The sequence below is a fragment of the Dreissena polymorpha genome, chromosome 2 (assembly GCF_020536995.1).
Source record: "Dreissena polymorpha isolate Duluth1 chromosome 2, UMN_Dpol_1.0, whole genome shotgun sequence".
Classification (NCBI taxonomy): domain Eukaryota; kingdom Metazoa; phylum Mollusca; class Bivalvia; order Myida; family Dreissenidae; genus Dreissena; species Dreissena polymorpha.
This window is the reverse complement of record NC_068356.1, coordinates 140,346,469-140,490,647: the sequence shown is the minus strand read 5'-3', so window position 1 is coordinate 140,490,647 and position 144,179 is coordinate 140,346,469. Positions and strand designations below refer to the sequence as shown.

The 144,179-nt window shown below is 33.4% G+C and overlaps 3 protein-coding genes across 12 annotated transcripts in view; 2 read left to right on the top strand and 1 right to left on the bottom strand.

Moving 5' to 3' along the window:
• The window catches only part of LOC127869215 (uncharacterized), a 100,493-nt gene extending 86,644 nt beyond the window's left edge, over positions 1-13,849 (top strand). For 9 of the 10 annotated variants that reach the window (XM_052411587.1, XM_052411590.1, XM_052411588.1 and 6 more), the window contains 2 exons: positions 10,156-10,291; positions 10,557-13,849. In XM_052411587.1, the coding sequence (XP_052267547.1) occupies positions 10,156-10,291; positions 10,557-10,912 (492 nt within the window). In that variant the 3' untranslated portion in view covers positions 10,913-13,849. Of the gene's footprint in view, positions 1-9,031; positions 9,502-9,796; positions 10,292-10,556 lie in introns of all 10 variants that reach the window. The other variant, XM_052411584.1, reaches the window with a different exon arrangement.
• Positions 13,850-31,169: 17,320 nt separating this feature from the next.
• LOC127869216 (uncharacterized) lies at positions 31,170-95,721 on the bottom strand. Its single transcript, XM_052411592.1, has 7 exons — positions 95,649-95,721; positions 62,762-63,412; positions 57,445-57,585; positions 50,403-50,516; positions 49,995-50,034; positions 41,453-42,457; positions 31,170-41,111 (listed from the first exon to the last, which is right to left on the bottom strand). Exons 2-7 carry the CDS (start codon positions 63,263-63,265, stop codon positions 40,732-40,734), a joined length of 2,184 nt encoding a protein of 727 aa, XP_052267552.1. The 5' UTR covers positions 63,266-63,412; positions 95,649-95,721; the 3' UTR covers positions 31,170-40,731.
• A 15,454-nt stretch (positions 95,722-111,175) lies between these two features.
• On the top strand, positions 111,176-124,785 carry LOC127869217 (uncharacterized). Its single transcript, XM_052411593.1, has 3 exons — positions 111,176-111,461; positions 114,309-114,740; positions 122,473-124,785. The coding sequence occupies exons 2-3, from the start codon at positions 114,309-114,311 to the stop codon at positions 122,713-122,715; spliced, it is 675 nt and encodes a 224-aa protein (XP_052267553.1). The 5' UTR covers positions 111,176-111,461; the 3' UTR covers positions 122,716-124,785.
• The last annotated feature ends 19,394 nt before the right edge of the window (positions 124,786-144,179 follow it).

Sequence of the window (144,179 nt, the reverse complement as noted above, 5' to 3'; positions counted from 1 at the left end):
ATTATTCTTGACAGTCGCAGCGACGCACGATATCTTTAACTCGATAATTATTTTATTGTTTATTTTGAATCGTATATTGTGTTAAATCTAAATGGGTTGCGTTTGCGTCCAAAGTAATGCAATAGCGAACAACTTCAGTGCCTTCGGCGCTTTGATTATATATTGTTCTTAAATTTTATCTTAAAAACCTTGACATATTTTATGACAAAATGAGATTTTCAACTTACAGCTGTACAATGGCATTGCGGGATTGCAAAAAGAAGAATTAACACTATGTATTAAATTAATATTGTCTTGTATTTCAGTAATTCTATATTGGCCGTGAAAGGAAAACTAACGTGCACGCACAATTATAAGGACTTCAGTGTATAATAATATTATTATTTCGTGAGTTGCAATAATAAAATATTCCACGAGTGACGGTTACATGTTATAAAACACTTAAATTGTTTTGCAACTACCAGCAGAATGTGTTATTAAATTACTTGAATGAATTTTAAGTGCGTTTAAAGTATGGGATCCATAATATGTTTCGATTTCGGCTTAAGTCGATGTACATCGTAGATTGTATTCGGATGTAAACGGCTCCTAAATCGACACAGTTCGCTATTACATCATTATTCTGTAACAGAGTGTTTTAACATTGAAGTTATCATCTTTATTAAAAAGAAGATGTTTACTTAATTTCATATTTGGTTATTATATTGATCGCCGAGTGTTACTGGTGCATTATCAGAATGATTGTCATTTCCTCCATAGAAAGGATTACCACAGAAACGATAAAAATCGTTGCATCGCCTGCAAAAGATAAATACTGTGAATTAAGTCAAGCACGATTGGAACCGACCAGGAAGGCACGAGCCTTGACGTTATAAAAGGAGACAAAACGTTTTGATGCGTTTTGTACACATCATCAGCAGATGTGCTGCATTATTTGTACGGCGGAACTTTACAGGTAACTCAAAAATCAAGTATTTTCCTTATAATATGGGCTGACATATGTATTAAATGACGAGTGTTGGATAGTTTAAAATAGTGTTTGTTTCACCGTCTATCATCACCACCGGAAATAGATGACCAGCGAAGCGAAAGTAAACAACACGCAAGAGGTAATGCTCGTGAAAAGAATAAGTTGTACCATTTTTATCGCGAACGTTTTCCAAAAACTGTGTGACAAATTAATAGTGGACATATCAAACTTCTATCTAAAGTAGTAGGAGTTCTTTATCAATATATTCGAGTGTTGAAATTGATCAATCATCAGCTACCTGGTACCGAAAGTTATGTTCATTGGGACATCTTCTTTCCTTTTGTCCGAGGAAAGTATACTAATTTTGCCGAATTTTCAATGGTGTGCAAATAGAATTAAAACAAAAACTGTCAGAAGACACTCGACTTTTCGAGTGCTTGACAGTATAACGTAAGCCATCATGGGAAAATTGTTCATATTCAATAAGGACAAGATAATATAGTCATATTCTAAGTGGAAGAAGACCATAATTGAAACATATTGATCCCTTATTTTTTAAAGAAGTTGTACTTTATAGACGATTCTGAGTTCAGGTATATTTTCTACAATCTATTGAACATTTGTGAAGAAATGAAACAACCTTTTAATATTTTATTTCAAGTTCGATCGCAATAGCTTGGGTGGGATTGTTGCACGGTCCTTCAAAAATGAAATAAATAAATATTTGGGTGTGTTGTTTACCATGTTTAAAAAAAGATATTCGTTTTGTGTGTGTGGGGATGGAGAGGGGGAATAATGTGGGGGTGTGGTCATTTATTAGATGAATTTCAAAAATAAGAAAAAAGGAAAAACAAAAAAAAATTGAGGGGGGGGGGGAGGGGGATTCTGGGGTGGGGCGTGGGGGTTAGTTCGGGGAAAGTCCATTGTGGTATGTCAGATAAGTGTTGTTTTGTCAAAGTATGAATCAAATCCGATTCTTAATTATTAGACTTTATAAAAAACTTTAACCAGTTATGCACCTTGAGCTACACAATTGCCTTGTTGCCATAAAGAAGTATTGCAAGTTTGACTTAATTATCTTCGATAGTGTTAAAGTTATAAGATTGTATAACAAAACTTAAACGGGGCGATCAGTATAGATCTCATTTGTGTTTGAAAAGTCGATCTAAAAAAGGGGGAGGGTTTCTTGGGTGAGGCGTATGGGATGGTTTGGGTGGAGTCTATTGTGGTATGTCAGGTAAGTGTTGTTTTGTCAAAGTATGAATCAAATCTGATCCTAAATAAGGAAGTTATGGCAATTTGAGCAAAATTTATTTATCTGACCTAGAGCTTCAAGGTCATTCAAAGGTTAAGGTCAAATTCAACTTGCCAGGTATAGTACCCTCATCATAGTAAGAAAGTATTTGAAGTTTGAAAGCAATAGCTTTGATACTTTAGAAGTAAATTGCATCTAAACACAACATTTAACAAAATATTCAAAGTTACTAAGTCAAAAAGGGCTATAATTCCGTACAAATGCCAACCAGAGTTATGCAACTTGTCCTGTACAGTGCCTTTGCTAGTAAGCGAGAGTTCCAAGTCTAAAAGCAATAGCTATGATACTTTAGGAGTGAAATGGACCAACACACAAAACTTAACCAAATTTTCAATTTTCTTAGTTTAAAAGGGGCCATAATTCTGTGAAAATGCCAGTCAGAGTTACATAACTTTGCCTGCACAGTCTTCTTATGATAATTAGTAAGTGTTGCAAGCGAGAAAGCAATGACTTTGCTACTTTAGGAATAAAGTGGACCTAAACACAAAACTTAAACCCATTTTCAATTTTTTAAGTATAAAAAGGGGCATAACTCTAAAAACAATGCTGACAGAGTTATGCACATCGACCTACACAATTGTCTTGTTGCCTTAAAGAAGTATGACACGTTTGAGCTAATTATCTTTGACTTTATAAAAAACTTTAACCAATGCCGACGCCGACGGCGACGCCGGGGCGAGTAGTATAGCTGTCATTTGTGTCCAAAAAGTCGAGCTAAAATCAATCTGTGTTTGCAAGCTTCATTCCCAAATTCAAGTTAGTACGAAAATATTTGGCTAAAATATAAACTTCGCTGTTTACGGCGAATAGAACCTGATGGAACGGCGTATAGCAAAATAAAATTGAATAGTCTACGGCGAATAATTTTGAATTTGGTATCCCACAATGTGAAGAAGGGGACCCCCCCCCCCCCCCTGAACGGGATTATTTTTTTCGGTGACATTTCCCCTTATTTGAGATATGTTTGTATCCTAATTGAGTGCAATTCGTCTATTTAGGAACAAGTGGAAATTCAGAAACAAATGAAACGCAGTACAACGATCATTTTAACGGGGTTCCGTTTTACTGAAATATGCACATAGATGCAAGACAAATGTGTATACAAACATACTGACGTTAACAAAAAGCCTCATTAAAAAACGTTTAATTTCCACGCTTTTTTGGAGAAAAATGACGTTTCATTAATACTTAAATCATCGTTTGATAGCAGAAAGTTTGTCATATCAATTAAATTTAAGAAATACATAAATTTAACTTTAAAAAACCGTTTAATTTCATCAGTCTTGGGATTATAAGGAAATCTTTATTCATTCTTAAATCTTATTTGAGAACGGACTGCTTTGCGTTGCAATATTATCAGTGCGTTTTTGTTGCTGGCTTATGCACGTGCTCCCCCATGAATTGCACGCAAGTCGACTTTAACGTAACCACTGCGTAAAAACGAGGTTTTATTGGAGCATTTGATTTTGCACTTGATAAAAAAATGCTCAACACAAAAATGGACAGTTAACAATTTTATGTTCAAGAATAAAAAAATCGAATTTAAGAAATTCCTTCGTTCTGCCTTTAAATTCACATATTTTCCGTGATTAAGTTCAGTTTAAAGGCCTAGTGATTACTAAGTACGTACCCTGGTTTGACATTTGCTAGTACTCTAAACCTGGGGGAGGGTTGTTGTTTTCAAAATTAATGTTACGTCAGTTTGAACGTTTAAATTGCCAAACGTCAACGTTAAATAGTATACTCTTATACTCTTTATTATGCCCCCTTCGAAGAAGAGGGGGTATATTGTTTTGCTGCATGATCTGGATTGAAACATTTTATTTTAAAAAGCGAAACAAGTCTAACGTGTTCCCGCAGTGTATGTTTGAATTATAGATCAGAACGAGTTTTTGCCTGAACATGTTATTTGCAACAACTACAAAATAGAGGTTTACTGCATAGGCGTGGTTCAAGGGAATGTTTTCACCATACTATTTATTTTATTATAATATGTTATCAGACTAGTGTTAAAATGCCAATACGCTGAAACTATTCGCCGTACATGACTTTAACTGTTCACCGTACATGACTTTTGCCATAAACAACTATTCGCCGTACACTACAGTTATTTTATTTTAATAGATTTCCACAAACACGATGGATGAAAAAACATGTAATCAAAAAAATAAAGCTGTTTCTTCGAAAAGTACCAATTTCAAACCGGTACCAAGAAGTCATAAATTTGTGTAAATAACGCTTCATCAATACGAATTGCAATATAGATGCACATTTTAAAACATATTAAGCTTTCTGTAAGATGCCTAACACGCACTGGTTATCCAGGAGCGAGTAAATTAAAAAAAAAAATAAGGTAAATACTCACTTCTCTTCATGGTTGGTTTGTTTACTTTCGCTTCGCGTGTCATCTATTTCAGGTGGTGATGATAGACGATGTATTTTCTCGCGTCCGAAAATTTAGATAATCACACATATTATGGAAAGAAAATATCCAAACCTTAGAAGTCACCCTAAAAATATACGTACTTCATCTATGTTAGGATAATCCTGGGTATAATGCCACTTTCCGACAAAATAGTGTTTGTTTGTAAAAACCACTAATTTAATTGCATAAAGTTATTAAAAGATAATGAATTAAGAAATGCATGTTATATTTGTGATGTTGTTTTACAAAAAGATATTCCAACGTTGAAATTTAACTACCAAGTATGAGCATGCTATTTAATATACCGAAGCATGAACTGTTACTGATTAAAATTCACATTATATATACTGAAGGCATGTTTATTATTATTACGTTGTTTATTCGTGGATCGTATAACGTATTCGAACATACTTCAACGCATATGGATCCTTCTTGTCAAAGTTTTGATTTTTAGCACGGGCTGTTTTCCTTTAAATTAAAATTTCATATTAAACAGGCATTTTCAACAAGTCACTAATTTTCAAAAGCATTGAGAATATTAATGTCATCATATATGACACCACACAGTTGTTATCGATATAATAACAATCAAAAACAGTGATATCCACAACTTAGTGGTTTCTTGACGCTGATTATTTCAATGACTTATCTACTCAAAGCTATTGTGTTCAACCATTATCTATACCAATCATACACCCAAGTGTATGTAATAACATGTACACAGCCATTGAATATGCTCGCATAAAAATATGCGTTTAATCCAAATAATCCGTTTCAGTTTCAGTTTCCAAGTGCGGTGGGGCAAATCTGAATAAAAATGCCCAATATGCATGTTGATATTTTCAAGATAATAGAGCCTTTTAAAACGTGTTATGTTCGAGGATATACGGATTGGTGTTATACTGATAAGTGCATGTAACAGTATTGTTATTAAAAAATAGAAATTTATCATATAATTGTATGAATTTAGATAACGCATTAAAATCTCTCAAATAACAAATAATACATATTGTGAGACATTAGTTTAATTGTCAAACAAAAACATACTTGTTTCAAAAATTCAATGTGATAGAAATTTATGCCCTTTCTTATTATATTATTATATTCCTTTGTCCCATAGGTGTGTATTCAGGTAGTTATTTTTTTTAAAACTGTATTTCAGGTACAAATTGATTCATATCATAAGCAACAGGTGTTTGTTGTACCTATTTTTTATTGATATAGTTATTTTGTCAAGAGATATATAATATTTCAACAAATTCTTATTGTTTAATAAGAATAGCATGTTCTGAAATATGTAAAGTACAAAGCTTGCGAACATAATTTTAAATATATGTTGTTTGTAATATTTGCGAAAAAGGTATGTTTTTGGTTATCGATCCATTGGGCAAAACAATTTTATTGGATAAATTTGGTTTTACCCATGACAATTTAGAACATCGTCGGCATATTTGAAATAAAATAACACCTACGATTCATGCACCCTTGACATCCGTTCCTTCTAGACTACAATTGCAAAGATCGTTTTGAATCACACATTAACACCAGATCAATAAACGGCAAGAAGCTTTCAGTAGTTTATTGTTTAATGAAGCCCTGATTTATTTTCATTTTTTTTATGAAAGCAATACATTAGTGTCAATTCAAGTGAGTATTCTATTCGGCAGTTAGAGAGTTATCTTTACTGTTGAGATTCATAGTTTATTATTCTCTATTCGGATATAAAATGCATGTTGAGTATTTCAAATGTGTCATAAAGTATGTGCTCCTTCAATATTTGTTCTAAACTTGATAAATAATAAGATAACATTTCTACGACGACGTGCGCAATGAAATACGATAGGAGATTGAAGAGAGCAAATAAAAAGCATATTGTTTTTGTACAAAATTGTTGCACAAAGTGTAGTGTTTAATGTTGCTTTTTTGGACTTAAATTTCGTATACCAGAAAGGTTATGTTCCGTTAACTTTCATAGAAGCAGTCCTTTGTAAAGTAAACTACTAATTAAAGTGAACTGCATTTATGTGGATGTAAAAATTGTTTTGGGATACTATGCAAACAATTGTTTTTGTAAACTTACAGGTGTTGAGAATAATAGATCATTTTGAAGTTTTGGAGAAAAGACAATTCTGAATAAACATCAACGCTTTGATGTGATAGTTGCGACGCGGACATCGCGGCCTTTTTATGTGTTTGGTGCAACGTTTGTGAATATGTTTGAATTGTCTGCAACAAAAATTATATTGATCAATGAAATTGATTTCAGATTATGCTACGACACAAAATGTGCCTTGGTACCTTGCTGCTCAACTTATAAGTCTATAACAATCAGAAAGCTCATCACGGTTGTGTGCAGAAATTTCAAATTTCAATACTTCTTAAAACACTTCAATTTTTTTTTTTCGATCAAGCCGCCGATTTACAAACACTAGAAGTGTTTTGTCGTTCGTTTTATGACACTCGACAGCTTGATACATAACTACACCATAAAACATACATTTGGCCGAAGAACGCGTCTTTATTTTGTGTCGTATCTTTTATCGTTTTCACCCAGTTTTCATTACAGTCCCGATAAGAACATTATCATTACGACTTCTTGTTTCGAACGGACAGCTTCGTCATGGCCGCGAGTGAAATACCAAGCATTGAGAAAAGTACGGACGAGGACGATGCAAGAAACTGTTTTGCGTGTATGAAGAGCAAACTTAATGCAGAAGCAGGACACTTTTGCAAGGACTGTAAACATTTATATTGCAACAACTGCGTGAATAAACACGACGACTTTTTTCAAAGGCATAAAATATCATTGGAATTTGACAAAGACAAAATAAATGTGGTGAGTGCGCCAATAAGCGACCATAATTTAGAGATATACCAGCGTGTAACCAAGTCGATATCAGAGGTAAGCTTAGAGGCATTCAAACAGGATGGTGCTGGCGGCGCGAGTTTTGACCTTGGAAAATGTGACGTACACAAGTCACAGGATGTGATGTCTTTCTGTGAAGAAGAGGAGCTTCTTTGCTGCAACATTTGCAATTCAACAATACACAGGTAGTATTATTTGTGCACATAGGCAATGGTAGTATTTATCAAAAACATCATTGTGATAACCACTGCGAGGTTTAGGGCATTATTTACTTGGACAATGGTACACAATAGCGAACTCGTTGTTATAGCATCCATTGATAAGTATTGAATATTATGTAATTTAAATAATTTTTGTCTGAAGTAAATTAATGTAAATTGGGAACATGGTTCACAATATACATAAAGATTTCATACTAAAATATGTTCTATCTTCTACGTTATTTATTTGCGTTATCGTTTGAGTTCATGGCCGTGTTTTGGAGCAATTCCGTACTTGAATTAATGTAAACACCTGCCCGGTCGCTAAAAATATATCTTCGATGTTCAGTAAATGTTCCCAGTAATTATTACAAAACTCAACGATCGCATTTTCTAGTTATAGAAATGAATTACTTTTTTTCAGAGCGTCTGCGATCCTTATTTATGTAGCCGATCAATGATGACTCAATTTGAATTAAAAAGTAGCATTTTAATTCCCTATGAATCCATTTAAACAATAGAAATATGACCAGATACATTTCTCAAACATTTCAAGATATTATCTTAATAATTAGGCAGATAATTTGACAACTAGCATCTGATGATCAATGTAATAAAAGGGACAATATAATTATTTAACTTATAGAGTCAATTTGTAAATTAATTTGACTGAGTTAACCCGAGTTTCATTCCCGAAAAACAACAAAGACGCAAGCATGTTTTCATCATAACGGTTATCGGAGCATAATATCGACGCTAATACGGCCGTGCATTATGCACATTTCATTCCTAACAATTTCTTTTAACTAATTATTGTTCTTCACTCGCAAAAAGTGGGGCATACACATTTTTATATCGATTAAAACATTATATTTATTTTACGTTTATAAAAAGAGCCTGCTTAACAAACAACCATTCAATTTGTACTTCGAAATCATAATCGTATCAACATTGTCGATCATTTTAATCAATGCGATAAATCGTGTCGCATCGAACATATCATTCATATCCTGCCATAATGTCTCGTCCAGACTTGAATTGCTCTGAATTACATAACATTTCACTAAATTGCATTGTTTGCCTTGTATTGGATTGTTTTACATTGTAATGTCTTGTATTGCATTGTATTGCATAGTATTGAGTAATATTATATTGCATTTGATAGCATTTTATTATCTTAAATATTTTCATAATATTGTTTTGAATTGCATAATATTCTATTGTTTAGTATAAGTTTGATGTTTTATTTTGTCAGAGCTTGCAAAGACATCGAAGAACTGCCTAAAGTAGCAAAGGGAGTGCATACGACTGCAGAGTTCTCTACCCTGCCATCCAGATTGCAAGAGTCGTTGTCATTTCTTGATCGAAAAATATTTGAACTTTCTGAAGAGGAAAAACTCATAGAAGACAACGCCGACGCGGTTAAGACAAATATACAGTATTGCAGGGATGAATTTGTTGACATCGTCGACAAACTGCAGCAGCAATCATTTGAAGCTGTCGAAATATTGAAATCTTCCATCACAAACGACATTGCATCTCGTAAGACGCAATGCGCACATTATTATGACCAGTTGAAATCACTTTATAATGTCGTAGGAACTGATGCAGTCGATGAAACAACAGCGTTTATTGGACTTACGAAGGGCAGAGCTTTATTATTGCGTACACGGATGTTATTGAAAGATATTGACGGAAGATATCGATGCGGTATTGTTTTTGAGCGTGCGTAGACATTTGTATTTGATTCATGGTTTAAAAAAATAATGATATTAATTCAATGGTTTTAACATTTTGCAATTTGAATCTTATACAATATATATTAAATGCTATGGCTTTAGTTTGAACAAGCAACACATTGACAAAATTTATTACATTATGATATAAATATTTTGATGCAAATTGTGTTTAATTACAGTGTAAGCGCAAAACAATTTCATCATTATGCTTGTCGTATTTTTAAATTCCGTATATTGAATCACATTCGTAATATATGTATACATTGCTTTACATTTTACAGATGATACAAACCTCCATAAGATGTTATCGAATATGCAAAACATTGGAACAGTCAAAGGCTTTGAACATATATTCGCAGTAACGGAGAAATCAATGTTTCACATAACAATTGATATAAGTAAATGCGATATATCAGCAATTTTGGAGCTGCCATGTGGAGATATTCTTCTGGCCGATGCTGCTAATAGTAATTTAATGCTTCTCAACCAATCCTTCCATAATCTGGCTGTCTACCCGCTACCAGATATACCGTTAGATATGTGCGCGATTGGAGATACCGAGATTGCAGTGGTCACTAACGGGCAAGTCCATTTCTACTTTCTTCAAGATGGAAGCCTGAGGTCAGAAAAGTCGATCAAGGTTCGCAAACAGTCATCTGGCATATCATATTTCGCCGGTCATCTGTATGTGGCAACAATATCGACCCTTATCAAGTACTCCATTGATGGGAAACAGGCCAAGCTGCTATATAAAGACACGGAAGCGGGTGGAAAAGGTAAAACAAACTTCTTAACACTGTTATGCTCCCTGGATGATTTCAGAGGGGTGGGGGCATATAATCGCATATTTTGTTTGTATCTTCGTCCTTCATCAGTCCTGTTACATTGTTTGTACGGGATCCTTCTTAGAAACTAGTGCCTTAATTACTTTCGGACACTGTATTGTTTTCGGACACACGTGTTTTAGCCTAACTTTCTATGTTAACCAATACCATATGTACGCTAAATGATAAAGGTAAAGTTTTGACAATTTCGTTTTAGTTACAATTTCCCGATGTGCAATCAGCCGTGAAGGTCAATTCATCTACGTGACTGGACCCGACTGTGCAGGATTGCTTGTACTGGACATCGTTGGAAACAAACTCACATTCGTGAAAAACCATGACATGGTATCCCCGCGCGGATTGCACGTTGCACCAGGTGGTCAGGTGTTTTTATGCGGGACAGGTTCCAACATGGTCCTGCAACTCGACAGGGAACAGAATCGACTGGTAAAAGTGGCAGATGGAAACAATGGGCTTTGGTCGCCTCAGTGTGTAGTGCTGTTAAATGGGAAATCGCTTCTGATAATTGGACAAGAAGCAACAAATAGCATCTTAGTCTTACGTGTTTCCTGAAGTCAACATTCAGATAACTAGGTGGGTATGGAACATAACGTGACAACGATTGATGCATCATTTCGATTTAATATTAACGTTTTTAATTCTTTATTACACGATATTAGATTTAGTAAATTTCCCTTTTCATTTTAAAGTGATTGCTTGTTTCACCTGAATAGGAATGCCATTATACTTCTTGCAAACAAATCGATGGCGAGTTTTGTAATTCCTCTATTTTTAACCCAAATGACCAGCCATAATACTATTTTTTGACGCGATTCGTAGTATAGCGTGTTATGTTTTTTTCTTACAAGTTATAGCAAATTTACAGTAGACATGTAAGCGATTTGGTTTGGTCCGTTTTTGCACGAGGAAATCGTGATAAAGTTTTAGGTTGTGTTTAGTCATTCTACCAGACGCTCTCACTTCGTAATCATCGACTTTGACATTAATAATTATTTTGTATGTATGTTTTTAACAAAAGAATAAATGTATGCTATTGTTTAAACATTCACAAAATGTACGTTACGGACGAGATAAATTCTTTATTGAATGAGGCCCAACATTCAGTTTGTGATCTGATACCTTAAATTGGGCACAAGTTTATAGCCTTCGCCGTCACTGATTTTTCTTGGTCGGTCAATTCACATTAAGAATTGTGTATCCACGTTTTCAATTATGTATTTTGCCTACGATTGCCACATTTTTGTTTTCTCGCATTTTGGTCGTGGCTGCAATATGCAAATATAAAGCAATTGTATGGCATTGTAAAGGCATGACTGTTGATTTGTATTTTATAGGTATTTCGCACAGACAATTTGAGAACAAGCTCGAACATGCATTATTTTGACACATATCTGATTGCCTCTATGTCTTATTCACTTCAGGTTTATTCAAATGCCACTTTTTGTTAGTGTGTGTATGTTGTATGAGGTTTGTGAAATATGTTTTATGCCCCCGGTAGGGTGGCATATACCAGTTGAACTGTCCGTCCGTCAGTCAGTCAGTCAGTCAGTCAGTCAGTCAGTCAGTCAGTCAGTCAGTCTTTCCGTCCGTCCGAAAACTTTAACATTGGCCATAACGTTTGCAATATTGAAGATAGCAACTTGATATTTGGCACACATGTGAATCTCATGAAGCTGCACATTTTGAGTGGTTAAAGGTCAAGGTCATACTTCAAGTTCAAAAGTTAAAAAAATACAATCCAAGGGAAGTAATAAGCTTTAAAAGGGAGATAATGTCTAAACCTGGCAAATGATTTATTGAAAATTTATTTAAACATCGCAATAGGTGACATTGTGTTTCTGACGAACACATCTCTTGTTAATAATATTTTTATCTCTATTTGGTAAAAATGTAGAATTAATATACAGTATTTAATTAGATGGTATATATCGTACATACACGGCTTCTGTTGCGTTTTTGTGTGTGTTGCGTTCATTGTGAATATTAAACGATGTGATGCTTTGTCTAATTAGCATGTTTGGTATATATATCAAAATGGAGATTTGAATATACCTTATTTCTCGTTTCTTTTATCTTTCAAGTTACAGGTTTGGTGTTGTGGTTTGTATGCAACCATTGAATAGTTAAATTATTAAAAAAATAACTGTATTCTTTGTTATGCCCCCGGTAGGGTTGCAAATAGCAGTTGAACTGTCCGTCAGTCCGTCCGTCCGTTAGTCAGTCCGTCCGTCCGTCCGAAAACTTTAACATTGCCCATAACATTTGCAATATTGAATATAGCAACTTGATATATTGCATGCATGTGTTTCTCATGGAGCTTCACATTTTGAGTGGTGAAAGGTCAAGGTAAATGTCATCCTTCAAGGCCAAAGGTCAAATATATTGCTTCAAAGCGGCGCAGTAGGGGGTATTGCGTTTATGACAAACAAATCTATTGTTTCTATTCATTTGAAATCATTCGATTCACTGACATGTTTGTATAATAATTCTAGGCCAAGTGTGAGGTTTTGAGATTGTTAAAACCGCTCTAACCCACCGAACTTTGAAAAGAGCGTTCAAAGGCAATAACTCAATTTATCTTCGTTGTTTTGTTATGTTGCGTACTTTAGTGTCTCATCTAGTTCGCCTGGTTAATGTCTCACATTTTCACAACTTCTTTTGTCACACAAAAACCCATATAATAATAAGGTTCCTCTCTTGTTTGTGTAGATAAAGGTTCACTGTGTGTTTATTTAGGAAATTTATCACTTTAATTTTTTGAAGAACATCATACTTCAAATATGTCCATATATATATTGCAACAATACATATTTTACCATTTTATTACCCGCCGGATATTGACATAACATCAGCTGTACAAACATTACACTGACATCTATAAAATGATCGTTACTGTTATTTGTGTTGTTTATGCAATATTCAATGGTTTACATATTAACATAATTGTCAAAGATAATACATATTATATCCTCTGTATTAAGTACATTTCTATTTTACAGTCAAATGCATGAAAAAGTGGTGGTCAGTTATTACTTCATGTATTGTTTGTACTTAACTTTTGTGCTTTGTGTTGGTTGTTTCTACTGAAACATTGTTCTTGGTATGTATGATTTTAAGAGAAATATTGTGTTTGGCAATCAACATTAGTACTGGAAAAGTTTGCTTGTTAATACTTATTTGAATTAAAATAATGTGTCCGGTATTTAGTATAAGTACCGAAAGACCTTTTTGGTAATCAATATTTGTACTGAATTTTTTTTATATTTCTATTTTGGTTTAAAATCTTATTTGTGATTGTATGCCTTGTATTGTTATTAACATAACATAACATAACCTACGGTGTAGTGTAATGCAATACAATTGTTCAATAATCATCCAATGGTTGTAACAAAGATATGTTAATTAACATATAAAGTATAAACGAGCAGAACATGTAACAGAAAGATAAAAATACAATTTATATAATATATCATAACTTTGAAAAGTATGTCATGCAGATTAAAAATGTTTCATAATAAAAGTACTTATAACGTAATGAAACACTTTTATATTGAATTAAGTATCAAGTAAAGTATCGAGTAGTAAACGCTTCGAGCAAATGTTTTGTCGTAGCAATAAAACTCTTTCCGACATCATTGTATAAAACAGATTTAAAGTTATTTAATGGTTTCCTAAAATGTACATTAAATATTTAAGTCTTATCTCATCATATTCGTGCGCGGTGTTACAATCTGATGAAACCAGTGTTGGGTGCGCATAAGGCTATATTGTCCTTATCAGGGTCCCTGGGTTATAAATTCAAGGTGAATGCACGTGTGCACTTGAACGCAAATAGAAACCGGTAATAAAATCTAGGTTGCCATCATAAACAGCGATGTTCATAATACGGATCTTACAGGAAATCTTCATCATATGTACCAACTCAGTGCAGGCTCAAATGTCACAGTGTTTATGTGTATCTTGTTGTGAGAAAATCGGGTTTAATACATGTGCGCTAAGTGTCGTCCCAGATTAGCCTGCACAGTCCACACAGGCTAATCAGGGACCACAGTTTCCGTTTTTTATGGTATTTTTCGTTTAAAGGAAGTCCCTTCTTACCGAAAATCTTGTTTAGGCGGAAAGTGTCGTCCCTGATTAGCCTTTGCGGACCCCATAAAATCGGCACACCCCTATATACCCGTATATAGGAAGTTACCCCCCCCCCCCCGGCTACGCGCCCTCTTATACATATTCTGTAAGCTCAAAATGAATAACAATTTCTCTTTTTGTAAACGTTGCTTGATTAAATAAACATTTGAAACAGTTATTTCGTGGCTTTTGCGTATCCTGATGAATTGATCAATTCTTGGAAGCAATTTAAAAATAGATCAACGTGAGAGGCGGTTTAATCTAGCCTTAATCCGGAGGATCCAACTTTACATCAGGTATTGAAAAAGCGCGATTTGCTATATGGAGTTCATAGGAATTGTTGAAAGACACGACTATTGCGAGAATGTAAGTGTTTTAGTTTTAAATAAAAATTGTATAAGTATTATATTTACGTTATTTGAACGTTATTCATATTTATTGAGATAGATGCGAATATTTCATTGATTTTCATTATATGTTATTTTCAGAAATCTAGTTAAAGCCGGCCGAGTTAATATTTCTCACAACAATTTGGTTTTCTCAACTGACCAGAATTGATCAGTATTCGTTCTAAAGCTTAACTCTTCCATACTGATTTTCGCAAAAATTGTGCCAAAAAATGCCAAAAGCATCAACAATACAAAACCTTATCATGTACAATAACGGAATCCTCAAGACTATTATTAACTTGTGACGTATACACTCTTTGGATCACGTGAGCGCCAATTTTGCGTGATTTCCACTTCCGCGCTATTCCAAACAAAGAAAAACTACTAAATCACAGGTGTCTGGCGCGTGACCAAGTCATTTTAACACTAGCAATATGTCATAAAACAACACTTTTCATCATTTTGACAAAATAGTTCTAATATATATATAATATATATATATATACAAGGTAGGTATCTCTTGACACAGGAAAATCACCTACATCAACATATAAACTCGTATTTGTTTATTATGCGGATAATGTTCGGCAGCTGGGGTATTTCGATACTTTTACTTTTGTACAAATCGGCACTGAACGTTCGGTCAGACGAGAGCCGACCTATCATTTCTACGAGTTTGAGAAGTGTCGTCTTGTAGTTTATCTTGGCAAGTAGCCGTTCGTGGTCATTTTTAGTCACGAGGCAACCTTTCCCAACAAATAATATTATATCGGAATTTGTTTGATCAAAATGATGAAAAATGCTGTTTTATGACATATTGATAGTGTTTACGTGACTTGGCCACGCGCCCAACACCTGTGCTCCGAGTATGTGCATTTATTTTCATTATTCAGGCGAGTCCATGCCTCGAGCGAATCACGTGGTTTTACATGTGACCCGCGCGTGTTTAAATTTAGATCATTTCTGTCCATGGACAGAAATTGAAAAGCCCTATCTTTGTACTGATTTTGGGCATTTCGTGACCGATTTTGACCAAAATTTTGCACATCTGACATAAATACCATCATATTTTGACTCATAATCACTTTTTTTGCGACACATATCAAAAAGGGAAAATATACCAACATCAACTCGGCCGGCTTTTACTTCCATACGATTCGTATTGCCAATGGATTAAATATATTTTCATTTTACATTATACCACAGAGCGAAATACAAAATTGACCATGTTTTGTCTAAGATAAGGATGACACAAATGCCGATTTCTCCTTTTACATCAATTATTTAAAAATGCAATTTTTACAGTGAGCCAAAGTGATTATGGATGCGGATGCTGTTTGTTGCGACAATGCTTTTGTGCCTGTTTAAACATGGTTAGTGTTATCTTATGAGAATATTAACGTGCGTTATATTAGGTCGTGTTTCGTTTTGAAACAAGCCCAAGATTGTCCAATATCTTGGAAAACATAAAATTAAAATTATAATAAAAATGTTATATTTAATGTGCAGCTACCGTTATGGGCATGGAATCATCGTAGAATAGTCTCTACATCGCTGAATACTTAAGTGTTTGTGCAGCTATCTTTTCCTGACCTAGAACTGTAAACATCTTATACATAGACAACATAATAAGCTAATGGTTTCCTTTTGATGTTTTTACATGAAAGTACACTCACCAGCGTGATTACAAAATATGTATTCCTATATTAATGCGTTTTTTGTAAAATGTTGTCAGCTGTATTTATCCCAACGCTTTTTGAAAAGCGTGGGGATATTGTGGTTATCTCCGCCGTCTGTCCGTCCGTCTGTCCGTCCTGGCCACTATCTCCTCCTACACTATAGCACTAGAACCTGGAAACTTACACACATGGTAGCTATAAGCATATGTGCGACCCTGCACTATTTGGAATTTTGATTTTACCTCTGGGTCAAAAGTTATGGGGGTTGGGGTGTGGCCGGGTCAGAGATTTCCCTCATTGTTAATTTTATGTCCTGTAACATTGGCCATAACTTTTGCAATATTGAAGATAGCAACTTGACATTTGGCATGCATATGTATCTCATAGAGCTGCACATTTTGAGTGGTGAAAAGTCAAAGTCATCATTCAAGGTCAAAGGTCAAATGCAAGGAAAGTAATAAGCTTTAAAGGGAGGTAATTAATGAACCTGCACAATGATTTTTTACCTCCCGCCATAGGCTGAGGGATATTGTTTTGGCGTTGTCCGTCTCTCCGTCCGTCTTTCCTTCCGTCCTTCCGTTCGTCCGTCCGTCCGGCACTTTTGTATCCGGAGCCATTTCTTGGAAGTGGTTTGGCGGATTTCAATGAAACTTGGTATGAGTATATATATGGATAAGAGGATGATGCACGCCTAATGGCATTGTACACCGTCTGTTAATTACAGAGTTATGGCTCTTTGTATCTTGGAAAAATGCTTTTTTGTGTCCGGAGCCATATCTTGGAAGTGGTTTGGCGGATTTCATTGAAACTTGGTATGAGTATATATATAGATAAGAGGATGATGCACGCCAAATGGCATTGTACACCATTGGATAATAAAGGAGTTATGGCCCTATGTATCTTGAAACAAATGCTTTTTTGAGTGTCAAATATAACACTTTTGTTTCTAGAAGCATATTGGCGGGGGATATCAATGCAACGAATTTTCTTGTTTTAAATAAATCAAAGCGGCGCAGTAGGGGGCATTGTGTTTCTGATAAACACATCTTTTGTTTTATGTTATTTTACATTAACTTCTTTCTTTCTACACCGATTTACTCCAACTTGATAATGAACTTCTCTTTTGACAATACGGTCAATCTCAAATATTCATGTCCCCCTAACCAACCCTGGGTCAAACATGCGGCGTGAGGATACGCTTCGGCCAATGCAGCGCGATTTCTAGTTTCATTTGTATTGTCAACATTGTATTTTATATATTGTCTGACTTTGTATAGTCAAATGAGCTCTTTCCTTAAATATGGTAAAGAGTGTGTAACCTTAAATGTCTTCCCTTATTTTGTATATATCCATTTTTCTATGTGAGCTACGTTCTGAGAAAATTGGGCTTAATGCATGGGCGTAAAGTGGTGTCCCAGATAAGCCTTTGCAGTCCGCACAGGCTCATCAGGGACGATACTTTACACGTTCATGGTAGTTTTAGTTTAGAGGAAGACTCTCCGTAGTAAAAATCAAGTTTATGTGGATATTGTCGTCTCTGATTAGCCTGTGGTGAATGCGCAGGCGTATATGAGACTACATTTTACGCACATGAATTAACCACTGTTTTCCCAGAACGAGTCTTATTTTTATTCAGGTGTTTTCGGTGCTCCAGGCTGCCTTTGTACGATGGAGTATGACCCGATGTGTGGACGGAATGGCAAAACGAACCCGTGCATTCTCAGCTGCCCGTGAGTTTTAAATAATTCATAATTACAGCGTACACAGCACACAGCTGACAGAATGGGACACGTTATATAAATAATATAAACATGTGTAAGAGGTCACATAATATAATATTATGAAAAGTGTTTCGTTAATTTGCATTTAAGTTTATTATCAATGATATTAGTTTGATAACAGATTTATATATTTTGTAAACAAATTTCATCCTCTACGTATCGACTGCTGGTTAGCATATAAACATCAATAAACTCTTTTACTTCTTAAAAGTTAAGCCCATTCTTCGATTTCCGCCGTGCATCTTTTTACCAGCCTTAAAGTTGTTAAGATCCATTTAGCTTTTCATCACAATTAACTGATTTATCTCCTAGCTTAACGAATTGACCATATAGAACGTTTTACTGTATCGATCGATTTTCAAAAAATAATTAGTTTACCTAAATTTCACGATATACCCACTAAAGCCCCTTTACCATATTGTCACATTAACCAATTTACCTCAATTAGCAAATCAACTGGATGTACCGATTAACAAACACAATCGCTTTACCCCAAAACATAATTGCTTAGTTGATTTTCGTAACCTTTGTGTGTACATGTGTGTATATTATTGTTGCTTTTGCAATTCTTTGTTTGTTATGGTCTTTTGTCGCTAAGAAAGGTGAGTTATTATTAAGTAAACAATATTTTCTTTTGCCACAACTGTAGATATCTTAACTGTCTATTTGTAGATGTGTAAGGCTGCGTTACAAAGGTTGGTGTAGGAATTGAAGAAGGAGAGAAGTCAACACGTTATGCGTTTACTGTGAATACAATAGGATACGAATACATCTTTTGTGTTCGAATTACTTTTACTTTTCAATAAATTATCTTAATAAAAAATCGCAATTTAACATTTAAGCCTTGGCGTTTACTCACTACTGTATATTAAATATAACATGTCTTTTTATAATGGATAACTTATATAGAGATCATGCTGATTCCAATTAGTTTTGTTATATATTTTGCTTAAAATTTTGTTATATATGAGCATAAAATAACGGTCCGTCAAGACGAGCCCGTTATTATTCCTGCCTACGTTTATTTATTACTAAATATTTAACCAGTAATGTGTTTTTTTCCGTTCACTTAACCTATTTGCATTTCCTGTGAAATAAATAATGTAATATAATCGCCGTGACTGTTTATGTTGCGTGGCAATCATTATAATATGAATGACGTTTGACGAATTTGAAATGACACATCGAGCACTTTTTGTTCTATATTTGCAAATGCGTTATTTTGCGTTTTTGTTACAATTGGTGTATTAAATATTGAAATCAAATTGATAGTTTTGTTAAAATCGATTTATTACTACTGAATATGATGACTTTCTAGATGATTCGAAAATAAAAATAAACATACCTCCAAACCCACCGCATACCAAGCATCTTTTAATCAGGTCGGTATCAGTGTAAGGGATCGATAAACTGATATGAGCCTTAAAAGAGTGTTTTTTTTTCGTAGTGACCATGATGTATATTCATTTTTATCTGCAACCGACATAGTGTTATTCTTTTGCAAAAGGGGAAACGAATTCCGCATCAGCATTACACTTATTTAATATTTGACAGATTGTAAAGCTCGAGAATAATCGTTTAACGTCCTATCGGAATTTCTGGCAGCTCAAAATATATTGTGTGTATGATGATGGTCTATTTTTACAAATTTAATGAAATATTTTAAAACAAGTATTAACAAAATCGACGACGCTACAATCGGCATTGAAAGGAAACTAATCACTTCGGCATTTTTATTTTTTTCTGCATTGCTTATCTGCTAGCCTCATTGGCGTGTCAGGAGATATTCATTTCATCAAACTGGTTGAACCAACTTACAGAATCTCAAACCTAGCCAAATATATCACTCGTGATATGTCAGCAACTATATAGATACCTCAGCTGTGATAAAGTTGTTAAAATAAATTGATGATCATTGAATGATTTCAAGATAACATCAGCTATTAACCATTATGGACATTGCATGCTTTTGAAATTATTAACTATTGATAATCCAACTTTAACGAATCATTAGATCTTTTCATCGACATTACGCGGAATTGATATGTTTGAAGCATAAAATGATTTTTTTTTCGGTGACTAGCTATCAAAACTTAAATTGCTTTTTTTATCCAGTGAAAATGATACCTGTTTCTTTGATGCAAATTGTTTTAGCCTAAGACATAAGTCGGTAAATTCGCACACGGCTCTAATGTACCATTCTTTCCTAATTATCTTAACACATATAATAATAAGAAAACAAACACTAAAAACTCACCAAGTAGGAGTAGTATTCGACATATATGATTCATTGATAGAAATAGGACAGACCACCTTATTAAGTGCTTTTAAAATTAAAGTCGGATATTAATAATAGATCGCAATAGTTCGTGATTATTTGTCAGTTAACCAAATACATATATGCTTTTACTTTCAATAATTCATGTTAATTTACATTTATGCCTGGATTATTCGCTGAAACGTACACTTCCTTTATGTAATTGCGATCAGATAACATAGACAATTAGTTTTTGACCAACTATAAACGATGCAGTAATTAGTATGCCAGTAACGTACAGGACGATGCGACTGACTACCTATCATTTTTAACTTGTTTATCCTCTACGAGTTATAAAGACCGTGATCGCCAACTGTGACAAAGTCTTTTCTTGGTGCAACACAATATGTGTCCTGTGTGAATCCCACTTACCATTTTCGTGTATCTTGGTCAAGGCAAATGCGTTCGCGGTCTCGACAAAGTATGTATCCTCTACGAGTAACACTGACAATGGACGAGAACCCGGGCATACAAAATGTTTACCTGGTCGCTACAAACTATGTCTCGTGTAAGCGCCGTTTATGCTTAAGTTATTTAATAGACTACTCGACAATGGGGAATACCCGGAGTCATGGGGAGAGGGCATTATTGTACCTATCTTCAAAGGCGGAAACATAGAAAATGAAGCGAATTACAGAGGAATCACTTTAATTAATATCCTGCCAAAAATATATTCAACTGTACTTTTAAATCGTTTGACGAAATGGTCCGAAAAACATGAAACTATCATAAAAAACCAATTTGGTTTCCAAAAGGGTAAATCAACAATAGATTGCATCTTCGTTCTGCATTCTATAATTACAAAAACACTTAGTCAAAAAATGAAATTATATTGCGCCTTTGTGGATTTTGAGAAATGTTTTGATAAATTGGAGAGAACATTTATTTTCCAGAAACTTATTAATGAAAATGTTAGCTCCAAATTCGTTAACGCGGTCAGAAGTATGTACAGTACCGTTAAAGCATGCGTGCGATATAATTCTACGTACTCGCCGTTTTTCGAGTCAAACATCGGGGCAAAACAAGGTGATCAAAGCTCAACGTTACTCTTTCTCTTCTTCGTAAACGATATTCTCACTAACATTAATGAAAACATAGACGGACTATTCACGTTAGAAAACCAAAAACTATTCCTGTTACTTTTTGCCGACGATGCCGTTTTGTTCGCACATACTCCGCAAGCGCTCTCGTCCATGCTTAAAGACCTCGAAAATTACTGCCAAAAATGGCGCCTATCTGTCAATACGTAAAAGACTAAGATCATGATTTTCGAAAATGGAAGGCATACGAATTATGATTTTGTATTTAACAACGTTACACTAGAAACTGTCACTTCATTTAAATATCTCGGTGTGCATCTCTTTAAAAACGGCCATTGGAATAGAACACAGAAACATATTGCAAAACACTCACAGTCAGCGCTCCATAACCTATTTATCGTTTTCAATCAGTTAGGACTAAGCACTAAAGAAAAATGCAACTTATTTGATAGTCTTGTAGGTACAAAATTAACATATTCAGCGGAAATATGGGGTTTGAAAGAAAGTAACGATATAGAACTAGTACACCGAAAATTTCTCAGGAAAATCCTTACGGTTAGAAAATCAACAAATTCAGATGGTCTATATGGAGAATTAGGAAGGTACCCAATTATTATAAAACAAAAACTAAAAGTACTTAAATACTGGATAAAAACAATAAACCCAAATAACAAATTACTAACAAGAAATATTTATCATATGTTAAAAGAGGATGCTGATGAAAATATCACATACGGAAATAAAAACTGGGCCTTTGAAATAAAATCTCTACTAGAAAATATTGGACTAGCACATATCTGGTGGAATCAAAACGAAGTTTTACCAAATGATAATGACCTAAAAATTATATCAGATCGAATATATGATATCTTTAAACAGTCGTGGTACTCAAACATTAATAATTCGAATCGACTAGCCTCCTATAGCACCTATAAGGAAGATTTTGAATTCGAGACATATCTTAATAGCATAAACGTAACAAGATTTAGAATTGCCCTAACTCATTTTAGAATATCCGCGCACAATCTTGCGATTGAGAAAGGACGACATGAAAATATCGCAAAAGAAAATAGATTGTGCAAATATTGTAATATGAAGGTAATCGAAAGTGAATACCACTTCTTACTTGTATGTCCAGCTTATACCACAATCAGAAAACAATATTTGAAACCATATTACTGTCACTGGCCATCAATAAACAAGTTCCGGTCTCTTATGTCGTCAAAATCCACTAAAGTAATAAACAATTTATCGAAGTACATATATTATGCAACAAGATCACGAACTCTTATTACTCCGAATGTACCCTAATTAAAAGGCACACTAATGTCTCTTGCATCATGTATAAGAAGATAGTTTAAAGTACGCTAAATCATAAAGTTATTATTTATAATAAAGCCGTCATTGATATGTGCAACTAACTTATATAATTTTCTTAAGATCATATTGCGTTTAACGCAAACATAGCTCTTATCGATATGTGTAATGAACTTTTTGTAACTCATTTTATATTTATACAGCAACATTTTGTCGCAATAGATATTGTCTATTTTGTTTGAAATTCTAAGTCACCTTCATGGAAATACATGTTTGTTGTTATTGTACTATGTTCTATGTACTATGCAAATTTTGCTTGCACAGCACTTACATCTATGTTAAACCTTTTCAGATTGATGTTTGTAATATTTCATGTTCCTCTCACTTTTCACGCTATAATTCTATTGTTGGCTATAAGTATGCATTGTGCTATTTTATGCCAGAATAAATATATGTTATGTTATGTTATGTTATGTAAGAGTCGAAGTGACCATGGTCGCTAATCCGGGAACAGACACGTGTTAATCTAGAAGCTACACAATGTTTCCTATAGGTGTCGCATGCGCCATCGTTATGACGTGATATTTTTAGATATAACAACGCCATTCCTAGACATGCTTTTGTTAAAAAATTATATAACCAATGCGTATAACATTGTGGTAAAGCGTATTGGAACTGAGGAATAAATACGTATTTGCAATTGTGAAAGCAATAAATCACAATTAGCTACGTACTGACCGGTTTAATTTTCACTGACAGTTGAAATTCTAATCTGTTGATAAACTTCTTCAAGGACGATTTATAAATAACATCTGTAAGATATGCACATTTGTGCTAATGCACATGCACCTGTAATAATACAATAATGAAAGTATCAAAAGCATGACAAAAGATAATCAGTTAGTAAACACTTAATGTATCGATTGCAAACATTATTGAACCAACAATAATTTCCCTTTAATCGCGTAATCGTTTTTTTCAATGCATGTTGGGCTTGTCGCACTCAGTCATGTGAAGTTGTTGATAACAGAAAACATGTATTGAAGAATGTTTACAATTTAAAATGCACTCTTAAATCAGTCGAGTAGACTTGATATTTCCATGCAATCTGCATAACACAAGTTGAACTAAATAAACTATATTTGCTCATTTCGTTGTTACATCTTTTTTTAGCAAGACGGCATGCATAAATGAACACAATGAAAAGTCTGCTGCAAAATATAATTTTAAAAACCGGTGGAGAGTATTCGAAAATAAACTTTATGGGGCAATACAAAATGCGTTTCATACAGTTCACACACATAAATGTTAATTAGGTATGTTATTTTCGCCGATGTGTCACTTGCATTAATTATTTAAATGCCGCTAACTTTGCAGCTTTATCAAAAAGAGATTAGCGTTTATTTCGTATTAATATTCGCTCTTTATAACGGCTTTACTCGCTACGAATTAAGTGAACGGGAACTGTACTTGTGTGAACTACGGTGACACTAAGGTGACATCACCGCTCTAATAAACAGTCGGGAAAGCACAAGTGTTGTTTTCCAGTCTCCAAAAAGAAAATTAACTCGGGGAAACACAAAATAAGTCTGTTTTCACGAGTTATTTTTGTTAACTCGGTAAAACAGAACTTGTGTTTTCCCGACTATTTTTGGGAGTCGAAAACACGAGTTATGTTTTCCCGTCGCCAAAAAAAAAGACGGGAAATCCGAACTTGTGTTTCCCGCTCAAAAAAAGTCCAAACAAAAAATTGACACGTGAAAACAGACTTATTGTATGTTTCCATGAGTATTTTTTAAGCGAAAAACACAAGTTCTGTTTTCCCGTCTTTTTTTGGGGAGCGGGAGACACAAGTTTTTTTAAGTTGGTCGCACGCGACCAACTAAATTTACAGAGCATGTTTTGCAAATCAGTATGTGCTTAGCTACGCTAAGGACGGTAACTCACTAGGCTAGGAACGATCACCGCTGCCTGTTTATACATCACTGGTAGCAGACAGCCTATAATTATGTAAACAATAGGTGTAAGAGCTTGTGGGTCATATTGGCCAGGCTAGTGTTTTATAACAGCTTGTGCGACGACATTGGCAAGTTTATCGTTGAAATCTGTACATATTGGCTGCTTTCAGGGAAAACAGGGCTTAACGCTGCATTAAAAGTCTGTTATGTGGGCATAATTGTTTCTCAATAATTTTAAGAAAATAGATAAAGTGATCGATAAACATGATTATACGTGAACATGATTATAGGCTTGTTTTTCTTTAGCAAGGCAACCAAAATTCTAAAGATGGTTGCTAGTGCAGCAACATATTGTGAAAAAAATGACATATTGTTGTTATTTTGTCTGAGTTATCTCTATAACATAAATATGAGGATAAACAGTCACACACATCTCGACCTGTGCTTTAAGACACACTCTTTAAAATGTGAATGGGTTGTGTTCATTTCAAACTTGCGATATAAAAAGCTTTAACAGAAGTTTGAAAACTGAGTTGTTTCTAAGATTATTCAATCGCGAACAACTTCAGTGCCTTCAGCGCTTTGATTTGTTGGAGCGGTTTATGTCACCGTAGTGAACCGCTAAGGAATTTCGCAGCTAGTAAAATTGTGAATAAAGGTTACGATTTTAGACTCTATGAACGACGTACAGTTATAATTGAAAGTGTATTAATTTTTTTATTGGCTAACATATAAACTTTATTTTAATGAGTACACGTGTACTGGTGCGGTATGCCAAAGTCATCAATCCTTCTTCCTTCACACTGTGCGTGTCTTTTACATAAGCGTTTAAGATATATTTTTCCAATCCGTCCGATATGAAATGCGAGGTAAATGTCAGCAGTAAATGTCAACCATTCGTTTTTAACACAGAAATCGATATATGTGATAAATAAATGTCAAGTGCATAAGAGCGAAATAATTTTTCAATAAACACACAATTTATCGGATCGGACGCTGATAATATAACTTGTTTAATTTCCGTTTACAAACTTCATTAGTAATATTCCCTCAAAAAAATTGTAGTTGAACAATGCTTCCTGCTGATCCTACTCTGTCACGCGATGCATTCATTCGCGACTTGTAAATCAGTATGAGGAAATAATAACAATTAAAAATAAAATAACATGCAAACTAGTTATACACGGAACATGTTTATTTCTGTGTTCCGTCGTTATTTTTAAGAGTTGCATTGAAGCATTCGTGTTAATGTTAATCAGAAAGCATTCGTTTACAACATAACATGTTCTTCAAAAATAAAGATAACATATAAGATATATCTAAGATATATCCGAAGAAACAAATAACCTCTAGTTTTTAAGACGACAGGGAGCATTAATTTCAAGCGATACATTATCGTGAAATACCTATTTCATTAAATTGAAAGAAGTTAAATGGACCTTACGTGGCTATCCGACGATGGTAATTTATCACTGTACTGAAAGCTCAGGCTATACAACAGTAATTTGTTCCGGTCTGTTCTACGCCATCGTTGTCAAGAAAACAAATCAACAGCGAACTTCGCAGTTCGTTTTATGAATGTGAAACGAAATGCGTGTTAGTAATGCTCATATCGTGGGAGTCAATTAGAGTCGATCAGACAACTAAATATTATCGAGGCCAAATGTTTTGTTTTACGCATTTTAACTGTCAGATACACTCGTCTGTAAATGTCGTAGTTTATCCCACAAAACATTGGTATTTAAAGTTGAGGGGGGAGGAAAATCTTATAATTGTACCTTTTATATATGTAAGAGTTATTTGTTAGATCTAAAACACAACTTTAAGCACGATTTTAAGAATGACATGTTGTTATAAAATACATTAATTTAAATATAACCAATTAATTTAGGCTGTGTATGTATTATTGTACATTTATTTAATTTACAAAGAAAATAAAACAACATAATCATAACAAACGAAACATACATTTTCGTAATGCCCTTGAAAGGGATGATGGTATAACATAACTCATACTTCAATTTAAATTATATGTGTTTACATAACTGCTCTTTAGGACATATTCGTAGGGTCAAAACATATAACGCAATACACAATTAGAATTTTAACAGAACATTTGAAACAAAATCCAGGTTAGACCAATTGCGACACCAAGCATGACAAATAAACCTTTACAGCAAATGGTTTATTCATAAATTTTATAAATTATACTTAATGAATAATATAGAATTATTACAATAAGGACGAACAAATGTATAAATATAAAGGACAAAACGAACAGGTCTCATCCTATTAAACCACCTCAGTTTGCATTTTCTTATATAAGCCCGAACACACTGATCTTCTTGTATTTCTTATATATTTGAATATCGAGGTGTATAATTTGTCATATTGGTATTTTTGTCAAAGTCATATTTTTAAAAGACGATGCCCCTCTGGGACACTGAAGAATCACATAACCCTTGTGTTTGCTTTCAGTATAATACAGCGACACAATATCTTTGCATTTTATGGCCCATTGCTTACTAGTTCATCGCGTGTTGTATTTTCAAATGCTTAATAAACGTTTCCACGGATATGAAATGACGGGATATATTAAAAAACAATTTATATCCGGCAAGCAATTTTAATTCGATAATGAAAATAGTTTAGCTAAGCGAAGCTCTTTATTTGGCAGCATTCCGTACATAAGTTACCAACACATTTCTTAAAGTACTTCCATTCACTAAGTTTGTACAATTCTGGTTTACCTGCGCATAATGATGCATACATGTTCCGCAGTTCGCGTTAATTCCTACCATTATACTTCAGATACGGACGTTCAAACACGATGTTGTGCGCTTCAGCGTAGAAACACGGTGTCGTATGATTTAAGTACTCATAACTTTATTTATAACCAAACATTGGCATTTTCCGGTACTGTACTTTTCAATATCAATGTGTTTTAATGATGTTGTTCTGTTAGTTGTTTGAAATTGAACAACGCGCAGAACATAATCATCTATCAGCTGTTTAAAAGAGGCTTACTGTGAGCAAACTTGTATTAAAAACAAAATCAGTAAATCCTCCGCCACATGTGTTTACATTTGAAATGATATGTAAATGCGTAATGGTTTTTGGACATTCATGTTAATTGCAATATATGTGGGCATTTTACCTTTTATTTTATTGTTATAAGTATTTTTACTGTTTGCACCAACCTATTATTTCAACACGTAAAACTATGTGGGATGAATAATAATTAATGTTGAACTGGTCTACTTAGCATAATTGAACGATATATTAAATTTAATTTATAATTTATTTTGAGCCAAACACCAACGTATCATAAGTTTTCATCTGGCTATGTTATACCTGTTATTTTCTTGTAAACAATATTTTTACTTGTAAATACTTTGAGCCAGCAAAATATTATAGAGAAAAAAACTGCGGTAAAACAACACAATGGTTTACAAAACATCTCAATTGGCGCGAATTGCGAATATCGCGTTTTATAGATTCAACACTTATTTTATTTCTGAACAGAATTCTACTTCTTTTTTTTCAGAATTCACCAATTCACTGATAATGCATCCTCTTTTCTTTATTATGGAACTTCCATTTATTGTGACTGCTAGTTTTATGGTGATGTCATCCGCTAAGCCCGAATTTTTGACACCATCAGGTACAATAGCGATATCGATGTAAAAGAAGTGTATCCGTTTTGTTCTTATCACTTCTACAGAAACTTTAAATAGCTTGTCCCTGTACTATGATTCATCAGTATTATTATTAACATGACATTCAATAAAACTATTTACCATGAGTATGATAACCAATTTACCATTCATTGAAAGTGTATTAGAGAGCATAAGATACTTTAGTTAATACAATTAAGTTAAAAATAACATATGTACGACCTGCGTGTAACACACTTTTCTGATTATCAATTTCGGTTTATGAAATGCCGCGTGTATATGCCAAACGATCGTTGCATAATTAATAACAAACGCACCAGAGAAGCCTTTTGTGAATTTGTACGAGATAAACTTTAGTGAAATGTAATTATGGCGTTAAATGCCAAATAGAAACCACGTATAAAACAGTGCGTCTATGACTACAAATGTCATTATATGGCTCAATTAAATAATGTTTTTTCGTAATCAAACAGTATCCGACTAATTTTCAGTGAAACAGAGATTTTTATGACTAAACAAGTTGAGTTGTTCTCTTATTAAATTGAGCGTATTTTGGGAATACACGTGAGGGCGGTCCAGTCGAACGACGTCGACTCAATAATGAGAAGCGTTTAATACGGATCGTCATTTAACTTGGAAGTAATCTTTATGGGCATAATATTTTGGCCAAGTTTGATAACCAGCCAGGTCGAATTAAGCATTATAATAAAATGAAATGCATAATTAACATGTCTGTTTTTTTACTCGTCACTTAAAACCGGATCGTCATGAAACTTGGTGGTACTGTTTGTAGGCAGATAATCTCCACCAATTTGCAAAAAAAGCACAAAAACAATTAAATTGCATGACGCACGTCTAAATTAAAGCCAGTTAATTATTATCATTTTGCAAAATTAATGATTTCTGCTCTCTTATAGGCGTTTTACAGTAAATAACACAATAAAAAAAATACAGCTAACTATAATACAATTCCCAGCGAGTAAGGTCAAGATGATTAGCGAATATTGGAACGATATACAATTGATCAATTTCTTGCTGATATGGCTGGATATTGATATAAATTTAAACAATTAATATAAGTAATAAAGGGTACAATCGGCAAAATATACCGGTCACGCGCAATGTGCACTAATAGTTTCATTTTCAAATGACTGGCATTTGTTTAATGAAACTTCATGAAAGTGCGTGTATATTCATTTCAGAAGACGACCACGTTGATACAACTTTAGTACGATGTTCTAGCTCGTTATACGACCTAACAGTGTGCATGGCGGAAGAAAAGTCCATATTGTTTGAAATTAAAAAATGTGACGGGCTATTTGCGCAAACGTTGTTGTGTCTGTACACAGGAGAGGAAGTGTCTTATGCGCATGACCAGGATGAAGCGGAAGAAAATGGCGATCAATTCGTTGTGAAACGAGGCCTGGGACGATGTATTAATCAGTGATTGAATGGGCAGGGTCGATTGAACTTCATTCAGGGTAAATCTATGTGCCATTAGTAACAAAAACGTACAATTTTAGAAGACTTAATGCTGCTACATATAAGTGGTTATGTTCGCTCTCATATTGTTTTCGCAATAGTTGTGAATGATACCATTGTCTTACTTTGAAGCTATGTTGTGTTACTATACTATTACAAATGGTTCTTACAATGCCTTGTTCGTGACAGATATTCATATTCAAACATCATATGAGTATTTAGCTTTGCAGACTTTGCTATCGCTGATGGTGAAGGAAAGAACAATGTACACATTAAGTTGTTTTTCCCAATATAACGGCGACCATACCGCTTATGTACTTCCAAAAATAGTGACATTTGAATATTTCGCTTAAATCAGTGAATAAACAATTAATACGAATATAATATATATTGTTATTTAATATCAAAATTAAGGGTGTACACAATGCGAGAATATTCACAATATGACACAACGAGACAGGAAAATTCATTTGTAACAGCTTTACTTTTATTACTGAAAGCATTATCCGTAAAGAAATATCATATACAATTGTATATATCATTACGTTGCGCTTGGTGATTCGACAGCACTCGCCACGTATGCATTTCTTTCATCACTTAAGGGGTAAGAATAAAAGCCGTATATCGTCCTACCGAGTAACAAACTGAACGACCATAATCAAACATGCATGAACGACATACATTGGTACGTTGTAGTATAATAGCATAATGTGTTTTAAAAATGTATCTTTGGTACCATAATTTTGCTAACTACGCTATTGCAGATTTGTTTTAAGGTCTGAACCAAATATTAAGAAGTTTCTCCGTTAACTTTTAAGCATACGATTATTTGGGCCACTAAAGGATATTCGTTATATCTTGTTGAGATGAAGTTAATTATGCTAATGAAAGCCCAGAAATAGATGGCTTTTTGGTGCAAGGCTTTCTTAGCGCTCGAATGTTTACAGCCTAACATGACAAGTTCCGTGAAACGTACGCCCCTTATATTAAATGTTTCGTAATATGTTATCGATGTGAACAATGCAAATAAATAAACACATGAAACTATGCAAACTTTTATTCACAAAACATACATTCCAAGAACAGCAGTGGCATTTATGTTTGCTACATTATGAATGTCGTCGAATTACTTACTTATCGATTTGTTAAGCGATAATTTTTTTTCTTTAATTAAGTACTTGATAATTAAACAAAACACACTTCAACAAATAACAAAGACAAATCTTGAAAAGAAAACGAAAAATTATATCAAATTTTACTTATTATGACGTTAGATATACGTGTATATAGCCCCTACTTAAAAAAATAACAAGAGTTCCGCAATCGGGACATATGCCCCCAAAACAGGGCTTTGAACAAGGGACCCGAATTTCAATAGGGGACACCTACTGCCCAAGGCCAAAGCACATCTGAAATATCAAGCAAATCTTTCAATATGTTGACAAGTTATCGATCGGATATGATTTTCACACTAATTGTAACAGTGACCTTGACATTTGACATAGTGACCCTAATTTCAAGAGGATTTATGTACTGTCCAAGTCCAATGCGCATGGTCAGTATCAAGCCAATCGGTCGATTCGTTTACGAGTTATTATACGGAAACGATTTCCCACTTAGTGTGACAGCGACCATGACCTTTAACCTGGTGACCCTAATTATAATAGGTCATCTGTTGTTATCTAATGAAGTACCAAGCCGATAGGTCACTTCGTTGACGAGTTATTGATTGGACACAATTTTGACACCTATTGTGACTGTGACCTTGACATTCGGTTTAGTGACCCCAATTTTATTAGGGGTCATATTATGTCCAAGGGAAATGAACTTGTTAAGTATCAAACCAAGTGGCCAATTTGTTGACGAGTTATTGATCAGAAACGAACTGGTCCATCGACAGACAGACCGACCAACAGACAGACCGACCGACCGACATCCAGCAAAACAGTTTAAGCCTTCTTCTTCGAAGGATGGCATAACAATCGATTAAAATAAGGTTACACTTCATCGTTATGTTTAAGGCATACTATTCAACATACGTACACAAAAAACAACACAGTTATTCAAACATGTACACTCTGTAAACAACAAAATCAGTTGACGGATTGTTATTTTAAGTTTTTTTAATCTAAAAATGTTTATTCATTTGCAAATAATTAAATTAATAAATCTGCAAACAATTATATTTTGATATTATGTAATATATAGATGTAAAACTCCAGTTACTCCAGCAGTATTGCATTCCTATTATACACATGTTCGTGGTCCGTTATTTATTTCAAGTATCCAATTGCCAAAACAGTACGGTTCAATACGAAACAACATACACACATATGATAATACAGCTAGGGAAACCTCCTTGGAACGGTAAATGCTAAGCACTGGGGGTTTAAACCGGTTTTAGAGGGCTCAACCTCACACTTGGCCTAGCAATATTCAAGTGTAAATAATATTTAACTCATAGTATTGCAACTCAAATTTAACAGTAATAAAATAGAAATAGAATGCATTCTATTTAATTACCATTTAATTACTCAATGGTAGGAAGGAGACCAGAGCAACAGAGTTACAACATTTTGAGGAACGATGAAATGAAATTACGAACAAGTATCAACTATATCCCTTCTTTTAACAAAAGATTTAAAAATATAGCATCATATAGTTAATATTTCAGATCATCATCATGCAAATTAAAATAAATATAAATACAAATGAACGTAATATATGAAAATAATAACCGTTTAGACTAAGGCGATACTTTATCAAAACAAAACATGTACTAGTAATCTATACTAGTGATCTATACGTATAATTATTTATGGCGATTGCCAAATCATGAAATTGACAAAAAACACACAACAATCAATTCCCAAACATATGTAGTGCAAAAAGCATTTATATCATTTTGTCAAATAATAATGTATGTATTCCGGCAAGACATGTATACTTCGTGCAATAGATAACCAGAAATCGCTCATGTACTTCTAGCAAACTTGTAACAAATGTGTAAGAAAACATAAAACTTTAATGAACACGTTTTGCTTTTTTTAAAGTCTTTAAATTTCATTACAAGTACATAAACTGGAGTAAGTGCCAACTACTGAATATAATAATCTGAACAGTAGCAGGTTTTCGCATGCAGAACGTATGACGCAATGGTTATTTATAGATATTTGCCAGTTTTCCTAATTTATATTTAAACCGTATTTGTTTTTCACAAAAAGCACTGTTTAAATGGAAAAAGAAACATTTAGCAAAAACAATTGAACTTTCTTTTTGTGTATAGAGTTGAAGGCACTTACGCGCATTGTTAAACTGAATCTGAAGACCTTTGTGGACTTTAAACAGAGAAATGTTTCGCTAAACCTGTTGATATTTTCATTTTGAATTCGGGAGTGTTCATGATCAAGTTTTATGAAAGCATTTGGTTGTCTAATGCAGAAGTATGCCTAAATAGAAATCCAACACATCAGCTTACACAACACGTTAATAACATACATGTTATATTAGCGATAAGGTATCATTCATGTGGTTATGTCCCGGTAAAGGTGATATTTATGATAAATACGTATGCTTATACACAAGCAATTCTCTGAAATAACATCTTGACATCAATTATTCGCCAATTTGTTGCATATACGTTAAATGCAAATCAGCGGATATTCACGATTGATATTGAAATCATACTGACGTTGAAAATTATCAAAATGAAGAAATAAAATAGATTTTAAAGCATTATATACAATGGTAGATTTTTTTACAATTTAATTGACACATTTTGAAATATACGCTCTTTCAACTAAATCAAACTGTTTATAAACACATTCTTCGAATAATTTATAGAGAGTAAATATGTCATAATTTACTTAGTTCTAGGATTTTCAAGTTAAACACCCTTCCGCTGGACATATTTTTAAAGGCAAGCGATAAGGAATTTTTACGTTATCTGAATTTTGAAATAATTTATTTAGCATGTATTTAAAAAGCTCACAAATAAGTTATTGTCCATCGATTAGAATGTTGCTGAATACATAAATATGCCTCTTTGTTAATACTTTTCTATATTTTTTTTAACTGTTTTGATTTTTTCCGTTCTATATATTTGATTTGCCTCGCTTATAGGTGTGTGGGGGTCGAGGTCATCTCCCCCACACAGTACATCATCAGTATATATAACCAATCATAATGAATGGTGTACAATATTGCATTGTATACAGGCGCTAATATAATAACTGCGTAATGAAACACATACAAACTGTCATTACTGCATAAATAGCAATAAATTTATACATTTAACGAAGAATAAATATATTGCTAATATATGCAGGTCACAATGTACAACTTACGGTACATACACAAGCAATTATCAGATATAACATATGGACATCAATTATTAGACGATTTGTTGCATATATGTTAAACGCAACGGATTTTCACGATTGGTATTGAAATCATATTGACGGTGAAAATTATCAAAATGAAGAAATCAAAGAGATTTTGTAGAATTATATACACTGTTTTTTTCAATTTAATGGACATTTTTTAAATATACACTCTGTCAACTTAATCAAACTGTTAATAAAGACTTTCGTTGAAAAATTCTATAGTGTACATAGGTAAGATTTTGCTAAGTTCTAGGATTTTCATGTAGAGTTTTACTTCCTACCGCCGGACATATATTTTAATGGCATGCGATAAGGAATCTGTACGTTATCTGAATTTTGAAATAATTTATTTAGCATGTATTAAACATCTCAAAAATAAGTTATTGATTAGAATGTTGTTGAATACATAAATATGCCACTTTAATTCTTTTCTATATTTAAAAAACAATCCACGAATTTAAAACGTGTTGGTGTTAACACTAATGGAATGTATCCATGGAAACATCATGCTTATGATGTACCTTTTTAATTTCACTGGGGCCCAATGTTGACAAGAGTTCCTTGGTCGAAGACATATGCATTTCCCCAAAACAAGGCTTTGAACTAGTGACCCCAGTTTCAATAGGGGCCGTCTACTGTCAAAGATGATTGCACATGAAAGGTATCAAGCCAATGGGTAAATTTGTTGACGAGTTATTGAACAGAAACAATGTTTCCACTTATTGTGACAGTCACTATTACCTTTGACCTAGTGACTCCAATTTAAATAGGGGTCATCTACTGCCTACCTTCAATGCACATGGGAAGTTTCAAGCTAATCAGTCAATTTGTTGACATGTTATTGATCGTAAACAATTGTCACGCTTATTGTCACAGTGACATTGACCTTTGACTTGGTAATCCCAGTTTCAATAGGGGTAATCTCCTGTACAAGTCCAAAGCACGTGAAAAGTATCAAGCCAGTCGGTTAATTCGTTTATAATTTATTGATCGAAAACGATCTTAACACTTAATGTGCTAGTGACCTTGACCTTTGACCTAGTGACCCCAATTTCAATAGGGGTCATCTCCTTTCTAAGGTAAATGTACATGTGAAGTATCAAGCCAATCGGTCAATTCGTGGACGAGTTATTGATCGGCAGTAACTGGTCTACCGAAAGACCGACCGACATCCAGCAAAACAATATTCCCTGGTATACTACTTGATACATTATCCATATAGAAATGAATGATGCAAGTCACTATTTTCTAATGATACAGACTCAACAAAATGACCCAATCTTTATTTGAAGCTATTAAGTTGGAATCTAAATTGCAGGAGACATTCATATGCTTACAAATATACTGTATTGAAAAATATTAATTTGTCGCGATACCGATAGGTAGTCTTTGATTCATTTTACAGGTATATAAAAATTGTTTCGTTACTTATTATACAAAACCCATTAACTAGAAATGTACTGTTTTGCTTCTGCCTCCAGATTAAACAGTGAGAGGACAAAAAACAAAAAGTGGCATCCAATCCTGCATATTTTCCAGTACATTAACACTTAACACAATACTAAATACATACAGGATTAAAAAAGGTATTTATACAACGTTTAATCTAATATATACATATTTACAAATATATTTTTGCTTTTCACCATGTTTATTTTTTTTTCTAAATATTTTTAATGTAAAGTTTATTTCACATTCATTAAAAAAAAACTTATTGTTAATTTACATGTTAATTTGTTAGTATATAATAATATAAAATAGTTCATTCAACAATTTAACTTGCTTGGCATAAAGCATGTATACTAGAGGTACGTTTAATCCATGCATAACATTATATCGATACAAACAAAACCACATACACACAGACACATGCACAAATGCTATGTAATGATAGGAAAAAATGTTTGGACTTCAGAAAATTATTACATTTAATCAAACAGCAAAGGTATTATATATTTTTAAAGCGAACAACACAAATGCAATAAGATTATTCTTTTAATCTACAAATTGCTGTACAACTTATTTATATATTGATCGGAAACGATTTTCACACTTATTGTGCCTGTGACATTGACCTTCGACCTAATGACCCCAATTTCAATAGGGGTCAGCTCCTTTCTAAGACAAATGCACATATGAAGTATCAAGCCAATCAGTCAATTCGTGGACGAGTTATTGATCGGCAGTAACTGGTCTACAGAAAGACCGACCGACATCCAGCAAAACAATATTCCCCGGTATACTACTTGATACATTATCCATATAGAGATTAATGATGTAAGTCACTATATTCTAACGATACAGACTCAACAAAATGACCCGATCTTTATTTGAAGCTATTAAGTTGGAATCTAAATTGCAGGAGACATTCATATGCTTACAAATATTATACTGTATTGAAAAATATTAATTTGCCGCGATACCGGTAGGTAGTCTTTGATTCATTTTACAGGTATATATCAATTGTTTCGTAACTTATTATACAAAACACATTAACTAGAAATGTACTTTATTGTTTCTGCCTCTAGATAAAACAGTGAGAGGACAAAAAACAAAATGTGGCAGCCAGTCCTGCATATTTTCCAGTGCATTAACACTTAACACAATACTAAATACATACAGGATTATAAAAGGTATTTATACAACGTTTCATCTAATATATACATATTTACAAATATATTTTTGTTTTTCACCATGTTTATTTTTTTTTCTAAATATTTTTAATGTAAATTTTATTTCACATCCATTCAATACAAAACTTATTGTTAATTTACATGTTAATTTGTTAGTATATAATAATATAAAATAGTTCATTCAACAACTTAACTTGCTTGGCATAAAGCATGTATACTAGAGGTACGTATAATCCATGCATAACATTATATCGATACAAACAAAACCACATACACACAGACACACACATAAATGCTATGTTAGGAAAAAAAAAAATGTTTGGACTTCAGAAAATTATAACATTTAATCAAACAGCAAAGGTATTATATATTCAAAGCGAACAACACAAATGCAATAAGATTATTCTTCTAATCTACAAATAGCTGTACAACTTATTTATATATTGATCGGAAACGATTTTCACACTTATTGTGCCAGTGATATTGACCTTTGACCTAATGACCCATATTTCAATAGGGGTCAGCTCCTTTCTAAGACAAATGCACATGTGAAGTATCAAGCCAATCGGTCAATTCGTGGACGAGTTATTGATCGGCAGAAACTGGTCTACAGAAAGACCGACCGACATCCAGCAAAACAATATTCCCCGGTATACTACTTGATTAATTATCCATATAGAGAGTAATGCTGTAAGTCACTATATTCTAACGATACAGACTCAACAAAATGACCCGATCTTTATTTGAAGCTATTAAGTTGAAATCTAAATTGCAGGAGACATTCATATGTTTTCAAATATTATACTGTATTAACAAATATTATTTTGCCGCGATAACGGTCGGTAGTCTTTGATTCATTCTACAATTATATACAAAAAAATGTGTAACTTATTATATAAAACACATTAACAAGAAATGTACTTATTTGTTTCTGCCTCCATATTAAACAGTGAGAGGACAAAAAACGAAAAGAGGCAGCCAATCCTGGATATTTTTAAGTAAATTAACACTTAAAACAATATGAAATATATAAATATTTTTTATGCAAATTTTTTTGCACCTCTTTTCAATACAAAACTTATTGTTTACATGTGTATGTGTTAGTATATAATAATATTATAGAGTTCATTCAACAATTTAATTTGTTTGACATAAAACACGAATTGCTTTACTAGTGGTACACACTGTCCATGCATAACATTATATAGATACAAACATAAACACACATACACAAACACATACACAAATGCTCATAAAATTATACAAATAAGTAAACAGCAATGTCACTAAATATTTAAAGTAAACAACACAAATACAATAAGATTATTGTATTGATCTACACATAGCTTTACAACATCCCAGTTTTGTAGTTCATTTTGCTAATATTTTGTTAAAGCTTGAATTGTCCTTGATTATCAAAGGCAATTGTTCAGTCCTCTTATTGAAGGTAGTAAACCATTCCTCTTGAATACAAATATATACTTTTTAATTTCTAGGATAAGGATATTTATATCAGTCATATTAATGCCTGTACCCCAAATAGCATTGTTTGACAGGAAATCTCTGTTTATTGTTGCACATTATGTGATCCTAAAAATTATACAACATAATGTACAATTCTCTTTGTAAAAATGCAGTCCTATAATGTATGTAATTACAAAAGGAACATACATTGTCATTAACAATGTTCATTTTATATATCAAAGATTTTATTCCTAAGCTTCTGTGAATAATTCTTGTCTGGATACATTGAATGTATGCGTCTCTAGATAAGGTAAAATAAATTGTATGTCCTTTTGTCCATTCAATGTTATTAAAAACTGTATTCCATTTTAAATGACATGTGGGTACATCTGTATTATAGTTAAAACATTGATAAACACGTGTGCTGTGATAATAACCTGATACAATGCTTTTTTAGTGATATGATATAAATGGAGATTGCATATTGGGTTTTTTATAACTGGAAATCCTGATAATCTCATTAAGTGCCTTCACATTTCTGATTAAGCCTTCATTTAAGTTTAAGATGCTTTGCCCTTTTTATAGTGTTTTATTTCGTGGCGGTAACAAATGCTTACAAAGAGCTGCAATGTCCATTTGCATTTGTTTCAGGTTTGGATGAAAGGTTTTCAGTTTAGTTATTCCTTATTCCTTTAGAACCACCCATTACAGGTGTCGCAATTATAGTTTTTTATTTATTAAGTATTTTCCCTGTTAAGTAATATTCTTCTGTTAAGGAAGAATGCATTTTTGTTTATTTTCCGCTTATATTATTACAGCTGGAACTAACTGCCAGTAGTAAAATTTATGTTTCGATAATTGCATTGGGTAGTGGTTATTGTTATGGAGCTTTTTTTCGTAAAGTTCTTGTACATACGCAATTTAAACAAAACATAATTAATGCGTATCAAACGATCTGGTTGTACAGAAAGTACGCTATTCCCAGGTTTAAATCACGGCATATGATAAATTGACGATTGGTTTGGTTAAGTATTTCAATATATTCAAAGGATCTATAAAAACAGGAAGGTAGTGTATGTATTCGACCCATATAAAGTAAGCAAAGTCAAGCGGTATTCTCAAAACAAAAACAAGTGCATGAAAATGAACGTATATATCAGCCCATATTTTTTGTGTTTGGCTTATTAAAATAACACAAATGATCTGTTCCCCTAGAATTTGCTGAGCTTTATCTTAAACAAAATTCACATGTCCAATCCAGACATATTATAGCTTACCGTATATTATTGTTTCCGGAACACAATATACATTCGTATATTAGTATTCATCTATGTTATGTTGTTAACTAAAGTTAGATCAATAATGCTCAAATGTTATAAGCTTATAGTAAAGAACAGACCTGGGGTCGTATTCCAGAAGCGTCTCAAGTTAAATTTTATTCTTTTCCTTAAATTGGGAAATTTTCTTTAGTGTTTCTTTTCATATTGTAATAGCTTTGCATCAAGAAATACATTTAAATAACATCATTATGCCAATGGTATTTTAGGAATACCAAAACACATGTGTTTCCTTATTTAGTAAAGAAATACAACACATTGTAATTTTGAACTAAAGTGAAATAATTTAAGGAAAGACTTGAGATGATTGTGGAATACCAGCCCAGAACATAATTGTATTATACATTAACTGTACAACCAGCGTTACAAAATTGATAATACACATTTACCGAGTATAATAGATTATTAGTAGAACCATACAGATATTTACACAACAATCGTTGCATATCGCATGTATAATGTCAAATGGTAATCGACCGAAAACACTTGTAATATTTTGTAACAAAATAAAAAGTCAACAAAGTATCAAATAAGCTTACAAGTACTAAAGTTTGTTGACTAGTAAATGCGTTTAAGTTCAAAGCTATAGATTATTTTATAAATTATTTTATGAAACAAGTACATGTACAAAAATAAAGGAACACATTATCATATCATCGAACACATAAGCATGTCTTTTGTGTTATTCTTTGTGTTTGTATTCACTATGGATGGTTGTTTATGTCAGCATCAGATATATTTTGTTTTCTTTTTTTTTAAAGTACCTTAATAATTTTTGCAATATTCATGACCATATGCTCCGTGGTCTGGTGGAAAATGTTTTAAATTTTGAAATGTCTAATGCCTCTAAAACAGATTGTATAGGTGTCGCATAACAAGAATCGAACACATCGCGAATACAATGAATACCAATGCAGACCGGTTCTCCGTCACCATCTTGTACAAACACAGCAGACCCTGAGTCGCCAGGTTGTGCGAACACACCAGCCACTGGCCTAATTTCTATCAGGTTGACTAACGTAAGTCCTGCATTACGAATAAAAAAGGCATTTGGCCATCGTGGCATAATGATCATTCCTGCCGTATACCCAGTAGTAATCCCAAATTTAACGCATCTTCGATTCTGTCGTGGTTGATATGCTCTTCCTGATGTATATATTAGACCTTAAAAGAAAAAAAAATAACAAAAGTATGTTCACGTTATAAATGTTAACATAAACAAAGAGCTGAAAGACTAAATCACATGAAGAAAGGTTGTTGGCTATATAGCAATTTAGACATATGTAAGCCTGTATGATATTTGTTTAAACAGTAATTTGCATTTCGTAAATCTATACTTTTAAACTGGACTCAAAATGACATGCAATGTTATATTTGCCAAAACATATTAATACAGACACTATTAATTGTGTTGATTTCTTAATTTCTTAATTGCTCACAAAATGTTACTGTATAACACTAATACATTTCTTACTTATTATAAAAAAAAATTAAATAAAAAATACCTAAATCTGTTCCATCCCTCGGTATTGGAAACTCGCCATATTTAGGTGGTCGTTTTTTTATTGAAAAGATTGCGATTTCAAGTCCATGCAATGGTTTGTAAATAACCTCCTTAAGTTTTCCGATTACGTTGTCACGTACAGGTGAGAAATGTGGTTGATAAACGTCATTTTGAACGTCATTTTCATCGTCACTGTCACTGACACTGAAATGACTGGATTTATCTTCACATTGTATTAATTCATCGGCAGACAGAAGAACATGTGCACTGGTGATTCCACAAAGACCGTGATCAGGATGTTCAAAAAATAAACTTAGTGTTCCACTTTTATTACGAGATATTTGACATCCCATGGATATATCGTTGAGAACGGCATCAGCAGGCTGACGACTGTCTAGCATAAACGCACCTTCTCGAACATCTACTTGAATACCATCGATATTCTTCTTAATTGGCTCCTCATCGATTGGAATATATCCTTGTGCATGCACAAACATTGCCAAACGAGCTTCATATTGATTTTTGTTTTCTGACGATGGGTTATTCACTTTATGCATGAATCCTTTAATCATGTTTAGATATCGATGATTTGCACGTAACTGGTCAGCATGCGTCGTAATACAGTTTCTCAACTTTTTGATATCCTCTTCTTGTATTGGTAGATTACATGGGACGACGGTTTCTTTATTATCACTGTTTGTTTGATGTGGTGATTTGATTACACATTCGATTGCAAGCTCTTTCAGACATTTTTCAACATCAATCACGTCCCCATCGCTTTTTACAGTAACCACAAACGTCAAATTCCTTTGATCAGTGACTTGATAAGCAGCATATACATGTTCTACGCTCAATTTCCCACGTATGGAGCTATAAACAACATTACACAGATTTTCAAGTTCTTTTGACGGTCGCCCAAATCGTTCAACTACGGCTCGGAGTTTAGAACGCATTGGAAATGATTCAAAGACAAGGTCAGTATCTGAGTATTGTATACAGGAGTCCTCTGAAATTAAAAACCTCATTTTGAGTACAACATAAACTCAGTTGTCATACATATACATGTACAAGCATTTTATCTACAATGTTTGCTTTACTTCTCGAATGTTGTTAGATGCCTAAATTACTTACGTGGAATTCGTCTTAATTGTAGATAAAACACACACAAATAACGTTAATGAATCTAAGGTTTTCCAAACATTTTAAACACTCCAATACATAGCTCATGTATTACTTAAGGACAAAAAAAGCCATTTGTTAAAATCAGTACATAAACTATTGCATTAACTTTTATATTATGCCTTGTATCATTTTGTCCCGCGGGACACATACTAAAAATGAATTGGATCTCAAAAAATTGTTCATACGTCGAGTTTGGTTGAAACCGACTATGGAGTCGTTTAGGATAACAAGCAGGTAAACGTTTTAGTAAATTCATCCAACTAGCAGAAATATACTTTAATTAATACACGACATAATTTTAAGTATATTCGGGGGCTTAAAAATGCCACAACTGCGAAAATGTCGTAAAACAAAAGTATATAGTTTGGCAAGTTCACATTCTAGTTAATATTAGGTTTTGCTAGGTTTATTCCAGCGATACAATTTTAGTTACAATCAAGTCAAGTACAAATGTATTTGTTTGGCTTAAACAGGCCGAAATTTCATATCTGAAAATAATCCGAACTAATACAGATGTGCGCAAGTTCACATGTGGTTAACATTATTGTAAAGTTGTAAAATCAATACTTTGTAAATTACGCGCGTCAGATAAATTATACGACTAACAGTATAAAGGGTGGCAGTAAGACATACGGATAGGAAAAATTCAATATCCTCACCCTTCTTAAATCAAATACGGGACTAGTGTATTGCTTGCAATAATGTCAAAGCCTTGCTTAAACGCGTTTTCCAAGAACTGTTGTCATTTTCCTCTATTACACTTCAGTCGTTATTACAGGCATCATCATTTTTATATACAAATTCGATTATTAATTTAAAAAAACAACAACATATATAAATGAAAACAAATCCCCAAATGCGTTATCTAAGCTTTTACTGTACCGTGTCTTATTCTGCGACACTACTCACTCACCCACTTACACATCTGACACTAGCAGCATACACGGACAGTTAATTTATCAATAAATTGTTATGTCTTTCAGTATAGCTTTATAAACTATTAGTATTGAGAATTATTCATATATATTCACGCTATGTAATCCGGCATTGTCTACGTGGATTTACGGATTCTTCCTTAGATGCACGACAATAATCTTGAATTTAACTACATTATGTTAAGTTCTAAAATCCTGTCAGAATGGAATTTTGCTGATTCATCTTAGCTGAGAAAGTTGTAATTCTAATGCTCTTATTGATGCTTTACCAAAGTGTTGATACAGACAAAATTTGATGCAGTTTCTCTTTCATTGTTTTTCAATTTGAAACGCGTTACTAAGAGGCTAATTTTTATCAACAGCTGTGTTTCAATTTAAAACGCGTTACTAGGAGGCTAATTTTAATCAACAGCTGTGTGATGTTTAATTTTTCATCTCACAGTTCGGTATGTATTTCAACTGGTTTACGAAGTGACTTTTTGAAGGCGGCGACCACATAATATATAGAGGATATTTGTTCATGTCAGTGTAAGATCGTTTGTTATTTCACTTGTGATCATAGATAATATTATTATTCTTATATCACGAGTGGAATAACAAACGATCCTATACTGACATGAACACATTTTCTGTTTCTTTTATGCCCCTTTAAAAAATAAAATAATTTACAGCTGTTTCCCTTCGCTGAAAAGTTACCCTTTCTCCCGTGGCGAGCCTCAATACATTTCAATACACAACATGAAGTCATTATACGAGCGAAAATCTCCGGTTAAACTTTTAAACAATGTAAATAAAAGGTGAAAAAAAAAATAAAATATAAAAAAATGTTTGATTTGATGGAAAGTCGTTTTTAATTCACTCGTGATCATAAAAAAGGCATATGTTTTTGATGTTAGTCTCGATATGATAATCTAAAAATAGAAAAAGTAGTTCCAAAAATTGGTTAATTTCACCGGTGAAAATTACAATTTGTTTTATTTACACTGCTGTTATGTCACTGCAGAAATGGCATATTTTATCATTAGGTATAAAATAAATAACTTTTATGTGTGGCGGTTATGTTCTTTCTATGTTGGCATTTATGTTCTTATTGCGCGATATAATAGGAGGTTAGTCATGACGTTAAAAAAGTTTAATCCCCCAACGATTTGCATGGAACGTTCCAATGCGGAAGCGTTGCTCAAAGCTTAAACCACTGTTGTCTTTCATAGCGTGTTGTTTGTATTCAATTCTAGGAAATTATGCTATAGTCTGAAATAAAACACTAGCGGGTCAAATAAGAATTTCTGTCCTGATAACGTTTCTGGGGTTTCATATACATATATTTTGGTATATGTATATACATTTGGTTTATATATATATATCTTCTTTCAATATACATATGGAATGTATACAAGCCACAAGTTTAAACAGTGTGCCTTGATATTTAAGCGAGCGAAGAAATGGATGTGCTTAGTGTTTTGAATAGAACAAGAGGGCCAAGATGGCCCTAGTTCGCTCACCTTTTTTTACAAGGCCTTGTTCATTGCTTAGTTGAAAATTCAGTACTCTAGAGCATTTTATATTGGTTCTATTTTGTTTACTTTTGTATTGTGAGCATATGAATAATTCTAATTGTGCAATACAAACACTTGCAAGTAATTATAATTCTTCATGTGTTTACAAGGTTTTTGTAAGATTTTGACCTCGTGACGAAGATTTTGACCCCACATGACCCAATTTTAAACTTTGCATAGATATAATCAAGAAAACAATCCTGGTTAAGAATCATCATTATTGGACCAAAACTATGGCTTCTAGTTTGTTAACAAGGTTTTTGTAAGATGAGACCCCATGACCTCGATTTTGTCCCCACATTACCAAATGTCAAACTTGACCTAGATATTGTCCATACAAACATACTGGTCAAGTTTCATCAATAATGAACCAAAACTCTGGTGTAAGGAGTGTTAACGAGGTTTTTGTAAGATTTGACCTGGTGACCTATATTTTGACCACTCATGACCAAGCTTCAAACTTTGCTTACAAAAATAAATATTTTGACCAAGATTCATATAATCTGAAACAAAACTTTGACCTCAAAAGTGTTTATAAGGATTTTGTATAATATAATGTAAATTTTGACAATCTAGGGGCAATAAGTCTGGCATTTATTATGCGATTTTGCTCATTATCAAACTTGACTGAGATCTTGTTGCCATATAGCTTCTCAGCAACTTTGATAATGAATGCTTGAGAAATGTGAATGCTAGAGTGCTTACAAACCAAATGTGGACGGACGGACGGAAGACGGACAAAGACTGATCCTGAAACCTCACATTAGAAATCAGGTGAGCTAAAAAGTGTGTTTTTTCACCGATATGAGCCATTTTCCAACTTGTCCGAGATATCAATAAAAGCAATGTCTTGACTAAGTAACACGATGCCTAAGCAACATATTTGACTTCTAGAGTGTTCACAAGGTTTTTCTATAGACATTTAAGATAAACTGCCCCACCCCCTGGCGGCCAAGTTTTTAGACCCATCGGTACCATTTTCGAACTATCTGAGATATAAATAAAACCAAAGTGTTCACAAAGTTTCATGATGATTTGGCGAAAGATGTGACTTTTAGAGTGTTCAAAAGCTTTATTTACTATATAAATATAAGGAAAATGCACCACCCCACAGGCAGACATGTTTTTCAACGGACCGGAACCATTTTCAAACTCAACTCTTAATTCTAGGAAATACATGTTCGACCAAATTTCATGACGACTCCGCCAAAAATGTGACTTCTAGAGTGTTCATATGTTTTCACTATATACATTTAGAGAATTCTGCCCGCCCACTGCCGGCCATGTGTTTTCACCGATCTGGACCATTTTCAAACTCGTCCGAGATATCAATAAACCCAATGTTGTGACAAAGTTTCATGATCATTGGGCAACAAATGTGACTTCTTGACTGTTCACAAGCCTTTTTTTCTATATAAATATAAGGAAATCTGCCCCTTCCCCCCTTGCAGCCATGTTTCTTAACGGACCGGAACCATTTTCGAACTTAACTCACATATCTAGGAAACAAATGTACGGACCAAATTTGAAGATTGAACCATAAATGTGACTTCAAGAGTTTTCACATGTTTTCACTATAAACATATAGAGAAAACTGCCCCGCCCCTGGTGGCCATGTTTTTTAATCGATCTTGACCATTTTCGAACTCGTCCGAGATATTAATAAACCAATGTTTTGACAAAGTTTCATGATGATTGGGCAAAAATTGTGCCTTATAGAGTGTTTACATGGTTTCTATATAGCCGAATAACGAAAACTGTCCCGCCAACTGGCGGCCATGTTTTTCAACAGACCGGAACGACTTTGAACTCCACCAACATATCATTAGACAAACATTTTAACATGAAGATTGGGCATGAGATGTGACTTCTACAGTGTTTACGTTTTTCTTTTGTTTGACATAGTGACCTAGTTTTTGACCCAACATAGTCCAGTTTCGAACTCGATCGAGGTATAATTGGGATAAATCTTCTGAGGAAGTTTCATAAAGATCGGACAAGAAATGTGGCCTCTAGAGTGTTTACAAGGTTTCTCTATTGCCATATAAGGAAAAGTGCCCCGCCCACTGGCGGCTATGATTTTTAACGGACCGGAAACAGTTTTGAACTCAACCAACATACCATTAAGACAAACATTTTGACAAAGTAACATGAAGATTGGTCAAGAAATGTGACTTCTACAATGTTTACAAGGTTTTTCTTTTGTTTGACCTAGTGACCTAGTTTTTGACCCAGTATGACCCAGTTTCGAATTCAATCGAGGTTTTATTGGCACAAATCTTCTGACCACGTTCTATGAAGATCGGACAAGAACTGTGGCCTCTAGAGTGTTAACAAGGTTTCTCTATAGCCAAATCAGGAAAACTGCCCCGCCCACTGGCGGCCATGTTTTTCAACGGACCGAAACCACTTTTGAACTCAACCAACATATTATTAAGACAAACATTTTGACAAAGTTACATAATTATTGGGCATGAAATGTGACTCCTACAGTATTTACTTTTTTTACATAGTGACCTAGTTTTTGACCCAGCATAACCTAGTTTCGAACTCGATCGAGGTATTATTGGGCAAAATCTTCTGACCAAGTTTTATGAAGATCGGACAAGAACTGTGAGACTCTAGAGTGTTAACAAACAAATGTGGACGGACGCCGGACGGACGGACGACGGACAAAGACAGATCACAAAAGCTCACCTGAGCAATCAGGTGAGCTAAAAATAAAAGCATATACATATAGGTCGCAAATAAGAACGATTATTTAATGCACTCAACGTTTCTCAGACGATGTGATATAAATGCAAACACTACGATTGTGTTGCTGAATGTAAATTTAAACTTTCAACAGGCAATATATCGGTACTTCGCCGAGGCACTTTAAGTTCGAAATCAGAGTCAGCGGGGCGCTTGAAATGTACAGATACGTGTATTTTTCCACACGCCTAACCATTGTTAAGATCAAAGTGGTATCGACTTCGCGGAATATTTTGAACCGATTTACGATCCTCTGTCAATATCATGTACCTCATTGCCCAATTCAAGCCCGCCGTCGATGTATTGGGAAATTGATATTGAACAATCGATATTGACCTATGAGATCGCACGCTTTGCATGAGCACTAGCATTCGTAGGCAGTCAATACCTGCTGTAAAAATCATGCAGACTACGAGAGACGTAATTGCCATAAGAGTTTGCTGGCTTTGTTGTCTACCAGACCCATCGGACCTTACGGTTATACCTCAACGATGAAATCTCGGAAAGTTATTAATAATACTGATTATGGCAACAGGGTGTAATCCTCGCGGAAATTATGCATTTCATGCATAATATGACCATAGCATGTATTTGACTCGTAAAGCGTATTAGCAAATTATTGTTGAATTCATTACACACAGCAATAAATATTTTGTTAAATTCTTAAATGAGCATCATTAATATTGTTATAAGAAACACGCTACCAAATGTAATGTTAAAACCTCTTTTATAAATGTAAGCTTTAAATAAACAGCGCTTCATGTATAGAGAGTTTCTTTCTTGCAATAAAAAAACACAATTTTAAAGCATGTACAACGTCTAGTGTTGGTATATTTTTTTTGTATACAATCGGGACAGGCAATTTACGCGTGTTCAGAGGATAAAACCCTGCCCCAATCGGACGCTATTTTGTCAAATCTTTTAATAGACGCATATTCTTACCTTTATTTGAAACTGAATAAAAGTGGCGAATGTTTGTGTTTATGAAATTCTTGAGCATTTTTATGCTCAATATTTACAAGAATTCGCTTTTTAAAATGGAATATACGGCATTGTCGGGTAATGAATAGCGAAGGGAAAAAAGTAAGTGTGCAGTAATTGGGAGGGAATTGGGAGGGAAGTCGGGGCCCTTCCATACGTAAATGTATTCCGCTGAATACGGATGTATTAGGTAATAGATCGAGTCTGGATTATGCGTAGCTATGCCTGAAAGGGTTAATGAATTTGAAACAAATGTCGTTATGAATGACTTATAGCTGGGTCTTTTTCTTGAATAGTTATAACACACCAAATAACGTTAAAAAATAATTGTTTAAAAAAACATTTACGAATGGAGGGGCCACGGCTGCCCTCCCAAGCCCATCCCTAACCGCTCCGGGGCGTCTGAAAAAAACCTGTGGAAAGCAATGTCGACAACATATTGTCAAACGTTTTTGAGAAAGAAGATAAAGCATTTTCAACAATATCTTAATCAGTGACCTACAGTATTGTATGATTTTATAGGAGTAATGAATCAAATTGTTAAAGTTTACAAAATAGACGTATGATAAGATTTGTATAAGTTGCTTAATATGTATATTTTATTTGAAAGCTAAGCGATGCTTCATTTTATATGTACACTACTGACAATTTATAATTGCGACACTGAAATAGATGCTATATACTGCAACAGTTGATTCTTTATAAATTACTAACTCTGTTTAATAATCACTTATTTTTTACAACAATTTGAGCAATGTCACGAGCTATGTATCAGCTGTTGGTTTGTAAAACATTACATGTGTATGCTGAATGTATAATATCACATCTTTAAGTTAGCTAGTGGTCAATACAAATTTATTGAGTTACACACACACTAACGAACACACACACATACACACACGCACGCACGCACGCACGCACGCACGCACACACACACACACACACACACACACACACACACAAACACACACACACATACAGCAAAAGTTCTTATTAACAGCAATTCGATAAAATTGATTTTTTTCTTTCAATAAACAATTGAAACATAGCTCCATAATACTAACGTGGTGCTGGCATTTTCATCACCAAAATTAATTACAAACTTTAAATTTTCATTGATATTATATATAGTTACCTTTTTTGACTTTTCCTGGAAGTTTAGTATTCGGAAAATCCTGAAAAATAATTTTAAGTACTGAAATAAGTAGCATATGTAACACAGTATAATGCAAAGATACGACTATACAAAGGATTTTATATCAATGTTGTTATTAGATATATGCATTTCTAATGCACAGTTCATGTTTGTATTTGAATAAACTATTAATTTGCACATTCATTTTAAGCTTGCTATTTATACTGTATTTTGAAACCGAACAACATTTTCAATATCAATGACATTCTGTTAAAACAACGGCACAATGTAAATTCTAACTGTCAAAGCAAATGTAGCACCGACCACTAAAAGAATATTGCACATAAATATTAATTTTGAAGCAGAGAAGGAAGATTCATTATGAAGTTCGACGTATTGATTACTTACCTGTCTTATCTGTTTGATATCCAATCCTTTTTCTGCTAGCTGCCTTATCTCCTTTATTTGCACCGACAGCTGCTGTATTTGATTTTGAACATCTTCATCATGTGGGTCTATCCGCTGATCACAAACAAGATATATTTAGATCTTTGAAATATAAATGTTTATATATGTATATATATTGAATACATATTCCTCCCGAACAATAGGACCATGATTTCCCACATGTGCTCACCTGAGTTCACAAACACCAATTGTTGAAAGATCGACCTGGTCATCTTGTTTTTGACGCAACCTGAACCAGACTCAAAAAATGGACTTCATATTGTAAATATTGACATCCTGACTTTTTTAAGATGTTTAAGCTTTGACCTCGTAACCTAGCTATTAGCATGCAACTAATCCACATTCAAAGTAGACCTATGTATTAAACGTTCAAGATAAACATTCTGACATAGATTTATCAGTTTGCGTCAGAAATGCTGCCCATAGAATGGTAAGAATGATTTTAGCTTCTGACCGTATGACATTGTTTTTCGACAAATGTGCCCTTGGCCATGATATTGTAAAGATAAACAATCCCAGGAAGTTTAATCAGGAATTAGTCATCAAAGTGACATCTGTGTGGCAGAAGGTTTTTCTTAGATTGGATCTTGTGACCATATTTTTATATGTACATTACCCATAATTAAATGTTTTCCGGACATTGTGAAGAATAACATTTTCACCATGTATCATGCAGATTGTGTTATAAATATGGCCTCTTTAATGCTTACTTGTTTTACATAAGCTTACACCTGGCAACCTCATTTTAAGACGCACGTGATCTAGATACAAATGCGCTCTAGGCATTGCAAAGATAAATATTCTTACCAAGTTACATCCACATAAGGTCATAAATAAAGCCTAAATGTGGTAACAAGGTGTTTTTAAGATTTGACCTGGCGGCCTAGTTTTTGAACGCACGAAAATAAGATTTGATATTAGCATAAACAAATTAAGATTGATTAGGTGTTGTGAAGAGTGATACATGAATGTGGCCTCAAGAGTGGTAACAAGGTTTTTCTAAGATTTGACATAGTGGCCTAGATTTCGGATTACAGTCATAAATGTTTCTTAGTGGAAACACGGTTTTGGAATTTATTAATATAACATTGAACAAAAGAGCCATTTTTTACATGGCCATCCCCGCCGAAATGTGTTTGCTTGTATAAGAACATTAATTTTTGAGAGTAGAATAATATTTGTAAAACATGGATACTGTGTCATCTATTTACATTTCAAGGATCAATTAGTTATATAGTGTTGGAGTTATGCTGTAGAGAATAAAAAATATAGAAATGAAAGAAAGGGAGGTAATTAAAAAGAAGATTATAATCAGCAACTGTTCTTGATGACTGTATTTTTCCTTAAACTCATCTATTCATGTTACAGTGAATACTTCAGTGTTCAAATTAAAATATTATTGAAAATTAGATAAAGGGATATATTAAAAATTGAAAAGCTAAAATACATAGTTGTCTTTATGTTTGTGAGACACAACGAATGTTCTTGATATATTTTAAGTTTCATGTTAAACATCCCTGAAATAAATTTAGAGTTAAACTCTGGACAAGAATTTAATGTAAAATTATTATTATATAAAGGGAGTTGCAAGTAAATCCATTCAGTAGATTTGGAGTTATGCTCCGAACACAAATTTACTATGCAATGAACACAAATTTACTATGAAATTAAATAAAATGTTTATTTTTAAAATTTCAAGTGAATCTCTTATATAGAAAGGGTTTATGTTTTAAGTTTCCAGTGAATCCTTTATATAAAATTAGAGTTATGCTTTGGACAAACATTTAATTTGAAATTAAATAAAGGGAGATAATTTATAAACTACGGTAGATAGAGTTATGGTATTTGGTCACTGCACTCTTCCTAGTTGTCATCTGTTTTTATTTGAAGTTTCAAGTTAATCCCTTCAGTAGATTTAGAGTTAATCCCTTCAGTAGATTAAGAGTTATGCTCCGGACAAAACGGATACAAATTAACTATGAAATTTAATAAAGGGGGATAATTCAAAAACTACGGCCGATAGAGTTATGGTTCATGTTCAATGCACTTCTACTAATTGCCATATGTTTATATTTCTAGTTTCAAGTAAATTCCTTCAGTAGATTTATAGTTTTGTTCCGGACAAACATTTACTTTGAAATTAAATAAAGGGAGAACATTCAACAATTAAGGTAGATAGAGTATGGTTCTTAGTCATTGCACTTTTCTTACGTGCCATCTGATTATATTTCATGTTTCAAGTAAATCCCTTCAGTAGATTTAGAGTTATGCTCCGGACAAAAATTTACTTTGAAATTATATTAAGGTAGATAATTAAAAAATCTAAGGTAGATAGAGTTATGGTTCTTTGTCACACCACTTCTCTAGTTGCCATCTGTTTACATTCTAAGTTTAAAGTAAATCCATTGAATAGATTTGGAGTTATGCTATGGACAAAGTTTCGGAGGGAAGGACGGACGGACAGACGGACGGACGGACAGACGGACAGAGACTAATACTATATCCCCTATGACATTTCGGCTGGGATAATAAGGTAAGAACAATACAATGTAAGTAGTCAAAATAGACTATAACTGCAATTCTATATTATAACGTTTGTCTTGCCACAGTCAAAAGGACAGAATGGTAAGGAATTTGCAATCTCTAGGGACTGATTCTGCTCAATAAAAATTTTGATTCTTGCATAGCTCTTCCTTGTTCAAAATGAATCATTATAATTAAAATAAATAATTCCAAGACAAGAAAATATTTTGGAATTACAACAATTTTAATATAATAGACGATAGACAATCAATAAGAAAACAATAAGATAGACCTAAACGAACGAAAAGTGTCCATAGAGCACCGATACACCAGAAGTCATCTTGTGTCTCAAAACTCAGCTTATGTCAAGCACAAAGTTTGTATGGCCAAATTTGACTTTGCCTTCTACGCATAGCCTTGACCTTTGATTTAGAGAGACGGTTGATTTTTAGTCTCCTCATGGTAGTCCTTGGGAGTACGCATTCATTAAATGGCATGATACATTGCACAATAACTGCCCATACATGCTGTGAAGCAAATTTGATCGTTGACCTCAACGTATGACCTTGAGCACTGAGGTACTTCGGACAAACATTTAATTTGTAATTAAATAAAGGGAGATAATTTAAAAACTACGGTAGATAGAGTTATGGTATTTGGTCACTGCACTCTTCCTAGTTGTCATCTGTTTATATTTGAAGTTTCAAGTTAATCTCTTCAGTAGATTTAGAGTTAATCCCTTCAGTAGATTTAGAGTCATGCTCCGGACAAAACGGATACAAATTAACTATGAAATTAAATCAAGGGAGAAAATTCAAACACTACGGCCGATAGAGTTATGGTTCATGTTCACTGCACTTTTACTAGTTGCCATATGTATATATTTATAGTTTCAAGTAAATCCCTTCAGTAGATTTATAGTTATGTTCCGGACAAACTTTTACTTTGAAATTAGATAAACGGAGAACATTCAACAACTAAGGTAGATAGGGTTATGGTTCTTAGTCATTGCACTTCTCCTACTTGCCATCTGATTATATTTCATGTTTCAAGTAAATCCCTTAAGTAGATTTAGAGTTATGCTCCGGACAAAAATTTACTTTGAAATTATATTAAGGGAGATAATTAAACAACTAAGGTAGATAGAGTTATGGTTCTTTGTCACTGCACTTCTCCTAGTTGCCATCTGTTTACATTCTAAGTTTAAAGTAAATTCATTGAATAGATTTGGAATTATGCTATGGACAAAGTTTCGGAGGGAAGGACAGACGGATGGACGGTCGGACGAACAGAGACTAAAACTATATCCCCTTCGGACTTTTCGGCTGGGATAATAAGGTAAGAACAATACAATGTAAGTAGTCAAACATAGACTATAACTGCAATTCTATATGATAAAGTTTGTCTTGCCACAGTCAAAAGGACAGAATGGTAAGGAAGTTGCAATCTCTAGGGACTGATTCTGCTCAATAAAAATTTTGATGCTTGCATAGCTCTACCTTGTTCAAAATGAATCATTATAGTTAAAATAAATAATTCCAAGACAAGAAACTATGTTGGAGCTACAACAATTACAATATAATAGAATATAGGAAATCAATAAGATAACAATAAAATAGACCTAAACGAACGAAAAGTGTCCGTAGAGCACCGATACACCAGAAGTCATCTTGTGTCTCAAAACTCAGCTTATGTCAAGCACAAAGTATTTATGGCCAAATTTGACTTTGCCTTCTACGTATAGCCTTGACCTTTGATTTAGAGAGACGGTTGATTTTTAGTCTCCTCATGGTAGTCCTTGGGAGTACGCATTCATTAAATGGCATGATACATTGCACAATAACTGCCCAAACATGCTGTGAAGCAAATTTGATCGTTGTCCTCTACGAATGACCTTGAGCACTGAGGTAAGGAGCCACTCATAAATCAGTCTCCTCATTTTGATCATTATTGTTAAAGCATCATCAAATACCATGACACACGACAAAAATACAGTCCTTTGTTTCATGGAAGAAATTGGCCTTTGAACTATAAGTATGACCTTGAACTTTGAGATTGGATGATAAGTGTTACATGCGTCTTTTAATGTATATGTTGTCTTATAAAAAACTGCATTGGTTCAAAGTAATGACAAAACCCATCAATGAATGGCAAGGTTATGACTAAGACAGGAATTTATGCTGTTTTATGGCAAAATTGATTTTTAATTTCAAGCGGTGCCTTGATCTTTGAGGTTACGTGACGGTTATTACACCCTACAGTTGCCTTAATATGGTGAACATTTGTGCGGTTATTTCAAAATTTATCAAAAAAAGGTTAACAAGTTAGGTCTGAGGGAGGATTTTTCCAAGCTATTCTATGGTTAAATTTGACCTTTGAATTCTAAGTTTGGCAAGGCAACGGTGTTATGGAAGACATTTCATTTTATGATGGAGTACCAAGCTGTGTTCCAAATCCATCAATATAATGCAAATTTATGGCTTAAACAAGACATTGCCCACGGAAAAACATACGAAGAGATGGAATTGGCAACTTCTATATAGTATCCACATACGCCATCGTTAACGTGGTCATTAAAAAAATTTGGACATCTATAACACAAGCATACATATGATACACACAAGGAAACTGGATTTTCATTAATATCATTACATTAAAAGAGAAGTAACAGCGTTTACCATATAATCAATATTGACAGGAGATGTTTATTACTCGAGTGGCAACACGACTTTTCCAAGATAATACCTGGTTACTCTCTTTGAAAGCACATGAGCAAGATAAGGACTCGGCATTGATATTGTTAAGTTTAAAAATAAGACAAAGTCACACCAAGATTATAATTCTGGCCTCTAAACTGGTAACAATGTTTTTCTAAGATTGAACATGGTGAACCAGATTTTTGACGCAAAAGCTTTGAAGGGAGCCTCGAAAATGATAATATAAATATGCAGATTAAGTTCTCTAAAGATTGGGCCATACATGTGGCCTGTAGATTAATAGCAAGATAATTTACAAAAATTTTACCTGGTACCTGGTTAGTTAGTCTTTAAACGCATGTGAACCAAGTTTTGACTTGTCCTAGACATTTTAATAGTAAACATTCTGACCTTTATTTATTAAGATGGAGTCATAAATGTTGCTTAAATAGTGACAGTAAGGTTTTTCAAAAAAATCATCTCGTGACACAGTGTTTGAACGCACGTTTTTTGCAGGATCTAATTTCAGTCTTGATATTTCCCAGATAACATGTTCTACCAAGTTTCATCAAGATTGGATGTAAATTGAGGACTCCTGAGTGATTTCGAGCTAAACACACATAGAGTACCGCAAATCACACGACCCTGGACATTGGGTGATCAAAATCGCTCACCATAAGCACTTAGGTCTCAGGTGAGCTAAAGACAACAAGTTTGGTACAGTTTCAAATTGCGTTCTGTATTGGGAAAAACAAATGCATATTTTGCTTTGGCAAAGAGGCCAATTATCGGACCCGTGAAAGCAGTACAAAAAGGCCGGTACAATGAAATATTTGACATTAAACACCCTAGGTATGGCCGATTCAAACACTAAGAGGTATAATTTAAAAACAAATTTGCGCAGAAAGCCCTAAATGGTTTTACATGTCCAATAATACACTGCTTGTTCACCCTTGTTCGAGAAGATTTGTCCATATTACCGTCTTCCGTCTTCAAATTCGTTATAAATAATGTGACCCCAGGGCATAATTTGAACACAATGCGTGCAATTTTCACTATACAGTGTTGAACACTACATTTTGAACGTTCGACCATTGCCGTTTTAAAGCTTTTAACTATTTAAGATTTTGTGACTCATGGATTGCCAGTTCTGTCCCTATGGATAATTAGAGGTCCGATATGTGATGTCACCACGTTTTATAAAATCGCTAAAGCTTCTTACTTACTTTATGTCAATGCAAATTATGGGACCCTTGGGGCCCGGCAAGTCTTGATCAAATGGGCATTTAAACAAACTGTAAATGGGACTACGTTCTTCACATCATTAATGAGGGACACTATATGGCGTTACATACAATCGTTAGAGCTTCGTACTTACTTAGTATCAATTCTAATCAGAACCACGTTATGATGCTGCATACCAAATATAAGATCTCTTTGGCATGTGGTTTCAGAGATTTTTAGACGACAACGTTCAGTAAAACTTCAAATATCAAAGCCTGGGCCTTGTGGTTTTGAATAGTATTTCTAAATTTGCCAGGTAATGTACGTCAATATAAACCATTTGATATCTGGAGTCTTGCCAGTTTTAGCTGAGGGGCACAATTTAGGCAAACAGTTTAGACGACAAGTAAAAGATGTTATACACAATATATAAATATTACATTATTTGTAAAAAATTAGTAAATAACACACAAATTAACACCTATTGCCAACAATTGTTAGAGTTAAGAAGCTTTTTGTATAAAGATCTTAATACATACCTTGGGATAAAGGACAAGAGGATCAAATGCCAGGGGTGTATAGACTGACATCAATTGACTAAGAAACTGGTAAATCATGTTATCCTGCTCCAAAATTATCTTAGCTCCGGAATGGTATAGTTCGTTGCGAAACTCACCAATCTACAAACAAATATAGAATAAAAGGTTACTTCCTGATGTTTATTAATACATGTATATCAGGCGGGGTTTAGAAGAAAAGAAAAGTGAATCTTGTCGAGCCGATAATTGCGTCGAGCTTCAGCTATAAGAAAAACACATGGCAGTAGCCCGTTTGTCTATTTATCATAAAAATAATAAAATACAATATTAACGCTCATTGTTTGTATTGCAATTGAACATGGTGTATTTAGCATTATGTGTAACGTTTTCGGCAATTTCTTGCTTATTTCTAAAACAAAGGTGTGTGTTTGTATAGCGTTTTTTGTCTGAAATGTACTGCAGCTTAATAGCAATGTTTGTTTTTTTAATTTTTTTATTCATTCCTACCGAAAATGATGAATTTACATTTAAATCCATGTAATAATGAATATCTCCAACTATTGAGTGATATAAATGCCTACTGCTGTGATATGAAAAAGGGCTCAAATGACCCTAGATCACTCCGATGTGTAATAAGTGTGGCAAGGTTTGAACCCGGGACCTTTAAAGAGCTTTGTGCAGGATCACACTGTAATTTCACACAATATGTAAGATATGTGCTTTATGGTTACTGAGCTTAACTTTAAATGTAATACGCAATGCATGTTGTAACAGTCAAATATCAAATATTTAACCAAAAACCCCTCTGCATGGCCAAATTTGACTCCAAAAAATACTTTTTACTGTCAACTACATGATGTAACATGTCAAATATTACTCGTGTTGTTCATGTTGTTAAACTATAGTATACATAATTTGTATATTTGTCAAATTGTTATATATATTGATAACAATATGTTACACTAACACAAAATAGGTAAGAAAAATTATAAATTGAAGACAATTTCATAAAATGCAGCAATGACAAATTAGCGCCCCGAGCCGATTGTGACGAAGATATTGTCCTTCATTAACCAAAGTATTCGTCCTTTTATAAGGATCGGAGTAAGTGTTCGTGTGTCGTATGAATATATATCGTTGCTGAAAATTAAAATGATCCGTATAACTAAATTCAGATTCACATCATACATGCATGATAAACATACTGGCGAATTTGACTGTACATACATTTTCGATTTTAGAATGGAATCTCTGGCTTATTTTGCATTTTCGACACATGTTCTTCTTAACCTTTATTTTATTGAAATATATGTATTATTAGTTGTTTTTACAAATTTTATATAAGTTCATAAATATTTGACCAAATCGTGCATACTAAGAAGATGACTTCTTTCAGTATATAAGTCCTTATGAATAATGTGATCAAATGTCATTATTTGAACATTTTTGTACAGTTTCACTATGAAACGTAAATATATAAATATAGAGTCTATTAGCACCGAGGCATTTGCTGAGTTTGACATAAACATTTCGAGGGTTAAGTTTGCGTTGTATCACCCTGTATGGAGTTTGACATTTATTTTATTACAACACACAAACAAACCGTAACTTACGATATAAAACGATAAAATTATCATTGTATTTATCTTCCATATGCAAATAATGTTTAGCGAAAGCTAAATACAGATATAGTTTGCATATCTCGCGACGCTGCAATGATTTTCGCCTATTGCATGTATTTATGATCATTTTTATATCATTTGATCGATTCAAACCCGATTTTGACTAGGTTTTCGATGTCAACCTTGATAAAAAATATATTTGAATGAATTTATGTAAAGTGTATTTATCGCTATACGATTTACATGCAAAACAACGATATATTCATCGAACTGGGACTTTAACACGAATTAAGGTATATAGGGGTACCTAATATAGTATTTTATATAAATACGGCATTTATTTAACGTCTCATACAAGGAAATATATAGCAACATTAATTGCGAGGTATACACAATTTCAATTTCAGACGTGATTGTCGTTTTCGATATAAGACCTTATTGTTACATTTGATTGCATTACCTCCCCTACAACCCCTCATAGTAATTAAAGTCGCCTAGAACGCGGGGTTGTATGCAGACCCCGTTTGTATTATTGACCCCTTAAGTATAGTCTGAACGGTCGGACCAGTCCCGTATTTTCTCCTTCTATTTCTTTGTTAAAAAATGTTGAATAAACCGAACTCTCTAAAAACCGGAAACCGAACGGATATCTCTGTGAATTTTGTCATTTTCAACGGAAAATACATTGAGTACACCGGACGGTCCAGATTCTCAAGATGCATGAGGCGTGAAAATTGCAATACTTAGTCAGCACAGCGCGTGCAGTGTCACATATTTTGCTCGCGCAATCATCGATACTCGGATTAAACATACCATAAAGATGTTAAGTCGTTACCGCGCTAAAGAAGTCCGATTAAATAATGTAAAACAAACTGTGAATGTCTATTATAGATGTGCGGTAACACCAACAAGTGATTGAATCGATCGTTTTATTGTTTAATTACAAAATTAATGCATGCCGTTGCGACGATCACTTTCTTGTGATCTTCTCGGCTACTTTAAAAGATGTTATAGCCATGTTTGTAACGCTTAAATGGTTGTTTGTTTGTTTGTCAGATAAAACTGTGAGAAATATGACCGTTAAATATCGACCCATATGTCTGCAAATTCATTAATTGCCTTTTCTTAATTTCAAACGCATCTTCAGCATTAATATTCTCAAATCTACAAGTCTTCTCAAATCGTTATTCGTCAAAATTGTCCTTGAGGTTCAATTAAAGGGATCTTTTCACGCTTTGGTAAATTGACAAAATTGAAAAAAGTTGTTTCAGATTCGCAAATTTTCGTTTTGGTTATGATATTTGTGAGGAAACAGTAATACCGAACATTTACCATGCTCTAATATAGCCATCATATGCATCTTTTGACGATTTTAAAACCTAAAAATTATAAAGCGTTGCAACGCGAAACGATTGAATAATTTGGAGAGTTCTGTTTTTGTCGTTAAATTTTGTGAAACTACGAAGATTGCTTATATAAGGTATAAAATACGTTTAGCATGTGTTCTCGGCGGAAAAGCTCAGTAGGTTAAAGCGTTTTTACTTCAGGACTCTGGCAGGACTCCAGAGGTCACTGGTTCGAAACCTGCTCCGGGCAATGTTCTTTTCCTCTTTTTAATTTTATTCTTGATTTTTTACTGGAGCTTTTACGATCCAATGTTTACATTTATCAATATAAAGCATTTAATGAATAAGTTAAAAAAATGCCAAAATCTGTGAAAAGGCCCCTTTAATTCAGAGCTAATTATAGCGAACTCGAACACGACTCACTCGCCTATATTACAAATGTCACGTATGCACATTTATAAAGCACCACACTCACTTTGGGCTTAATTAAAACAAGTCGGTATGGAATGTTTTTTTGCTATTAATCGAATAAAAACACATTTTTTGAAGAATGCTTTTAAGATAAACCTTTCATGAGTACAGTTTTCACATGGTACATGTATATGGTTTGTTTTATTCTTATATGATTTTGTACACAATGCATTAAATGTATATTTCGGCAATATGCATACTCTTGGTAAACCGGAACTCTCTGAAAACCGGACGATCAGGCCGGTCCCCAGACCGTATGGTTTACAGAGAGTCTACATGCATATATATATAAATAAATAAATAAATAAATAAATAAATATATATATATATATATATATATATATATATATATATATATATATATATATATATATATATATATATATATATATATATACAACAAATAACGCGATAATTGCTTGGTTTATTGAAGAAAAGAGCAGTGGTGACATATTTATTTGCACTGTTTTGAAATGCAATATTTATAATGTCTGAAAAATAAATAGACATTCACGGATACGTTCGGACCGGTCATTGCGATTTCGAAAAATATACGATTATCTGGTGAGCACGTGCAAAATAAAGTATTTTTTTAAATAAAGTTACGTAAGGTATACTAAACACTAAATATTAAACGTCTGTTCCGTGCGGTTTAAGAGCCGATGTGTACTGCTATTTATTATATAAGACTTTCAATAAGAATGGTAGGTTTGTCCCTATGATCATGATGTAAGAAATTATGTAGAGGAGCATTGTCTGATGTCAAATTATAAAATAATGCTACCTTAGAGGAGAGTATGTGTACAGTTATTAACTATACAGTCTGTATAAATCATGGGCGTGGTCAGTTTTGTCACCTAAAGTGTTATTTGAACGATCCTTGTTAGGACTAATATCTTATGCTATATACCAAATAGCAAAGCCCTGTGCCTTATGATTCCATAGATGCTTTGTTTTAATTATTTACAATATAAGTCTATGTAAATCTTTTCATCCCTGGGCGTGGTTAGTTTCGACCCCATAGGAACAATTTGAACAAACGGTGTACAGGAACATCATCTGATTTTACTTTCGAAATTACTAGTAAACAATCGGGTACTAAATATTCAGGAGAACATGATACACATTAACTACTGTATAAACCTATTTAAAGCATGTTACTACGAGGGCGAGGCCAATTTATACCCCACCGGCATAATTTTAACAAACTTAATAAAATACCTCTTTATAATATTGCATCCCAACGTTAAAGTCCTGACCTTTATGGTTTCTTTTTTTCATTTTTAATATATGCCTTTTTCGCCTCTTAAAACCTACCAATCGAGAGATGTTGTTCGAATAAAACGTTTACGGCGGACACATGAAACATTGCGATTCAAAAAGCTCACCATTAGCAATGTCCAAGTAAGCTAACAAGCTATCAGCAACGTTTGTATAAGTCTGATATCATCGCACTTGCCCTGAATTAACTCGGGACCTATCGCAGCAAAAGCTGACACCTTACCTCTACAACCCGCAGGTTTTTAAAAGTAGATGGTTTAAACACGGCAAGACATGTTTTTACAAAATTGTCGATACAAAATATTACAAACGCTGTAGTATTTTTCAGGTAATAATTATCAATAAATAAACCTATAGTCTTATTTTCTTAACATCAAGGATTGCTAAATTGTTCGTTTGACAACAACGCGTATACTTTTTTTATCAATATTATACTTGCATTTAAATTGTCATTTTTTCCATGCTGTGAACGCTTTTCTATATCGCGAATTTATTTAAATGCATTTAACAAGAGAACATGTACCTGTTTCAACACCAAATGTATGCAAAATGTATGTAAAAGTTAATATGTTAAAACGTAACATTTAAAATGCTTACCTGCTCGATGACAGTAATGGTAATGCTTTTTTCTCCCATCTTGTTCCTAAAACTTTTGCTATTCGTGCATATCTGGATGAGTTCAGCTACTCCAGCCTCTTCTATACTCAATGTATCATTGATTCCAGGTTGTTTAACAAAACATTTCATGATTTCCCAAGGACCTTTTTCAATGTCTGCCCACAATTCACTCCGTGTATTCGACCACATTGGGCTGAGGCCCACGTGTTCCTTTGTTATAAGATTAACCATTTCGCCACACGCTCCGTTTTCTGGGCATTGAATTGTCACAGACTCTTTGCTATGCTTAGGTTGAAGTGTGCGTATATCACAACTTTTACATTGGTATTTGACCTTACAATTCGTTGTGATGTTTTTCAAACTGGCATCATAAAAATGGAAAAAACAATCTTTAATTAATGGAATTAAGGCCGATTTGAAATGATCCAATGCCATCTGAACTTTTACCCAGTTTTGAAACTCATCTTCTGGCTTGGAAGCCATAGTGTAACTTTAATATTTCTTACTGACTATCTTGATTCACTCTTTAATATTGACGACCCAACTCTGGTGTGGATTGGAACAAAACGTACTGTACGATGTTCTATGAGGTCATGACGTAATTCATAGTCTGCAACACACTACCGTCAACTGAAATGACAGTACAGAAATGGTATACTTTCATAAGAATGCACACAATTTCAAGGGTATGTGTGACATATGAGTTAAGGTAATAGTTGTTGTTTTTGAAGATTACATTGATTTGGAACGTTTTCTTGTTTTGTGTATTTTACGCAATTATTTTTTATATATAATTTCTTAAATACTAGCAGGTTAGGAAATTGAGTATTACACTGTACATACAAACATTATACTATTAAAGTAAGCTCACAACAAAATCGGAATTTGTCTACAACGTGAAGCACGTGGACGAATTGATACAAGTAAATCGGACAACATACATATATAATAAAACAATTGTAAATATTGAATGACAATGAAGATGCTTCTGATGATACTATATTAATGGTAGCAATAGTCACAAACGTGTTTCATTATGTTCTAATCATGGTTTGATACCAATTATTCATTTTTGAAAATGTAAAGACCTTTCCCTCAAAATCACCTTTCTATTGTATGTATTTGGTAACAACTACCTTGACCCGACAGGCCGAAAATGCAATCCCCAGATCGGCCTGCATGTTCCTTACTACTTATGAACAATTTTGAAAGCATGTACATGCCTCGATTATTAAAAACTGGCAACATGTATTAATGCTAGGTTAAAAAAGCAACCAACGTTTTAAAGAAATACATCAATGGATCACGATTGAAAACATTATTATTCTAAACAATTTTATGCACAGATTTCTTTAAATTTAAAAAATGCAAGCTTCATAAAATTGTTACGAAGCGCATTACACATATTTTATTCGTGTATGCATTGGGTTCAACAAAAGTATATATATTGATGTTTTAAAAGCTATGTTGTAGCAAACAGCGTTCTTTTTTTCTTCTTACCAAATGGCTGTTTGTAACAAAGTTGAGAAGTTCGCGACTCAGATTTTCAAAAAAATGTAAACGTTCGCGACCCATTTATCACAATTTTGAACACGTCGACAATCATGTTTTTTTCACAATATTAAACATTTACGACTTAGCTTTTACAAAATGAGTGGGTCAAGGCCGCTTCAAAAAGATTAGGGTGGGGGGAACCCTGAGTGATAAGTGTAAAATGCATTGTTAATCTACAAATAACAAGTTTTACAGCGTTTTCGATTGTTTCCCTTTCTCCATTCCGAAAAAGGTTCCTTTTGTAAAGTATACTTTATTATTTCCCCGTTCACTCTGTTTAAGCTTTTACATAATTATAAACAACAACAACCTGACCCATATAATCAACAAACGCATTATCTATCATTTCCTTCTGCATCATAAAAATCATATTTTGTTAGATCTTAACGTTTGATACACTATATAATACAAACATTTTACCTGGACTTACTACAGCTACAAATATTAACAACAACTTAACTTATTTAACACTACTACAAAACCACTTAATTTGCCATGATACTACTGTTTGTAGTTATTTCAAATGTATGACGAATCTGCAAGCATGGCGTAAAATAAATAAATGTAGACATATTACACAAATAATTAACTGATATTGTGGAGCAGTTTCACTTTTATTCCCGATTCCTGGACACTTTTTACAAGATATAACACATGTTTAAAAACGAATAAGAAATGCAGAATTGGAATACTGTTATAGTAAGCAGGCATAACATCAGCAATCCAGTTTCGCTCTGAAGATTAAATTCGCTAAAATTGAAAGTCAGGCACGTTTGGCCTTTGACACAATGCATCACAATTTCGGAATATTCCAATGTTCCGTATTTGATACTGTACATTGGAAAGACCTATACTTCAGCAGAGTATTCTTATTCATGGGTTCAGATCCTATGAAAAGACAAAACAAGAAGAGATTTTATGGCATCGAAACATGTGTCCAGCATCAGTTTTTTTAAATTTAATTCAATTCAAATGTCTTACCCGTGTTTCGTTTTATTCAACAAATAAAGTGGTTAAGGGTCAGGTGAATCGCACTTCGATGTTATAATTGCGTTAAGAAGAGTGATCTCTATGAGTAAAACTACTTAAAGAGAGTTTTCCATCCGCTTATTCTTTTTAAGTTTTTGGCCACACATTTAGAATCATATTGATGATGCGATTATAATGCAATCCATGAAATTTTTGAATAACAACTCTGTATTTTCCTCTTAAAGACACCTTCTCTCACGTTTTCAAGAGCTCCTTAAAAAATAACATAAAGCGGACCCGGTCTCAAAGCAAACGTACCCGATGCAAAAAGCGTGTTTTCCCAATCACCAATAATAACTTTCTTTCCATTTACGAAGAAATAAGTATAGAAATAAGTTATTGAGTGTTTATTTTCATTTAAATCAAGCGTTTTAGATAGAGAATTACAATATGGATGTTTTTTGTAACATGCGGAGACTAGCATTTCGGCCCTCAATTACATAGACTCCCTCCGAACATTGCTCCATCATATAAGATTGGAAAATAAAGTTAAAAATACGTAATTCGTCTAGATATGGAAGAATAACAAGTGTAAATGTCATAGGAACTAAAACGGGGGTTTATACTGTTTTAAACCATTGGTTATACTGCTATTGGAGTTGTTTTCGGCTTTGTCAAACCAATAAACACCTGGGAGCTTACTGATTTTGAATGGCTGGCAAATTAAACTATACAGTATTCTGGATCAGCTGGCGCTTTCGGCATTAATGTCACCATTTACTAACTATTTTCCCTATATAATTCAATGTTAAAGCGAAATCTTCAAGCGAAAATAAATTCAATATTTTGCACATAGAGACCCACATAACAATACTTTTTCTTGACGGGAATTCAAAGCTGAATCGATTTAAGCAATTCAAAATCAGCTATCCGACCATTACATCAGGTATCTTGTGTTACATCAATCAAATGATCACCTTGCCAAGGCACTTGTAATAAATAATCTTGTCCGAGTCATATACTTCAATGCAAAAACAATACTGGGCCCAGTCGAGCTTCAAAGATATGGAGCAGAATATTGCTCATCTTGAGGTAGAGGACCTCGAAACCATCCGTCAATTTATCTTTCAGACACATCTGCAGCCTAATTTCTAGATCTGATAAGCACGAACATTGAGGAAAATTGTTGAGTATTTGAGGTCAACCAAGTTGTTTGCTCTCCTTGCAAAACAGAGAGCATCTCAGCACCTTCATTACATGGATTGATGAAACCATGACTGCGAGGGACCATTTTATTGGTAAATATTAAGTGCTGACGGCCATCCAGCAATAATGCATCGCCAAAGGTATCGACACCACCCGATGTAAGTTTGTTTGTTTCGATGTTATTAGCGGGGCATTGTCAGGTACTATTGAAAATTTTACTTACTTGCTGTTGTGATTGGTATTTATTATTCTATTTATCAAAGTTGCAATTATTATTATTGTTACTATTATGGTTTTCTGGCCAAATGTAGAATTTCATTTTTTGTCTCGATCAAATCCAATTAGTAACTTGAAAAATGAGAAAAGGGAGGACAAAACCTTGTTTTTTAACTTCAGGTGTCCTACGAAAGATTCGGCATCTCACACGAAAATGCATGTATATGACCTTTAGAAACCACAGACTTGCCCTATGCCTTAAATACCTGATGAAGAACAATCCTCTGCTAGTTTCAGCAGATGCTCTGCTGCTCTCCATGTGTAAATTGTTCCACTATTGACCACTGAGGTTTAGTGTGTTCAGGAATGTCCAAGAAGCCTACGGAGATGCCCAACCTACTCGGTACCTGTTGCTACTACCAGATGGCTTTCCCATGGAGAAGCATGCAAACGTTTTGTAGAACGCTATGCTGCCTGTTTGAGCTTCCTTGATGCCATCAACAATGAGAAAAGGGCCAGTTATTTTGCATAACTGCTGAATGTGGCATACAAAAACATTGTTACCAAGATATTGCTGCTATTAGATGTCCAGGTGCCTGTCAACATACTAAGACTGGCCCTCCAAAGTTCTGAAAGCTACTTCTTAGACGTTGAAACAAACGTTCAACCAGTTTGCGCTGCTTTAGACTCATCACGTGTGTATTTGCAGTCTTGTAGAAAAGAAATATATTTTGCACGCGCACATCAACTTTTTGATGAAATAGAGGAAAGAACTGACCTAAGAAGGAACATGAGAGATGAAGTAGACGTTAGTCCTTACATATTTCTTGAGACAGTGGGAATAGCATTCATCAACAGTTTGAAGGCGGATATGCTGAATTCCTTTGTTTGCCACCCAGATTTGGAGCCATTCAAGGCGTTTGATCCACGGCACCTTCCCGATGGTGATGTGGAGCGTGTAATCCATGGAAATGTAAGTAATATTTATATGAACGTTGTTTAATTTTGTTGGTTTGTTTACCCCATTTGATACAGTTTGAATTAAAATTTTAAAGTTTCAAGGGTCATACAACAATACATGCTTTTATTTAATCTTAACAGTTTGACTGTCAATTATGTTTATGGCATTTTGGTAGGTTTTCTTTGGCTACAAATGACTGGCTGGATGTATTAGCAGACAAGTATGAAGAAGGCGTTTTCAAGGGTAACACGACAGTCTGCCCAGCTAAAATCCACTCCAAGATGCTAATCAGGAACCAGTACAGTGGTTTCAAGTCCCATATGTACATGATGAGGTACAACAGTCTTCTAACTGTTACGTTAAAAGTTAATGTTTTACTCATGTTTTTGGTTTATTTAATGCCTTGGTGTACACTTCTGTATATTAAGAAAAAAAGGTTTAATATGTTTAATATGTGACGTTCGCAGTGACTTTGGATATTGTTGCAAAAATGACGCTGTTTAGAAAAACGTTATTTTAAAATGTCAATGGGATTTGGGCCGATAACACGCTTTTTAAAGCTACGATTCCCATTTAAACAACTATTTTACTACTTAAATTTTTAATTATAAGACAACACGTGTACACGTAATACTTTTCTTAAGAAATTTGATTATATTTTGTTTTATCTATGACTGCGATATTGACAAAAGCCCTCACACACTTTGTCGCTTTGTCGGTTTGAAAAATGGCGCGGTACATGTACTCAACTGAGAAGTCTTTAAACGAAATAAATGGCTAAATGTTAATAATACGTTAAAAACACGGTTGATAAATGGAAGGATACATCGTCAGAATGGTAAGTGTTGATTTTAAATTGTCTTTATTTGTTAGAAGTGAAATTCAGACATTTTAGGGCATATGTCTTTGTTATCATATTATCAGCATCGTGCGACTTGTAGTTAATAAAAAGAGTGAAAACATATGTAACGACAAAATCAATGAACCACAACTCCTTACCTAAGTATTCAAGATAATCGTTTTTAATATGTTAAAAATAGCCTGAATACACCCGATTAATTGACAGTCAAAATTATGTCTAACAAGTCACATTAACATGTTAGCAGTGAACAATACTTATCAAATCAAAACCATACATGAATATTTGGATGGCAATGAGCAAGATTAACAAATAGATGTAGGCGATGAGTCGGAATATTCTGGTTATTACTAAGTTTCTTCAAATTTCCTTTAACATGTTGAAATTTATTTCATTGAATGTTCTTCTCGAGTCACCAGTAACAAAAACAACTTGAAGAGCTCCTTGAAAAGACACGTGGCTGTCGGCACCTGTACTTAAAGGGACCGACACCACGAATGACGAAAAAAGAAAATATCTAAAATACTGCATTTTTTAGAATTATTAGTTTATATTGACTAAAATATCACGACTGGTATATTACATTACTTGCAAAAAGTTAATATTTTCAGTATATTCGGTAATACAATTTCGCGATGTGAATTCGAAAGTACATCGTAAATCAAAACAGGTGACCTAACGTTATACACTCTATAAATAACGCAAGTAGATTGATCCTTTTATATATTAAATATGTACACTTCACTACGCATTCACAATTTGCATTACTGGGTTTACCACGTGACGATGATGATCAATCTACTGACGTTATTTATAGTTTAGTGGTAGTAACCCGGCAGACATACCCAGTAAAATTAATTACCGAATATATTGAAAATATGACAACTTAACAACATTTTTCAAGTAATGTAATATACCAGTCGTTATATTTTTATCAATATAAACTAATAATTGTAACAAAATACGGTATTTTACAACTGTTCTTTTCTTCGTCGTCGTGTTTGGTGGTACCTTTAAATCATAGCAGTGTAGATGTCAACGTCACTGACATTATTGAAACATTTATATATGGTTGTAAATTGTGAAAAAGCAACACTTGCCAACCTTAAAATGTATGTAAACAAAGACAAAGGCAAATATTCTAAAGTATTTTATCGGGAAAACATTTTTGTTAAAGCCACCTTGAAATGAAATACATGTTAATCAATACATACAGATGCAATTTGAAAGTTTGAAAAATTGGCATTTAATCTATAGCCTAGTAAGCAAGTAATTTATTATTTTTAAAATTTTAAAACCAAAAGTAGGATTTCTATTCGTAAACGTCCATTTCAACAAACGCGATTGTTTTGAGGGTAAAAGCGCATACAAAGACGTAATTTTACCATGTAAACACCAGCTGTATTCAAATTGGCATAGATACAATTAAATCTATGACTAGTTAGCAAGTAATTTATAATGTTTAAAACGGTTCCGCTTTTAAAACCGAAAGTAGGATTTCTAGACATATACGTCCATTTCGACAAACGCGATTATTTGTAAGTTTTAAAGCGCAAAACAGACGGGTTTCTACTTTGTAACAACCAGATATATTCAACTTGGCATAGATTAAATATGTTTCTTATTTCATACTTAAATTTACTATGCCATGTATTTTATTTCAAGGTGTGTGGCTGTAAGCATTTTTATTTCAAATATGTAATCGTAAGAACACATTTCAAGCAAAAACTACTTCATTTGACAAGGAAGAACTTGAACATGAACAACTCATTAAAAAAAAGCTACCGCAGAGCAATATACTATTTAATGAAAAAGAATATATTGTCAAGTTAATTGAACAATAAGACTGCAGGAATGCATCATTACCTGGCAGAATGCAACTTGAGAGTCAGACATTGAAAGCTTAATTGCTGCCCCCATATAAAACCAAGTTATACATGTGTGCTATATGCTTACCAATGATCCATTATTTGAAAATATACCAGTAAAGAAATAGTTACTATGAGTGAACATATAATCTGCACTAGTTATTTGGACGCGATAGCGTACACATAATGTAGTGGAGTTTTGCAAGTCAGTCTGCCTTAGCTACGCTGTGCGGAGCGTGGTTTTATACAGTCGATATTGGCCAATGAGAGCACACGCTTTGCATGAGCGACTGCACTCGTAGGACTGCACTAGCTGCAGTAAAATTATGCAGACAACGAAAGAGTGGGAACAGTGGTGTAATGGTAGAACGCTGGCTTAGAGATAGTGAGGTCCCTAGTTTGAATCCCTCCCTGACCACTGGAATTTTTCTGAACAAGACATTTATTCCACATTTGCTCCTCTCGTGGACATTGTGAATTGTATGCAGAATACAGCTAAATCATGTATTTGACTTGTAAAGAATTTTAACAAATTAAAGTTGAAATTACTACATACCACTAAAATGTTTTGTCGAATTCTCAAATGCGACATAAACAAATTATAGCTTCAAATAATCAAAGCTCTGAAGGTACTGAAGATGTTCGCTCTCTGAATACTTTTAATATTACAATAACCGGATTATGTTTAAAATTTTGATATACAAATGAAAACATTTTATCCATGAAAATAAAATAGCATGACGCTAGAATGTGCAAACAATTCCCATTAATCGTTTACTTTACATTAACGGAAAACCAAATTTGCTGTTAATCAATTTCATTTTATAAGCCATTTGACACCCGAAGCATAATACACATGTCCGAATAATTTAAAATGACTAGCATCCGCGGAGTAAGCGCCACGTGTGCTGCCTCGAGTGAACACCATTACATTACATTCTATTTTAGCGTTAATTCAAACACCAGTTTGTATCATTACATTGTTCAGGCATTTTTCTGACCTTGAACGATCTGTCTTTTCCCGCGGATGATACATTAGTTTGACAATTTTCACTGGTACAATTGTTTACATTGTTGAGTCTGTCTGAGGGCATCGTTAATTCTTTTTTTTTCACATGCGTTACATTTCGGCAGTACTCGGTACCATCAGCATCGGCACGCAAATCCACGCTTTTCCCGTTCTTATTGATAACCGTGTACTTATCGGAACTTCACGGAGTGTCCTGTTAATTGTTTCTGTTTTGCTTCAGAACAACCTTGTCGCCTGGTACTAGTTCGCTCTTTTTCGCATTTCGCTTCGCGTCGGAATATAGTGTCCCTTTCCCCCTTTTCTCGGAATCACTATCGTCTTAAATTACCGACTGTACAAAATTAATAATTTCATGCTATCGTTTCGATGAACAATTTTTTGCACAGAACATCTTGTGATCACGTGACGAAAAAAGACGCTAAAACAACCGCGAAAAAGTACCTCGTGACAAAAAAAAAAGCACGCTAAACACAAATACCATGCAACTATGACTTTAATTATGCAAAAATATATACGTCCGCAAGACGGGGCCTTATGATTGGAATTATGTAAAGAATTGACCCCTTACTGGGAAACGTAGCACCTAGCTGACCCTTTCTTTCTATGAGCAATTGCAGGTTGAATGTAAGGTGTGATGTGTACTATCGATAAACTAATTACGTAAGCGTACCCGTCGCTTGGTTTGAGTCAAAAATAGAATGAACCACACGATAATTATAATAATAAATGCATTGGTATTAACCAGAATTGTATTAAATTCCCAAGCAAACCACATTAAAGCATAAGCTGCCGGTTGGCTGGCCGAATGAACATTAGACCCATTTGCGCATGACGCGGCGTTGAATGTGTGATTTTAATGTTTGGAAAGAAAACTGCATGTTAATCAAATATTAACATACGATATATTTCGGTGATGAAGAAATAAACCAATAATAAGCCATGTGAGGACACATTATGGTGTTAAGCCCCATGGTATAATGTGTATCTACTTTTACTAATGTATGGTTTGACTAGTATGCGGTGAATATGCGACTAACAAGTTAAAACAAGTTTGAAATCAACACAAGCCATTCACATGTATAAAAAATGTGCCTTAACGTACGGGTCGAGATGTGTGTGCACTTTTTACCATCCTATTTATTTTATAGAAATAACGTCAAAATAACCAAGACATTGCCCTTTATTGACGTTCAGAAGCAAAGTAAGTATGATTAAAATGTTAATGAGAACTGATATAAACATAATGTGCAATCACCGTCATATTAAATGAATATTGTTTGAATATCGAATACCTATCTTGCAAAAAATATAATTTCATTATGGAAATTTCCTGTTCAAAACTTTTGATTTTTGACACCATATACAAATTCAAAATATACAATAACATAATTGCTGAAAATAAATTTTAAAAATCTGCGAGCAATACTTTTTACTCACGAATTAGGTAGTCATAAAAACAGCCCTGTTGACCCGTACTTTGTTTTTTATGCATTACTAGTTACCCTAGCAGTTCACACATGCGCACATGCTTATCAAGGACGAAAACAGCGAACAACTAAAGTGCCTTAAGCGTATTGATTTCTTAAAGAGTCAAAACGGACCAAAATAACGTCATAAAAAACGTACAGTGCATTTTAATTTTTTATATTGTATGTAATTATTACAGGAAAGCTGAGTCAGAAGATACATATGAGCTTTCACAACTGCTCACCTATTGTGTATGAGACGTTTGATTTCTCTGACCGGTGGTTCTTAGAGCCATTGAAGGAACTTTTTTAGTACCATAAGGTTACCAATAGATCCTGGATTTGTTACCTGGATTGAACTTGACAGTGTTGAGGAAACCAAGTTTAACGTATTGATAAAATGTGTCAGCATCAATGAGATACTTAAGTTTCCACTGCCGATAACAATCTCAGGAGCGAGATGTTCAGCTGAACAACAGTGGAATTTATGTGATAACATACTGGAAGTTTGCAGGTTATGTGTATTCAAAAATTTGACATGCCAATTGCTTGATGTTGAAAAACCTGGTAAAGAAAATAAAAGAGCAATATATTCAGGTTGGGGTAATAGCACATGTAAACAATTTGATTGATTTTGCTTTTTATTCATTCGTAATACTGTGTAAATGGACAACTTTTACATCATTTATGTAAGGGTCAGTTGTGTATTTGTAAAAAGAGAGTTCAAGCAATTGTTAATGTTCATGATGATTAATCAGTACATTTAATTGAAATACAATTATCCTCACAGACTTATATTTGAACTTAGTACGAAGTTCAATTCTTGACAAAGTTTTTGTCATGCAAATATGCATAAATGTGCTAACAGTAAAGCAAAGGATGCCATTACCTACTCATCATTTGAAAAAAAGTGTTTCTGTCAGGCTTAATAATTTATAAAAATGGCATCATCTGAAATCAACTTTTAAACAATATTATACACTATATTTAACAATGTGAAGCAAACGACATAATGATGTAACTAAGTAAAATTTTAAAATATGTTTGTGATGTTCTTGATAACTATTTGGATCAATAACTTTAGTATATTGTTATCACTGTGTACAGTTATATCATATATATGGCTCGAACAGTTTTACTGTAACATAACATATAATGAATTGGGATGTAGTGTTCATCATGTTTCTTAGTTAATTAATTTGTGTACAATAATTTGAGCGATAGTAAGTGAAACATATTTTTATTTCGAGAAAAGTGTTTATTTTAATTATTTTAATTGGTCAATTGTGACTACAAATGCTGTAAATCAATGAAATTGCATTTTCATATGAATAAAAATAAACATTACAAATAATGTTTGTATTGTAGTTGTAAAAAATATGACAGTCAAATAATTTATCAACAGCCAAATACCAAACTTGTGTTCTATGGTCTTTTTTTATTTATTAGTTTCCATGGAAACTAACAATACATTTTTTATTCATATACAACGGTGTTTTTTTCATATAAAATGGAGTTACATGTTTATTGTGTGTATACCATTGTGGGACATGTTTGTTTAAGCCAATTTTCAATGACAATAATTGATTACGCATCTGTTGGAAAGTGAAGTCAAACACCTTAACGCGCTAGAAGTACATTGTGACGACAACTGACTTTAATTGTGTGCAATAAAGTGTTAAACTCATTCTGATGTTATGGGCATTTGAAGTTTAAAAAATATCAGTAGATTAAGTCATTTTACTTAAATAAACATTTTGTTGTATGTGCATATTAACATTTCGCGGCCCCGAGAATGTTTGGAATTCGGCGCGCCTTCGTGTAACGCCGCCGTTTGCGCGCCGTTGTGTGATGCCGCCGAATAACGTCATATACATGCACGTCATCTTGTTATTGTTGCTTCATTTATTATATTGTTATGATTGAGAAAGAACGACATTTAAAACTTAAAACACAATGCTAGGATTATTTATTCATTTCAAGTAGACATTTTATAATTTTAAAATTTGTATATGTAATGAATCCGAAATAGTGCTACAATATGGTGATATAAACCGTGTCTTTGATGCCTTTATTAAAGTTTATAATTACTCAGAACAATGTAATAATATGTCATGTAATAATAATGATGTTTCATTCTCAAGCCCCATTGCAAATATAGGATTAAATTTTTGCGAGGATACAGATGTTTCAGCAGGGTCTACCTTAGAATTTTCAACAAAGGGACTCCATATCGTAAGTTTAAATATTCAACACTTTTTGCAAAAACTTGATGAAATTTAGTACGTTTTGTTGTCTGAAAATGTAATGTGGATGTTAATGGTTTTTTGTGAAACATTTTTGAACGAAAATTTGTCAGAAGTAAATTTAAATATTCCAAATTTTACATACATTCGTAAAAACAGAAGTCAGAAAGGGGGGGCGGAATCTTGCTTTATATAGGTAACCATATACCATTTAATCATAGGCCAGACTTAGAGCATGAAGGGATTGAATCTGTATGTATTCAGATACACATGTATGCTGTAATAACACAAAATCTGTTCTTTTAAATTTTATCTATCATCCACCTAATGCGACGCAACAAATGGATAGAAAAATGTGATGCATTACTTTATAAGTTTGAGGGTTTAGACATTGAGTAACACATATTAGGTTATTTCAATTTGAAATACTTTGCTGACAGCAAGTCCTATGAATGCAAAATGTGGTCAAAAACTGTATTAAAGCATAGCCTCTTGGAACTAATTAACACACCAACTAGAGTCACATATAAATCGTCTTCAATTATTGATCATATATATACTAATCGAACTGACAAAGTAAGTACTACTTATGTCCCACGAATATCTATAAGCGACCACTATCCGGCATGCATGACAAGGAAAATTAACTATAAAATCTCGAAACAAGGCACTCACTCGAATATTAGATATAGATGCTTTAAAAAGTTTGCAATATCTGATTTCCAATTTGATCTATCGATTTCGCAACTTAATTTAATTGAAACTGTTCACGATCCGAATATGTCCCTTCAATCTTTATATAGAATTTTGAATAGCGGTTTAGAAAAACACGCCCCTTACAAGCATATAAGAATAAAAAGCACACATATGCCAATATGGATAAACAAACAAGTTATTAAAAGTATGTGCGATAGAGATCACTTTCGCAAAATTAAAGACTAGGGAAATTATAAACGGTAACGAAATAAAACTACGGCATTAATTCGCAAAAGCAAGAAAGAATATTACAACAATGCTGTTAAAATGGTACTAGTACGGCACATATTTGGAAAAATTTGAAAATGATACCAATAATGACAATGATCAAAACTGGGGAGTAAATTTGCCAAATAAAATGTTAGTTAACGGTGTGTATGTTGAGGACAAAAGTAGGATCCTAATAGCCTTAAATGAGCATTTTACAAACATATCAAATATTGTTGATAAGCTAAAATTTCATGAAGAAAACTTTGCTTATTTGAAGTTATATCTCGACAAATCCTTAAAACAACATGAATTTTCTATAAATTACATTACCTCCCAAAGTAAGTCAAATTATTGGCAATTTAAATGTTAACAAGGCTACGGCAATCAACGGGATCGGTGCAAATATTATAAAATACTGAGGAGAGAATATTTTTGCTTCAATTACCTCTATAATTAATAATTGTATTCGTACAGGAATTTTCCCCGATTTGTTAAAAAAGCGTATGTTCTACCAATATATAAAGGCTTTAACAGAGAGGACTGTATTAACTATCGTCTGATTTCAATTTTGCCTATATCCGAAATATTCGAAAGACATCTTTCAAATGAATTGACAGAATTCTTTCGAATAACAAATGTTTTGAATAAACATCAGGCAGGGTTTAGAGAAAATCATTCTTGCCAAACAGCACTGATTCGACTAATTTACGAGTGGCTAAAAGATGTAGATAGTGGTAATTATATTGGTTCTGTTTTAATTGACTTGAAACAAGCTTTTGATTTAGTAGATCATGAAATTCTGGTGTACAAACTTAAACTTCATCACTTTTCGGATGTTACCTTGTCCCTTTTTCATTCTTATCTGAATCAAAGACAACAATGCGTTACACTAGGGACTAGTTTTTCTACCACTCTAACTATAAAGAGTGGTGTCTCTCAAGGTTCTATTTTGGGCCCTCTCTTGCTTCTGATTTATATAAATGATATTGGTTTATAACTTAACCAATCAGATATAGACTTGTATGCTGATGACTCGACAGTATATGCTACAGGGGCCAATCCTTCAGAAATTCAGACTAACTTACAAAATTATATTTATTCCATACCAAAATGATACACCTTCAATAACATGATGATAGACCCTATTGAATCAAAATGCATGCTTATTGACTTTAAACAAAAAATTCAGAATATCAACCTTGATCTGAAAATAGATAATAATGCTATTGAAAATGTCAGTAGCCATACGGTTTTAGGACTTTATATTGACAAACATCTGCAATGGAAAGTACACATTGATAAAACATGCTCTAAAATAAGCAGAAACATAACTCTACAAAAAAGATATCATATTATCACACCTTTGATATGAACAGATTATTTCATAATTCATATATTCTAACATGTTTCGATTACTGTTGTACGATCTGGGGCAACGCTAATAAAATCAATTTAACAAATGTGAATATTTAACAAAACTTCGCAGCGAAAGTCATTCTACAAAAGCCAAATAGAGCACCATCCAAGAATTGTTTTTACAGGTACATTGGCTCTCGTTTAATAATAGATGTAAATACCACACGGCAATCTTGATATATAAATGTGTCAACAATCAGACTCCAGAAAATTTAAATAATATTATAACGTTTTCTCGAAATCACAAATATAACTTAAGATCTGCCACCCATAACGATATTGTTAATACCAAAGCGAATATAGGTTATAAGAAACGAGCTTTTTTATACCATAGCATGGATATTTGGAACAGTATACGAATTGGAATACGAATGGAATCCTCTAACTTTGTTTTTAAAAGGCAATATAAAGCACATTTATTTTATTATCAATGATATGTCATGTATTGTTGTGGTTTTTTTCTGTTTCTAATCAATGATATTTCATGTGTGTCTGTCTAAAAGGCAAAATGTGTGTTATGTATTGGTGTAAAAAAATATTGTTTGAATGTTTTAATTGTAATAGACTTTGTGTATGTTATTTTAGGAATGCCACATTGTGAAAAAGTATTGATTCATCTGCATAATGTATAATGTGTCATTGTCATTATGTGTAACCTTCGGTAAATAAAGCTATTATTACTATTATTATTATTATTATACTGTCTACTAAAAAATGCTGTAGTTTTATTATAATTGCTTTACTCATAGATTCAGAAGGTTCACATGAAAAATGGATATTAAAAAGCATACAATTTACACATGCATTTTTTACGTGTGTATATTTAATAACCAAAGAAAAATCATTATATTGAAAAAAAAAATCATTTTTAAATTCTGTAACCATGGGAACCATATTTGAAAATGGTGTCAGAGGACACAAATACAATGTTCGTATGTGTAGAAACTAAGTATAAAATGCACTTATGGAATACAGTTGGAAAATATTACTGTATATTGATCATCTACTAGTGTTTGTTATCCCCAAGCTTTTTGAAAAGCGTGGGGATATTGTGGTTATCTCCGCCGTCCGTCCGTCTGTCTGTCTGTCCGTCCGTCCTGGCCACTATCTCCTCCTACACTATAAGAACTAGAACCTTGAAACTTCCACACATGGTAGCTATGAGCATATGTGCGACCTTGTACTATTTGGAATTTTGATCTGACCACTGGGTCAAAATTTATGGGCGTTGGGGTGGGGCCGGGTCAGAGATTTTCACTCATTTTTGTATTGTATGTACTTTAACATTAGCCATAACTTCTGCAATATTGAAGATGGCAACTTGATATTTGGCATGCATGTGTATCTCATGGAGGTGCACATTTTGAGTGGTGAAATGTCAAGGTAAAGGTCATCCTTCGAGGTCAAAGGTAAACAAAAAACAAATCCAAGGGCAGTACTAAGCTTTCAAGGGAGGTAATTAATGAACCTGCCTTATGGTATTTTTTTAATAAATCAAAGCGACGCAGTAGGGGGCATTGAATTTCTGACAAACACATGTCTTGTTTTATGTTATTTTACATTAACCTCTTCATTTCTACACCGATTTACTTCCAATTGATACTGAACATCTCTTATGACAATATGGTCAATCTCAACTATGCATGGCCCCATTACCATCCCAGGGACCCCCCCCCACCTGGGTCAAACCTGCGGCGTGAAGATACGCGTCGGCCGCTGCCGCGCCATTTCTAGTCTTATATTAATTGTGTGTAAGCATAATTGGAAAGTATGAGTCATTTTGCACTAAACAGTGGTATTACGTTAAGGTCAATATCTCGAAAACTAACAGTGATAGAAACGTAATGTGTGTTGCAGTTTGTTTTTAAAAGGAAGCGTAAATAAAATATATTTAAACTTGAAAATGGGATTTTTGAGCCATAATACCCATTTTCCCAGACACTTCCACATATATCATATTTGTTGATAAAAAAACAATCCAAATTTTATCCATTTTGGTAATAAACAAATCGCAAATTTGCCTTTTTATCAATTTGATAAATCCCAATTTAACCTGACTCCTTTTCCAAATAGCCTGGACAAAAACTGACAGTTGATCTACATAATCCGTTGTATTTTCATCTCTCTAAATCTCAAGTTATCTGTAAAAACTTAATTCCTTATGTAGACTATTATTTCCCGTGGTCACTTGAAATATCTTTCATTAGATATAGGCATTCAGATCAGATTTAAAAAATGACATTTTAACATTTAAAATATAACTAGATAGTGATTTTTGAAAATTAACAACGCCATTGCCTACACACGTATTCCTCAAGTGTTTGTAATTAATTTATGCATTTCAAATAGGTTGCGCTTGACTATGCACATTGATTTTGTACTGCAAGATGTTTATTAAGAATAGCCATTGTATACATAAATGTATTTCAGGTAAAAAAGTCGGATATCAGAGTGCCCGATTTGTTTAAAAATGTCCGTTATTCGAAATTTCCTTAATCGGAAATCAAAGTGTCTACACCATCAAGAATATCACCTGTTTAAACAGGCTCTACTATCGTTTATATGCAGTGAATACTTTAAACATTTTAGTATTTGAAGCACAGTAATAACTCTAAGTGCTGGAATAGAAAACACTTTATTATTGCAATATGTATTTTTATTTTGTTCAAATGTGTACTGAATCAGTTTATGCTGTTTTCCAACGGTATTTTTTAACAAAAATCTACTATTCTTTGGTGAAATGTTTATTCACAATACAAAAAGCTATACAATTGATTAAATACACCCTCTACATTGTCTCAAAAACTAATATTAAGGATATAAGTTTAAAAAAACGCGGAACTTATCTTTCGCGCGTGATATTTTTTTCTGTTATCGAAGTGCCATCCGTTATCAAAGTATCGCCATGCCCAGCGTGTTTTTGCCCTTTAATTTAAAGTTATTAATGACAATTAATGCGTTTAGAAGGCTCCGCTTAACTGTTTGTCTTGTACTTATACACATGTTATGTCACTAACTGTTAGTTGTTAAGTGTCATCCCCTTTTACAAAATCAAGATTCACTGATGCAGCCGTTTTAAGACTAATATTAAACTTATGTGATCACTACTAGATTAAAATACAAAACGCACATAGATTAAGTATCAAATATCCTTGCGACAGGTTTTCTAATATGTCACTGGTACGCGGGATTCAATAGTTTGCTATGTAAATGTAAATAGATACTGTACCACATTCTATACTGTTCTGCCTATCTTGTAACAAGCTGAGATAAACCGGAACACAAAACGTAAACAAGTTTATCAGTATTCACCGAAGCCTTATTACGAGGGAGATCTACAATAGCTTTATCTTACAAATCCACGGCAACACAATAACAGTATGTTCAGACAGTTGAATAATTGGTTAAACTATATCTGTTACTTTCAAATACTTTTTATTGGGAGTGTACAGAGTGCAAGAAGCATAATATCGAAGGTATTAAAGAACTGCATTGTTGCAATAAAAGAACTTTAAATAATTTTTCTTGGACCAAACTTGTTTAGTATAACTGAAACACTTATTAAGTGTCAAAGGGTATTTTTTTGGTATGACATGTTTGTCATCTGATACTTTATCGGGAATTGTGCAGCAGGTATTTAAACGTTACGTTAAAAGTTATTCAGTAATATTATTTGGTGTACATGACTAACCTAAGCTTTGATCTTTTATCGACCATTGTTATAGCCCTATTAAATCTTGAGAACATTTTCCGCTAGTAGGCCCATGTGAAAATTAGATATTTCGTTTTTGTGAACAATACCAAAATTGAGTGAAATAGCAAACATGCAATCTGCATAAATTTTGAACAATTGGCATTAACACATATTTTGATCCTTTGGAATGCGTGTTTTTTTATTTGTTCACTTTCAAAATTCGTATGTATTCATTAAGAGGGTCGATACCACGGATCGGATAGACATGCTATTTCATTAATGCCCCATGACTTTGTTGACAAACAAATCTGGGTGAACTTCTTGTTAAATGTGCAAGAAAACAACTATCGCTGACTGCACCAATTTTTTTTGGTAATTAAATTTTCAAAATGATGGAAATCCATTTTTAAATTAAATGCCCTTTCAACGTGTCTACTGTTTTTGTGTACGTCTTCTTTCAGCTGCTTTAATAAAAATATCAATTCTGAAAAATGATTTACTTTGATTATTTTAGTAGCCAGACTCTTACAATATTAAAACTGTAAAGTGATAATTCGGACTGTACTTAAATAAAACGTAGCGTTTTGAAGTTCTTTTTCCGAACTGAAATAAACCTAATTGATTGTATCTTTTGATTGACCTCCTTAAACTCTTTGTTTATTTATGTTTGAAAAAATGTTAGTGCTATCTTACCAATTTACCGCCTTAATATCCGATGTAATGATAAATAAGAATGACAGGTAGTGGTGCTTTTTATTGTAACTTCTTTTAAAATTTGGTCGTTTTCATGTTTCAAAAACAAGTAATCATAAAATGAACTTACGTAAATACTTTCTATTCAATCATCTTTTTATTAAATACAAACAATTCACTGCTCATAAATACATGATAGGGCTTGTAATACATGTCTGCTTTTATGAATGACTTCACTTTTTAATGATTTGTGGTAAACTTTCAACACCTTCAGTTATAACTAATATATGTTTATGTACATGCACAAGTTTGAATTTACTGTTGTTAAAGTAAACAAAGTACATACATCTGTGATAAATAAATTCGATAAATAAGCACCACATTCCTTTTTTTTCGTAAAAGTGCACGACATATTTTACTTGTTGAACTTTTCAATAGGCCTTTAAATAAATAATACAACATTGATAATAGGGCAAAGTCACGTGTAGTCAGAGTGCCAGAACGAGGCTAAACGTGTATCATGCACCCAACGTATAACCATATCAATCAAAACAGGATAACACATCATCTTGTCAACACCCTATTATTTGTTTTCTCGCAGCGGGCCGCTTTTATCTTATGAAAGGCTTTTACTGCTAAGGGAATCTTCACCCGTAAAATTGACGCACAAACGATGCTTCGTTTTTAAATTTTCGCGACTCGGAACGACTGACGCGTTGCCGTTGTTTTTGTTCAAACATGACTTTGGAGTGAAATAATCTTGCCATTGGCCGTTAGTGACAATTTACCGTTATTCTCCAGCATAATATAGAACAATTTTTGCCTGGGGAAATAAAAAAAAATACGAAATATACAAAAAGCTGTTTTTTTACGAAAGCACTGACTATTTCTCGCTGAAAATGCTCATAATATTACGAACAATGATGACAGTTTATAATAGTGCTTATTAAGTATCAAATATATTTTTTTAATGAAAAAACACGGACTTTTCTTGATGAAAATTTATAATAGTGCGTAATAGTACGGAGTATTTGATTTTGTTGTTGATTTTTAATAACGAAATAATTACTTTTTAATGATGAAAATGTATAATAGTGCGTAATATTATGAAGTATCACAATTGTTGATTTATCAATGCAAACAAACTAAAGTTTTTTCCTGAAAATGTTCGAAATATTAGAACAATGAAGATAATTTATAATTGTGCGCAATATTACGAAGTATCAACAATGTTGACTTGTAGGAAAAGAAAAAGAATTGTTCTTCCTAAAATTGGTGGTAATATTACGAATAATTACGGAAATTAATAATGGTGCGTAATTTTACGAAGTATCAAAAATATTGATTTTAATGAAAACAAACACAACTTTTTTGTCTTGAAATGTTCGTATAATTACGAACAATTACGCCAACTAATTAAAGTTTGTAATATCACAAAGTATCAAAGTGTTGATTTTTAATGAAAAACACTGACTTTCTCCCTGAAAATGTTTGTAATATTATGAACAATCAAATAACATTGATAAATGTGCGTTTTATTACAAAGTAGCAAAAATGTTGATTTTAATTCAAAAACAATCTCCCTTAAAATGTTCTTCATAAAACGAAGAATGATGACACTTTTTAAATAGTTCAAAACATAACTAAGTATAAAAATGTTGATTTTTAATAAAAAAACTGACATCTTCACTTATGACTTTTAATAGTAGTGCGATCTATTGCGAAGTGTAAACCATGTAGATTTTTAAGGGAAGAAATGACTTTTTCTCAATGAAAATGCGTGTAATATTACGAACAATGATGACAGTATATAATACTGCGGAATATTACATAGTACCAAGAATGTTGATTTTGTTATTAAAAATACTGATTTGCATGATGACAATTTATATAAGTGCGTGATAAAACGAATTACCTAAAATGTTTTCTTTGACTTTATTTTCCTGAAAATGTTCGTTATATATTACAAAAAAATAATGACAGTTTTTAATATAACAAAGTATAAAAAATTGTTGATTTTGTATGCGATAAAATGATTGTTTTTCTCTTAAAATGTTCGTAATATAACGAACAATTATGACAATTAAAAATAATGCGTAATATTATGAAGTACATAAAATTGATTATTTTTAATGAAAAATACTGATTTTCATGATGACAATTTATAAAAGTGAGTTATATTACGAAGTATCAAAAATGATGATTTTTAATGCCAAAAACGGACTTAATCTTCCTGCAATTGTTCATAATATTACGAACAATATTGATAATTAATAAAAGTGCTTGCTATTATTAAGTATCCAAAATGTTTATTTTTAATGAAAACAAAACACGGACTTTTCTTAATGACAATTTATAATAGTGTGTAATAGTACGCAGTATTTGATTTTTGTTGATTTTTCATGTCGAAAATATTACTTTTTAATGATAAAAATGTATAATAGTGCATAATATTATAAAGTATCAAATTTGTTGATTTATCAATGCAAACAAACTAAAGTTTTTCCCTGAAAATGTTCGAAATATTAGAACACTGATGATAATTTATAATAATGCGCAATATTATAACGTATCAACAATGTTGATTGTAAGGAAAAAAAATATTCTCCCTAAAATTGTTGGTAATATTACGAATAATAATGGAAATATATAATAGTGCGTTATTTTACGAAGTATCAAAAATGTTTATTTTAATGAACAAACTACTTTTTTTCTCTTACAATGTTCGTATTATTACGAACAATTATGACAATTTATAATAGTGTGTAATATCACGAAGTATCAAAGTGTTGATTTTTAATGAAAAACACTAATTTTTTCCCTGAAAATGTTTGTTATATTTTGAACAGTGAGATAACATTTATAAAAGTGCGTTTTATTACAAAGTAGCAAAAATGTTGATTGTAATGCAAATACAATCTTCCTGAATATGTTCTTCATAAAGCGAAGAATGATGACACTTTTTAATTGTTCAAAATATTAAGAAGTATAAAAAAAATGTTGATTTTTAATTAATAAACTGACATCTTCACTTATGACTATTAATAGTAGTGCGTTATATTGCGAAGTGTAAACAATGTTGATTTTTAAGGGAAAAAAAGTACTTTTTCCTCAATGAAAATGCGTGTAATATTACTAACAAAGATGACAATTTATAATACCGCGGAATATTACAAAGTACCAAGAATGTTGGTTTTGTTATTACAAATACTGATTTTTATGATGACAATTTATATACGTGCGAAATAAAACAAATTACCAAAAATGTCGATTTGAACTACCAAAAACTGACTTTTTCTTCCTAAAAATGTTCGTTATATTAAAAAAAATAATGATAGTTTTTAATATAACAAAGTATAAAAAATTGTTGTTTTTTAATGCAATTAAATGATTGTTTGTCTCTTAAAGTGTTCGTAATATGACGAACAATTATGACAATAAAAAATATTGCGTAATATTACGAAGTACCTAAAATGTTGATTTTTAATGAAAAATACTTAGTTTCATGATGACAATTTATAAAAGTGAGTTATATTACTTAGTATCAAAAATGATGATTTTTAATGCCAAAATCGGACTTAATCTTCCTGAAAATGTTCATAATATTACGAACAATAATAATAATTTATAATAGTGCTTACTTTTATTACGTATCCAAATGTTTATTTTAAATGAAAAAACACGGACTTTTCTTGATGACAATTTATAATAGTGCGTCATAGTACGGAGTATTTGATTTTTTGTAGAATTTGTATGACTAAACATTACTTGTTAATGATGAAAATGTATAATGCTGCGTAATATTATAAAGTATCATAGTTGTTGATTTATCAATGCAAACAAACTAGATTTTTGCCCGGAAAATGTTCGAAATATTAGAACAATGATGATAATTTATAATAATGCTCAATAATATGAAATATCAACAACGTTGATTTTTAGGGAAAAAAATGTTCTCCCTAAAATTGTTGGTAATATAACAAATAATAACGGACATTTATAATAGTGCGTTATTTTACAAAGAATAAAAATGTTGATATTCATGAAAACAAGAATTTATTTCTCTTAAAATGTTTGTATAATTACGAACAATTTTGACAATATATAATAATGTCTAATATCACGAAGTATCAAAGTGTTGATTTTTAATGAAAAACGCTGTTATTCTCTCTGAAAATGTTTGTTATATCATGAAGAATGAAATAAAATTTATAAAAGTGCGTTTTATTACAAATAGCAAAAATGTTGATTTTAATGCAAATACAATCTCCCTGAATATGTTCTTCATGAAAGGAACAATTCTGACACTTCTTAATAGTTCAAAATATAACGAAGTATAATAAACTGACATTATCATGATGACTATTAATAGTAGTGCGTTATATTGCGAAGTGTAATCAATGTTGATTTTTAAGGGAAAAATAACTTTTTTTCAATAAAAATGCGTCTAATATTACAAACAATGATGACAATTTATTAAAGTGCGGAATATAACAAAGTACCAAGAATGTTGATTTTTGTTATTAAAAATACTGATTTTCATGATGACAATATATATAAGTGCGTAATAAAACGAATTGCCAAAAATATTGATGCGAACTACCAAAATCTGACTTTTTCTTCCTGAAAATGTTCGCAATATTACAAAAAAATAATGACAATTTTTAATATAACGAAGCATAAAATATTGTTGAATTTTAATGCGAAAAAATCATTGTTTGTCCCTTAAAATGTGCGCAATATGACAAACAATTATGAGAATTTAAAATAATGCGTAATATTACGAAGCACCAAAAATGTCGATATTAAGTGAAAAATACTGATTTTCATGACGATAATTTATAAAAGTGCGTTACATTACGAAGTATCAAAAAAGATGATTATTAATGCCAAAAACGGACTTTATCTTCCTGAAAATGTTCAAAAGATATAACGAACAATAATGATAATTTATAATAGTGCTTACTTTTATTAAGAATCAAAAATGTTTATTTTTCATGAAAAAAACACCTACTTTTCTTGATGACAATTTAAAATAGCGCTTACTTTTATTAAATATCAAAAATGTTTATTTTGACTAAAAAAAAACACGGACTTTTCTTGATGACAATTAATAATAGTGCGTAATAGTACGGGGTATTTGATTTTTTGTTGATTTTTTATGACGAAAATATTACTCTTCAATGATGAAAATGTATAATACTGCGTAATATTATTAAATATCAAAATTGTTGATTTATCAATGCAAACAAACTAAAGTGTTTTTCCCTTAAAATTTTCGAAATATGAGAACAATGATGATAATTTATAATATTGCGCACTATTATGAAGTATCAACAATGATGATTTTTAGGGAAAAAAAGAATTGTTCTCCCTAAAATTGTTAGTTATATTACGAATAATAACGGAAATTTATAAAAGTGCGTAATTTTACGAAGTATCAAAAATGTTGATTTTAATGAAAAAAAAGACTTTTTTCTCTTAAAATGTTCGATTTATTACAAACAATAATGACAATTAATAATAGTATTTAATATCACGAAGTATCAAATTGTTGAATTTTACTGAAAAACACTGACTTTCTCCCTGAAAATGTTTGTAATATTATGAACAATGAAATAACATTAATAAAAATGCGTTTTATTACGAAGAAGCAAAAATGTTGATTTTAATGCAAAACAATCTCCCTGAATATGTTCTTCATAAAACGAACAATGAAGACATTTTCTAATAGTTCAAATTATTACAAAGTATAAAAATGTTGATTTATAAAAGAGCGTAATATAACGAAGTACCAAAATATTGATTGTATATGAAAAATACTGATTTTTATCATTACACTTTATTTAAATGCGTAATATTACGAATTATCAAACATGTTGATTTTTAATGCCAAAATTTGACTTTTTCTTCCTGAATATGTTCGTAATATTTCGAACAATGATGACAATTTATAATATTACAAAGTATAAAAAGTGTTTATTTTTAAAGTGAAAAAAAAACGATTGTTTGCCCCTGAACATGTTCGTCATATTACAAACAATAATGACAATTTATAATATTGCGTACTATTATGAAGTATAACAATTTGTGAATGTTAATGCGATAAAATGATTGTTTGTCCCTTAAAATGATTCAAATATTACGAACTATGATGACGATTAGTTAAAGTGCATAATACTACGATGTACCAAAATGTTAATTTTTTATGACAAATACTGATTTTAATGATGACAATTTAAAAAGGTGTGACATATAACGAAGTATCAAAATGTTGATTTTAAATGCCATTAACTGACTTTTTCTTCTTGAAAATGCACGTAATCATATGGAAATTCATAACAGTGCGTAATATTACAAAGGATAAAAATGCTGATTTTAAATGCGAAGAAAAAGATTTTTTGTCCCAGAAAATGTGCGTAATATTACGAACAATGATCACAATTAATAATAGTGCGTAATATTACAAAATATCAAGCATGTTATTTTGTTAATGAAAAATACTGATTTTCAAGATGACAATTTATTAAAGTGCGAAAAAACTGAATGTTTGTCCCTGAACATATTACGAACAAGTTTTACTTTATGATGTTAAATGTGACTGATTGGAATTAAAATTGTTGATAATGTACCCACTGTTTTGAGGAAAGAGACACATTTGTTATTTTGTGTTCATGCATGTTTGTTCACGGTTAAATTTGTTTGCAGTATAAGTGAGAAAACACACATTTTTCTTCATTTTGCAACAAAAAGAAAGTATAAGTATTTACTCATGCATCTCGTTTATTCAGTATAATAAGTTTGTGACGTGTCTTTGACGTAACGTCCGAATGAATATAAAAAGAGAATTCGCGTTCATAAACCGAAAGTACGGTGTAACTGAACCGTTCTCATTCAAAGAAAAAAACTCCAAAATGATCTTGTAAAAATGTATTTGTACACCAAAATCGCACACACATCATTTTTATTTAAACAACCCGATAAAAAAACACAAACACTCCTTCATTCTTTACAAAAAAAAACACAGCACAACATGCACCCAACTTATAACCATATCAATCAAAACAGGATAATACATCATCTTCTCAACACCCTATTATTTGTTTTCTCGCAGTGGGCCGCTTTTATCTTATGAAAAGCAGTTACCGCTAAGAAAATCTGCACCCGTTTAATAGACGCACAAATGAAGCTTCGTTTTTAAATGTTCGCGACTCGGAACGACTGACGCGTTGCCGTTGTTTTTATTAAAACAAGTATTTGGAGTGAAATATACTTGTCATTGGTCGTTAGTTACCATTGACCGTTATTCTCTAGCTAACTATAGAACAATTTTCGCCTGGGGGAATACAAAAAAAATACGAAGTATACAAAATACTGTTTTTTAACGAAAGCACTGACTATTTCTCGCTGAAAATGTTCGTAATATTACAAACAATGATGCCCGTTTATAATAGTGATTACTTTATTAATATCAAACATGTTTATTTTTAATGAAAAAACACGGACTTTTCTTGATGACAGTTTATGATTGTGCGTAATAGTACGGAGTATTTGATTTTTTTGTTGATTTTTTATAACGAAAATATTACTTTTTAATGATGAAAATGTATAATACTGCGCAAAATTATTAAATTTCAAAATTGTTAATTTATCAATGCAAACAAACTAAAATGTTTTCCTGAAAATGTTCGAAATATTAGAACAATGATGATAATTTATAATAGTGCGCAATATTATGAAGTATGAACAATTTTGATTTGTAGGAAAAATAAAAAGAATTGTTCTCCCTAAAATTGTTGGTAATATTACGAAAATAACGGAAATTAAAAATGGTGCCTAATTTTACGAAGTATCAAAAATATTGATTTTAATGAAAAAAAACACAACTTGTTTCTCTTAAAATGTTCGTACTATTACGAACAATTACGACAATTAATTATAGTGTGTAATATTACAAAGTATCAAAGTGTTGATTTTTAATAAAAAACACTGACTTTCTCCCTGAACATGTTTGTAATATTATCAACAATGAAATAAGATTGATAAACGTGCGTTTTATTACAAAGTAGCAAAAATGTTGATTTTAATGCAACATCAATCTCCCTGAATATGTTCTTCATAAAACGAACAATGATGACACTTTTTAATAGTTCAAAATATAACGAAATATAAAAAATGTAGATTTTTAATTAAAAACTGACCCTTCACTTATGACTATTAATAGTAGTGCGTTATATTGAAAAGTGTAAACAATTTTGATTTTTAAGGGAAAAAATAACTTTTCCTCAAGGAAAATGCGTGTAATATTACGAACAATGATGACAATGTATAATACTGCGAAATATTACAAAGTACCAAGCATGTTGATTTTGTTATTAAAAATACTGATTTTCATGATGACAATTTATATAACTGCGTAATAAAGCGAATTACCATATATGTTGATTTGATTTACCAAAAACTGACTGTTTCTTTCTGAAAAATGTTCGTTATATAAAAAATAAGGACAGTTTTTAATTTAACAAAGTATAACAAATTGTTGATTTTTAATGCGATAAAATGATTGTTTGTCTCTTAACATGTTCGGAATATGACGAACAATTATGACAATTTAAAATAATGCGTATTATTACGAAGTACGTAAAATGTTGAATTTTAATGAAAAATACTGATTTTCATGATGACAATTTATTAAAGTGAGTTATATTACGAAGTATTAAAAATGATGATTTTTAATGCCAACAACGGACTTAATCTTCCTTAAAAAATGTTCATAATATTACGAACAATAATGACAATTTATAATAGTTCTTACTATTATTAAGTATCACAAATGTTTATTTTTAATGAAAAAAATAACACGGACTTTTCTTGATGGCAATTTATAATAGTGCTTACTATTATTAAGTATCAAAAATGTTTATTTTTAATGAAAAAACACACGGACATTTCTTGATGACAATTTATAATAGTGCGTAATAGTACGGGGTATTTGATTTTTTGTAAATTTTTTATGTCGAAAATATTACTTTTTAATGATGAAAAAAATATAACAGTGCGTAATAATATGAAGTATCAAAATTGTTGAATTATCAATGCAAACAAACTTATTTTTTCCCTGAAAATGTTCGAAATATTGGAACAATGATGATAATTTATAATAATGCTCAATATTATCAAGCATCAACAATGATGATTTTAGGGAAAAAAATGTTCTCCCTAAACTTGTTGGTAATATATCGAATAATCACGGAAAATTATAATAGTGCATAACTTGACGAAGTATCATAAATGTTGATTTTAATGAACAAAAGATGTTTTTCTCTTTATATGTTCGTATTATTACGAACAATTATGACAATTTATATGAAAAACACTGACTTTCTCCCTGAAAAATGTTTGTAATATTACGAGCAATGAAATAAAATTTATAAAAGTGCGTTTAATTACAAAGTAGCAAAAATGTTGATTTTAATGCAAATACAATCTCCTTGAATATGTTCTTCATAAAATGAACAATAATGACACATTTTAATAGTTCAAAATATAACGAAATATAAAAAAATGTTGATTTTTAATTTAAAAAGTGACATCTTTGTGATGACTATTAATAGTAGTGCGTTATATTGCGAAGTGTAATCAATGTTGAATGTTAAGTGAAAAAATGACTTTACCTCATTGAAAATGGGTCTAATATTACAAACAATGATGACAATTTATAATAGTGCGGAATATGACAAAGTACCAAGAATGTTGATTTGTGTAATTAAAAATACCGATTTTCATGATGACAATTTATATAAGAGCGGTATAAAACGGATTACCTAAAATGTTGATTTTAACTACATAAAATACATTTTTCTTCCTGAAAACGTTCGTAATATAACAAAAAATAATGACATTTTTTAATATAACGAAGTACAAAATATTGTTGATTTTTAATGCTATAAAATGATTCTTGTCCCTTAAAATGTTCGTTATATGACACACAATTATGACAATTTAAAATAAAAAGTAATATTACGAAGTACCAAAAATGTCGAATTTTAATGAAAAATACTGAGTTTCATGAAGACAATTTATAAAAGTGAGTTACATTACGAAGTATAAAAAATGATGCTTTTTAATGCCAAAAACGGACTTTATCTTCCTGAAAATGTTCATAACATTACGAACAATTATGACAATTTATAATAGTGCGTTCTATAAAAAAGTATAAAAAATATTGATTTTGAAATGCGAAAAAGATACTTTTATGCTCCTGAAAATGATCGTTATATTACGAACATTGATGACAATATACAAAAGTGAGTAATATAACGAAATATCACAAATGTTGATTGATTTGTGATGAAAACTATTGATTTTCATGATGCCAATTAAAAAAAGTGCGTAATTTTAATAAAAATTAAAATGTTGATTGTTAAAGGTGAAATATCAATTGTTCTTCCCTATATTGTTTTTAATATTACGAATAATGATCACAATTTATAAAAATGCGTAATGTTATGACGTATCAGAAATGTTGATTTGTAATGAAAAAAGACTTTCTCCCTGAAAGATTTCGTAATATTATGAACAATGATACAATTTTATTAAAGTTCGTAATATAACAGAGTAAAAAAAATGAGAATTTTAATAATAAAAATTTCATTTTTCTCATTAAAGATGTTTGTCATATTACGAACAATTATAACACTATTTAATTGTGCATAATATTACGAAGTATAAAAGATGTTGATCTTTAATGAAAAAAAGTACTTTTTCATGGTGACTATTTATAGTTGTGCGTAATATTGCGAAGTATAAAAACTGTGTATTTTTACTGAAAAAAAGACGTTTTCTCCCTGAAAATGCGTGTAGTATTACGAACAAGAGCTGTCTCAATCGGAAGACATATGCCCCCAAAAAACGCTTTTTCGAAAACTAAACGCAAATTTCGAAACGTAAACGCTCACCCTAAGTTCAAGGGCCAGGTCAAAGGGTCAACATTTGTGTGCGTATGAAAAGGCCCTGTCCATATACACATGCATACCAAATATGAAAGTCTGAATCAACATAGAAGTTACAAGCATTTTTCGAAACCGAAACGCAAAAGTGCGACAGACGGCCAGAAAGACGGACGGACAGTGCGACTGCTATATGCCATCCTACCGGGGGGCATAAAAAAGTAAAGTTTTGATATAGGACAATAACAATCCAACATGCATAACTTCGTAACATAAGGAAAAAAACTGAATTGTTCGATGGTTCAAGGGCCGTAACTCAGGAGTGTCTTAGCCAATATGGCTGATTATCAAAATTGACCTAGATCGTATGACCTTACACATTTTCATGAAGTGTGGCAGAGATCCTATAACATTGGCTCGAGTTATTGAGCGGAAACGAGAAAAAACACAATTTTTCGATGATTCAAGGGCCGTAACTCAGGAGTATCTGAGTAAATTTGGCCGATTATCAAACTTAACTAGGTGTTATTGCCCTTCACATTTTTATGAAGTGTGGCACAGATCCTATGACATTTGCTCGAGTTATTGAACAGAAACGAGAAAAAAACAATTTTACGATGATTCAAGGACAGTAACTCAGGAGTGTCTGGGTCAATTTGGCCGATTATCAAACTTGACCTAGATGTTATTGCCTTACACATTTTCTTGAAGTTTGGTGAAGATCTGATGACACTTTCTCGAGTTATTGAGCAGAAACGAGACAAAACACAATTTTTTGATGATTCAAGGGCCGTAACACAGGAGTGTCTAGGTCAATCTGGCTGATTATCGAACTTGGCCTAGATGTTAGTGCCATACACATGTTCAAAAAGTGTGGCAGAGATCCTATGACATTTGCTAGAGTTATTAAGCGGAAACGAGAAAAAAAACAATTTTACGATTATTCAAGGGCCGTTACTCTAGTGTCTAGGCCAATTTGGCCGATCATCGAACTTGACCTAGATGTTATTGCCTTACATATTTTCATGAAGTTTGGCAAAGATCGGATGACAATTGTTTGAGTTATTTAGCGGAAACAAGAAAAAAAACAACAATTTTACGATAATTCAAGGGCCGCAACTCAAGAGTGTCTGGGTCAATTTTGCCGATTATCGAACTTGACCTAGATGTTATTGCCTTACACATTGTCATGAAGTTTGGTGAAGATCTGATGACATTTGCTTGACTTATTGAGCGGAAACTTATCCGGACGGACGGACTGACTGACTGACTGACTGACTGACGGACGGTACGATTTTAATATGCCCCCAGATCCTATGTTCTTGGGGCATAAAAATGATGACAATTTATAATAGTGCAGAATATAAGGAAGTACCAAAAATGTTGATTATTAATGAAAAATACTTATTTTCATAATGATAATTTATAAAAGTGCGTTATATAACGAAGTACCAAAATATTGATTGTAGATGAAAAATACTGATTTTTATGATTACAATTTATTTAAGTGCGTAATATTACGAATTATCAAACATGTCGATTTTTAATGCCAAAAACTGACTTTTTTTCCTGAATATGTTCGTACTATTACGAACAATGATGACAATTTATAATATTACGAAGAATACAACATGTTGATTTTTAAAGGAAAAAAACGATTGTTGGTCCCTGAACATGTTCGTCATATTACAAACAATAATGACAATTTATAATATTGCGTACTGTTATGAAGTATAACAATTTGTGAATGTTAATGCGATACAATGATTGTTTGTCCCTTAACATGATTCAAATATTACGAACTATGATGACGATTTATTATAGTGCATAATATTACGAAGTACCAAAAATGTTGATTTTTAATGACAAATACTGATTTTCATGATGGCAATTTATAAAAGTGCGTCATATTACGAAGTATCAAAAATGTTGATTGTTAATGCCAAAAACTGATTTTTTATTCTAGAAAATGTCCATGTTATTACGAACAATAATGGAAATTTATGACAGTGCGTAATATACAATGTATACAAATGTGGACTTTTAATGCGAAGAAAAAGATATTTTGTCCCAGAAAATGTTCGTAATATTACGAACAATGATCACAATTTATTATAGTGCGTAATATTATTAAATATCAAACATGTTATTTTGTAAATGTAAAATACTGATTTTCAAGATGACAATTTATTAAAGTGCGAAAAAACTGATTTTTTTGTCTCTGAACATATTACGAACAAGTTTTACTTTATGATGTTTAAATGTGACTGTTTGGAATTAAAATTGTTGGTAAATGTACCCACTTTTTTGAGGAAAGAGACACATTTGTTATTTTGTGTTCATGCATGTTTGTTCACGGTTAAATTTGTTTGCAGTATAAGTGAGAAAACACACATTTTTCTTCATTTTGCAACAAAAAATCAAAAATATTCCCTCATAGAATTGCGATGAGTAATTATTATTATTATTAATTTTTATTATTATTATTATTATTATTATTATTACAATAACAATAATAAAAATAATTACCTATTATTTTTTATAAAGCAGTAAGTATAATTTGATAATATATTATTTTTTTGTAAAACATTAACAAGTTGAAAATTAGTACACTTTGTATTCTCTTATTAATAACTATGAATAACTAAAAATAAATTTAAATTAGATTTTCCAAACACGTTTACCTAACAATACAACCTGTTCAAGCAACTTAATTGCATTTGCAACAGTGGTAATCATTAGTTTACATTGTTAACGCATAAATTCTACTTACGTGTTATACGAAAGGGTGGATAAACCGTCCGGTCTGTCTGCGTCCGTGAGTAAACTAGCGATCTCAGACCCGATTTATAGTTCGACGCGGAGGGATATCTAACCAAATTCCGTACTACGAGTTACAAATTAGTCCTACGGACTACGTTAATTTGTCATCGTTTCTGCATCAGCTTGTTTCAGCTTCCCCAATCCGTTCAGGCTAAACAAAATATTGTTTGTTTAAAGGGAAGGAAAATAAATTATCTGATATTTTATGTATGCTAAGAAAATGAATCATTTCAATACGAAACAGCTTTCAATAAAACTAGCACTAGTCATTTTGCTAAATGAACATACTCATTATCTTCTTGTTACAATCACTATAACGTAAACCAGATTTTTGCGTCTTATCTAAGACGGAGGACTTTTAATAAGCATGCTAAATCTGCAATTAATAACAAACATCCGGATGATCGTAATGTAATTTCTCACCTTGCCGACAAACAATAACGTTGTCTGATGTATTCACTATGCTTTTAGTATTAAGTCTGAAAACGTTATTGAAATGATACCAACGGGTCTCTGGGAAAACCGCGCTAAATTCATGTTCGTGAAATGTAACGGATGAATTTTGCACTGGCTAGTCAAAAGACGAGTCAAAAGACATTGTATGAAAGCCGGTGTTCTGATCATCCATTACCGAATACGTTTCGTTCCCATAGTGTACAAAATGTTGCATGTCGTGTCTTACCAACATTGGCAACACTACGCAAAAAAATGGGTTATTCTTTCTGGAGTATGTCATTTTGAAGGCATATAACATTCGCTGCGCGTGATGTGATACTTTTCATGTGTTGAACGTGGTACGAGCTTAATATCAACACATCTTGAACGATCGAACAGTCTGAAATCGTCGTATTGCACACTCATGTTGTTTAATCACCGGCCCTTCTTAATCAACTATGTATACTAATGTTGTTTTTCCCCATTGGAATTCCCAAGTAAAAAATGATATGCAAAAGAACATCAATAGTATTTGCTTACTTGTATGTGCACGTGCAGAAGGTGTGCCAACGATTCATTTAGGAAATTATTTTAATGCAACAATATGTTAGTAGAAACTGATCTCATAAAACAACGTGTTCAGTGTCAAATGTATACATTGGTCCGTTTTTAAAGAGTTGAGAACAATACAAATAAGGCCTTATAAGAGCGATTAGGGGATTATTCACGTGCCTGAAAGTTTGATTCAAATTCAAATAGCCAGTAACTGAAAACTCTTCCCACGAAATGTGGCAGTTGATTTTCATTGCATTAATAAATCTCCTAAGACGTTTCACTTCATTGAATTTATTAAAACATTATGTAGAGCAGAAAAATAACTCGTAGAAATTTATTCTCGAGTGTATACGTGTTAGTTTACTAATCGCAATGTTCTTAATATTATTTTAAATATCAAGTGAAAAATATCGGATCGAGGACATATTTGTCTACATTAGATAAAAAATATAATATATTTTTTATCTAATGTAGACAAATATGTCCTCGATATATTATATCATAATCATAGTGACTCAGCTCCATGCTTGGCAAGCAAAAGCATCTGGGTTTGCTAAAACGCCTTTTAGTTTCTGCGGAAACTGATATGAGAAACCGGAAATAAACTACAATTTACAATTCGATTGTCAACTGTTGAGTTTGTATGAACAGCACACACCCTTTTTGAACCTTGGTTCGTGCACAATCCGCGCAGATGTTCCGACTTTTTTTATGAGATTGATTACCGGTATATTTAACTTCCCGTTCCTAAGAAAACCGCCTTAATTATTATTTATTTCGCTTAATCAGCATTTCAATAATTATAAATGCTTTTTCATGATCGAAGGCGACAGTTAAAGGGACTTTATCATATTTTGGTAAATTGAACAAATTACTAAAGAAAGTTTCAGATTCGCAAATTTTGATTGTAGTAATTATATTTTTTGAGGAAACAGTACTACTGAACATTTACCATGCTCTAAAATATCAATCGTATGCATCGTTTGACGAGTATAAAACCTGAAAATTATAAAGAGTTGCAACACGAAACGATTTAATAATGTGGATGAGTTTTTTTTATGTCGATATATTTTGTGACACTAAGAGGATAGCTTATATAAAGTATTTATATAAATCTCGTGTTGTGAGAGCACGGATGGCAAAGTGGTCTAAGCGATAGACTTTAACTCCATGGGTCAGTGGTTCGAGCCCAGTTGAGGGTTACTTTTTCTTCTTTCTTCAATTGTATTCTTGCGTTTTTTTTATTTGAGCATTTTAGATCCAATCTGTAAATTTTCAATGTAAGGCATTTAATGTCAAGTTTAAATACATGCTAAATTTTGAGAAAATGTTCTTTTAATGAAGCGATTGTTCAATTTGCAAACCGTTAATCCTTTAACGCGTTCGATAAAAGTTGACAAACATTAATAACCATGTTTGCTACGAAGATGACACGTTGGTGTATTGCAAGTTTTAAGGCGATTAGATAGGATCGAACTTGGTGCGCGATACAAACGTTTGAATATACTGGTGGGTGTTGGATTATAATATATGTAAATGTATCGATAATGACTTGAACTTGTTTGTGTTGTATTTTCTTTCGCTTTCGAGTCAAATACACCCGGTGTTAACACTAAGTTCAAACAATCAAAATGACCGATAATCTCATCCCAACCTTACGACAATTTGGTTATTAGTGTAGAAATTGTCTGGAGTTTTCAAGTATCAACTTCGGTGGTTCTTGCAAAAGTAGCACATATATCGCATTTTAAATGCCACTTATGCATCTGGCAAACTATATTTTCGTCAACAGATGTCATACTATGAGCCCTGCACTAGGCAATACTGTTTTCCCACATCTGTTGTTGCTGCACCAGACTTGCATTTGGGATAGTAGGCTGACGACAGCATATGTAACATTTTGTTTATTTTACAGACTCCAAATACTGCCACACACTTCACAAACAATAACTTGCGTTACAGTCTAATCAAAATAGTGCATTCAGCGACAATTTCAAAAGCATAATAGGTATAGTCGGATTAATGAGATAGTATTTCGTTTTTTTCGGAGGACTACTTATTATATGGAACCAATCATCACACACTGAAATTGATGTCTGTTTAAAAATTACAAGAACGACTTTTTCATCAATGAATTTCATGCTGAATGAGACAAATGATTGTCCAGGTAATACGCAATGGCAGTTATAGTACTATACAACAAATTAAAGTATATGCAAGTTGAATAAGTTGAATTATTGAAAAGTCAAATAATTAATCAATCATCCTCTAAGCTACCTTATTAATAACTTAAATATTCGTTCAACACAATTTGTATAATATTTTAATTACCATTCATCAGCACATTCTATGACATGTAGCCATGCTGTGACAATACACTGAGAGTTCATGAACAGTCCCTGAAACTTTTGCTGTGGATTACTGGTGAAATGCACAGCATGATAAGGTGCAACTGTTCCGCTTCAAAGCCAAAATCGTCAACCCCTGGAAAATCCAATTACCCCCACCAGCTTTGATTAGTACTCCCAGCATGGTAGAACCATTATTTGCACATGGAAAAGCTACATCTTGCAGATCGTAACCTCATGATGAGATCATCAACACTTTATAGTGTAAACCTGCCATTTACCTTTTTGATTCGGTGCACAACGATTGCATATGATGGTGAAAAACATAGGAAGTAAAGGGCAAAATAAATCAACATGATAGCATCCAGGAAAAATGCCAACCAAGGTCACTATTGTATTTTATTGATTACATGGTTGTATATGTTTTATCAGACCACCAAATACTGTTAAAACATATACAACATATGTTTCAGTTCGTCATCTCAAGAATGAAATGCAAGGCAACTGTTAAGAAATTGTTTTAATCACACTAATTAAGCTTGGTCATTCCAATGACATTTTATATGACACATGAACTTCTGTAGTTATGTATATATCCGATGTCATCAAAATGTAATTATAAACAAAATGGATATGGGTAACAGTATTTGATATAATACTAAACACAATTAAATAGATGGCCATAAGATACACAAAAATTTCAAAGCCAGAAGCCAACATTTTAATTAAAACAAAAGATAACTCATAACATTTGTATAAGTTTGTTGTGAAATTAATTTCATTGTAAATGATTAAATGAGTGTTTAGTGTCTGAAAACAACTTATCTAGTAAGTATTTACATTCAAAAAAAATTCTTTGTCGATATATGACAATTACAGAACTGTTCTCGCTATCACTTACAATTTATACTAGAGCTTTGACACAGTTGTGACGAATAACCCCACATGAAGAGCGGATGATAAGTACTTTAAATAGAACACCATTCTGAATGTTTAAAACGCACTAAGTGACACCGTGACCTAGTTTTTTGCCCGGAATGGCCCATGTTCGAACATGACATAGTGATCATTTAGATAAAACTTCAGACCAAGGTTGGTAAAGAGCGGATGACAAGTTCTTGAAATAGAGAGCGGACACTAAACCGAATGTGAAGAACGCATTAAGTGACCCCTTGACATAGTTTTTGGCCCGGCGTGGTCCATGTTCGAACATGGCTTAGATATCATCTATATAAAACTTCTGACCGAGTTTGGTAAAGATCGGAAGTAAACTACATCAATTACAGAACGGACACCATGACCAATGTTTAAAACGCACTAAGTGACCCTGTGACCAAGTTTTTGACCCGACAAAGCCCATGTTCGAACTTTGCCTTAAGATAATCTTCATAAAACTTCCGACCAAGTTTGGTGAAGAGCGGATAAAAACTACTTAAATAAGAAAGCGGCCACCATGCTGATTGTTAAAAACGCATTAAATGACCCCGTGACATAGTTTTTAGCCCGGCACTGCCCATGTTCAAACTTGCCCTAGATATCATTTAGATTAAACTTCTGACAAAGTTTGCTGAAGATGAGGTGAACACTTATTGAATAAGAGAGTGGACAACATGCTGGATGCTTAAAAGCATTAAGTGACCCCGTGACTTAGTATTGGACCCGGCATAACCCATATTGAAACTTGACCTAGACATCACCAAGATACAACTTCTGACTGAGTTTGGTGAATATTGGTTAAAAGCAACTTGAATTAGAAAGCGGACACTAAATACGGACCGACCGACTACAGACCGACAGACAAGTTCACTTCTATAAACCCCCCTAAACTTCGTTTGTGGGGTCTTATAAAATATGGGCGTTTTACAATGACAACTGGATCGAATACGCTAATAAGGAAACAAGTAGTCTCCAGGCCAAGCCAATGTTGATCACAGGGTCTTACTTTAAACTAACTTGGTAGATGACAACTAAGCGAGATTACATAAGAATTATATATTTAACTTCTACGCTATGCAGTTTAAAATGTTTTTTTTTAAGTTTCTAAGATAAAAATATACTTTATATTCTCTGGAAAACCACATATGTATCAAGCCTGCAAGTTTCCAACAATTTTTGAAGGGGTCACCAAAGGATCATTCCGTTGAAGTTTCATGGAAATCTGTAAAGAGGTTAAGGTGGATATCATGTCAATTGAAGAAAATACCGAACACAAAAATACGCCGGACGGCAGTTTACAACCATTGCTCACCGTGCACATTACAGGCTCAGGTGAGGTCAATACTTGTTAATAATATATAGGACAGAATTTCGCCCAAACAACAACAAACGTTTCAAAACATTCATCTTGATATTCCCACCGGAATTTGTAAATGGTTTCAATCCCTGTTAATGATGACTGCCAAGTAGTGGGGCATGTGGGACGAAAGGCAATCATTGTGAAATGAAACTAAACAGGCAATAATTATATTTCCAAATTGTTTATTTTGTTACATTTTCGAAACTTATGAATAAATGTTGACCATTTTTAATCACTAATGATTACAAACACATTATTATATATCAGAGGATGTGCAGTGTGCACCAAGATAAAAAATTCATCAAAATATGAGCTTTGTTCTGGGACAACCGGGCTTAAATCATGTGCGTAACGAGTTGTTGCAAACAGGCCTAAGTAGTTAGGTTAATCAGGGACGACACCTTAAACCTAAAGTAAATTTTGGCTAAGAGGGACTTCTTCTTCTACATAAAAAGAACCTACAAGCTGAAAGTGTCTTCCCTGATTAGCCTGTGTCGATTGCACACACAACATGTAGTTATCTGGGAAGAACCCTTTCGCACATGCATTTTGCCACGTACGGCCAGAGTGCAGCTCATGTTCATCTTTACAAACAGGGCAGCTGTAAAATCAAATCAACTTGTAACTTACCAGTAAAATAAACATGAAATGTCATAATGTCAGTTGATGAAGAAGCTCAGCCGCAACCCTTTAACTTCAAGACTACTCTACGATGTACACCAGTTGTCTCAAAGTCACATGTGATCCATTGTCGTGCAGTTTCACTTCCACATATGAAGGACTGCTCCATGAGAAGACCACCTTGTTTTGAAGGAGTACCTTCCCTTTATCTCCAGCCAGCAATAAACTCAGGCATCCTCCGTGAGGCCTTATCATTTTCATAGAATCCAAACTTGAGACAAAGCTGTGAACAGAATGAAAAAAAAATTAGCATTAAATCCATTGATATTAAAGCACCACATAATTTACAAATATAGGCTTTGATTTTTTTCAATAGCTATTAAGCTCCAGAAAGTAAGACATATTCTTTACATTAAGAAGACAGATAATCTACAGGAAATCCTTAAAAAGCTTTTGCTTAGTGAAATGCAGTCTTAAAAATATACCAGAGTATAGTATTGTGACAATGAGACAAACATTGGGGAAGTTGAGAGTGCAAAAAAGGCTAAAATGCAAATCTTAGATGATGCAGATATATAACTCAATTTCTTTAAGTGAGTAACAACCTGTCCACCAGACCACCGAAGAGCATAACACTAACTCTGGGAAAACGGAACTGAGTGCTACATGTAAGTGTCGTCCCAGTCTGCACAGTCTAATAAGGGATGGCACTTAAACTGGATTTGTGTTTAGAAAAACTTCCTCTAAACAACTAGCTCCATAATAAAAACAGAAAATGTCGTCCCGTATAAGCCTATGCAGACAGCAACACTTGATACACATGAAATAAGCCACGTTTGCCAGCGCAGGTCTTAAATATCTCAACTAGAAAGCTTACAGTGCCAAGTGGACACCTTACCTTTCATCTTGCCTCAGTCTGTCTTCTGTAGCCTGGATTTCAACTGTTCCAGTGTGTCTCCCTGGAATATGGGCAGCTTCACCTCAAACAGTCTGCTACTAGGCTGGGGATTGATAAACCGAACCATCACATATGGCTGAAAACATGCCAGACAGGAGAGTAGACAAGTGGTTTGGTAAGTAAATTAAAAATTTATACGAGCCTTATTCTGGGAAAATGAAGGATAATGTATGTGTGTAAAGGGTCTTGCCAGATTTGCCTGTGCAATCTCAATATGAAGAAATAATTTTGGCCCAAAACATTGACAAAAATATGCTCTTTTCTAGGTTAAGGATAAAAATATAGAGGAAACAAATCTTTAATATTCTAAAAAACAAAAATAAATTGTGTGCACATAATAAGGCAAGTTTCATCACAGTAAGATAAGACAAATTAACCTTTCCGACTCAGAAACAAAGTGAAAATGTGCAAACAGCATAAAACCAGAACAGCCTGCGATTGATCAGTATCTAAGGGTTGGAATTGAAGCCTTCAAAACTTGAATCTAGTAAGAAAGGTATTTAATTAAATTTAACTTTCTAAGGGATTACAAATGCGTCAAAATACGTTACTAAGTAGTAAAGGGTTAACATGTGTTTGTTCCTCACGTTTGCCTACCTCAGTCCTGAAGGTGATGTAAGGTTTGCCAGGACAGCATTCCTCCTTCACCTTGTCGCCTTCTGCCTCCTCTGCAAAGCAAACGTCCACTCTCTCCAGCTGCTAATACACACACGATTGCTGTAGTGGTTGTTTGGCTGTTTGAACAGTTTTTCAGTCTTTAAAGATATTTTCTCAGCAAGCATAAAAAATTGAGCATTTTTCTGGTAATACTGGGCATGGGATTAATGCATGTGCGTTGAATACAGTGTGCACAGGTCTCAATTATAATTGGAGGTCAATTTTACTTAAAGGTCATTGATACTTGTTGAGGTTAATTATACTCAAAGGTCATTGGTACTTGTTGAGGTAAATTTTTCTCAAAGGTCATTGATACTTGTTGAGGTAAATTTTTCTCAAAGGTCATTGATACTTGTTGGGGTAAATTATACACGGAGGTCAATTTTACTCAAAGGTCATTGATACTTCGTTAGGTCAATTATCTTTAGAGGTCAATTTAACGCGAAGGTCATTGAAAGTTGTTGATGTTAATTTTACTTGTGATGTCAATTATACTGGAGGTCAATAATACTTTGAGATCAATTTTACTTGATGAGGTCAATTATACTTGGAGGTCAAGTATACATGATGATGGCAATTATACTTGGACGTCAATTATACTTGGAGTTCAATTTTACTTGGTTAGGTCATTTATACTTGATACAGTTTTAGCCCATGTCCATAAAAAAATGCATTTTAATAGAGTATCACGTCATATAGAAGTAAATGATGCTTTTTTTATTGGAAATATTTTGTTTGTATAGAATGAATGAACTCTGGATATGTTTAAATCATGGGCTTCATGGATGTGAGTAAAGTGTCATCAAAAATTAGCCTGTGCATTCAGCACTAGATCAGGGACGACACTTTCCACCTTTTCTTGTATGTTTCATATAAAGGAACTATAAACCCAGCAAAAAGCCTGATTAGGCGAAAATAGTGTCATCACTGATTAGCCTATGTAGAATAAACAAGGTAATATTGGATGACACTTTGTGCACATGCCTTAAGCTAGTGGATTGCTAGAAATTAAATAATCCCTAATTTAGTCTTCCACACTTAGAGCATCATAAATATGCTGTTGGCTTGTGTATCTAATAATAAACTAGTATTATTACCTGTTTTGGCATCAACCTCTATCAAGTGGCCCTCGGGTCAGCCGCAGACATTCGGCTAACTGAAAAAATTAAAATACCAAATAGAAACAAATATAAAATAGAAATTATATGCATTGAGGTATTTGAAGTGTATTTCTTCGAGTAAAAAGAAGTTCCAAAGCTTGTTTCATTCATAATTGTACGATATATGAAAGCTGGCTCAGTTCAATTTCTGCTGCACTGTCAATTCTGTAAAAATATCTGCCGTTCCATGTCGGTGAAATCAGGCTCTAATAATATATTCATGCTTTACGCATAGGCTATTGATGCGTACGTCGCACATCGAGTCCTTGGCGTTGAATTCTGACCTCGTGTATCAAATTAAAGCTACACGATCAACCAGTATGCCTTTGAATTTAAGTCAGATAGCCATATAGCCCTTATGTGACGATACTAGGGTGGGGGATAGATTTGAAAAACAACTATTCCAGATCAAACAATCTGAATTCATGGTTTGTATGCACTTATTTTCTTATCTTTTGCCAAGAAATGTCCAAAAACACAGCTTTCCTAGTCATATTTTGCACTTGAAGATGATTTTCAATTTTTATCTATAGTTCGGTTGAGGTCACACTATACTTCAAGATTACCTTACCAAATTCAATGTCATTGTGTACACACCGGTCTCATTGACCTGTGTACTAAAGCGAAAGGAATTGTGGGTAGCACTTCTTTTGCGAGTGACTAGTGAAAGCGAAAGTAGGTCAGGTAATCGTGCTTCTGATAATCGCTATCAGACTTAATAAAGATTACAAATCACATTTAAACATAATTAAATAACATTTCTTTAAACAACATTCCGTTTTAAAAACACATTAAAAACAATTTTTGTTTTCATTAATAACATTTTCATTCCTACGCAGAACTACTTTGGCGGAAGCATAATTCCCCAAAACAGGGGAATGTAATGCGTCTTAGTGTAGAGGTGACAATAACGTAGTGATGTCACCATCTGTGTATAGAATGATTCAATGTAAAAGCTTTAACTAAAAAAATGCGCATAGAGACCCTCATAACCATACTATTTATCGAAGAGCATTCCAAGCCTGATTGATTTAAACAATATATACGATGGGTCATGCGATATGTAAGAAAGAACTCGACACGAATCAAAGCTCACTGTTTTACTGCCATCTACCTGTATTTACCGGCTTCTCTCCAGTTGATGAGGGTTTCCCGCCATCCGTCAAATTCAAATGTAGTCTCCAACCTTCAAGCAAAAGAGTGAATTTCTAGTAAAAAAAATGTTTTTCCTTCCACATTCACACATAAATATTCTAAAATAAAGTCAATACTAGTGACCCTACAGAAAATCGTGTCTTCAAATGAATGATGTTCATGTTTTTAGAGGGTATAGCATTGCACACCAAACGTATTTAGTATACTGTAAAATATAAGAGACATTTATTCTAATTTAAATGTGTTTTTTTGCATATCATGATCTCCATATGCATATTGCAACAACATATTAAGTTTGACTGGTTTATCTTCCTATTTGATCGTGTTATTGCATATTTTTAACGCAGGTGATCTCAGTCCGAAGAAGGCGGTGTTAAAGGAGTCCCCTAATAGCTTACATGTCCATTTATGATAACAAGCTGATGAGTTTAATATTTGCACCAAAATACAAAATCAAACTTAACAAACATGCATGTGGGTCTAATGCGGGCTTGGGAAAGAATGACTTTGTTTGATATTTTCAGTCCAAGCAATAGTGATATTTTATTTGTTGTGTATTTGTTTTAATACCCCAGAATCGTAAATTTCATAGCACTACATCCAATATCATCCAAGACAATAAACAAAATAGTCAAAATGCCGGTGCAAAGATACTTTGAAGTGTAGAAATCAATTAGCTTCCAATAACTTGTTGTTTCACACCAATAAAGTGTGACATCTTAGAAGCACATTGTCCGTCGGAGCCCCTTTAATTACCAGCCGCCAATGATATATTCTAGAATATAATGCCATGAGTATCTTTAAACTTCAGCAGGTGGTCGATATGCATTACCAGCCCCCATTTAAAGGTTCAAAGGAATACACAATTGCATTGTTGGGCACAAAACTATTTTATGGTGAAAGCCTGGTCAAAATGGGAGTTCATACATTGTAACATATAAAGAAATCCTTCTTTAACGTCAACATCCCTTATGTAGATTGTCGTCGAATGTTCGTGTTGTAAATTAAATTTGTCACATGTGTACCACTTCGTACCACCTTGAACGGAAATGAAAGCTTATTGTATTGGTTATTATAATATGTAGGGAATGTCACTTCACAAAAAACAGCATGCCAAAATATATTGTGTACCAGGCGGATCCAGACACAAATAATATTACACAAAGATGAATGCTTAAATCCGGCTATAGCATATTAATTTGTCGTCTGCCTGTTCAAGGTTACTATATCCTATTAAACGATGAATGTTTTCTCTTCTGAAAGATATTAATTAATACACAGATATGTTTCTCCGAACAATGGGTTCCTTTACAGAATGCAGACACGGATAGAATTCCAGATTCCGGCTAATTATTTACGACACAAGTTCCACACAATAATACAAAAACAAACAACACAAAAAACGCCATACAGTTGGATTCACGCACACACGTAGAATAAGACGTTACACTGAACATTACATTTTTCTACGTTGCCAAAGTAGCATAATACTCAAACAATCGAGGTTAACCACCGATTTTAGTTTTAAACGAATAAATGCGTCTTTAAATTGCCACTCAATTTCGAAGGATATCGTTTACTAGCATCTGCTGTGTTATGTATGAAAAGCAAATAATCAATTACTAAACCTAAAACGTTCGATGTTAAAATCCAGGTGGTCTTTTGTTGTTTCTTACCCGGTTGTTAATCTTATTTCGGAACTTAAGAAGCGACAGATTGCTGGCGAATACTCAAAATAATATTAGAAATGTAACTTTAAATTGTCAATTATTTATACTGCGTAGTGTATGTTCTGAGGCTTAAACTATAACGAACGAACTCGTGTAAGATGAATTGCATTTTTCATGTATCATTAAGTAATGGGAACAAATGGATTTCTATACCTCTATACTTGGATACACTTTTAGTTTCGTTAAAATGAAATGATGAACTTCAAATCCCATACTGAACATATGCTGTTCTATACAAGAATATTCAATTCAATTTCAATTTAGTACATTATGCAAACAGCGTGTTCTCTCTTGAACAGATCACCACAAATGTATATTATCTTCATTGACGGTATTATCGTACTTAAATATCAGCTTGGCTTTTTTATATCTCTTTGGAAACGTATACGAGAAATAGACGGCAATGCATACATGTACAGCAACACAGGATGTCATAGTTGCACAGTGTATACAACAATGTCGATCTACCAAATGTCATTCAATAGGAAACGTTAATAGGCGAACGCTGGTAACTGAACTAATCAAAGCGCTGAAGGCACTGAATTTGTACGCTATTGCATAATCGCAACTCTGTTTTCAAAATTATATTATAGCTTTATGTTTCGCAAGTTAGAAATGAACACAACCCAATCAAATTTATAAATAGGTTGTCTTAAAGCACAGATCGATATGTGGGTGCACTGTTTATCCTCATATTAATGTTATAGTGACAACTTAGAAAAAATAACAACAATATTCTCTTTTTTTTCTTTGTTTCGCAATCGGTTGCTGCACTTGCAACCATCTTTAGAATTTTGGTTGCCTTGCTAAAGAATTACAAGCCTTGAATCATGTACATGTTATGTGTATCTAATACTAAATTTATTTTCTTTAAATTATTGAGCAACAACTTCGCCGACATGACAGACTTTTAATGCATCATGTCTTGTTGTGAGCCGGAATTGAATAATTTCCTAGGCCTAATTGATCCACAGTCGCCAATTTGTATTCTATGTTTAATTGGATTTAGTTGTTTCAAGCTTTGAAATAGCTAGTTGTCCTGGTTTTTAGCCCAACTCCTGGCACTTGACATTGCAGACGACAGCAATAATGTTGCTTAAAGCACAGGTTTTACGTTACATACATGTATAATGAATGGTTATTATCACGCGGCTGTAAAAAAGGTGGAAATCAGTGCTTTAAATATACACGATGAAAATATACATGCACTGGAATTAAATTGGCACCGCATCAAATTGTTAACGGCTATTGTTTGTCACAACTTACTCGCAGTGCTTTCCACATGATTTTTAGATGCCCTGGGCCGTCATCAGTGGAGAGGGAGAGGGTAGCGAGATGAGCCCCCTCTGTACGTTATTAATGACGTTATTTTTATTCGCTACGACTCTTTAAGAAAAAAGCTATAAAGTCATGAATAACGACATATATTTCATTGCTGAACATCTTTTATCACGCATAGATACGCATAATCCCAACTCGATCGATTCCCCAATGCATCCGTGTCAGCCCAACTCGTATCCATTACTGCATACTTACTTCTTTTCCCGTCGCTTTTAATTGTTAGATAATTCCGTATATTCCATTTTTAAAAGTTAACTCAGTAAACTCAATAATTTCATAAACATAAACATTGGCCGTTTTTCTTAAGTAGGAAATACATTTTGGCATATGTGACAATTAACAGCTGTGATGAAATAATGTTCAATCGAGGAGGGGTTTTCCAACTGAACACACGTATGTCGCCTGACTTGCTATTCAATAAATACACCCACACTTTTCACGTCACTTTTGAACATGCCTGCATAATTTTCGCGCGCTTTTTATTGAGATTGAATCTAGAATTTGTTTATGTCGCGTTTACATTAAAATTCAGAAGCGTGTTTCGGATTACATTGTTTATGCCGATTTGAGAATTCGACAAAACATTTTAGTGGTATGTCATGAATTCAACTTTAATTTGTTAAAAAAAAAATTCGAGTCAAATAAATGATATCACTGTATTTTGCATACAATGCACAATGTCCACGAATGGAGCAAATGTTGGATACATTTCTTGTTCACAAAAATTTCAGTTGTCAGGGAGGGATCTCTCTATCTCTACGACAGCGTTATACCTCTACACCACTGTTTCCACTCATTCGTCGTCTGCATAATTTTACTGTAGCTAGTGCAGGCCTACGAGTGCTGTCGCGCATGCAAAGCGTGCGCTCTCAATGGCCAATATCGATTGTATACAACCACGCTCCGCCCAGCGTAGCTAAGGCAGACTTACTTGCAAAACTCAGCTACATTATTTGTCCGCTATCGCGTCCAAATAAAAATGCTAAATGTACCCTATTTCGATAGCATTGTGCAGAGGCTTTTTTATTGAAATTAATAATGTCGCGCGATAGGTTATACACAATGTAAATATTATGTTTCTATGTAATGTGTAATGCGTGTTTGGAGCCAAGCACTTATACACCCATCAGTTTAGCTTTAAAATGTTAACGATTAGCCTCTGAGTGTAACAGCAGATTTTTGGTTTTGATAATATCATTATTTGCAGATGTGTAGCTATGAGGAACAAAATCAGATAAGAAGATATGGTTAGATGCAACGAGCGATAAGCTTCTACAGCAAATGGACCGTTCCATATTGGGTAATATTGACTTTAATTGTTAAATTCATGTCAATGCACTAGCACAATGGAATGAATCTATTAATTAGCCAAAATGGTCATCCCTTTCTGTAAACAAACGCATTTTAAGTACTAATATGTGTTCATGACAGACACAATTATTTTATTTTCATATACATTGAATACCGCTGTCAAATACAGAAATGTATCGAAACACCACAGACCTTCCTGCACAACGTTTCACGAAATGTTCGCATTCAAGTAGACAAATGCTTACCTTCTAGCAATATGCATCGTGCATCATGCAAGAACTATTATAAGAAATATTATGTATTAATAAGGGGCTGATCGTGCTATGGGGTTAATTACACACACCAGACAGATCCAAAGTGTGCCTACAAACAAGAACATTTTTTATATGACAGGTGTGCGTATGTACTTATTAAAAATATAACTTTTTGACAGAACAAAGCTGCAATACCGTATAATATGGTATACTTTGCAATTGGAAAATAATGATTTTTGGCCTGGGGCTAAGCCCCTAGGCCAAAGTACTTAAACCGTTTTTTGGAATAAAGTGACTTGGCTGGCTGCCAAAACAACCGCGAATGAATGAATTTGGAAAAGTCCGATTTACCACTTGGCGGTCATTCATGCGCAATCAAAGAAGAGGGACCTATACAAACAAATAGGTCCCTGCAAAGAAGTTCTCAATAACCCGCATTGTGAATACAGAACATAACTATATAACATGAAAGTGTCATAGAACGTGTAATAAAATATTATTGAAGCAAAATTCCTAAGCATTGGATACGGCATAGGTTTTATATTGTTTGCATATTCATGCGAGAATCTCACTTCCGTTTTATCAAAGAAAATTCCATTTTGATGACGATGTGCTACGTTTCAAATCACGTGACCAATTAGTGGGTTTACTTTTAATAAAACGCAAAACAACCGTACAACTGTTAGCAATTATTGTATCTTTCTTTTTCTTTTACGATGATTTAAGAAATGTCTGCACAAGTGACGACGGTTGGGGTTTTTTGGTTGTGTAATTTGAATGTATTGGATTACGGCGAAATGTGTAAAAAGAGTGTGACTAGTGTCCACTTCTCGAAGAAGTTGACACTGGCTCGATGGACTGCCGACTGCGACAATCAAAGGCACGGTTGATCAGCTGTACAAAGGTGTAAAACCTCTTGTATCTTGATCATTTTGGTGAGAAGTAAGTAAAATCACTAAACATATTTTCTTCAAACTTGTACTCGTTGTTTATACTGACAACACATATTTGTTAAACATGTTGCACAAAATGGTGTCCAGTCATTACACCCCCTGGACGTTACACCCCTGGTCATTACACCCTCTAAGCCTGGACATTACACCCACCAAGATATTGATTAGATTAGAAAGGTGTAATCAACTTATGAACCACTAATTGGATTTGTCATGAAAGATGACACTGATGAGATGAATGGTTGCTCAAATTATTTAATTGAGCAGCCATCATTTAAAACATTAATTTTTATTTCACCAGAATGACTGTAACAATATGCATCTAAATAATAAATACTTTTTTTCAAGAATATACAGACAGAAAAAACTTGAAGAAATAAAAATAAAGATAAATAAAATAAATATTTAGAATAAACAAAACACAATCTTAATTCATATACATTTATTTTTATTTCACCATAATGTAATAATATGCATCTAAGTCATAAATAATGCAGACAGAAAAAACTTTGAAAACAAAATAAAATAATGATAAATAAAAAAAATATTTAGAATGAACAAAACACAATCTTAATTCATATACATTTATTTTTATTGCACCATAATGTTATTATATGCATATAAATTATAAATACTTTTTTCAAGAATATACAGACAGAAAAAACTTTGAAAATAAAATAAAAATAATGATAAATAAAAAAAAATATTTAGAATAAACAAAACACAATCTTAAATTTAAACATTTCTTTTTATTTCACCAAATGTAATAATATGCATCTAAATCATTAATACTTTTTTTCAGAAATATACAGACAGAAATAACTTGAAAATAAAATACAAATTATGATTGATTAAAAACAACTAAAATAATATTTCCAAGAAATCCCATTTCACTTTGAACAGTATATACACTTCGTGCTAGTGAGTTTTCACAATTCTAGACAATTTCTATACTTTATATTCAGCCGCACGTACAACCTACTCACTAATCTCAAGAGTCCCAATGTACTTTTTTATATTGAAACACAATTAACAGGAATCTGTCACTTACTGTAGCAATCAAAGCATGTTTTCACAGTTTATGGGAGGGCCCCAATTGGCACTAAGTCTGTGTATCTTTTATGGCCCCTAATAAACAGTTAGAGGGTCTTTGTCTGGCCCTAATGTGGCCCAAATAGGTCCAATGTTTATCTAAGTGGCCCAGTGTTACTGTTAGTTTAACAAACTGTGTTTCATAAATGATGACACAAAACTGTGTCAATGATTTAAAACACTAAATTAGGGCATGAGTCTTAATGCAACATAAATCAACTTAATTATTTGAATGATAACAAAAATATATATTACATGTATAATCCCTCATGTCTCCACCCATTTCCCTTTTCCTGCATAAATACCATTCTGTTACATATCATTTCATATTTATAGAAAAATAATATTTTTGTTAATAAAATGTAAATCATAAGACCATTATATTGAATTTCATTTATGTAAAAATAAGAAAGTATTATTAGGATTCCAAACTTTCCACATGATGTAGTTGGTTAAAATGTAACAAATTGTTTCTAATTATTAATAATTAATGGATATGTTTTTATAGAGACTAATAATTATATAAGTTATATAATTGTGTAGGTTAAAGTTTATAAATGAGTATTTACAAATATAAATTGGTCAATAATGGAGCAGCTAATACGCTTAAACCAAGTTGGTATTTTAAATTATTTATCAGTTACAAGGCCATTTGATAACAACGGAAAATGCCCTAAGGTCCAAAATTGCATGATGTCATGGAGCTCAAATTATATGGATCTACAATGTTTATAATAGGAAGAAAATGACTTACCGGTATCACCACATCTAATATGCTGCCATAATCCACAATTATCACATGAAACAGCAAAATCAGAACTAATAACACGCTTTTTTTACAATTTGAATCAATACACCAAAATATTTGTTTTGGGGGCATTTTGAAAGAGTAACAATGTATACCTATAGTATGATATTCTCTAAAATTGTTCCGGTATATACGGGGACAATGAGTAAAAACAATTTGCATTGAGTATTTGTCTTATTAACTTTGTTACCTTTGATGTTTTGATATTCTTTTGCCACGACATAAAGATGCAATATTCTTTAGAATTAATAAAATCAAACTACAACATCTTCTTATGAATTTTAATAATAATGGTGTGAACAAACTCCTTTAATTTCAGGTGTTATTATTACACTTTGATAATTAACAATTTATTTGAAAAGACCAAAGAAAAATGTTTTTCACACCAAAAAATTGTTATTTCCCAATTAACACTGCACATCAATAAGACAGACATACAGACAAACAAACAATAAAAAACACTTGGACAGACCCCCATTGGACACACATTAAAGCAGAAACATCATTAATCAAGTGAAGTGTGCCCCATGGTAGGTATGATCACACCTTAGTAACCTAATCAATTATGTTTACATGTTGGTGGGTGTAGTGTCCAGGCTTAGTGGGTGTAATGACTAGGGGTGTAACGTCCAGGGGGTGTAACGACTGGAAATCCACAAAATAGTGGGCAGTATTTTCACAGTTATGCCCCTTTTCAACTCAGCAAATTTCTTTAAAAATGCAGCTATCTCCTTCAATATAAGGACATTTTCTTCAAACTTGCAATAGGTTTTTATACAGACGAGGCATATTTGTATGAAAAGTTACATAAATATTTGGGCAATATTTTTCAGTTATCGAGTTATGCTAGGGCAACAAACAACTGCAGTTAAGCGTTGGCACCCACAAGCAGTACTCTTGTTTGATAAATTACATTTGTTCTATATATCTTTGCAGATGTCAACCTTAGAAGAAATCATGAACATGGACCAAAGCATGCCCTATGACAAGTCTGCAAGGGGCAGAGTTGTGTTTGCAAGCAGTCCAGAGACATATACTAATGCCAATGGTGAGACAAAGCAGTCAAAGTCTGTTGCTATAGCAGATGACAAAAAAGCTGTGAAAGTTGTGTCGTATGACCCAACCCAATTCAACAAACTTATTGAAGGTAAAACAATAATGTTGAGAAATTTCATCCGAAGGGATGGGTATATCATTCTAACCCGAACATCTAGACTGTTCCCAACACAAGAAATTGAAGTCCCTGACAGCAGAGTACAAGAGGGTAAGGCTCTTGTCAATCCACCAGCGGCTCCTATGGTTTCATTGAGAGAAGCACTAAGGTCACCTCCAAAAACCAAAACAACTGTTTGCGGGAAAGTCATTCAGGTATTTATATTACTTCTTTTCATTGGCTTATAATTTCATTATACCCCCACAAACGAAGTTAAAGGGGGTATATAGGAGTCTTGTCTGTCTGTCCATCTGATCTGTATTGGTTGTCCGCTCTCTTACTCGAATTGTTTTCATCCGATCTTCAACAAACTTGGTCAGAAATTTTATCTAGATGTCTAGGTCAAGTTCGAATATGGGTCATGCCGGGTCAAAAAACGAGTTCACGGGGTCACATACAGCATGTTGTATGCTCTCAAATTCAAGTAGTTTTCATCCAATCTTCACCAAACTTAATCATAAGTTGTATCTATATGATGTCTAGGCCAAGTTCCAGTCTTGGTATTATTTTTTTGAGGCACTAGCTTGATCAGACTACCAGCTTGGAAATTTCAATAGCCCGAATCAATTCTTACTAGCCCGAATTAGAGTTATAATTCTGTAACATTTGTAAATATGTTAGTCTTGGACCTAATCCAATCCATCCGGTAATAATACTAGTGAAAGTGTCTAGAGAGATCAACTTACTACACTGTTCAATAAGCATCTACTCAATGAGTGCCCAATGGGGATTACCGATTTACTTCTGAATAGGCTTCTATAGCAGGGGTGTCAATTGTCCCAAATGTGAAATCTGGAAAATAAGACTGAGGGTCAAGTGTCGCACGTCCCCAACCACAATAAAGGGCAGAGCCCTTCATCTTTCTAGTTGCAATTACTGGTTAACCCTTTCAGTGCGGGAACCGAATTTTGAAGGCCTTTCAGGGGTGGCGAAATCTCAAAAAACTATACTTGTCCACGGACAACCATTTAGGAAATTTGACTTGTCCGTTGCTGAACTACACTTGTCCGTTAATGTTTATATAAATTATAAAAGTATTTATTAATAAATAAAAAACAATGTGGAATATACCAAAATGAATATGATTTGCTAGTTTTGTTTATAGTTGTATTTCAATAGTACATTCATGATAGCAGTATATTATAAACAATATAAAGACTTTCTAAAACTTAATCTTGCAAAGCTAGTGTTATTAAAACATGTTTTTAACATGACATCGTAATCTTAACAAATTAAACTAGTTCAATATGTCGACCTCATCAGACTGAGGCTCTGCGCCGCTACTGGTAGTTAGATTATCATCACCTGGTAACCATTGAAAATCTGTGAGCCAAGTTTCTTGAAAAGTTCTGGTGCGTTTACTTAGATCATATTTTTTATCATGATCTTTCTTAGTTTTTTTGGGAGGTGGACTGCTCAAAGCTTTGGGTTTCTGCTTCGTTGTTGAAGATTTAAAAAAACTAAATGTTCCATTTTTACAATAAAAGTCGCCTTAAATAACAAGGTAGACCGTGTTTTGATTATCTAACTTTAATACTTTTTATTTCCCTCTGATTGTAAAAATATAGAAACCAGTCTGTACACTGTCTAACAGTTGGGCTGAATGTTTAAAATGCGGCATGCTCCTGGTCTCTTATAGAATAAGGGAGATCACTGCGCAGGAGAGTGCTCGTATTTTAGCTTGATTGCTCCGCAAATAGCACTGACGATGTAATCACTTGTCAGCATCCGGTTTTGTAAAACTTAATTACGGCTTTAATATAATATATTTTTTTGTATACCTGGACCCAACTTTTAAAAAACTTGTTGTCCACGGACAACTGAATTGAAAAAAATCAGTTGCCCAGGCACGCAAATGTACGACTCGGGCAACTCGGACATTTGATGTCGCCACCCCTGCCTTTGCAAACAGTTTGGATCCAGATGAGACGCCACAGAACGTCCATCAGGATCCAAACTATTTGCTATTCTGATAATATTCTTTGAAAAAAATCAAAGAAAATGCTAATTTTAGAAATTCAGCAGACAACATTTTAGCAGACGACAAATTTCCCATCATGCAAAGGGTAAATATGTATTTTTTAATCTGATATTGTCAACTATTTGTTACACATCAACTTAAACTGGTAACTCAAGGATACAATGCAAAATAGTATAAACCAGACCATTCGTATCACCGCATCTGTATTCGTCATTGTATAGAAAATGTTATAAAGAAAGTCGAAAATAAAAAATAAAATAATTAACATCGACGAAAAACACTGTATCCAAAAAAAGAATGCCCGAAAGATGTATGTGTTTTGCACATGAAGTAAATGTGCATATCGTTTAATTTCAGACAATGAAAACAAATTTCTTTAATCCGTAATAAATAGATAATATTGTTAGCATTAGCTTTTCAATATGTTAAGCTGATAGTGCAGTGCTTTACTTTGCAAATCGATCACTTAAAATATTTTAAGATGGTGGACATTGTAAGATTTTAGGAAAGTAGCAAGGACTTTTCGTCAGTTATCGTTCATGTATGGCCATCACCAGCCAATCAAAAATCAATAAATAAAAACCTGGGCACAATCGGTACCGAACAAACAATTTCTGGAATGCCGAGGAAGCTATAACAATAGGAAGCTATTTCGGCCATGTAACTAAGTTCAAACACGAAAAAAGCACTTATACGATCGGGCTACTGGCTTGGAATTTTAACTCGACAGACGCAAAAATCATAACTCGATCATCAGTCGAGTGTAATCCAAGACTGAAGTTCGAATGTGGGTCATGCCAGGTCAAAAACTAGGTCACAGGGTCACTTAGTGCGTTTTTCAACATTCATCAAGGTGCTTTTGTGAAGGCAACATGCAAAACATTCTGTGTCCATACAGCATGTGGGGGTTTTTATCACGTCTGTGACAAAGCTCTAGTTTTCTCAGTTGTAAACCTAATTTAATTATACTTCCTAATAACACAGTATTTTGTGGAGTTGGAATAGGACATCAATATGGGACTATATTGTTTTTTCAACAGTGCATAATCATAATATGCAGTTTTACATGTTGTATTGATTTAGTTTAACAAATAATAATTAAAATAGATACTTTCATATATAATAGCATCATTTAAAATGTTTTTTTTTACAAAACTGTTTGTTATGTCTCCCACTTAAGTAGTGGGGGACATATTGTTTTTGCCCTGTCTGTTGGTCTGTCTGTTGGTCTGTTTGCGCCAACTTTAACATTTTGCAATAACTTTTGCTATATTGAAGATAGCAACTTCATATTTAACATACATGTGTATCTCATGAAGCTGCACATTTGAGTGGTGAAAGGTCAAGGTCATCCTTCAAGGTCAAAGGTCAAATATATATGGCCAAAATTGCTCATTTTATGAATACTTTTGCAATATTGAAGATAGCAACTTGATATTTGGCATGCATGTGTATCTCATGGAGCTGCACATTTTGAGTGGTGAAAGGTCAAGGTCATCCTTCAAGGTCAGAGGTCAAATATATGTGGCCCAAATCGCTTATTTTATAAATACTTTTGAAATATTGAAGATAGCAACTTGATATTTGGCATGCATGTGCATCTCATGGAGCTGCACATTTTAAGTGGTGAAAGGTCAAGGTCATCCTTCAAGGTCAGAGGTCAAATATATGTGGCCCAAATCGCTTATTTTATGAATACTTTTGCAATATTGAATATAGCAACTTGATATTTGGCATGCATGTGTATCTCATGGAGCTGCATATTTTGAGTGGTGAAAGGTCAAGGTCAAGGTCATCCTTCATAAGGTCAAGGTCATTCTACAAAGTCAAACGTCATATAGGGGGACATTGTGTTTCACAAACGGATCTTGTTTTTTTAATAATTTTCATAAAATGAAACTGTCCATGCCACACACAGTTGAAAACTACAATTAAAATGAACTTAAAGCTTAATAAGCAATATCCTATTACTTATCAAGCTTGAAGTTTAAATAAATCATTACAAACATAAATTTAATACATGAAAGGAACAGTTTTGTTTTAGAATATCAACAACACAATGTCCATTCCCAGTTTGATGTCTAATTCCAAATTCACATAATACAGTGTACTTATAATACCTTTGGAATTGGTTGCAAAACATGTCTAATTATTGCGATGGCGCTCATTTCATTTAAGTCCCCTAATGTGTTCCATACAAAATTACATAGTAGATTACTGTATAAATATGCACCAACATGTTAAACCTGTTCAAACATGGTTACAAAATAGTCATCTGCCATATTTTGGATGGTGATTTTATGCATTTGTAACTAGCACATTTACCTTACACCGAACACAAAAACATGTATGTTTCCGGTTACACACTCAAAACAATGAGGGTCAGTAGGTTCGGATATTTTTTTATATTTGGTTCGAAAATGTTTGGAATTATTAGATGTTCGTACTCATATTGTACCAACATGATTCAAATAATATAAATCAAAGTTACGAACAAAACAAATCAAGGTATTACAGATGCTGACCATCTTGTGATAATCAAGTACTGTTTCACACTGGAGGTTACCGCACAAAACAAATCAAGATATTACCGATACTGACCTTCTTGTGATAATCAAGTTCTGTTTCACACTGGTGTATTAACATTTTTAAACAAGTCAGGTTGTATTAGATATAAACATGACTGTGCCTTGTCATTGGAATTTTTTCCCCTACCCTGAATTCCAAAATGGTGGAAGATAATGGCAGCTCTGCCTTCTTGTCAAGCCACTACGCTTGAGCAGTCGGCCGTTTTCAAAGATAGCGGCGTGGTTTAAAGTTCAGGCCTTTAAAGATCTACATAGGGACCAAATAGTGTCAAACAATATCGTTGTTGTCCACTCGCGATTTTTTTATAAAAGAATTGCAGTCACGGGTAAACTCTTGACGGTCGATCGGGTAACCGGAAATAAACATAATTTTTCGTTAGGCCTTATACAATTAACGCTCCATAAAAACAGCTTGTAATTACTAATCTTAACCCTTTTACACTCCATTTTTAGCTCATCTGAGCAAAACATACTCATGGTGAGCTATTGTGATCGCCATTTGTCTGTCATGCATCATGCAGCGTCAACATTAACCTTGTTTACACTCTAGAGGCTACATGTATTGTCCATTCTTTATGAAACTTGTCTGTGGGTGTGTCTGTCCAAAAATGCTGCATCGCGTGAACCTCGAAATTGCTTGAGCTAAAGACATGCAACTTAACAGGAATATTGGTCAGCATGTTGTATATCCTTCAAGTCATGCACACCATTACTGTCAGCTGTTGTCATTTTGCTAATAACTCAATATGTATGTAATCATGTTATACAGGATGAAGAAGAGGGCGACATCCTGGTAGGAAAGTCGAAAAGTCCGTCAAAGATGAGAACAATTTACATACAGGATGAAACGGTGGACAGAGTAAAAGTGGCTTTGTGGAGAAACACTAACAAAAACGTCAGAACTGGGGATTTCGTCAAAATCACTTATTTGACAATACACACTTACCAAACAAAGTACACAACTAAAACCAGCTTCAATTCTACCTACACAACTTCAGTTACTGTAAGTAAACATTTTGACTGCATACTTTAAGGATTTTTCAAATAATTTAGCTAAGATGCACTAATGGTGGGCAGAACACCATGACAAGTTGCCTATTTTTGTGCCCCCCCCCCCCAAAAAAAAACCATGTCCGTCTGTTTGCTGTTCTTCCGTGCGTCTGAAAAAAGTTTGTGATATGCATATCTACACTTATTGCTTAACATGTAAATTTGTGCACCTGTGGTTTTTCATTTGATTTCAATATCTGAAAGCAGAGTAATGGCTCTCGACTTAGTAAAATTATACTTAATAAAGTTTGCGCATATCTATTAAAGTATAAGGCGTACAGTCTTGACACTTCAAGAAAGAAAAGACCTACAGTCACTGTCTTGAAACTTTTTAGCATTATTGCTCACTATGTGAAGTTGTGCATCTGAGTTTTATTTAGTTTTGTTTCAATTGGTAAAGCAGAGTTGTAACCCCTGACTTAGTAGAATTATACTTAAAAGAGTTTATTCCTACAGTCCCGAAACTTAATAGGCTTGTTGCTCATCATGTGAAGATTCGCGCCATGTAACATTTATGGCCCTTGGTTAATTTATGTTGCTTTTAATATGAGAGACTTAAGACTTGTAAGATTTTTGCTAATCATGTAAATAATAAGCTGTGAAGGGAGGCACCCGTGTCCTATGGACACTTTTCTAGTCTATGTCAAGTCAATGCTAAATGTCACCTGTTGTTATTGTATAAAACTTTAAAAGCCAATGTAAAAGGCCTACTAAAGGTATCTTGTTCCTGAGTAAAAGTATGTTCTATTTAGGTTTTTCCCAAATTCTAGATTTCACAACACATTCCTTCCCATTTGAAAGAATCCATCCAGTACCTTCCCCAAAATTTTTTGAAATCCCCGAGTTGCTCTGTCTAGACATAAAAATTAATTAGTATTCTTATAAAAAATCAATCTGATTCTACACAAGATTATCACGATTTAATTTAATTCAATTTAAGAAGCGTTCGACATTGTGTGGCTGACTTTAGATCACTTGCCTCTCACAGATGTAGGTTCCATCCTCGCTCTGGGAGTTGAATTTTTATGCCCCCCTTCAAAGAAGAGGGGGTACATTGTATATTGCTTTGCACATGTCTGTCGGTCGGTCGGTCCGTCCACCAGGTGGTTTCCGAATGATAACTCAAGAACACTTGAATCTAGGATCATGAAACTTCATAGGTACATTGATCTTGACTCGCAGATGACCCCTATTGATTTTGAGGTCTCTAGGTCAAAGGTCAAGGTCACAGTGACCCGAAATAGTAAAATGGTTTCCACATGATAACTCAAGAACGCTTAGGCCTAGGATCATGAAACGTGATAGGTAGATTGATCATGACTCGCAAATGACCCCTATTGATATTCAGGTCACTAGGTCAAAGGTCAAGGTCACAGTAACCCGAAATAGTAAAATGGTTTCCTGATGATAACTCAAGAACACTATGGCCTAGGATCATGAAACTTAATAGGTAGATTGATCATAACTTGCAGATATCCCCTATTGACTTTCAGGTCACTAGGTCAAAGGTCAAGGTCACAGTGACCCGAAATGGTAAAATGGTTTCCAGATGATAACTCAAGAACGCTTATGCCTAGAATCATGAAACTTCGTAGGTAGATTGATAATGGCTGGCCGATGACCCCTATTGATTTTCAGGTCACTAGGTCAAAGGTCACGGTCACGGTGACCCAAAATAGTGAAATGGTTTTCGAATGATAACTCAAGAACGCTTATGCCTAGGATCATGAAACTTCATAGGTACATTGATCATGACTCGCAGATGACCCTTATTGATTTTCAGGTCACTAGGTCAAAGGTCAAGGTCACGGTGACCCCAATAGTAAAATGGTTTCCGGTTGATAACTGAAGAACGCTTATTCCTAGGATCATGAAACTTGATAGGTAGATAGATCATGACTTACAGATGACCCCTATTGATTCTGGATGACAACTCAAGAACGCTTATGGCTAGGATCATGAAACTTCATAGGTACATTGATCATGACTGGCAGATGACCCCTATTGATTTTCAGGTCACTAGGTCAAAGGTCAAGGTCACAGTGACAAAAAACTTCCACCCAAGTGCCCGCTCATGAAATGCTCAAGGGGACCTTGGGTCTTTCTCCACCATGACAAGCGGGAAAAGGCGCCATATAGCCATTAAACGTGTCAATGCGACGTTAAAACAAACAAACAACTTCTATTGTTTTGTTAATGTCTGATGCTGCCTTATCCTTGAAAAGTAATGTTTGTATTGCCATATGAAATATTTCCTTATTTTTCCAGAAAGTCGAACCACCAACTGTACATGTGACACTTACAGTAATTAGTGCCTGTGCACAAGATGACGTTACAGAACTTCTCCTCAGTGATGACTCTGTGAGGGCAATTCCTTCACAATTATTAATGGCTGCCCTTCCACAAGAACTTGAAGAAGTATTAGATCCAGAATCTTTCTTTGCAGAGCGAAAAACAAACTTAAGACTGCAATTAAAAGGATCGGAAGTACTTTCAGTGAAACTTCAGTAAACTGTTATACATATACATGACATTATTCAGCATTCCTAGTTTACCATGTTTTCCCTAGTGTTTTTTTTTATAAATCTCCTACTTTTTCATACATTCTACAACAAGCTCCTACTTCTCCTAGTTATGCCCCCCTTCAAAGAAGGGGGATATTGCTTTGCACATGTTGGTGTGTTGGTCTGTCCGTCCGTCCACCACATGATTGTCAGATGATAACTCAAGAACGCTTAGGCCTAGGATCATGAAACTTCATACGTACATTGATCATGACTGGCAGATGACCAACTATTGATTTTGAGGTCAATGGTCACAGGTGAAGGTCATAGTGACTGGAAATAGGAAAATGGTTTTTAAATGATGACTCCAGAATGCTTACGCCTAGGATCATGAAACTTAATAGGGACATTGGTCATGACCAGCAGATGACCCCAACTGATTTTCAGGTCAATAGGTCAAAGGTCAAGGTCACAGTGACCTGAAACAGTAAAATGGTTGAATGGAAATAGCAAAATGGTTTCCAAATGATAACTCAAGAAAGCTTTGCCTTATGCCTGGGATCATGAAACTTCATAGGGGCATTGATCATAACTGGCAGATGACTCTTATTTATTTTCAGGTCACTAAATCAAAGGTCACAGTGAAACGAGACAGTAAAGTGGTTTACTGGAAATAGGAAAATGGTTTCCAGATGATAACTCAAGAAGGCTTACGCCTGGTATCATGAAACCATCACCACCTCCACCACCACCTCAGTGACAAAAAACGTATTCACACAATAGCTGCCATTACAACTGACAGCCCATATGGGGGGCTTGCATTTTTTATAAACAGCCCTTGTTCTTTTTCAAGTAACAAGTCTTAAAAACTTTTAATGGGCAAAAAAATAATTTGATTTTGTTAATTTGATGTCACCTGGATATGTATACATGTATTCATAGGGTTTTAAATATAGTTGTGTTTGCTGTAGGTATAATTTCTTGATTTTGACATTTGCAAAGATTGCCAATATACAACATGAAGAAGTGATTAGGCAAAATTATTTTTACAATACTTGAGGCTGGACCCTACACATTCAGTTTAATTGGGTCTAGCCACTCATTAGTTATCAATAAGAAAGCAGGGAAATTTAATATTTGAGTTTCATCTACAGATCATGTGATGTAGCATTTATAGGTACAGGAAAAGACTCGACCTTGTATAAATGCAAAGGATCTTTCAGTTATAAAATTAGAAGTTATAAAATTAAAAACAAGCTTGATCTTGTAAACAGAAAATCATTCATTGAGTACACGACTTTCCATTGATTAAATCTGGAACTCCTAACTTAAATTCTTCTAATTCATCATGTATGCTACTGGTTTCTCTTATATGATCCATAAGAATACTTGTAACATAATCAATGACTTGGTGCATATTTGAGGATGTTGATTGCAATCCGCAGTCAATAAATTTGTTTGGTAGCATGTTATATTTAATACCTGACATACAGTTGTCCATTCTTATAAATGGTTAGTTTATTCATGTGATCAGCAAGAAAATTGACATGATCCATTGTTGTAGTGCCGAAAAGTCCTTTTGAAAGTTTATCTATGAAAAGCAAAAGTGCACTTTTACTTCTAGATTAGATTATGGTTGATTAAAGAATAAGGCTCAATACTCAAATTGTACACTTGTATTTTGCTCCTCTTCATTTCTGAGGCTTTTTATTCGAGTCATCATGTGAGATAACATGTGACACGATTGATTGTTCACTTAACAAGCTGGAAGTGCAGACACATCAAATTATTTTGTGTTCCCTTCAATTCATGATGTTTATTTATTAAAAGGGTGTTATTTTCAACTGCTAATATGTAAAGGTGATTTTCCTGTAAAAGACTATTTTTCGTCTTAACCATTTGAAAATTTAAGTGCATTTGCCTTTGTTATTTAGCCCTTTTACATTTACAATACATATGTTAATATTCATTCAAAAGACAGAGAATTACATGATACTATTCTTGTTCCAAACATTTAAAAATCATTTTGTAGAACTAGATTATTAGTTAATACTTCATTATGCAAAGTTATATTAAGCTTTGATGTTTAAAACCATCAACTTCCATGTTCTACAAGTTGTTAATGAATTGTGTTCATTAAATTCATCTCAGCACTAAATACTTGTTCATTTTTATGCCCCCCTTGGAAGAAGAGGGGGTATATTGCTTTACTCATGTCGGTCGGTATGTCGGTCTGTTGGTCTGTCGGTCCATCCACCAGGTGGTTGTCAGATGAAAACTCAAGAACGCTTGGGCCTAGGATCATGAAACTTCATAGGTTCATTGATCATGACTCGCAGATGACCCCTATTGATTTTGAGGTCACTAGGTCAAGGTCACGGTGACCCGAAATAGTAAAATGGTTTTTGAATGATAACTCAAGAACGCATACGCCTAGGATCATGAAACTTCATGGGTAGATTGATCATGACTCGCAGATGACCCCTATTGATTTTTAGGTCAAAGGTCAAGGTCACGTAGACCCGAAATAGTAAAATGGTTTCCGGATGATAACTCAAAAATGCATACGCCTAGGATCATGAAACTTCATGGGTAGATTGATCATGACTCGCAGATGACCCCTATTGATTTTGAGGTCACTAGGTCAAAGGTCAAGGTCACGGTGACCCGAAATAGTAAAATGGTTTTCAGATGATAACTCAAGAACGCATATGCCTAGGATCACGAAACTTCACAGGTAGATTGATCATGACTCGCAGATGATCCCTATTGATTTTGAGGTCACAAGGTCAAAGGTCAAGGTCACGGTGACCCGAAATAGTAAAATGATTTTCGGATGATAACTCAAGAACGCTTTTGCCTAGTTTTCGATGTGTTGGTAACTCTGCCCTGCCTTCATTTAGATTGATCTCGGTATTATTTATAAACATTTCATTATCATAAGCACTTTGCTTTTTGAGTGGTTACTCCTCCGTTGTTATATAAATAATTTAGTGAAAATGTTAAATGTGTTAAAATATTGTTCCAAAATATTTTATAACACTCAATAGTGATGCCATCAGATTCCGGACTTTTGTTATTTGGCATTTCTTAACGAGCTTGTCAATATTCATATTCAGTTTGTAATCCTTCACATACTTGTTATTCCACTTCCTTTAAAGCATGATGTGTTATTTTAAAGAGGTTGTTATTTTCGACATTCTTTCGTTTATAGTGTTTCGCAAAATAGGCTTCTTCTATTATATGACTTTTATTTGTTATGCCTTTGCCATTAACTACTAGTCTGTGTATAGTTTTGTGTTTGCTACTACGTTTTAAAATGTTTGCACAGTATTTTGTATTGTTTTCATTGTGTTCAACATGCTGTGCCCGTGCTCAAAGTAATATGCCATTGAGGTGTGTGTGATAAATTCCTTCTATTTTTTTTTGTGTGTGAAAATTTCCTTCTTCAATGGAGGTGGTATAATTTGTGTTTCTTTTATGCATCTGTTTTTCAAGTGCTTCAATGACTTTTATGGCTTCATTTTCAAGTTTGTGTTTCTTTTTTTTTTTTAGCTTACCTGAGCACAACGTGCTCATGGTGAGCTTTTGTGATCGCCTTTTGTGTGTCGTCTGTGGTGCAGCGTCAACATTTACCTTGTTAACACTTTAGAGGTCACATTTATTGTCCAATCTTCATGAAACTTGGTCAGAACATGTGTCACATTAATATCTTGGACGAGTTTGAAAATGCTTCTTGTCGTTGAAAAACCTGCGTGCCAGGGGGTGTGGCAGTTTTCCTAATATGGCTTTTATAAAACCTTGTTTAAGACTCTAGAAGTTATATTTTTTGTCCAATCATCATGAAACTTGGTCGGAACATGTGTTCCAATAAAATATTTGACAAGTTCAAAAATGATTCCGGTTGGAAGAAAAACATGGCCGCCAAGGGGCGGGGCAGTTTTCCTATTATGGCTATAGTAAAACTTGTTCACACTGTAGAAGTCAAATTTATTGTCCAATCTTCATGAAACTTAGTCAGAACATTTGTTCTAATGATATCTTAAACGAGTTCGAATATGGTTCCAATTGGTTGAAAAACATGGCTGCCAGGTGGCGAGGCAGTTTTTCCTTAAATGGCTACAGTAAAACCTTATTAACACTCTAGAAGTCACATTTTTAGTCCCTCACAACATGTTTCCCAGTAAAATCTTAAACGAGTTTGAAAATGGTTCCAGTTGAATGAAAAACATGGCCGCCAGTGGTCGTGGCAGTTTTCCTTATATAGCTTTAGTGTAAAGTAAATTTTCAACATTCTTTCGTTTATAGTGTTTCGAAAAATAGGCTTCTTCTATTATTTGACTTTGATTTGTTATGTCTTTGCCATTAACTACTAGTCAGTGTATAGTTTTGTGTTTGTTTCTACGTTTTAAAATGTTGTACAGTATTTTGTATTGTTTTGATTGTGTTTAACATGCTGTGCCCGTGCTAAAAGTATTATGCCATTGAGGTGTGTGTGATAAATACCTACTATTATCATTTTTATGTCCCCCACTATAGTAGTGGGGGACATATTGTTTTTGCCCTGTCTGTTGGTCAGTTGGTTTGTTTACGCGAACTTTAACATTTTGCAATAACTTTTGCTATATTAAAGATAGCAACTTCATATTTGGCATGCATGTGTATCTCATTAAGCTGCACATTTTGAGTGGTGAAAGGTCAAGGTCATCATTCAAGGTCAGAGGTCAAATATATGTGGCCAAAATCGCTCATTTTATGAATACTTTTGCAATATTGCAGATAGCAACTTGATATTTGGCATGCATGTGTATCTCATGGAGCTGCACATTTTGAGTGATGACAAGTCAAGGTCATCCTTCAAGGTCAGAGGTCAAATATATGTGGCCCAAATCGCTTATTTTATAAATAATTTTGCAATATTAAAGATAGCAACTTGATATTTGGCATGCATGTGTACCTCATGAAGCTGCACATTTTGAGTGGTGACAGGTCAAGGTCATCCTTCAAGGTCAGAGGTCAAATATATGTGGCCCCAATCGCTTATTTTATGAATACTCTTGCAATATTGAAGATAGCAACTTGATATTTGGCATGCATGTGTATCTCAAGGAGCTGCACATTTCATTTTTGTAAGAATTTCCTTCTACAATGGAGGTGGTATAATTTGTGTTTCTTCTGTTTTTCAAGATCTTCAGTGACTTTTATGGCTTCATTTTCAAGTTTGTGTGTTACTTTTTTTATTAGCTTACCTGAGCACAACTTTCTCATGGTGAGCTTTTGTGATCGCCTTTTGTGCGTCGTCTGTCATGCAGCGTCAACATTAACCTTGTTAACACTTTAGAGATAACATTTATTGTCCAATCTTCATGAAACTTGGTCGAAACATGTGTCCCATTAATATCTTGGAGGAGTTTGAAAATGCTTCTTGTCGTTGAAAAACCTGCGTGCCAGGGGACGTGGCAGTTTTCCTAATATGGCTATTATAAAACATTGTTAAGACTCTAGAAGTTACATTTTAATCATCATGAAACTTGGTCAGAACATGTGTCCCAATGAAATCTCTCACAAGCTCAAAAATGGTTCCGGTTGGAAGAAAAACATGGCTGCCAGGGGGCAGGGCAGTTTTCCTATTATGGCTATAGTAAAACTTGTTCACACTGTAAAAGTCAAATTTATGGTCCAATCTTCATGAAACTTAGTCAGAACATTTGTTCTAATGATATCTTGGACGAAATCAATTATGGTTCCAATTGGTTGAAAAACATGGCTGCCAGGTGGCGTGCCAGTTTTTCCTTAAATGGCTATAGTAAAACCTTGTTAACACTCTAGAAGTCACATTTTTAGTCCGTCAAAACATGTTTCTCAAGAAAATCTTCAACGCGTTCGAAAATGGTTCCAGTTGAATGAAAAACATAACCGCCAGTGGTCGTGGCAGTTTTCCTTATATAGCTTTAGTGTATAGTAAAACCTTTTTAACACTCTAGAAGTCACATTTATTGTCCAATCTTCATGAAACTTAGTCAGAACATTTCTACAACCCATAACTCTGATGAGTTTGAAAATGGTTCTGGTCTGTTGAAAAACATGGCTGCCAGGTGGCGGGCCAGTTTTCCTTACATGGCTATAGTAAAACCTTGTTATAACGCTAAAAGTCACATTTGTGGTCCAATGCTTATGAAACTTGGTCAGAATATTTGTACTTATGATATCTGGGCTCAGATAGAAAATGGTTTAGGTCCGTTTAAAACATGGCCGCAAGGGGGCGTGGCATTTTTCTTAATATGGCTATTTAGTAATGTTAACACTAGAAGTCGCAATAATTATCCAATCTTCATGAAGCTTGATCAGAACATTTATTCTAACAATAGCTCAGCTGAGTTTGAAAATGGTTAAAATACGTTGAAAAATATCGCCGCCCGGAAGGGGGGGGGCAGTTGTCCTTATATGGCTTTATTGAAAACTTGTTCACGCTATATTAGCCTCATTTATTGGCCAATCTACATGAAACTTGGTCAAAACATTATTTTGTCCCAATGAAATCTTAGCGAAGATTGAAAATGGGTCATATGAGCTTAAAAACTAGGTCACTAGGTCAAATATAAAAAAAAAACTTGTTGAAAGTCACTTTTTTGGTCTAATCTTCATGAATCAGCTTGCATTTGTCCAGAATAGTCTAGTACCTTTTGCTCTCAGGTGAGCACCTTAGGGCCTAACAGCCCTCTTGTTTTAAATGACTTGCATCTTATTGTTGTGTTAAGTATCTTGCCTTTAATTATTTCCCATAAGGTGTGTGGATTTGCATCTTTGTTATCTTAAACTGTATTGGTTATTACCTGTTATATTTGTGTTTGATATTGTGTATCTTTTCAAAAGCTATTATTTACTTTAAAAAAAAAGAACATTTTGAATAACATAATTGAAAACTACAATTACATAAACATATGGCATACAGTTAATCATAATGAAAAAAAATACACCTGGCACTCAAACACAAAACCAGCAATATTTTGGAGATAAGATTTTTTTAAATATGCGAGTCTATTGCAACATTATCAAAACATGCAACATAAAACCAGGATTTATGACTGATCACTCGATAGTTGAACTTTAACTGCATGAAATACAACCTGAAATAGCCGAAGGTACTTTAAAGATTTCCATTTCTTTTATCTCTAATAATGGGTTAAGAACAATATTGAAATCCTCTCCGACTATCTATGTTCGGACCGTAAACGTTCATTAATGTTAATTGTGTTTCGTGTATTTTTATATCTATACTTGCTTGTCTGCCAATCATTATTACGTTCAAGTAATCCACTGTTATTCCTGTATGACTTTTACTCAGACAAGCGATGCCTTGTTTATTTGTATGTTGTCCGCTAAGATAAATATCTCCGTCCCAACCACTTTTTAATGTTTTTGCTAAGGTATGTTTTAGGTGACTTTCCTGTATAAAAAAGACTTATAATACCTTTTTTGTCTAACCATTTGAAACTTTTAGTGCATTTATCTTTGTTATTTAGCCCTTGTACATTTACAGTACATATGTTAATACTCACACAAAAGAACGAAAATTGCATGATACCATTTTGTTCCAAACATTTTAAAATCATTTTGTAGAGCTAGATTATTAGTTAGTTCATTATGTCAAGTTATATTAAGCTTTGATGTTAAAAACAATTACCTTCCATGTTCTACAGGTTGTTGAAACATTGTATTCATTAAATTGATCTCAGCACTAAGTACTTGTTCATTTATTACAATGGTATTGGTAACTTTGCCCTGCCTTCAGATTGATCTCAAAACCATTTTCAAACATTTCATTATCATTAGCACTTACCTTTCAAAATGCCATGATTGTCATTATATTGACTGAAAATAGTCTACCAGTCACACATAACTTAATTAATATCTCCCTTTTTAGCTCGACTTATAGAACAAAACCAACGCTATTGTCATAGCCAGGTAGACGGCGTCCGCGTTTGTTTAGTTGTCTGTAAATGTCAATTTCCGCAAAGACTATCAAAGATATCCTCTTCAAACTTACAATACTTGATCAATTTCGCCTGTTTAGTCCATCCTGACAAGGCTGGACCATGCTCTAACGTTGTGGTTCATGATTGGATATACTTTATTTTTGTCCTAAACTCTACTTTGGACAAGACCTTCCCACTGACCTATTTTATGATGACCTTGACCATTGAATGACCTTACCTTAAAGGTCGAAGTGTTTAAAACTAGATAAACATATTAAGCACGAGTATCATATAAAACCTTCAACTTCATAACATCAGCATACATGTACACTGTATCTGGCAGCAAAATAGCGTGGATCCGTTTACATTTACTACAGTTTAGTCACTACACTTCTTACCAAGCACCCTAAATCTAGCCCCAGGCCTTCAGCGCCTACGGCGCTTTGATTATAATTGTTTTGAAGAAGTGAAGTATACATTTTAACTCAGTTGAAACACAAATATATGCATGCCAACCTATTCAACAACATGCATAAAAATGACTGGTTCAGGTCCAACAGTAGACGTTTTTGAAAGTGAAATATAACGTCAAAACATGCAAGTCATAAATTGGGTTAATTATTGAACACATGGAAACTTAAAAGTATGTTCAATGGCAAGTACAATTTGTTTCCACATGTGCTGCAAATACATTAGATTTTTTACAATTTTCACACACAAAAAACGTAGGACAATTTATACAAATAACGCATTTTATCATTTTGAAATTATATCATTTGTGTTAAATAAACTGACTGAGTAAGTGCCATTTGTATTGGACCTCATGAAATGATAAAAGAAATGGGCGTTTACTGTAAACAGAATTTTGAAGATACATGAAGCTCATTGCAGTATTCTTAATAGCCTAACAGTTGCAATTGCTTATTTTACGTTTTGCATCATGACGTCATAATGGTTTATAAAGTAACAAACGATGCAACTCCAGATCCTATCAAGAGTTAGTCTTGTTCTTATCAGATACTTTTAACACAGAACACCTACTCTTAGAATACACTGATTAAAACAGAAATCATCGTATTGGAACGGTCAGTGGAACGCCATGGAGGTTTAAAACAGTTTATGTCCTAACAAAACCACGCACTAGATTCAGAATCTCGTGTCTTAAACAATCCAAATAAGATGTACTTTTTTTTCTTACAGAAAATAAAAAGATGAAAGTCAAAATGTGAAGCGCGGATGTAATAAGTTTAGTACACTAGTTTCGTTAGTATTTGAAATCTAGTCAAACGATAAGAGATATGTTATAAAGTGATTAGCATACCAAGAAATATGGTCAGTCTACAAAAGATATTAATTTACGGATGTATCTACGAAATTTGTCAAACAAATAGGTGAACGAAATATCGTGAATATCATTAATTAAACAGTTTCCAATACAGCTAAATATGAAAGTCACACAAATCTTTATCAGGACAGAAATTCTTGCTCGTATTAGTTTCTTGTATAAAGACCACAAATATTACCTGATTACAACTCGGAACCTTTGATTTATTTATATAGCTCTTTCAGTTGTGGTTTATTTAAATTAAAAACAACTGACGTAAAGAGAAATGATTTAACACAACACTGTGTTTCTCAACCAGATACATTTTTTTACGTCAGATGACGATCAATCAAATCGCACGAAAAGGTACTATCAAAAATCGGTGTAGCGATAAGTTATTGTCGTAAACTTACTCGTTGGACGTAGCCGATATTCAGCTACGGCGTATGAATATAACACCTGATAATACTATTCCAATACATATTGTTTAGTTTGTTCTTGTGTATTATGAAATGATCAATCTCTTTAGTGTAGCTGAATAATTGTATACATCAATTTAACCGTTAAGGAAAGGTTCTGATTGGTTGGTGGAAAGGCTAAACTCACGCCTTAATTAAGTTGAATATCATAAGGACTAGGATTTGAATGATGACACACTTTATTTAGAAAAGCTCAGTCAAACGTGGTACTGTCGATTTATTAAGCCAGTTTTAAGAGGATCATAACATAGTCCACATGCATCAGGTTACAAATAACGCCCATGTTTATTCAAATGAGTCGTTATCACATTTTAAATCTCGGGCTTTTAAAAGCAACACTCAAACACGTATTTTTGGAACATTTATCACATTCCCATGTGCCACGTATAAGCACTGTCTCGTGAAGTGTGCATCTTAGGAGATAAAACGTGCTTTTTTCCCTCTTAAAAAATTTGACCTCTGATTGTAGGATAATCGAACGTGTTTGATGCGCGAAATATCTGGTTTGATGGGTATTCTATTTGTGGAATAAGATAAAGACATTTCGGAGTTCGTGCTCTCCAAGGATTATATTATCGATCGCATAAGCAATGTGTACATTTGTTTTATTGTACTGTAGTTAGATCGCATTTCGATGTTTTGTACTGGAATTTCTGAAACAAATTTTAAATAAAATATTCGAATGAACATTATTATATATGTCTTTAGAAAGCGATAGAAAAATACATATACATGTAAAATAGGTCCGGCGAGTTGTCTAGGTAAAATAAAACAAAACAATAAACACACTATATATAACGACTGCAAAACATAGAAAATATTTCATTTATGTCACAATTATATGTAATTTAATAGTTCACAAATACAAGTAATAGTTTACCTGAGAAAATATATTATTCCCTCCAAAATATGAAATACCTCAATCTAATGCGTCTGAAATTTCAGTGCACGTGTATCACCAGACAGGGTTAAATAACGCTCATATTAGTAGTTCATGCAAACGGTTTAACTGTTTGGGTGTCTTCAATTTGACCAGTGACATGTTTGTTAATTTATATTAAAAACCAATATTTAAATAAATAGTCTATATTTTGTAAGAATAATTGTTACACATCGACATACAGAGAACCTGTTATAGCGTAAGATATAGAGAATACTAGGTTAGCGTTGAATACAGAGAAGTTTATGTTGCGAGGCTTAGAACGCCGGAAGCGCGAGCCTTGGCGAGCATTTTCGGTGTTCGAGCCGAGCAACATAAACTTCTCTGTATTCAACGCTAATCCTAGTATTCTATTTATCCCATTTGATTTTTTCAACGTGACGTTTAACATAAATAGATCTAATAACCTTAACAATAATTTTAATTCCGTCATTAAAGCGCTTAAAATCTAACAAATGTAACCATGCGTAGTGATATACATGTATTTGTTCTGGTACGCGAAATAGTCTTTAAAAAATTCACACACAAACTGTAAAACAAGTAAAAATATCACCATATGCCTACATTCAATTTTACGCAGTATGCGAATTTTAACACATTACGACCGCGAAAAGAAGATTTTACTTTACTATAATTTATTTTATTTTCGAAAGAAAATGATCAAAATCCAATATGGCGGCCATTACTCCTGACAAAATGCTGTCGATGTCAACATACATGTACACCATCGACGACCTAGTTCTGGCTACCATTACTTTAAATGTCGCTTTTTATGATTTTTGACTGGCGCGACTTTGTACAGGTCTGTCAATACTATATAAAATGTACGCTGAAGTTTCTTTAGCTATCGAAGACCTTGACAATTTTGACGAGTAAACAGACAATTGCAGCGACTGACACTTTATTTGACAAAATATACAGGGCAATACGTTTTCCGACTTCGGACGACGAATTTCAGGACGCGCAGAACGTGTTTTTTATATAATGTTATGGGTATGCCGTGTGTGATCCGATGCATCAATGGCGCCCATGTTAAAATCATTTCCCCGAGATCAGGGAACGACAAAAGTACAATCAAAAATCAAAACATGTAAGAACTAGTATCTTACCTTTAATTATCCTTTAAAATCCATCTAATAATCCATTTAACTCAATTATTGACGATTTTGCATCTAGGGTCTTTAATAATTATTTTAGCATAGTTAAATAAAGACCCTTATGCCATTCTATCACTTTATTCAAATGAGTTTATGAACGCGATAAACTTTCTTCTTCGTCACACGCTACGTCATGTACTCTACATTACTGCTGTTCAAATGAACCGGAGCAGTTTATCTAATAATAGCCGTTGGTAAACTCGGTTGCATTTGCAGATTTCTTCATATAAACATAATTATGTTTAAACTTGCACAATGTTTTATTTATCTATGGTAAATGCCCTTATTGTACGAAAAAATAATCTAATATATAAATACACAAAGAATGGAAAACATTCAAGTACACAACAGATGAATGAGTAGAAAATACCCGTGTACAAATGGGACGTTCCCAATTCCAGTGTGGTGCTATTTTTACCATCTTATACTTTACACAGCTCTATGCCTAACGTGAATTAAATAGGAAAGCAAACATAGCAGATTATTCATGAACTGTGCGATATGTGTATGGCTTGTTGTACATTCTTAATATTTAAGTTAAATGTCAAAAGTATATGCTTTGGTTATAAACAATGCACATTACACTAAATAATGTCATATGACTAGATTTAAAGGTTGAAGGTCGTATAATTTTGAAGCTCAAGTTTTGTCGACTTTGTTTCTTATGAAAAATCATTCAGTGGTAAAGTAAATATAAATAAAAAAATAACAAAACAAAAATCGTGTAATTTTATATTTTATTTCAACATTTCTTTTGGTGAATATGTCATATATATTTTTTTCTGCAAAATATGCACATTTTCTTTTCATGGGTGACCTTAAAATTCGATCAATGAACCAAACAATATCGACCTAATTTTAGCGCATATCGCATGACGTCATTTAAAAAGTAGTCCGTGCACGCGACAGGTATATTCCACAGTGTTGAATACAAGCAAGTATATTCCACAACGTGTTATACCGTCAATGTCGCGGTGAAAATGGGATAAAACTAAAGACACTACACGTCGGTTAAATTTGTTTCTGGATAAGCCCGTTTACAGTTAGGATTATATTGATGGACAAATGACTTATTGCTATTGTATTCAATAATACCGAAATGTTTATGACCAAGCTTGACACTAAGAGTAATCGAACATTCATATAATACAACTCAGCAAACCTCGAATGGTGACTTGAGCAAAATATCGCATTTTATAAAAGGACATATTTTAAAACACCTGATTAATTTTATCAGGTATCGCCCATGTAAATACCGTAAACAAGTGAACAATTTGTTAATGGTCTGTCAGTAAATGCAATCTAAACAAAGATACAAAGTTATTTAAATATATGTTATCGCCGCACACTGCTCCCGTTTAATTTTTCAATAGAGAGCTACACATATTTATAACCGCAATGCAAAGAAACCCCATAATTAAGTTTAAATTTAACTTCCAATTATATACGTAATGACGTCATTAATTGTGTTGATGCAATGCTTGAACTTATCAATTTACGATGTAAGTACCAAAACGTACCCTTTGATTTCAGAATTAAAAAACAATGTTATGAAGATGAAATTGTGTACAAATCGTTTGACCCCTCAACTAATTATTTTTTACCACATTATTATGTATAAAAAGGCCTTATTACCAGGTAATATTGATTTATTGCAAGAGGCGTGGAACTTGGTCAGTCACACACTTGAAATACGAGTTAAATTTTCTATTCAATACCTGTAGTAGAAACATTGATTAAGAGATGCTGCACGTTTACCTTAACCACATTGCTTTGTGTAAGAAAAACCCCAATCCGTCACAAAATACGCTCGTTTAAATGTCTGTGTAAGATAAATCTATGAAGGATTTTTCGGCTTAGCTGTTTAACCTAGCTGTTTACCACAAGAGATCTTTACATAAAGCCAGCAGACCCGAATGAATACATTCAAATATTTCATTAGCTGATTCCAGAGAAATTCCCCAGAACGTTGGCTACATCACTGCGTCTGTGTAGAGTATAACGGATGTACCAGTGTGCACTGTAAGGAATTCCAGACTACTGTCTGCATGTTCATACGACTAATAGACAATCAACTTAGCGCCCAGTTAAAATTACGCGTTAAAAGTCAGCTCACAGAGAACAGTGTCAGTCAATTAACCGTCCGGTTAAGACATACTAGGCTATCCATAAACGTTTTGAACTGCGTATTTCTTTCAAGATGAGAAAAACAAACTCTTTCGAAATAGTATTATTATCTTACCACTTATGTCAAGAATTGAGCTACGCTGGCCGAAACGCCAAAAAACTATTTTCGCATGACGCCGCTCTGAAAGTGTTATTTGAAGGTGTCGAATGCGTGCTTATGAAATATTAACACTCCATATATTCGATGGTGAAGACATCAGCTAAGTTTAAGCCAAGTGAGGACAAATATTATGTGATCGCCCATGGTATATATTTTATCGACACACACTTTTGTGTACTTTGAATATAGGAGAACTTAATAAACCACAATTTATTAGGGAGATATGCGACTAACAAGTGAGACAAAAACACAACAAATAAACCATTGTTTTCAATTTAATAAATCTAAACCCCAATTTTGCTAACTTTATTTCAAAATCAGGATAAACGCCTAATTTCTTTCGACAATATTTGTTGTGTAATTTGTTGATATTTGTTGTAAAGATTATTGCAGAAAGACAATTGAAGACAAAAAGAAATACAGCATTACCATGAAACCAGATTCTTGACTTGTAATGTGGTACTTTAATATAATATAAATAAGTGTGCTTTCTCGAGGTAATTCAGTAGGTAATCTACCTTCTTAAATTGGCATATAAAACGGTGGATAATTGCTAAATTGCTGGTAAGAGTTATCTGACCTTCGTCAGCTACCTCGCAAAATGACGAGTGATCACCTGAATACTTGTAGTAGACAGATTGAAATAAACATGTTGCCCATGTAACTTAACCAGAGCAATAGTCGAACGCCTATGGTGACATTTACGTGTGTATTTAAGTTCGTACTATTAAGTGACCAGTAGAGCTAAAATCACAAACATAATATCGTTTAAGTGATAACTAAATAACACGTAAAACATTTAGTTATTTTTACAGCTGTGACGTGCAAGTGCAATCGCATCAAACAAGTGATTGTTTTTTTGTTGTTTTTTTTAAACTTTAGTTTCAGTATTAATAGTAAGCAATCACATGCACAATTACAATACGTACAATTATTATACATGTGTTTACAATACTATCACAGTAAATTAAATATACAGAATGCCTCGATAAAAATTATTAAGGGCTGTTAAACACACGCAATTCCCTTCGTCGCATTTCCTAATACGTAACCTTAATACTTGTAGAAACAATGACGTAACGTATGATTCAATAAAATGTATATATCTTTTATTTTAGCTATTAATTTCGATTCGGTTACCTTTCCATGACATGTTGCGACATCAATACACTATGGTTTGGCGATAACAAAAGCAATCGTTCAAATTGGCCTATCCCGGCGAGTCGAGTTATAATATTCATCTTAGTCGGTCAGTTACATCCAGGTGATAAGAGACAATATATACCAGCACAAACGCTTACACATGCACAAAGAAATGTAACTTTCAATGAGATATATCTTTCAAATACTTAGAGGTAATAATTTCTACTCGTTTTATTATAAACGTTCTTATATCTGTTGTTTATTAGTTAAATGTTTACAAGTGAAAGTGAAATATCTTTTACTGACACGATGATACAAAGAATTTCACAAGCTATATTAAAACAATATAAAAGTCAATCTGGCTGAAGAACAGGTCCTCATTTTGCGTTATGTTTCATAGCTTCACCGAGTATTCTGCCTAGATCAGACAATTTGTATTTAGTCTTTTTGTTTTAAACAGACGGTTACGCTATGGTTGCGAGTGAAATACCGAGAAATGTACTGACGAGGAGGATGGCCAAAACTGTTTTGCGTGTATGCAGAGCAAACTTAATTCAGAGGCAAGGACTGTAAACATTTTTATTGTAGCAGCTGCGTGAATAAGCACGACATTTTTTTCAAAGGCATAACATATCTTGGGATTACGACACAGACAAAAGGGGAATGACTGGTGCGTCTGCAGAGGCTTATATGTTAGAGAATGGTGAGAAAATCCAGCTTATTACAGTGTCTTAGTTTACGTCGAAGACAAACGAATATGTGTCCGAACAGGATTGTGCGACCGCCGAGAACATTGTCCTTAGAAAATGTGATATGAACCAATCACACGATTTGATTGCATTCTGTGAAGAAAATTGGTTATTATGTTGCAGCATTTGCAAGGCAGATCACAGGTAGTATGATAGTTAAACTATAATGTTAAAAGTTATAAAGTTACAATTCTATTATTCCATGAATATCGCTATATGTTTCATTGACATCTAGATATGATACGTTGCTGAGAGTCTAGATATGATACGTTGCTGAGAGACGATGTCGATTCTGGCTTAATACCGCAATGGCACATAATGCATTTTGCCTTTATTTCTTTGCTATATGTTTCAGATAACATTTGTGTTCTACGCAAGTCTTATGATATATATATAGTAACATATATTTCGCATATCACTTTGATATTCGTTTTGTATTTATAAAACTTTATATTCCAATTAAGGGGATCGGATTATAACACAACGCTTCTTTTATGTTAAGAACAAATATGACGTTACCTCGAATATGCTGATATTCGAACTATTTATAAGCGTTGCATAACCACAATATACACCAATAACAAAGGTAAACTTTGCCCACTTTATGTGACATAAGATCACCGACCGATAACCCACTGTTAGCCCCGCCCAGATATTAGTCAAGTCAATCTAGCCCAAAAACAGGCTTAACCTCAAACAAATTGTAACAGAAAGTATGATGACTGATTTTCATACTTCAACCCTCACTCTTAAACATATCAAAAGTCTTATGAGGAGAAAACTAAAAAAATCCGTTGTAGTAAGTGTCTGTACGGGAGAAAATTAAACAAAAATATACTCAATCACATAGTTGATGATTGTGCTTGGTCTGTTTTTATGTTTTCAAATCTGCAATTGTAGGTGTCCTATGTCTTGAATTAATAAACTAAACAATAATTATGCATTTATAAGTTTAATAAGCAAACTTAAAATTGTCAAATTATTAGTTATTGACCAAACAATAGTTAAAAAGTGGGTGTGGTATTTCAGTATCTACAAATTAGACAATGCCCAGTGAACGTAAAAAGAAATGTCTTTTTTTATTAAATAAGTTTTATTTATCCAAATGATTATCTATGGTGTGGACAAGTAATCGTATGCTTTTACTATATTTTGCTTATTATGCCCCCCCTTCGAAGAAGAGAGGGTATATTGTTTTGCACATGTCGGTCGGTCTGTCGGTCCGTCCACCAAATGATTTCCGGATGATTACTCAAGAACGCTTAGGCCTAGGATCATGAAACTTCATAGGTACATTGATCATGCCTGGCAGAGGACCCCTATTGATTTTCAGGTCACTAGGTAAAAGGTCACGGTCAATGCCACGTTTGGGGGGGGGGGGCATATGTCCGACCGCGGAACACTTGTATAAATAAATGTTAGATCATTGCTTTAACTCATAATTACGTGCTGCAAATTTTGGCAGACGATTTATTTAATTTAAAAAAGCAAATGTCTGTCTTTTGTGGGCATGAACGTTAAGTATTTTGTCCATATAGCACCTACATTGTTACAAAAGGATTATTGACCTATTATAAGTAATGTCTCATTTTATAACAATACTTTGATTGTCTACTTTAAGTCATTATTGTTTTCAGTAGAGTATTAGATAAATCCAGTGACAAAAATATTTGAAAATAATGTAATAAAACAAGACTTTGTAATTTAAGATAATTCGTTTTCCAGTTTACCTTATTTGGGGTGGATAGAAATGAGATACCCAATTATGCAAAATTAAACCTCAGTCTGTTTAATTAACAAGTCAGTGCAGTTCATGCAATCTGACTTGGAATATTGTTACATTCCTGAATGTGTTATCCGTTTGAAAGGTATCATACTATGTTATAGTGTACAACTCTAAATATTCAATGACCAAACATAATATATCTACAAGAGCACATTGCAACATGCACATAATACATAATTTACAAGAACACAGCACAAAAGCGTAATCAAAAATGATCAACCATATAAAAAAGAATTTGAACACCATAGATCCGAACTAATAGTCGTCGGAGAAATTGTAAATGCCCTTCAGGTCATTCTTGAAAATGACCCAATTGTCTAGCATTTTTTCTTCAAAACTGATCCTGAGTTTAAACAAAAGTGCCAATGCTTTAGTCATGTAGTTTAGTAATCTAGTATGCATGTCTTTCAACAAAAACTATTCCGAATCCGAGTTTATGAATTATGTGCTGTTCGAACAACTTGTACCCTTACATTCACCGCAAGCAGTGGAGCATTCGAGTCCAGTTTTCATACATGTGCACCAATGCTGCTTACATTAACACCAGATTATGTTGACAAGTTTTCAGGAGCAACCTGGATATCGGTCTTTATAGGTACGAGATTGTCCTATACTTTTGCCCAACCCAAATATGATGGGTCAAAAGTTGATTCCTTAAGAATCCACTCCAACATCTGCTGTGCTAAATGTTCGTACTTAAAAGGTTTACCATTTAAAAATATTGTAGCCAAAGTGCAGCTGTTGGATTTTTTAAAATTGCTTGTATATATTTTTGGAAGGGTGTGTACATTTCATCTAACAACCTATTGCTGTAGACGTATCAACGTCAATTTGACCAGAAACAATCTTCTCGAACAAATCAACAAGTTCGTCTTTTGATTCATTAAAAGCAGAATACTGTCTCCAATAACTAATTTCAATCTGAGCCTGACATAATTAAGCTGACCGATACAACCAATGTCAGTCATAATACAATTAAAACCACCAAATCACACGAGAATACCTTTGAGGAGACTTGTGTCGTTTTCATTGCATATTAGTTGGACCGCTTTTTAATACAATCGCTGATCAATGGTAACGATAGCAGGTTGTTCATTCTCGCATGCATGCGTGCTGACAAAGGACAATGTTGTGTAAATACATAACATTTCACCTCATTCACCTGGGTCCATGTCTATCATTGGTAAAAATACACCAGAGGATTTTCAGGAAAATCTCCCTTTCTCACCATTTGCATTAACCTGCTACTAACAGCGGCCAAGTACCGGTATTTGTGAACGAAACATAATCTTAGAACCAGTGTCAGTCACCTTAAATGTTGTCAAATCTGCGAATGTAACAGGTGGTTTTTGACCGTCTGGCTGTCTGTAAAAATTAACATCAATTTTCCGGCAGCAAAAGGTTCCTCAGCTGAGACTGCGATCTGTTTATTAGGTGTGTAACCAAAGTTTCCACAGAGTAACGCATGCTACCAGATCCATACCATGAAAGGTATTATGACCATCAAGTGTTCTAAGGCTATGATATACATTGTCTGCTACAAACTGTATATACATGTCCGTTAGGAAACTATTTATATGTGTGTTATTAGCATTCGCAGCACTTGCTTCAAACTCCTGAGTAAGAAAAACAGAAGCACACATTATTCAAAATATCATTTACCGGTAGATACTTTGAAGCATAGTGATAGAGCAACTGAACACTTATTCCTAAATGCAAAGGGCAAAGAACCGACCTTTGACGGGCTGCCAGCATGATAGCTTGTCCTATTGAACATACTTTTGTATAACAATCCTTTGCGCTAAATACATCGTGTAAAAATTGCACAACTCTTTGTGGCATAAACTGTGTATTCATACCAACACATTAAATCACATCTGGATTTGGATACAGAAAATAGTTTTGTCTGTATAAGCAGTCTTTAAATCATTACTGAAAAGCTTTGCTGCTGCTTTCAAAAGTTTCATTTGTTTTTTTTTTATAAGGATCGTCATTTCTCTTTGCACAATACAAATCATGAAGTATTAATGCTGCAGTATTTTTCAATGTTTTATTTGCCATTTATGTCTGTTATAATCGCAGATTCCTCAAAATATTCGTCCAATCTTTGTTCATTGTATTGAGATTTGTAAGCTTTATAACCACACATTTTCTTTATTTTGACTGTAAAGTCATAAATAGTTATTTGTTTATCCACATTTCCATTTAAAAAGTCAACTGTTTTCATGCGTCTACTGCATCAGCGCTCTTGGTCTTCAGGTGTTCTTGTTGGAAGTAGACAGGAATTGCCTTATCGGTTCTGAAATTGATATTGCACATTTTACGGTACACGGCATCTGCAGCTGCTGCTGGCAAGTCGGATACAATTTCCAAACGTGAACGAAAGGCAGTAGCCCAATCATCTTTATTTGTTTCACAGATGTTTTGAAATGTCTTTTGAAAGTCCAGAGTCCGAACAGCCAATACAGCATGACCTTTTTTTTTCTTAATACCTTTTGCCGGTTAAACAAAACAAGCAGTGTTCTTTAAAAAATAAATGCATCAAGTTTGGATCATGATGCCCTACATTCAGAGTTTTGGTTCTTCTGTTATTCATCCTGGGAAATTATATTTTGATTACATTACTATTTTCTACATTCAACATGAATGAACTGACCGGGTCTGTCAAATATGGTATAACTTTTTTTCTTGCTCCGTTTATCGAACTGCAGCATTTCCCTGTTAGCTTTGCTGCTTTTTTTGCATCGTCTATACAGATGTTGCAAATTATGCACCGTTCATTGTTACTGGACATTCTGAAATGAGACAAAAACGTGTATACATATAATACAAAACCCCTAAAACTTTTAATTATACTAGTTTTGAGCCAGTTTTGTCTAATGTGTTCTAGCGAAAGTTAAATAACGAAAATCAATCAAAAACATAATATAATGATACGTAAAGAAAAAATATGACACAAAACACAAAGGGAGTGATTGAAGCTTCTTTTTTGAAACGATACATGTTTTTTATTTAGATTATCTTTTTTTCGATTGTCACCAATGTGAAAACTCGAAAACACATTACATTTTTCATGTACGGACATTTTGCACCGTTAAAACCTGTTTGCGCTATAATATAAATTATTTAATAAAATATATTTATTGACTTACCTTTCTCGTTCGAATTAGTCCATTATATACAATTTCCGGCTTTTAAAAAGTATCGAAACCCACAGCGTATCGATCAAATGCAGACGATGCTATTTGTGTGTAAATCTACGGTAGTCGGGACGGTTCACAAAATATCTTTTAAAATCATTAAAATAAAATCATAAATTTTACAACTTTCCCCCACATGGATTTTTCTAGACTTTCTATATGATTAATATAATTCTTTAATCAACATATTTACGCACTCAGAAATTCTGTTGCAATTAGTTTGAGGTCAAAGTGTAGATTGACTGGACTATATAAGATTATCATGATACTCTGCTATATTAAGTTATACCCCCTTGGAGCTATATTTATGTGAAAATGTCTTTAAAATGTTAAGCAAAAATTGATCTGAGTCAGAAAAATAAAACACATCAATGACAGATACATAGATATATAGATTCAACGAGATACAAAAAGCTTGGTTTTATGTTTT

Coding starts and splice junctions, on each gene's coding strand:
- LOC127869216 (XM_052411592.1), bottom strand. CDS start 63,265: ATGGCTTCCAAGCCAGAAGATGAGTTTCAAAACTGGGTAAAAGTTCAG. Junction 57,586..62,761: donor CCATTACTGTCATCGAGCAG/GTAAGCATTTTA, acceptor ATTTGTTTGTAG/ATTGGTGAGTTTCGCAACGA. Junction 50,517..57,444: donor CTCTTGTCCTTTATCCCAAG/GTATGTATTAAG, acceptor GTTTGTGATCAG/CGGATAGACCCACATGATGA.
- LOC127869217 (XM_052411593.1), top strand. CDS start 114,309: ATGTCAACCTTAGAAGAAATCATGAACATGGACCAAAGCATGCCCTAT. Junction 114,741..122,472: donor TTTGCGGGAAAGTCATTCAG/GTATTTATATTA, acceptor TTATTTTTCCAG/AAAGTCGAACCACCAACTGT.